The 100,927-nt window shown below is 47.6% G+C and overlaps 4 protein-coding genes across 9 annotated transcripts; 3 read left to right on the top strand and 1 right to left on the bottom strand.

Moving 5' to 3' along the window:
* The first annotated feature begins 14,633 nt into the window (after positions 1 to 14,633).
* Positions 14,634 to 23,597, top strand: bace2 (beta-secretase 2). 2 transcript variants are annotated; one of them, XM_076981657.1, is made up of 9 exons: positions 14,634 to 15,138; positions 17,363 to 17,451; positions 17,743 to 17,959; positions 18,240 to 18,371; positions 19,041 to 19,175; positions 19,697 to 19,798; positions 19,996 to 20,145; positions 22,425 to 22,593; positions 22,732 to 23,597. In XM_076981657.1, exons 1-9 carry the CDS (start codon positions 14,863 to 14,865, stop codon positions 22,974 to 22,976), a joined length of 1,515 nt encoding a protein of 504 aa, XP_076837772.1. In that variant the 5' UTR covers positions 14,634 to 14,862; the 3' UTR covers positions 22,977 to 23,597. The 2 variants fall into 2 exon arrangements, with proteins under 2 accessions (XP_076837772.1, XP_076837773.1); XM_076981658.1 differs by lacking the exon at positions 14,634 to 15,138 and adding an exon at positions 16,582 to 16,994 and having other exon boundaries at positions 22,732 to 23,596.
* Positions 23,598 to 24,644: 1,047 nt separating this feature from the next.
* On the bottom strand, positions 24,645 to 61,626 carry atm (ATM serine/threonine kinase). 5 transcript variants are annotated; one of them, XM_076980934.1, is made up of 62 exons: positions 61,247 to 61,566; positions 61,042 to 61,154; positions 60,793 to 60,938; positions 60,526 to 60,690; positions 60,105 to 60,270; positions 59,627 to 59,865; positions 57,043 to 57,212; positions 56,766 to 56,911; positions 56,294 to 56,668; positions 55,914 to 56,141; positions 55,697 to 55,798; positions 55,238 to 55,469; positions 54,993 to 55,118; positions 54,678 to 54,803; positions 54,482 to 54,571; positions 54,211 to 54,397; positions 53,874 to 54,067; positions 51,574 to 51,656; positions 51,099 to 51,263; positions 50,942 to 51,017; positions 50,701 to 50,831; positions 50,427 to 50,544; positions 50,138 to 50,308; positions 49,848 to 50,023; positions 49,481 to 49,721; positions 46,656 to 46,768; positions 46,420 to 46,546; positions 45,191 to 45,390; positions 44,395 to 44,569; positions 44,035 to 44,199; positions 43,755 to 43,887; positions 41,479 to 41,574; positions 41,102 to 41,273; positions 40,777 to 40,918; positions 40,379 to 40,555; positions 39,933 to 40,110; positions 39,446 to 39,554; positions 39,204 to 39,362; positions 38,954 to 39,062; positions 38,789 to 38,877; positions 38,572 to 38,674; positions 37,992 to 38,140; positions 37,049 to 37,153; positions 36,774 to 36,893; positions 36,009 to 36,243; positions 34,979 to 35,146; positions 34,671 to 34,790; positions 34,189 to 34,406; positions 33,685 to 33,892; positions 33,341 to 33,469; positions 33,100 to 33,240; positions 31,182 to 31,320; positions 30,970 to 31,052; positions 30,248 to 30,388; positions 29,960 to 30,076; positions 29,688 to 29,837; positions 29,379 to 29,544; positions 29,062 to 29,148; positions 28,388 to 28,502; positions 28,230 to 28,293; positions 27,987 to 28,111; positions 24,645 to 25,575 (listed from the first exon to the last, which is right to left on the bottom strand). In XM_076980934.1, exons 1-62 carry the CDS (start codon positions 61,316 to 61,318, stop codon positions 25,395 to 25,397), a joined length of 9,246 nt encoding a protein of 3,081 aa, XP_076837049.1. In that variant the 5' UTR covers positions 61,319 to 61,566; the 3' UTR covers positions 24,645 to 25,394. The 5 variants fall into 5 exon arrangements, 4 of the variants coding, with proteins under 4 accessions (XP_076837049.1, XP_076837050.1, XP_076837051.1 ...); XM_076980935.1 differs by lacking the exons at positions 24,645 to 25,575; positions 27,987 to 28,111; positions 28,230 to 28,293; ... (3 more) ...; positions 29,688 to 29,837; positions 29,960 to 30,076 and having other exon boundaries at positions 30,250 to 30,388; positions 31,171 to 31,320; positions 61,247 to 61,568; XM_076980936.1 differs by lacking the exons at positions 24,645 to 25,575; positions 27,987 to 28,111; positions 28,230 to 28,293; ... (13 more) ...; positions 34,979 to 35,146; positions 36,009 to 36,243 and adding an exon at positions 36,254 to 36,535 and having other exon boundaries at positions 61,247 to 61,581.
* A 161-nt stretch (positions 61,627 to 61,787) lies between these two features.
* Positions 61,788 to 65,930, top strand: nop53 (NOP53 ribosome biogenesis factor). The gene is made up of 12 exons (XM_076980938.1): positions 61,788 to 62,022; positions 62,320 to 62,393; positions 62,487 to 62,574; positions 63,502 to 63,713; positions 63,916 to 63,971; positions 64,160 to 64,255; positions 64,338 to 64,439; positions 64,556 to 64,720; positions 64,827 to 65,002; positions 65,084 to 65,150; positions 65,238 to 65,314; positions 65,441 to 65,930. The coding sequence occupies exons 1-12, from the start codon at positions 61,817 to 61,819 to the stop codon at positions 65,499 to 65,501; spliced, it is 1,380 nt and encodes a 459-aa protein (XP_076837053.1). The 5' UTR covers positions 61,788 to 61,816; the 3' UTR covers positions 65,502 to 65,930.
* Positions 65,931 to 68,529: 2,599 nt separating this feature from the next.
* Positions 68,530 to 91,687, top strand: gjd1b (gap junction protein delta 1b). Its single transcript, XM_076982105.1, has 2 exons — positions 68,530 to 69,481; positions 90,424 to 91,687. The coding sequence occupies exons 1-2, from the start codon at positions 69,411 to 69,413 to the stop codon at positions 91,271 to 91,273; spliced, it is 921 nt and encodes a 306-aa protein (XP_076838220.1). The 5' UTR covers positions 68,530 to 69,410; the 3' UTR covers positions 91,274 to 91,687.
* Positions 91,688 to 100,927: the final 9,240 nt, after the last annotated feature.

The following is a 100,927-nucleotide window of genomic DNA, read 5'->3' as shown; positions in this document are numbered from 1 at the left end:
ACTCAGCCCAAACCCACCAAAACGCTTCACACGCTGGAAAGCACACTGAAGACAGCTACAAGCCTCATGCTAACTAAACCCAACCAGTGTAGAACTGACAGAGACCACATTATAGGCCACACATAGACTTACTTATAGACCTGCCATACAGACCCTATACTACAGGCCTAAGAAAGGCTGAAGTACAGACCAGCCTGAATGGTTATGTCTGTAGATTCCCAGCCTAAGTATCACCATTGGCTCAAAGTTACACTAGTGAGTGAAGCCAGCTTCTGTTCTGAATGTGAGGGTTGTGTGGTGCGGTGTTTGGTGGTGCTGTGTGGTGTGGTGTGTGCTGTGGTGTGTAGTATGTGCTGTGGTGTGTGTGGTGTGTGGTGGTGCTGTAGACGTGGAGTGGGGGTGTACAAAACACATTTAAATGCTTGTTTTTTAATGTCATGCACCAGACATTTAAATGAAAGTTGAGTACAACTGCCATTGTAAAGTCTGTAATCTGAGAAACCACCACAGTTTCTCACCACAGTATATAGACCCTAATTGAGCTCATTCTACGTGCAGAACTTTACTGATTAAAATGATTATGGTTAGTAGCGGCAGTAGGACATTATGAGTGTACAATTACAGTGTACAGCTGCACGGCTCATTGAACAGAAAATTACATTTTCAGACGGTGCTGGTACCAGGGTGACTACAAGATGTCTAGAGGGTGACGTATGAAGCACAGTCTAAACACGCTCATTCTGTTAACTGGGCCTTCAACGCCACACTCTTCCCTATGCTGGTGCACTGTTCACTAAGAAATGTAATACAAACATCTAATTCTAAGATCGCAAGCCATGAAATCTGTGTTAAACAATAATAAATATAAATATTTAATCCTAATGACAACGGGACAACATTAGCAGTCTGTGCTAGCAGTCTGTGCTAGCAGTCTGTTTATATGAAGAAAAGACAATACTGCTGTGTGGTTTTGTGTCATGATGTTAACAAGAGGTTTCATATGGGAATGGGTTTCATAATGATTAGTAGATGCATTATCCACTAAATGAATATCACAGTATGCATAAAACTTTATGTATGGTTCTACTGTTATGAACAGCTTTCGTTTAAAGGGAGGAGCAGTTGGTTATTGTGGTGACCGCTGGCATTTTTTAGCTGCGCTACGGGTCACATTGGGTTATATTACTATATAATTATATAACTATACAATTATATTATTGGGTTATATACTAGTAAACCAGGTAATGTTGGTTTAAATTAGTAAACCAGGTTACCTGGGTTTAAACTACTAAACCAGGTAATGTTGGGTTAAATTAGTAAACTAGGTTAACTAGATTTAGATTATTAAACCAGGTAATCTTGGGTTAAACTAGTAAATCAAGTTACCTGGGGTTAAATTAGTAATCCGGGTTACCTGGGGTTAAATTAATAAACCAGATCATCTTGGGTTAAACTAGTAAATCAGGTTATCTGGGGTTAAATTAGAAATCCAGGCAATCTTGGGTTAAATTAGTAAACCAGGTAATATTGTGTAAAACTAGTGAACAAGGTAACATGGGGTTAAATTAGTAAACCAAGTTACCTGAGGTTAAACTAGCAAACCAGGTAACCTGGGGTTGAACTACTAAACCAGGTTCTCTAAACTAGTTTAGTAGTTAGTTCTTTGGTCTTTATTTTTCAATCATTCTTCAAAGTGAATTGTGTTACTTGAAGAAAACTAATAACTGAAAATATATTTCAAGAGTCAGAATTGAAAGCTATTTTGAGGTATACAGTATAATACAATGCTATAAAATACAAGACAATTCGAGTGCATTCACTTAAAATGCTTCTGCCCTGTACACACACACGAATGCACATACACAAACACGCATGCACACACACACACACACACGAACGCACGCACTCTGGTAGACACACATATGAACGCATGCACACAGGTGCACATGCACACACACACACACACACACACACACACACACACACACACACACACACACACTGGTAGACACACACATGAACGCACGCATACAGACGCACACACACACACACAAACGCACGCACACTGGTAGACACACATATGAACGCATGCACACAGGTGCACATGCACACACACACACACACACACACACACACACACACACACACACACACACAGACGCACATGAGGCCCCGTTAGGACAGGAACACAGCATCCAACATTACTGAATATAAAGACCAAAGACTTTTTACACAGCACCAACGAATCAATGCAGGTTCTCAAAGAAGTTGTGGCGACCTTTCAGAAAACATCAAAAGATGGTGGCCAAGGTCCAAGATCCAAGGAGAAAAGCTAAGAGATGAATTTGGACGTGTGTACGAGCTGACGTGGTCAAACAGTGACCGAGCTTTAACGCTTTCATGTGAATGAGCCTCTAAACAAGTGTGACAGGCAGCAGCACCAGAGGTCACACACTGACATGACCGGTGGAGGCCCAACACAGCTGTCTTCAAACTTGCCAAACCTCACTGTCCAGAGCATATGGAGTGGGGGGGGGGGTGTATTTTGTGGGGCTTCAAAAATCATATGAAAGTCATATGAAAGTGACCCTAGTGCCTGCTGCTAGTATAGTAACTAATATAAACAAGTTCACCTGTTAATTATATTTTAGAACCTGTAACTGTTCTAATTCAATGTAGTGTTGTTGTACCGTGATCTAACAGTTATACTTTAATCCTGTTATACTCTAATCAAATGCTCTAGTAACGTATGGTCGTGTTGCAGAACTAGAATCTAGTAGTGTTTACTGTAATCTAACACTTAAACTGTAAATGCTCTACAGACAGAAAACCAGAGTGTGTGGTAGAGAGAGGGAGATAAAGAATGAACGAATGTTTTCCTGATCCAGCGCTTCATGTAAACAAACCACAAGTCTCCCTTGGGTTTCAGAAATATGAGCATAAGTGAGTAGGCCACCCCACACACACACACATACACACACACACACACACACACACACACACACACACACACACACACACACACACACACACACACACACACACCATTTGTGCTCCATCCTCCCCTCCCTCAGCCCCCGTGTGGCCAGTCAGAGCATCCGCCACACAACCCTAGAAGCACGATAGACTCCGCCCCTCCTCCCCTCCCCTCCCTCTCCCCTCCAGCCACTCACACTGCTGCTGTTCTACACCCTAGCTCCACCCTGCTGCTGCAACCGCTGCCTGCGTCCCATTGGCTGTCCAGAAGGCACGGAGCAGCGTGTATCGGTAGCCAACCTTGAAGTGCTAAACTAGGACACGGAGGGGCTCTGGGTGTGGGCGGAAGATGGAGAGGGAGACGGGGGAGAGAGGGGGAGCAGAGGGGTGGGGGCAGGGTGATGGAGGGAAGGAGAGGGTGTGTGTGTGAGGGGTGGGGCTGGGGTGGATGCCGGTCGATGTGGGGACTTCCTGTGATCCAGACGCTGCTCTAGAGGTGGAACATCAAATCAAACATCAAATAAAGCACAACATCACGATGGTAAGACGGGACGTCGGGACGTCAGGACTTCGGGACGGAGGCGGAGATTGTAGGGACTGTACGTTCAGACTTCTCTCGTTCTGCGAGACGTTCAGAGCCACGGAGCTGCTGGGGGTGTTTGTTGTGCACATGGTGAACCCTCCAGCTCATTAACACACGTAAGAAACAGAAGCAGAAACAGGGAGTCAGATCAGCTCTTCAGTCTGACTCCACAGCATCGCAACTCAATTCAATTCAGGGGCGCAGCGTTGCCTAGTAACCATGGCACACAACTGACCTTATCTCATGTGGTCATAAAAATGTATGAAGTCACCCCTGTTTCTCTCTCTCTCTCTCTCTCTCTCTCCCTCTCTACTGCTGTTTCTCCCTCCCTCTCTCTCTCTCTCTCTCTCTCCCTCCCTCTCTCTCTCTCTCTCTCTTGCTCTCTCCAGCTTTATCGCTCTCCTCTCTGCACACAATCGCTCACATGCAGCCAAGGGCTAAGCACACCCTGCATTTTCTTATCCTCTGCCACAGCAGTGCTGGTGTGTGTACATGTGTGTGTGTATGTGTGTGTGTGTGTGTGTGTGTGTGTGTGTGTGTGTGTGTGTGTGTGTGTGTGTGTGTGTGTGTGTGTGTGTGTGTGTGTGTGTGTGTGTGCGTATTGTGTGTGTGTGTGTGTGTGTGTGTGTGTGTGTGTGTATGCATGTGTGTGTGTGTATGTGTGTGTGTGTGTGTGTGTGTGTGTGTGCGTGTGTGTGTGTGTGTGTGTGTGTGTATGCATGTGTGTGTGTGCGTATTGTGTGTGTGTGTGTGTGTGTGTGTGTGTGTGTGCGTGTGTGTGTGTGTGCCTGGGAGCTCCCTTGTTTCATTACCGTGCTGTTATCTGAACACAGCTTCACAAAATACACTGGTGGGCAGGAGACAGTGAGGGACACAGATCACAGGGTGTAAATCTGAGAGAGAAAAAGAGAGAAGGAAAGAAAGAAGGAGAGAGAAAGAGGGAGAGAGGTGGAAAGAGACAGAAAAAGAAGGAGAAGAGAAAAGATTAAGGTGGAGAAGGAAAGAGAAAGAAGGATAGACCAAGACAGAAAGTGGGAGAGAGAGAGAGAGAGAGAGAGAGAGAGAGAGAGAGTGTGAAATACACAGGACAGAGAGAGCCATGAGTGGGTGAGCCCAGCAGAGCTGCATCATTATTGGATTGGCCTTGACAGTAATCATTTCGGCAGAACCCATTGGGCCTGCGGGGGGAGTGCAGGCCGGAGCATTCAATAACACCTGCCAAGACATTCCCATGATGCAGTGCACTGAGCAAGACATTCCCATGATGCAGTGCACTGAGCAAGCACTGGAGATCCTCAACCAACTCACGGGGGGGGGGGGGGGGGGGGGGGGGGGACAACAAACGACAGGAACAACAAAATAAAACATGGAAGCCCAGCCTGAGTGCTTTGTGTCTCTATCTGCCAGGCCAGACAAGGGCACAACAGCCATGCCTCTTAGGAACGAGAGAAAAAAGAGAGGAAGAAAGAGAGGGACAGAGAGGGACAGGGAGGGAGAGTGGGAGAGAGAGGCAGAGAGAGAGAGAGAGAGAGAGAGAGAGAGAGAGAGGGAGGCACATGGAGGGAGAATCAGTATGTCCCATGACAGGTGTGCTAAGCATCGTGTCTGAGGATGTGTCTGTAATGCTGTAAGCAGTGAGCTGTAGTAGGTAAAACACATACAAACATTGTCTACTTTGAGACAATGTCTATTGTGAACACATTTATACAAATAAATCTGATGCTCATAAATGTCAGGTGTTAAGGCCTAAGATTTCACAGCACTGAAATGAATGAATGAATGAATGAATGAATGAATCAACCAATCAATCAATCAATCAATCAATCAATCAATCAAAGACACGTCTGTCCCTCCCTGCCTGTCAGTTAGCGTATTTATGTCCCTCGTTCTGTCTGGTCTGTTTTATCCCTGTTTGTGTTTGTTGTGAATGATTATTCTCCAGTCTGCATGTTTGCTACATGTATCATTTCAGTAATAATAATAATAATACATTTTATTTCATAGGCGCCTTTCTGACACTCAAGGACACCTTACAGACAACACAGCAATAAAATAAAAGAACAAACAATTTAAAACAGTTAAAACTATAATACAACAGAAGCAAATTCACACTCAGAGGTGGAAAGAGTACTGAAAAATTGTAATTGAGTAAAAGAATCATTACTTTGCCTAAAATCTACTCAGAGTAAAAGTAAAATTACCCATCTCAAAATTTACTCGAGTAAAAGTACAAAATTACTTCATTTAAAATGTAATTTGAGTAAAAGTTACTTAGTTACTTTCAGTTATTTAATGCATGGATGAATCATGAACCAAATTCAGCACAAGTTGTTTTAATAGATTTCAAAGCGTATTTAAGTGCACATCCACACTTGCAAAAAGATCAGCTGGGCTCAGGAACATACTTCCTCACAGCACAAGGACAGTCACAACCTGTACCATAAAGTGCAAACAATTTTCAGTCCTATTGTCCAACGGACAACACTATGATAAGAATAAAAAAAACAAAATGCACACAAAATTAAGTGCCCACAAGATGCCACAAATCAAACTAAAATGCAACAGCATTCCACTACTCACAATAAAATGCCCACAGGATCCCACAGAATCTGATAGATAGAAGATTTAAAGATAGAACAATCTCATCCTTTTGGAAAAAAAGTGCACCAGATTACGACCTGATTATGCGACAATGGAAAGGGCGCGCGCAAGGCAAGGCCACGCAATTGGCCTTCAGTTCTGGGACTCAGAAGTTTAAATTTCTGCCTGCATTTAATTTTTCACCATCAATATTTTTTTACTCAGTAATGTGAGCGTGTTCAAATGTAGTGAAGTAAAACTACTTGGGTCAAAATGTACTCAAGTAAAAGTAAAAATTACATATTTCAAAAACTACTCAGAAAATTACAAATTACTCATAAAAAGTACTCAATTACAGTAATGTGAGTAAATGTAATTAGTTACTTTCCACCCCTGTTCACACTTACAGTAAACACAGTTCAGTTATTGATGACCTTTTCTAGTCGTGTTCATTTGGTCTTAGTGTTTGTATAGCTTTGCGCCATGCCACGTGGATCTCGTACCCTCTGTGGAGGCACGGCCATCGGGCCGAGTCCAAGCTCGGTCCTCTAGAGGCCCTGCCACCATCATGGCTGTGTTCATCCCCTATGACCCCACCGTTACAGACAGAGATGCACCTGTAATATTGACCAACCTCTAGAATAGACTGGGAAAAACACCAGAGCATGACTAATGATTATGCATACAAAGAAAAGAGGCATGTAAATGAAGCAAGACTGTATATGGTTGATGAGGACCATATACCACAGTGTATATAGTCCATATACCACATAGTCCATATACCACAGTGTATATAGTCCATATACCACATAGTCCATATACTACAGTGTATATAGTCCATATACCACATAGTTCATATGCTACAGTGTATACAGTGGGGAAAATAAGTATTTAGTCAGTCACCAATTGTGCAAGTTCTCCCACTTAAAAAGATGAGAGAGGCCGGTAATTGACATCATAGGTAGACCTCAACTATGAGAGACAAAATGTGAAAAAAAATTGAGAAAATAATTTTGTCTGACTTTTAAAGAATTTATTTGCAAATAATGGTGGAAAATAAGTATTTGGTCAATAACAAAAGTTCATCTCTATACTTTGTTGTATATCCTCTGTTGGCAATGACAGAGGTCAAACGTTTTCTGCAAGTCTTCACAAGGTTGTCACACACTGTTGCTGGTATGTTGGCCCATTCCTCCATGCAGATCTCCTCACGTTTCATCTTCATTGCCCTTGCTGATGGAATAAGGTTTGCACCCAAAATCTCACAATACATGGCCCCATTCATTCTTTCATGTACACGGACCAGTCATCCTGGTCCCTTTGCAGAGAAACAGCCCCAAAGCATGATGTTGCCACCCCCATGCTTGACAGTTGGTATGGTGTTCTTTGGATGCAACTCAGCATTCACTGTCCTCCAAACACGATGAGTTGTGTTTTTACCAAATAGTTCTACTTTGGTTTCATCTGACCATATGACATTCTCCCAATACTCTTCTGGAACATCCAAATGCTCTCTAGCAAACTTCAGACGTGCCTGGCTTAAGCAGGGGGACACGTCTGGCACTGCAAGATCCGAGTCCCTGGCGTCATAGTGTGTTGCTGATGGTAGCCTTTGTAACGTTGGTCCCAGCTTTCTGCAGGTCATTCACTAGATCCCCCCTTGTGGTTCTGGGATTTTTCCTCATCGTTCTTGTGATCATTTTGACCCCACGGGCTGAGATCTTGCGTGGAGCCCCAGATCGAGGGAGATTAGTAGTGGTCTTGTAGGTCTTCCATTTTCTGATTATTGCTCCCACAGTAGATTTCTTCACACCAAGCTGCTTGCCTATTGCAGATTCAGTCTTCCCAGCCTACAATTCGGTTTCTGGTGTCCTCCGACAGCTCTTTCGTCTTCACCATAGTGGAGTTTGGAGTGTGACTGTTTGAGGTTGTGGGCAGGTGTCTTTTATACTGTTAACGACTTCAAATAGGTGCCATTAATACAGGTAATGAGTGGGGGAAAGAGGAGCTTCTTAAAAAAGAAGTTACAGGTCTGTGACAGCCAGAAATCTTGCTTGTTTGTAGGTGACCAAATACTTATTTTCCACCATTATTTGCAAATAAATTCTTTAAAAGTCAGACAAAATTATTTTCTCAATTTTTTTTCACATTTTGTCTCTCATAGTTGAGGTCTACCTATGATGTCAATTACAGGCCTCTCTCATCTTTTTAAGTGGGAGAACTTGCACAATTGGTGACTGACTAAATACTTATTTTCCCCACTAGTCCATATACCACATAGTTCATATGCTACAGTGTATATAGTCCATATACCACATAGTCCATATACTACAATGTATATAGTCCATATACCACATAGTCCATATACTACAGTGTATATAGTCCATATACCACATAGTCTATATACCACAGTGTATATAGTCCATATACCACATAGTCCATATACTACAGTGTATATAGTCCATATACCACATAGTTCTAATGCTACAGTGTATATAGTCCATATACTACAGTGTATATAGTCCATATACCACATAGTTCATATGCTACAATGTATATAGTCCATATACCACATAGTCCATATACTACAGTGTATATAGTCCATATACCACATAATTCATATGCTACAGTGTATATAGTCCATATACCACATAGTCCATATACCACATAGTCCATATACTACAGTGCAGAGGTGGGACCAAGTCAGTGTTTTGCAAGTCTCAAGTAAGTCCAAGTCTTTATACCTCAAGTCCCGAGTCAAGTCTCAAGCAAAGACACTCAAGTCAAGTCAAGTCTCGAGTCAAGACAGGCAATAGTCAAGTCAAGTCCCAAGTCTGAAACTTGGAATTTCAAGTCCTTTCGAGTCTTTTTTTTTTTTTTTTTTACCAATGTTGCAGGTATATTTTAAATGTAAATAATAGACATGCGTTCTTTTTTAAATCTGTATTCTCCTCAAATCTTGATAAAACATGTGCAACTGAAAACACGAAGTATAAAAAAAAATTAAAATTACACCTCTTTATTGCACAGTTCAATTTGTTAAACTTAGCTGCAAAAATATTCATACTTTAAACTACAATTTTCCAGAAATAAATATTCTGTGAAAAAGTCATAAGTAGAACTCCATGTTCAAATAAAAAGTGCTGATATTTTCACAGTACAATACAAAGAACCATAACAGCATTTTCCCTCTCTTCTCTTATCTGGTTTCTTGGAGAACATGTGTGAGTGACACAAGACAAACAAATATGAGAACTGAACAATTAACAGGAATCTGCAACTTTAGACATTTCAGTAAACTATTCTGCATTGCATTTGCTGGCCAAAAGTCTGTATGTCATTTGTGCACGATGAATGATGTCCCCATAGCTGAAAACTCGCTCCACTTTTGTCAATATATTTTTTTCTCGACGTAGATATCTTCAAATACACAATCCATGCTGAGATAGAACTGGATATTATGATGGTGACAGAGAGAGGCTCTCTTCCCCGAGTTCAGATACAGAATCCAGGGTTGCCAACCCTCACGCATTGAGCGTGAGACACACGCATTTGACCGTCTTCACACGCTCTCACGCCACACATCTGATTTCTCACGCCGGAAAAAAATCTAGTTTATTTACCTCTGATCCACATCTATGATTCAATGAGTTACTAGTTCGCTCTGGCACCAACCACTGGCGATCGATCGATCGCGATATAATACTTAATTTGTGTCCATTTTACACCCCGCCCGGTAAAAATTTACGTTCGCCAACCCCCCATTTGATTGGTTGTGCTGCAGCTCATGCACACACACACGTACAGAGTGTGGAAAAGCAGAGGACTGGTCTGCGTCAGAAGGACGGAAATGAAATTAATGGGGCGCACTTTATAAATATTAATATGCGTTTTAAAATTTAGATTTGGGGTAAAAAAAAATCAAGTCTTTGCAAGTAAACAGGTTCAAGTCCAATTCAAGTCCCAAGTTATTGGTGTAAAAGTCCAAGTCAAGTCTAAGTCTCTGAATATTTTTTCAAGTCAAGTCAAAAGTCTTAATATTAATGACTCGAGTCTGACTCGAGTCCAAGTCATGTGACTCGAGTCCCCACCTCTGCTACAGTGTATATAGTCCATATACCACATAGTTCATATGCTACAGTGTATATAGTCCATATACTACAGTGCACATAGTCCATAAAAAATGATATTAACATTTGAATTCTTTTCATCAAATTTCTTCTTTAAATGAGCTTGAGTCAATGTGAGTATAAAGAAATCATAGAAAGGCCTGTAGATTTGCATCTTCCACACAGACGATGATGTGCTGCTGAGGGTCTCAGAGAAGACAGTGGTGAAGGTCTCCCATTACAGAGAAGACAGTGGTGAAGGTCTCCCATTACAGAGAAGACAGTGGTGAAGGTCTCCCATTATAGAGAAGACAGTGGTGAAGGTCTCCCATTACAGAGAAGACAGTGGTGAAGGTCTCCCATTATAGAGAAGACAGTGGTGAAGGTCTATCCTTACAGAGATGACAGTGGTGAAGGTCTCCCATTATAGAGAAGACAGTGGTGAAGGTCTCCCATTATAGAGAAGACAGTGGTGAAGGTCTCCCATTACAGAGAAGACAGTGGTGAAGGTCTCCCATTATAGAGAAGACAGTGGTGAAGGTCTCCCATTATAGAGAAGACAGTGATGAAGGTCTCCCATTACAGAGGAGACAGTGGTGAAGGTCTCCCATTACAGAGAAGACAGTGGTGAAGGTCTCCCATTACAGAGAAGACAGTGGTGAGGGTCTCCCATTACAGAGAAGACAGTGATGAAGGTCTCCCATTACAGAGAAGACAGTGGTGAAGGTCTCCCATTACAGAGAAGACAGTGGTGAGGGTCTCCCATTACAGAGAAGACAGTGGTGAAGGTCTCCCATTAGAGAGAAGACAGTGATGAAGGTCTTCCATTACAGAGAAGACAGTGGTGAGGGTCTCCCATTACAGAGAAGACAGTGGTCTCCCATTACAGAGAAGACAGTGGTGAAGGTCTCCCATTACAGAGAAGACAGTGGTCTCCCATTACAGAGAAGACAGTGGTCTCCCATTACAGAGAAGACAGTGGTGAGGGTCTCCCATTACAGAGAAGACAGTGGTCTCCCATTACAGAGAAGACAGTGGTGAGGGTCTCCCATTACAGAGAAGACAGTGGTGAAGGATCTCGAGCCTGACACTGTCTGTTCCCTTTCCTGAAGCGTTGCTAGAGAAACAGGAGCACCATACTCTAGTTGTTCTTCTTGTAGCATGTCAGCAGCTGACATAATACAGCACACCGAAAGAGGGAGAGAGAGAGAGAGAGAGAGAGAGAGAATGAGAGAGAAGGTGAGGGGGGAGAGATGAGAGAGGGAGAGGTGGGAGGAGAGGGAGAGAGATGAGAGGGACATAGAGATGGGGAGAGAGACAGGAAGAGGGAGAGAAAGATACAGAGAGAGGAGAGAGAGATAGAAAGGGGGAGAGACAGAGGGAGAGAGTTAGTGAGAGGGAGAGACAAGGGGAAAGACAAAGAAGGGACAGAGACAGAGTCAGAGAAACACAGCAGATGACAGCAGAGACAAAAACAGAGGAAGAGAGAGAGAGATGGAGAGAGGGAGAAGACCAGGACAGGGAGAGGAAGTGCATAGCTGTATTGGTAACAAGGCAGATTCTTGGTCATGGAGTCATAGAAACCAACAACAGCGTGAAGATAGCATTAGCAAAAACTATATATAGCAACAAAAAAAACAACTATTTGACTGAAAAAAATTACTCAGATGAATCTAGGGATGTTTATAGATACATTATATTGCCAAAAGTATTCGCTCACCTTCCTTGACTCACATATGAGCTTAAGTGACATTCCATTCTTAATACATAGGGTTTAATATGACGTTGGTCCACCCTTTGCAGCTAGAACAGCTTCATCTCTTCTGGGAAGGCTGTCCACAAGGTTTAGGAGTGTGTTTATGAAGATTTTTAACCATTCGTCCAGAAGCACATTTGTGAGGTCACATACTGATGTTGGACGAGAAGGCCTGGCTCTCAGTCTCTGCTCTAATTCATCCCAAAGGTGTTCTATCAGGTTGAGGTCAGGACTCTGTGCAGGCCCAGGGCCGGCGCCATGGGGGGGCGAATGGGGGTGTCGCCCCCTCAGGCGAGGTGTCCCGTCCCCTCAATGTAAAAAATAAGACCCATTTATTTTACAAAAATCGCTACATGGCGCCCCCTCGGCCGCTCGACAATCGTTACACGCACCGCCCCCCCCCGCTCAACAACTTACGTTCGCCCTCCCCCCCCCCCCCCCCGCTCATAAACTTACGTTCGCCCCCCCCCCCCGAAATTTTCTGACGCCCCCTCACTGTATATGTTCTGGCGCCGGCCCTGTGCAGGCCAGTCAAGTTCATACACACCAGACTCTGCCATCCATGTCTTTATGGACCTTGCTTTGTGCACTGGTGCACAGTTATGTTGGAAGAGGAAGGGGCCAGCTCCAAACTGTTCCCACAAATGAGAGGAAGAACGAGAGGAAGCACGTCTCTTGGCACAGGAAATAACCCAGCTGAAGATGTTCCACGTCCTTCTAACTGCTACAAGTTAATCCTGTATTTTCAGACCCAGAAATATCTGCTCAGTCCAGTTTTGAAGCCCTGAAAATTTGGGCAAAGTTGGAGTACTGGGCCAATCAGAAGAGAGAGAGAAAGAGTGACAAACACGTAGATCGTCGCATGGAACAAAAAAAACGAAGTGACAGAAGGCAGAGGAAACAGCTGAGTGAGACTCAGAGATAGAGAGATGAGGAAGAGCAGGAGAGGAAGAGGGCTGAGCAGAAAGAGAGACGAGAAGAGAGAGGAGTGGAGCGTCGGGGCAGACAGACAGATCGTACGCGGCAGGAACGCAGACGCCCATTTCTGCCACTTGGCAGCAGGATCTCTGCGCTGTGTTCGAGCCGAGCTCAGACACCTTCTGCAGAGTGGCTCAGAGGATCTGTCAGGCTTGGCCGGCCCGTCTGATTCAGCAGCGGTGGCCCGCTTCCCCACCATTACTAGAACACGGGCTGAAGGATGTCCCACATGGGGCAGCATCGGGGCATGTACCCCATACACCACCCCAGTCCTGCCCACCTTAATCCCAGACTGTCCTGCATGACATCCCTGGCCATAGTTACCCAAGATCCAATATTGCCTGAAAGACACAGATGTGGTGCATCTAAGACAAGCATTATGGACTTAGAGATCCTCCAGGAATTTGGCTGCTACAAGTTCCTGCCGATTGAGGCACTTTGCAGCACACAGATGCCTGTAAAGCTGAGAGTGTCCAACAGGTGGCGTATTTCCTTCACCACTAGGACCCCTCAGGACTACAAAGAAGATTTCAAATGATGCTTTCACAGTAGAGCTCAGACACCACTCACTCACTGTCAGTTATTGGGCCAATCAGGGCTCTATCAGAACTGGGAAGCAATGTTCCGGTAGAACTGACTGGCAGAACAAACACACGTGCCTGGTCTGTGCATTCAGATCTGAAGGGTCAAATCAACGCTGTAAATGATGTGCAATGCCCTCCTCTGGCCACTCTTAGTACTGCAAGTGGAGAAATTTGTTTGGGAGAAGGGGTGTTTTTCTTATTTGATTGTTTTTGTTTGTTTATATAAGTGTGGTTCAGATTATTCTATTTGTGATTTTATTATTTTTTCTGCTAGAATCAAAGAGTCTGGACATCACATATTTAATTGGACACTCTTTATAATTAATATAGGCCTTTTGTAGCAGTAATTTCCATAAATATACCAGAATTATTCGGTTTAACTGACAGTCTCACGTGCATGTACACACATAAACAAACAATCTTTACAATCTAATCCTCAACATGACAAAACTGGTCAATAACTGCATGTCTTGCGAAATGTGGCACCACAGGCCCGTATGTGGAGATACTGGGGTGTTGGGGTTCGTTTCAGGGCGATGTGTTCTAAAATCCAGGCCACATGTGAATTCCTGTTTAATCATTACTTATATATTGTGGTTATATAATAAGCAGGTCTACTGTATTGGTCACTGCTCGCAGTATTTGTCTTTGACCATCAGTATAGGGGATGTCCAGTGTTGACATAGCAAGCGGCAGAGAGAAACTTGTCCAACTTTCTCCTGACACGTTAGACCAGTTTAGATACGTATGAGAGTAGCTGTTCGAATAACCTATAACCTACTGAAGATGTGTAGTCTAATTAAAATACAATGGACAAAATTTTCAAATCAGTTGTAAAATAACATTACCAAACATGGTTTTAGAATTTAAATTAAGAATTTATTTCTCAACATTTTGTAGTGATCAACATTTTAATTCTGATCAGCCGAACAATGTCGGATTATTTTGATTCGTTATAGAAAATAATCTTACTGCTAATTCCAAGTGGAAACGGAGTGACACTTGTTCACCTGAGAACACTCCAGGGTTCCTTCATAATAAAGTCCTGAATGTCTGATCATCGTCATATCCGTCAAATGGGCTTTCAGGAAGTTATAAAGTAGAAATCTTGGAGTTTCGTCGCACAGCCACTTTTGGATCGCGGATTACGAGTACATAACTCCGTCAGAGGATCTTAATCTGACGTCTCAAAATGAGCAAGTCAAACATGACAGAACTGGACTCTTTGACCCAAGACTGATTCTTCTAGCAGGCTCCTTCCAGGCTGAGTTATATCCGTGCACAGAGACGGACGAGATGGTGTTTCTCCAGGGACTGATGTTTGTCCTGTGTTTTTGGACCTCGCACTCCCTTTACAGAATCCCTCTCAAGATGTTTGTTGAGAAGTTTAACTCCTCGGCGGAGTTGGATCTTAGCCCGCCCAAGCCCACCGACGGTACCGCTGGAAACGGACTTTCCCTGGCATCGGATCCAGCAGGAATTGTCAACTTCTTGGACATGGTTAATAATTTAAAGGGGGATTCTGGTAGAGGTTATTATATAGAGATGACTATCGGCACGCCGGGTCAAACGGTATGTGAGTGTGTTTATAACTTTATTCAGCCTCTTCTGGACTGTTTTATTAGTCAAACTGTAAAGTTTTATATGCAGTTCAAAAGCAACGTGTACTTCTCACCACACAAACGTTGTGGTTCGTCTTTGGGTAACGCGGTTGTGTAAATGTTGGATTATTTAAGGTAACGTGGTTTTGTAGGAGTTCTGGTGTAAACTAATTGTTCCTGATGCTGCTGGGGTCAAGCGGTGTGAATCTGGACAGTCTGATCTTGCGAGGGCAGCATGTGATGCGAGCTGCTTGGTGCATTCCTTCGGGCAGCTGCAGCGAGACCAAGAACTTCCTTGATAAGTCTGGAGTGGGAGTGTGAGACCGCAGCTCACATGAGCGCACATGATGCTGTGGGCCCGGGGGCGCGCGGCCTGGCCAGCTGACCGGGATTACCGAGCGTGCGCGCGCGCGCGACTGTGGCTCGCGGCCCTTTCTATAGCTGCCCCGATGCAGGATTGGGTCCTGCGATTTGCGTTTTAATGTAGATGCAATCACGTAACGATCTGAAGATCGGGCAGTGCGTGTGCTGATCTGCGTGAGATGTTCATTATTCTAACCCGCCCCTTCCCTTATCTCCTCCTATATGGCCAAGAGACTTGTGCTCGAAAGCGGAGCCCAAATTCTCACTGGGTGTGTAATTAATGGTACTTGTGTTAATTGATGCAGGGTTTTTTTTTATTTTTTTTAAACGAGACACTAATTGTAGAGTCTGTCGAGGTCCGTGGAGGCGTCGCCTTGAGTGGCTCACATCTGCTAATTGCTACAAACAGGTAGCAGATGTGATCGCAGCGTCAGAGTGGCTGCCAATTAAACCAAGGCGTCTCAATGAGTGCCAATTAGCCCGCTGCGAGCAACGGAGGGGACAGCGCGCGCTAGGTTGGAAAACACAGAGAGAGAGCGCGCGCGCGGTGTGTACGAGTCTCGTGCGGTGGACGCGCGTGCTCGCGGCTTAACCGTTTTGATCAAATTCTCGCTTAAGTAAAGCTGGGCGTACACTGTGCGATCTTTGGCCCATTTTCAGCCGATTTTTCACTCGTGCGACTATTTTTGCGATCGGGCCGAGTTTCGGCTCAATCGCGTGTCGTGCATCGTATAGTTTACACAGGTAAACGAGGAGCGATTCACACCTCACGACCAACTCCCGATCAGAAATCGCAGCGTCGCAAGAATATCAAACATGTTTGAAATTCAAATCGCTCCTCGTGAGATCGCATGAGAGCGTCGGGTCGTATAGTGTGAGTATATGAATCGTGAGCTGTGAACTTTTAAACTCTGCGATTTAGTCGTACAGTTTGAGCTGGAGCTGAGTACACGATTTAAAATATCGTACAGTGTACGCCCAGCTTTACAATTAAGCGAGGGGTCTTCATATCTATGAAAGTAACGGCTCATTTTTTGAGAAATGAGTGGTGAGGACGAGCCACAGAAACGTGACTTAGTCGTTTCACCTCCTACCAAATTAAAGTAGCCTACTGCTCAAATAAAACCTGAGCGTTTGTCTCTCTACCCAAACTTTCACTAAACAAATAAACCATTTACAGTGCTGCACCCTAAGAGCTTCAGATGATTTGAGATGGTGTTAGTGGTAGTCACTACGTTCATTACGATGGAGTTAACGGTGAAGAATGTGTGTAAAGGCCCGTCTGCCCACACAGCGTGATGGCGTGTTGGCTCATTAGCTCTCCCTGGCCGAGCCAGTGCTCAGACAACATTATTACGACTGCTGTAGAGTACAGCTGCCAAACGGGAGCATATGTGGAGGGAAGAGGGAAACTGAGCCGTGCCAGCGACAGAATCCCTGAATGGGACTGACGGAAGCTTAATGGTGGGTTCTCAGAAGCTGAACAGGTTTTTCTGCATTTGGGAGGGTGGGGGTGTGTGTGGTAGCTGCTGTTCTCTGGGCTGGAGTGAGGCCCTCGGTTTCTGAAGCTCCATTAAGCCCATCAGCCTCTCTTGTATGTGAAGTCTTCAGAAGGGAAGTCCCAGTTAATTAAACCTCAGTGTTGGGGCTGTTGAGGAAATGTTCTTCGCCCTCTTGTGATCTTTCTCTTCACCTCAGAACTTTGCAGATGGTCTGAGCCTCTGAGCAAGGCAGGCTGTGTGATTCCTCAGACCAGGGACACTAATCAACCCAGAGCAGGGACACTAATCAACTTGGGATCGGTGACCCTGCTGGTGCTTCTGTGCTTTCAGATGAACATCCTGGTGGACACGGGGAGCAGTAACTTTGCAGTTGCTGCAGCTCCACACCCCTACATCGCCACGTTCTTCAACCGTGCCAAGTAAGAGATGTTCTTCCTCTCATCCTCCACTCAACAGTTTACCCTAAATATCTGCACTAAATATCACGGGGAGTTCTCAGGGACTCTGGCTAAGAGCTTCTACCAAATGTCAAACGTAACTGACCTAAGTAGCAAACTTAACATTAACATAGAGAGAGTGAACAGAAAGGGAGCTCACAAGCTAAATGAACTGCAGTTATGTGAACCTCCCATACGAGGTGTGTGTTTGGGGAGAAACTTAAGGTTTTATTTCAGCACTTGGAACGAGTTCTCATTTAATCTGCCCGTCAGATCGAGCACCTACCAGAGCAGTGACAGCACCGTGGCAGTCAAGTACACCCAGGGGGACTGGCAGGGGGATCTGGGCACAGATGTGATCACCCTCCCTGAGGGCCCCAACACCACCATCACGATCAACATTGCTGCCATCTTGACCTCCGATGGCTTCTTCCTGCCTGGGATCAACTGGCAGGGCATCCTTGGGTTGGCGTACCCCCTACTGGCTCGGGTGAGAAGTGTGTGTGGGCGCGTGGACTGAAGATGTAAATATGTGGTTGTGCGATAAATGTAATGCTACATGTTACTACCAACACAGCTGGGATGTGTTGTGCCACATTTGTTAATTGACATGTGAAGTAAACCTAAGTGTGTATATGTAATTTATTATTAAACACATTTCACACACTTTCTATCTAAACATAGTTAACAGTAGATTTGTGTGTGTGTGTGTGTGTGTGTGTGTGTGTGTGTGTGTGTGTGTGATGGACGTACTGCTGTTCCTTTCCTAGCCGGACCCGTCTGTGGAGCCCTTTTTCAACTCCGTGGTACAGCAGACGGGCCTTCCAGATGTGTTCTCTCTCCAGATGTGTGGAGCAGGACTTCCTGCCCGCGCTGGAGCTGATTCTGCTGGTGGCAGCTTGGTGAGCGCTCACTCTTCGCTCTAATGCTCTATATTCCCGGGAACTTTTTTTTTTTAATGCTGATACTGGAACAGCTTCAGTTTGCACGGTCCCAACATGAAACGTACAAGACCAGCCTTCAGCTGACCTCGGATCAGCTCTGTTCCTGGCGGTTTCTTAACGCGGGGCTTGAATGCCGTTGAGACCAGAGTACGGCGCCAGATTGGTGGACCGGCAGCAGCCGCTCTGTGCCACCCAATCGGATCAAAGCCCTCGGGACGTGCGCCATCTGCCAGCTGGGAGAAGAAAGCGGAGAGTCCCCATGCTGCGTCCTGAAGGCACGGCCAGTTGGTGCGAGACTAATTAAGCTAAAGAGAGCAGAGAGCAATGAGAGCACAGCTGCACCTGCTAGCAGTGGGCGGGGCTTTCAGTAGGAAGTCCTGGAGGGGGTGTGGCTATTGGCTGTTGATACTGGACTGTTCCTCAGCAGTGATTTCTCATCTGCTCACTTTTCTCTATAAAGCAACTGTTCCTTTCATAGGTATTGTGAGAGGACCCTGTGCTTAATTGTTATATAAGCAAGAACTATGTGTTTTAGTGAGATCTAGTTTGGGATTAAAGCTTTGACATGGTCCTGTATGATTGTAAACAGGAAACCGTCATGGCATCATCTGAGTTTATGTGTTTCAGATTATGGGGGGGGCTGAGCCCACGCTGTACCGGGGACCAGTGTGGTACACGCCGGTCCTCCATGAGTGGTATTACCAAGTGGAGGTCTTGAAACTTGATGTTGACGACCAGAGTTTAAACCTGGACTGCAGAGAGGTACCGCGCTCTGCTTACATTAGATACTGTACCGTCCATCTTTCAACATCACCATAATCAACATCCTTCCTGTCATGCAGAGATGTGCTGGTAGTGTTTTACAGCAGGTTCCATTAGTTCCTGTGTACACACACACACACACACACACACACACACACACACACACACGGCGAGTGTGGAAATGAGAGAGAAGAGGGAAGCGTGTTATTTGACCTTGTAAAAGCTTGCATGCATTCTCTCAGTCCCAATAAAAGGCCAAGATCAAGCCTTTATAGATGGGGAGGGGAAACACTGTTGGGTGGATGTGAGCACATGCTAATTCTGTTTACAAACGCCAGAGCACCGAGACTGCTACTACAGCCTGTGTGCTGTAGGCCTTGACTAGCTCATGCATGCTCATGCACACTCTAGTGAGATAGTACCAAAGTAAGAGATGTAGATATATCCAACATCTTAGTGAAGTATAGTTATAATATACACACACACATAAATACCTCACTATGATTGTACTCTCCCCCCAGTACAACTCTGATAAAGCCATTGTGGACAGTGGGACGACCCTACTGAGGTTGCCGACGACCGTGTTCAGTGCTCTGGTGGAGGCCATTGCTCAGTCAGCCCTGGTACCGCCGTCTTTTATCTTTTAACAAGTTCACATGATTGAAAATCAACTGTGCTGAAATTCTGTAAATGCTGTTTGTGTGTGATTTAAAATAAGAAAACCCTCTCGTAATGACATGGTTCATGATCGGCACTTGGCAAGTGTGGTGTGGTCATTGGAGCAGGAACCTGTGGTCCATCTTGTGCTCTTCTCCACCAGGTCCCCGATTTCTCCTCTGGCTTCTTCTCTGGGACCAAGCTGGCCTGCTGGGTGCGAGGAGAGTCTCCCTGGAGGCTGTTCCCCAAACTCTCGCTCTACCTCAGGGCCACGAACGCCAGCGAGTCCTTCCGCCTCACCCTTCTTCCCCAGGTCAGAGTCCTGCCATGCCTCCCAACATTGTTAACTAAAGGATGGTTAAGAGACCAGAAGTCAGAGTAGATGTGATCCAGGCCTCACCTATGAACCCTGCCACGCAATCTCCTCCGAGAGTCTTTTAAGACAGGGGGTGGCAATGTCTTGTACTGGAATTCCAGAGTCCAGCAAGATTTTGATTTGTTCTGCGCACACACGCCTGCAAAACCTGGCAAAACCTAGACTGATTGGTTGAATCACGCCTGATTCAACTCATTCATCAATTGCCAAGTTTAGTAGGTATGTGGGATCACTAAACTCTGCTGGACTCGGGGGCCCTCCAGGGCCGGACTCTGATGCCCCTGCTTTGAGTGCCGGTGCTGTGCGGCTGGTAGATGACCAGGGTGGGCAACTGAAAAGTCCATTCGGCTGTAAAAGGCAGTAACGGACCCCCAGGGAAACTTCTGGGATTGGAGAAACCAATCAGCCGAGATTCAGCCCAGACATTCAAAGCTTATTTTCAGAATGAAAAGCTACAGCGTCCCGGCCAGGAAGCCATCACCACCGTGTCTTGGCAGGGATCGGGCGTGGACCGGTGCCAGCTGACTCTGCCAATGACGAAGATGGCATCACGCTATTGAGCACCGCAAAAGGCTGCCACGAGCCGTTGGACTATGATTTTATTGTCATCGCCGCACCTGCTGCTGTGTAAAACACGCTGGACATCACAGACCAGTAGGCCTGTCTTCAGTCAAACATTTGCATCCAGAGACGGGTGAGATCTGTGATTATTGAGGCCGTGTGTCCTGGCTTCATCCCGGTGTTGGTGACTCACTCCCATGTTTGTTTAGTTGACTGCATGGAGTCATAATGAGGTCGAGTTGTTGTCTTTTCAATGAGCCATAACCGGACTCTCCTATTGCACTGAATTTCCTCACTAATGTATTACTAATGTCAACATTGGACACCCTTACGTATGATAACAGTACAGGAGACTAGTGCTAGCGGCAGTACACACCTGGTGGCCTTGTTGTCTGATAAATGATCAGATCTGTCTGATCTAATAACTCAAGATGAGACAAGGTCATTGATTACTGGAGGTGGTGTGCTGGTTGGCGGGAGACGAGTGTACCTGTAAGTCCGTCACTAACTTGTTTACTTTTTTGGAAAGCTTTTTGTTGTTTGCACTCCTCCTAGAAGACTCACGACACCGATCTACGAATAGATCAGATCGTCATGGGAAATATTTGATTTCACTAGGACGCACAAACTGAATCACCGTTGACGCCATACACTCGGGTTAGCAAATTCAGATCAGTCTCAAGGCTGAGATAGTGTAATGAGCTCTCATTGAAAGTGTTGTATGCTGGTTATACTTAAGAGACATGCATAGCTACATAACTAATATAGCTAGGTTAGCTAACAAGTCACCTGTGATAGTTATACTGTTGAATATGTTTGAATCATATCCTAGATAGAAAATGTTAGAATGCTGTTTTAAGAACTATATACTATATATTTAAGAACTCTAATATAGTCAGTGTCTTGAAGGGAAAAAAATGTGGGGGTAGTTTTGTGTGACCATGTTTTACATTGAGTAAACTCAAGATGGCCAGCCAAGCAACGGCTACAATTTCCAGCGTGACTTCACCAGCAGCCATGTTGGTACAGCGTGTAGACAGAATCGGATAAGCGAGTCGGTAAAACCTGTCTACCTGGTAGTGAAGTAAGATACTGGCTAAAGCTGAGAAAAGAGAAGGAATTTGTTTTTCCTCATGCTTTATTATGCAGAAATATTTAACTATTACATAATGGCTGACTTATTTTTAAAACATCTATGCACATTCAAACATTTGTTTTGCATTCCTATACACATCAGTCTAGCTGAATTTTCATAAACATGTTTTGCACGTTTTCCCCTGAAAAAGACACCCTCTCGCATACCTTTAATTATACAGTCATCCTGATTATGTAGAGATGTTAGTTTTGTCTATTTTAAGAAATCGTCCCATGTATTTGACAAGTTCATTGCCTTGTTTACATTTTCCTTATTGAACCTAGAGGGGAGATCAAGACTGAAGTGGCATTAGCTGTAATGTTGAGAACCCTAAATCTAAAGAAGGGTGTCCGTGTGTCCACTGCTGAATCAGGATCCCGTGACTTACAAACCCTGCACTTCCTTCCCAGTGGGGCTTGTCGGACCTTTTACCTGATGGACAGCCAACATGGCTCCCTCACTGTATAGAACTCCACACTCATATTGTGGTTTAAAAAGAGCATCTGCTCTGTCTCTGCAGCTGTACATCCAGCCCGTGACTGACGTAGAGGGTGTGCTGGACTGCTTCCGTTTTGGAATCTCCTCCTCTACTAACGGACTGGTGATGGGTGCCACCCTCATGGAGGGCTTCTACGTCATCTTTGACCGTCTGAACTCCAGGCTGGGTTTCGCCGTGAGCAGCTGTGCTGGTACGTAGATACGAAGCGACGTGTGCTGATGTTTCTGCTGCTAACATACCAGCACTTTGAATTAAATGAAAGCAATCGAATTGTATGGTTTGCCATAAGTAAACTTGCCTTGATGGTGACCCGGCGTGTCTGTGGCAGAAATCGACGGCGTTGTGGTGGCGGAGATCTCGGGCCCGTTTGCGGTGGACGGTGTAGCCTCGAGCTGCGCAAGCGGACTCCCTCAGCAGGAGCCGCTCATGTGGGTGGTGGCCTACACCCTGATGGCCCTGTGCGCCCTGGTCTTACTCATCCTCCTGCTGCTGCTCCTGGTGCCCTGTAGTAGGCACCATCGAGACGGAGAGATCACAGACGAGTCCTCACTGGTACGCCATCGCATCAAATGATGGTGAGTCACCAGGCCAGCCCCAACAGACCCGAGCAGCCCCTGGACTGGGGACCTGGGCACACGGCACTGCTTTGACTGATCAGGGTGGGAATCTTTGTTTTTTGTTTTTTTTTTTACTAGATTAAACTCTGAAGACGCTCTGAAGAATCACTGCCACTTGCTCATTCTACATGGGTGTAAAAAATATGTAATTGGAACAAAGAACAACTTATAAACTATTATTCCCTTTGAAATTTTACTGAAAGGCACCTCAGTGCTGGAGTTTTTAGAGAGTCATCTGAAATGCACAGTGATAACAGGTTACTCGCAGCTTGGACTATCTGAAATATTTGTTGACTGAATATTTTTTCTTTCCTGTGGCAATAGTTTGACTATTTGTATGTTTGAACCTCTCTCCGGTGTTGAATGTAGGTTGGAATAGACTGAATGTTTGTTCTTTTAGCACAGGTGGTCCAGTCTGTCTCTTGATTTTATGTGATGCTGGGGTGGGGGTAATTGATGACTGCTAATTATTTTGTATCATAAAGATACATGATTCTTTTTGATTGTATATAACTATAAAGGCACCCCAGTAATTAAACATGTAAGTACAATAAATAAATGAAGAATTACAATAAAAATCTTTACGTTTTCCTTCAAATGGTTTGACTTGTTAGACTTGAGTACTTGACACTATTATCAATTAGCAGCCATATTCTACAGTTTGAGTTTATTCGATGAAAACGATGGCCTTTGTTTCACAGCCACCTGCTGGCGTTTTGTGGTATTACTCCTCAAAGGAAAGTTATTACAGCAAGCATTACATTCATATGTTTAAATATTTGTCAATGTCTAATGCTATCCCCGTCTTCTGGGAGGACTGTTTGTGTAGGTCTGCTTTTGTCACACCTTGTCCAAAACAGGAAGTACACAGGAAGTAGTCATCGACACCTGGGCGGTTTTGCTATCACAGGTTATGGTCCCAAGCAGCTACAGCACCCACCTACTGTACACAGTTTTATTTGCCACAAAGTTTTTTTAATGGAATGTTTTAATATACATTTAGCTTAAATGAATGACTTTCACCTTCAGTCACCATCATAAGTACTTCATGTCAAACTCTGACTGTTTAACACCTTCCCTCTGAGCAGTGCTGCTACCTGATCACATCAGTACACGACTGTCAATGTCAACCCTGAGGGCAAAGTTAAGCTCTAAATCTGTTCTGCCTGGATTGTCGGAGCATTAGAACAGATGTGGTTTGGTGTAAGGACTCGAATTGTGCTTCTGTTGACTCATAAGATTGTTTAATTGGAATAACCTCTGACCCACCTCAAGTGTACACACACCTGGTGCAGAGACGGGGCGGAGTGTGTTAGCGCCACTTGAGGCAAGTAAAACATTAGCCTCAGTGAGACTGACGACAAAGATTAATACTTTTATTTGGCTTTTGAGGGAGAAAATGGCTCAAACATACTACTAGTATCACACTGATATTACCTTAACATTACCTTGACCTCACCTTGGTGTGACTGAGAAACCTAAATCTCTATGATTTAAAACTTGATATCTATGAAGCTGGAGAGGATTATGAAGTTAGATGGGGAAAACACCTACACACGTCTTCTGTTTGAGGATGTTATATTGGTATATTCGTACGAGGGAGAGTAAGCCACACTGCACAACAAACTGCATTATATTTTATTGAATTACATATTTGTGTGCATTGTGTCCAAAAATACTTTTTTGAACTCCTCTTTGAGGAGTTTGTAGTAGACTAGTACACTACTGAAGCACTAGATTTGCATACAAACGCTTATTCAAACATTAATTGCACAGCAAGACTGCACAAATCGGACAACCTTGATCACATCTGACACTCCCTGCGCATGTGAGTACTTATTCCATTCCTGACAGGTACAGTGATGGTGAATACTGTGGCCTACTGTGTCTGGCAGGTACAGTGATGATGAAGCCTTGATTACCGAAGACATTTCATTACTTAAGCTTCTTATTTGCATCACAGTAATGGGCGATTGATCTCCTGGCAACTATGTAAACACATGAAAATGATCAGAAATTGTATAAAAACTTTTTTTTTGTCATAACCTGATCAGAAATACAGGTATACAATCAAATAACGCAAAATAAAGCAACGTGGAAGAGGAGTCAAGGTGACCCCTGGCCTTTGGGCACACTCCTAACCTCTAACCCTTTGGGCACACTCCTAACCTCTAACCCTTTGGGCACACTCCTAACCTCTAACCCTTTGGGCACACTCTGTGTTCAGTTACATCCAATTGCTGAAGGATATTAAAGTGTAGCTGTGACAGTATCAAAGATCAAGTTACAGTTTCTAAAGACACAGCCAGTACTGGCCAAGTTATTCCTACAGGTCATTCTCTCCTGTTTCTTCAGTACTGTGTGTGTGCGTGTTTCAGACCCAGGCTTGCCAGCCATGGAAGAGGCGACTGAGGTTTTTGGGGTCCATGGCCTGCTGGATGAGGAGGTTGACCTGTCCATCCACACTGAGCACCGCCCCCTCCTCCACCCCCTTCAGCTTCTCCTGCAGGCGCAGCAGGACTCGCTCCGCCACCTTGTTGAAGCTCTGACTGTCCCTGCCAATACACCACAACACAGTTAACACAGCACTACACACACTCCTAATACACCACAACACAGTTAACGCAGCACTACACACACTCCTAATACACCACAACACAGTTAACGCAGCACTACACACACTCCTAATACACCACAACACAGTTAACACAGCACTACACACACTCCTAATACACCACAACACCGTTAACACAGCACTACACACACTCCTAATACACCACAACAGTTAACACAGCACTACACACACTCCTAATACACCACAACACCATTAACACAGCACTACACACACTCCTAATACACCACAACAGTTAACACAGCACTACACACACTCCTAATACACCACAACACAGTTAACACAGCACTACACACACTCCTAATACACCACAACACAGTTAACACAGCACTACACACACTCCTAATACACCACAACACAGTTAACACAGCACTACACACACTCCTAATACACCACAACACAGTTAACACAGCACTACACACACTCCTAATACACCACAACACCGTTAACACAGCACTACACACACTCCTAATACACCACAACACAGTTAACACAGCACTACACACACTCCTAATACACCACAACACCGTTAACACAGCACTACACACACTCCTAATACACCACAACACCGTTAACACAGCACTACACACACTCCTAATACACCACAACACCGTTAACACAGCACTACACACACTCCTAATACACCACAACACCGTTAACACAGCACTACACACACTCCTAATACACCACAACACCGTTAACACAGCACTACACACACTCCTAATACACCACAACACCGTTAACACAGCACTACACACACTCCTAATACACCACAACACCGTTAACACAGCACTACACACACTCCTAATACACCACAACACAGTTAACACAGCACTACACACACTCCTAATACACCACAACACAGTTAACACAGCACTACACACACTCCTAATACACCACAACACAGTTAACACAGCACTACACACACTCCTAATACACCACAACACAGTTAACACAGCACTACACACACTCCTAATACACCACAACACAGTTAACACAGCACTACACACACTCCTAATACACCACAACACCGTTAACACAGCACTACACACACTCCTAATACACCACAACACAGTTAACACAGCACTACACACACTCCTAATACACCACAACACCGTTAACACAGCACTACACACACTCCTAATACACCACAACACCGTTAACACAGCACTACACACACTCCTAATACACCACAACACCGTTAACACAGCACTACACACACTGCTAATACACCACAACACAGTTAACACAGCACTACACACACTCCTAATACACCACAACACAGTTAACACAGCACTACACACACTCCCAATACACCACAACACAGTTAACACAGCACTACACACACTCCCAATACACCACAACACAGTTAACACAGCACTACACACACTCCTAATACACCACAACACCGTTAACACAGCACTACACACACTCCTAATACACCACAACACCGTTAACACAGCACTACACACACTCCTAATACACCACAACACCGTTAACACAGCACTACACACACTCCTAATACACCACAACACAGTTAACACAGCACTACACACACTCCTAATACACCACAACACAGTTAACACAGCACTACACACACTCCTAATACACCACAACACCGTTAACACAGCACTACACACACTCCTAATACACCACAACACCGTTAACACAGCACTACACACACTCCTAATACACCACAACACAGTTAACACAGCACTACACACACTCCTAATACACCACAACACAGTTAACACAGCACTACACACACTCCTAATACACCACAACACAGTTAACACAGCACTACAGACACTCCTAATACACCACAACACAGTTAACACAGCACTACACACACTCCTAATACACCACAACACAGTTAACACAGCACTACACACACTCCTAATACACCACAACACAGTTAACACAGCACTACACACACTCCTAATACACCACAACACCGTTAACACAGCACTACACACACTCCTAATACATCACAACACAGTTAACACAGCACTACACACACTCCTAATACACCACAACACAGTTAACACAGCACTACACACACTCCTAATACACCACAACACAGTTAACACAGCACTACACACACACTGCCAAAACACATGTATGTGGGGCTGAGGGTGTGTGTGTGCCTACCCTGCTCTGTGCTCCTGTGTGGAGTTGAGAGAGAGAGAGTGTGTGTGTGTGTGTCTAACCCTGTTCTGTGCTCCAGTGTGGGGTTGAGTGTGTGTGTGTGTGTGTGTGTGTGTGTCTAACCCTGTTCTGTGCTCCAGTGTGGGGTTGAGTGTGTGTGTGTGTGTGTGTGTGTGTGTGTCTAACCCTGTTCTATGCTCCAGTGTGGGGTTGAGTGTGGCATTCAGCTCAGCCTGCTCATCCTGCTGTTGTAGGTAGAAGGCCTTCAGGGGGTTCATCGTCCAATCAAACAACGGATCATACAACAGCACCTAGAAGTTAAACACACACACACACACACACACACACACACACACACACACACACCATTAAGAGCAGACCAACTGTGCCAATTGCTTCATTACCTCAGTGATATTAATGGCTCTCTACCTCCACTATGGTTAATAGAACTTCTTGAGAATTCCTCATGACCTCCATGGTCTTCTCACAGCACCTTGGTCAACCAAACAGGATAAAAGTCAGTAAGCATTAGGTACCACTCATACACCGCAAGCATCACTAACAGAGCCGTAGTGAGGGGAGCAGACCTCCTGAAGACGCCCTCCACCCCGCTGATGCCCATTCCGTCCACAATGTCCCGTGACAACCTGAAGGGCACCGTCTCCGGGGTGGGGAGGATCCGGCCCTGCTCGAATGCCACGCCTGGAGAAGGAAACGCATGACTGAAACTGCAGAAGGAAAACTGGAGAAGAACTCACTTGATCTCACCCAGGTCAATCTGTCTCACTTGATCTCACCCAGGTCAAACTGTCTCACTTGATCTCACCCAGGTCAAACTGTCTCACTTGATCTCACCCAGGTCAAACTGTCTCACTTGATCTCACTGAGGTCAATCTAACTCACTTGATCTCACCCAGGTCAATCTGTCTCACTTGATCTCTCCCAGGCTGAACCGTCTCACTTGATCTCACCCAGGTCAATCTGTCTCACTTGATCTCACCCAGGTCAAACTGTCTCACTTGATCTCACTGAGGTCAATCTAACTCACTTGATCTCACCCAGGTCAATCTGTCTCACTTGATCTCACCCAGGTCAAACTGTCTCACTTGATCTCACTGAGGTCAATCTAACTCACTTGATCTCACCCAGGTCAATCTGTCTCACTTGATCTCTCCCAGGCTGAACCGTCTCACATGATCTCACCCAGATTGAACCGTCTCACATGATCTCACCCAAGCTGAACCGTCTCACATGATCTCACCCAGGTCGATGTGTACCAGCTCTGCCGTCCGCTCATCTATCAGAATGTTCTGAATGTGCCGATCGCCCAGTCCAACAATGTAGCCAACTGTGAGAAACACCACCACAAGGAATAAAGGAACAGTGAATGCTCAAAGGAATGAGAGCTCATATGGTGCTCATACTGGGCTCATAGATTGTCTCACTGTAGAAGTGAGAACATTTCAGCTGGTCGTCATCATTTACCAAGGAAGTATTACTGTACCAGACTTTCCAGTAAGACTGAACGGTTTATTGTTTATTCAGAGACTCGTGCTAAGTCGAATCCAGTGTTTGTACCAATGGAGGACGTTGCTACGCTGCGTGTGTAGGCCAGACGCTTCTCCATCCACACGGCCGCATCACGGAACCTCTCCATGCAGAAGTAGCGGAACACGGGGTGGAAGTTCTGACACACCTCGCTGAAGACCCGCAGTTTGGCTTCAGGATCCAGATTCTGAGTCTCCTATAAGACAACCAAGTCAGTCACCCAGCGTAGTCACATAGTCACACAGCTGTCACTCAGAAGTCACCCAGCGCAGTCACACATCAGTCTTGCAGCACAGTCAACCGCTTATCATTCAGCAAAAAAATCGCTAGTCAGCATACCATCATTTTCTTTCGACAAGCCATGCTGGCCCAGTCTTGGGGCCGGAAACGCTTGTGCGCCCCCTTCTGGGGGTCAATCAGGAACTCGCCGATGGGCATGGTGCCAGAACACCACTCCAGCACACCGCTGCGCTGGGAGAAGGGGACCACCTGGCCGGGACACAACCACACACAACCGGAACCTTCACCCCTAGCGTTTTACCATGTAGCACATCCGCCTGCCAGTTTACCCACGTAAGTCCTGCTGAACTAGCTGGGAGGCGGAGCTTCACCTTGTAGCGGCGGATGTTGAGTTTCCTCTTGCGCGTCTCACCGTTGCGCTGCAGAAGGGAGGAGCACATGTGGAAGACCTGCTGCATGACGGCATCCTGCCTGAGGTCGTCCTGCCCCTGCGCAGCCAGGCACAGCCAATCAGCACACAGCATCAGCTAGGAACACAGCTGACCCCAGAACCAAGATGATCCAAACTCGTATGGAACACACCTGCCTTTAATTACCATTTAATGAGTATGTAACAAAAACAATGAGACATTAACAGTAAACATGCTCAGCCCCCCCACCTTGACCAGCTGTCTCCTGCTCCTGCCATCCGAGCCCACACAGTCAATGATCTTGGGCAGGTTGACGCCTCCGGCCAAGTGAAAGTGGGGACTGAAACACTTGATGGTGATGAGGTCCTCGTACTTCCCTGATGGATCCACCTGGATTATTGTTAAGACATCCATGTCAGTTATCTGATGAGGGAAATGCATATGGAGCAACACCAACACCAGGGAGTACAGGCATTGAAGCTCTGAATGACAACACAGTTAAACACACTCAGCTCCGTCACAGTTAAACACAGTCTGCTCCATCACAGTTAAACATAGTCTGCTCCGTCAGTTAAACATAGTCTGCTCCGTCAGTTAAACATAGTCTGCTCCGTCACAGTTAAACACAGTCTGCTCCGTCACAGTTAAACACAGTCTGCTCCGTCACAGTTAAACACCGTCTGCTCCGTCCCAGTTAAACACGGTCTGCTCCGTCATAAACACGGTCTGCTCTGTCACAGTTAAACACAGTCTGCTAAGTCCCAGTTAAACACGGTCTGCTCTGTCACAGTTAAACACAGTCAGCTCCATCACAGTTAAACACAGTCTGCTCTGTCACAGTTAAACAGTCTGCTCCGTCACAGTTAAACACGGTCAGCTCCATCACAGTTAAACATGGTCAGCTCCATCACAGTTAAACACAGTCAGCTCCATCATAGCTCCATCTCCAGTAAAATAGACTCCTTCTTTACCCTGACATCCATAGTGGGGATAGTCACATCTTCCAGGTCTTTGATCTGCATGATGGGCTGATCAGCAGGAATGGGTATTGCTTCTGCACACACACACACACACACACACACACACACACACACACACACACACACGGTTAATGCTCTATTGAGACACAGCTCCATTAATCCCACTCGGCGACAGTGTTTGGGGGGCAGCACCGGTGTCTCACTCTTCTCTGTTTTGTGGCGGCTGGCGTCCATGTAGGCCAGAGAGATGTAGGCGTTGCACAGGGTCTCCATGCCCCGGATCATGGATGCCTTCTCCTGACGAACCCTGTTGATGATCGTCAATGCCACCTCCGCTCTCTCCTACAGAGTGACGACATTCACCACACAGCTGACATTTAAACACACACACTGGGCCACGGCCAACCTGAACTCACCACACCCTGCAAGTCTACTGTGAAGTGTCAGGTGCACCACGTGTGTAGTGTCAGGTGGCATGTCGGGTGTACCACGCGTGTAGTGTCAGGTGGCGTGTCGGGTGTACCACGCGTGTAGTGTCAGGTGGCGTGTCGGGTGTACCACGCGTGTAGTGTCGGGTGCCGTGTCGTCGGGTGTACCACACGTGTAGTGTCGGGTGCCGTGTCGTCGGGTGTACCACACGTGTAGTGTCGGGTGCCGTGTCGTCGGGTGTACCACGTGTGTAGTGTCAGGTGGCGTGTCGTCGGGTGTACCACGTGTGTAGTGTCAGGTGGCGTGTCGTCGGGTGTACCACGTGTGTAGTGTCAGGTGGCGTGTCGTCAGGTGTACCATGTGTGTAGTGTCAGGTGGCGTGTCGTCAAGTGTACCACATGTGTAGTGTAAGGGCGTGTCGGGAGTACGACGCGTGTAGTGTCAGGTGGCGTGTCGGGAGTACGACGCGTGTAGTGTCAGGTGGCGTGTCTGGTGCACCACGTGTGTAGTGTCAGGTGGCGTGTCGGGTGCACGCGTGTAGTGTCAGGTGGCGTGTCGGGTGCACGCGTGTAGTGTCAGGTGGCGTGTCGGGTGTACCACGTGTGTAGTGTCGGGTGGCGTGTCGTAGGGCTGTCGCGATAACCGCAGTATAGCAATACCGCGCTATTGGCGAGAAAATCGCAACGTACGGGAATTAACCGCAACAACCGCAATATTGGTGTTTTTTCTCATGCGAGGGGAAAGTGCCTGTGCAAGAGTTAAAGTCATTTTCCCATCAACCCCCTGTTATCATCCGGTGCAGCTGATCAACAATCCGTCTCCTTTTTTCAAAGATGGAAACTACGGCAGATGCTCTGGTCAAAAAACAAAACGCGACTTCGCCGGTTTGGGAGCATTTCGGGTTCAAGCCAAATCCACGCAGATCCACTCGCCTGGTGGCTCGTCAATGAGGCTAGATTTCCTCTGCTCTCCAAACTCGCCCGCAAGTACATGTGCATTTGTGCAACAAGCACACCATCAGAGCGAGTTTTTAGTACTGCCGGGAATATTGTTAGCCCTTTCCGCTCCTCACTGAAACCAAATAAGGTGAATATGTTGGTTTTCTTAGCGCGCCACAGGGACGTGACAACTCAGGTTTAAGCTGAGACGTTATTCTTCTGGTTAAGGAAAGATTTCGTTTTATTGATTTATTTATTAAATTCTCTTTTTGTCTTTAAAATCTCGTTTAAAATATTTACCCTACACTTTTAAGAAAGCGAAAGAGCATGGGTTCTTACTGCATCTCATTTGACTTCTGTGTTCTCTATTTGACAATAAACACATATTTAACTGCTCTTAAAACTGTGTCTTCTTTGCAATTTAAAAACAATAAGAACCCCTTTACAATAAAAACAATAAAACAATTATATAGCTCTAAACTTAAGATTTTAGACGACAAATGATGCATATCGCGTCATACCGCATATCGCGGTGTTGAGCCACCATAAATAACCGCAGGGGAAATTCTTTCACCGCGACAGCCCTAGCGTGTCGTCGGGTGTACCACGTGTGTAGTGTCAGGTGGCGTGTCGTCGGGTGTACCACGTGTGTAGTGTCAGGTGGCGTGTCGTCGGGTGTACCACGTGTGTAGTGTCAGGTGGCGTGTCGTCGGGTGTACCACGCGTGTAGTGTCAGGTGGCGTGTCGGGTGTACCATGTCCAGAGGTGACGGCTGCCTTGTGCTGCTTTTGGACAGCCGGCTGCGGGTGAAGTTCTCATCTTTGTTGGCATTGACCAGAGCGAGGATAATGAAGAGCGTGTGATGAGGATGATCCATGGACGACCGACAGAGCAGCTAGTTAAACAGCAAAGTCCCATCAGAACAGTTGTACCGATACATAATTTGTGCACTGTGTGTGTGTGTGTGTGTGTATGTGTGTTTAAGAGGCCACTACCTCGGTGAGAACTCTATGAAAGCTCACGTCTTCTGCCAAGACTGGGCTGGACACTTTGGTGCCCATCCGAGCTGCCAACTGGTACATGAGGGGCAGGAACTTGTAGGATGGAATCTTCTTCACACCTTCCTAATATGGGCGCACACACACACACACACACACACACACGTATCCATATACGCACACACAAACACAAACACACACACAAACACAATCTAAATAAAATTAAAGGCTTGGGAGCGTTTCTAAATGAATCCATCCAGGAGGACACGCAACAGTCTCATATTAACATGCCACGAAGGCGGGGCCTGAAATGAGCCAATGAAAGAGCAGCTCCGCCCCACCTGCAGCACGGCGTTGACGTCCTGGTTGTCGGCGTTCTCCAGCCACAGCGACGCCAGGCGGAAGACCCAGGAGTCGTGCTGGTGGCCCAGCTCCAGACAGTGGGCGTAGTTCTCCACCGCCTTCAGGAGGAAGCGGCCGCGGTCGCACTGCAGGGTGGCCAGAGCCTGCTGGTCCAACTCCAGCTCACGCTGCACCTTCACCGTGTACCTGCACATGCGCGCACACACACACACACCTTCACCGTGTACCTGCACACACACACACCTTCACCGTGTACCTGCACACACACACACCTTCACCGTGTACCTGCACACACACACACCTTCACTATGTACCTGCACACACACACACACACACACACACACACACACACACCAAAAAACACACCTGCACCCAAAACACCTGCGCACACACACGCACACACACACACACACACACACAACCCAACCACAGACACACTCAAACAGATTTGGACAGATTCAGACAGGTTCGGACAGGCTAACCTGTTCTGGCCGACTCTCTTCTCCTTCATCAGCTCCACCTCCTCTCTGGCTTTCTCCAGCAGAGCTCGTTTGTTCTCGAACTCCGACGAGCTCATGTAGTTCTCGATGCTCTGGTACTGCGCATCGGAGAAGCGGGCGAGTGACAGGAAGGCCTGCGTCCTCTGCCCCTGCAGCTTGGGCTCGGAGACCCCGTCATGGCCGACAAGCACCTCCACCGCCTAAAAACCAACAACCTTTACCTTCTCCATCTCTCTGACATCATCAACAGTCGGACGACCGTACGAACATTATCAACAAATACAGATGTCGAAGGCCTTTGTATAATGTGTGCTTAGATCTCTCATACAAGTGCAGATATTTAAATGCCAAAAGTCTTTAACTAGTCATTTAAATGTAGGCTAATAACAGTCAATGTTCATTCCTACACAGCTCACAGTTGAAACAGACGCTTCACACTAGTATACGCCTGTAGAACTTCTAACCTTCTCCAGGCACGTGTCCAGGATGACTGAAGGACTCTCACGACATGATTCATCCAGCCAGCAGCCACAGAGCCTCAGACACTCTGCGTACACTGGGACCACCTCAGGGTTCTTGTCCACCTGTGGTCACACGCAGGCACACGCACGCACACAGAGGCACACGCACGCACACGGAGGCACACGCACGCACACCCAGGCGCGCACACACACACACACACACGCAGGGAATCATTCTGGATTCATCAGTGCTACGGCCCACTGCAGGTCCAACCCCCTGTGTTGAGAGGCGTGTGCGCTGAGGTGCTGACCAGCTGCTCCAGACGGTGGGTCAGGTGTCTCAGGCGGCCCAGGGCCTGTGTGGGCTCCTTCTTCTCCCAGAACACACGCGCCTCCTCCAGCTCACAGGCCCACTGCACGTCTGCACTCAGGAACGCTGCCCCCTGCTGTCTGACCTGCAACACTGCCCTCTCAGCCAGCTTAGGGGACACACACACACACACACACACACACACACACACGAATACACACACGCACGCACATGAACACACACACACACAAATGAATACACACACACACGATTACACACACAGGTGCGCACATGAACACACACACACACACACATAGAGCTGCCCCTTCACACACATACACACACACACACACACACACACACATAGACCTGCCCCTTCACACACACACTCAGAGCTGCCCCTTCACACACACCAGGGTATCTGCACATTTTTAAATCTCAAATTCAATGACTTTTAAGACCTTTTTAATACCTCTCACAAGAAAAAATAATACTATTACTGGGGATGCAGGTGTGTTCCACATCGTTGACGGGGGGGGGTGGCGAACGAGAATTGTTGACGGGGGGGGGGGGGGGGGGGGGGGGGGTGGGGGGGGGATGGGTTGGAGAACGAAAACTGTTGACGTTGTTGAGGCCGTATACTCCAACGCTAGGAATCTAGTACTAGGACCCTGGAGCGGTTATTTTCTGCATTAGCGCTAGATTCGGCAAAGTTCACATCGCGCCAGAACAACTGAACAACACACACTTATAATAATTTAATGCCTCCCCTCATAAAATTCCAGACATTTTAAGACACTTTTAGGCCTTGAATATGGAAAACTAAATTTAAGACATTTTAAGACTTTTTAAGGACCCGCGGGTACCCTGCACACACACACACACACACACACACACACACACACACACACACACACACATAGACCTGCCCCTTCACACACACACACTCACACACTCAGAGCTGCCCCTTCTCACACACACACACACACACACACACACACACACACACACACAGGCCTGTAGCGTGATACCTGCGCGTTTCCAGCCGAACGTGCCAACCTGCACAGCTCCATCAGGTGGGAGGTGTAGGCGGACCGAAGGTACTTGTTCCTGTCTGGGTCAGTCTCACACGCCAGGAGCGTTTCCTGCACGGAGGAACGCAGGGCCAGGATTGGCTCAACCAGCCTGAAGTCACTGTCAGTCAAGAGGTCCAAGTGCTGATTCCACTTCCTGTAGACCTCGTCCAGGCCACGGTCAGTCACAGGTCTGCCCCGAGCACAGAGACAGGTGACACAGAGACAAAAGCAGAGACAAGCACAGGCACAGAACAGCTGAAACCTTTCTCATTCACGCCTTTCGGCCCAAGGTCACTTTACAAGATACAAAACAACGAGCAAAAAATGAGCAAAGAAAGTAACTCAATCAAAAACGTATTGAATGGGGAGAGACGGAAGTGTGAAGTCGTGCTTTGAAGGAAGGACAGAAGAAGTTCCTCAGATCCAGCGTGTGGCCACGGGGCCGATCCAGGAGGAGATCCAGGAGGAGATCCAGGAGATCACTACACGCAGGAGATCGAGGAGATCACTACACGCAGGAGATCCAGGAGATCACTACACGCAGGACGGTGAGACCATGGAAGACGTGTCATCGAAGAGGAGTGTGTAGGAGAGCGATGTGTGTAGGAGAGCGACGTGTGTGTGTGTGTGTGTGTGTGTGTGTGTTTGTGTAGGAGAGCGATATGTGTAGGAGAGCAATGTGTGTGTGTGTGTGTGTGTGTGTGACAGCAGGCTCCTCACCCAAAGAACAGCTGCTTGACACTCTGGAGCTCCTCAATCATCTGCAGGTTGCGGAGAGCAGGATAGAGAGATGATAGAGCTTCCAAACTACCACGACACAGCTCGTCAACACAGCTCCGTCTGGGACACACCCACCCACGCACGCACACACACACACACACACACACACACACACACACACACACACAACTGATTTCAAGCAGTGAACTTTGTAGTAGTTGTTGTGTTACAGGGTTCGAGTTTTCAGCAGGGGTCGTGGTGCCTGGTGTGTGTACCTGGCGCAGGTGAGAGTTTGCTCAAACACGGAGAAGTCCTTATCCCTCAATGCCTGCAGAGCGCCGAACGTTAACTCATTAAAGCCTGGACTCAGTTTTTCACTCCTACACAAACAACAAAAGAGACCAGACCCATCCATGACCACCGCCATGACCCTTGACCCATCCATCACCACTGTCATGACCCTTGACCCATCCATGACCACTGTCATGACCCTTGACCCATCTATCACCACTGTCATGACCCTTGACCCATCTATCACCACTGTCATGACCCTTGACCCATCCATGACCACTGTCATGACCCTTGACCCATCCATCACCACTGTCATGACCCTTGACCCATCCATGACCACCGCCATGACCCTTGACCCATCCATCACCACTGTCATGACCCTTGACCCATCCATGACCACTGTCATGACCCTTGACCCATCTATCACCACTGTCATGACCCTTGACCCATCCATGACCACTGTCATGACCCTTGACCCATCTATCACCATTGTCATGACCCTTGACCCATCCATCACCACTGTCATGAGCAGACATCATTGCTGCTATTAATGAACACTTGTCTTAAGAGTTCAAGACGTTAATCTTGTGTGCAGCTACAGAATTACAGGGGCATCTGTACCATCTACCATCTGTACCATCTACCATCTGTACCCTCTGTACCATCTACCATCTGTACCATCTACCATCTGTACCATCTGTACCATCCACCATCTGTACCATCTACCATCTGTACCATCCACACCATCTGTCCCATGTGTACCATGTCCCACGCAGCATTACTGCTCCATGCTACCCAGCATTTTTGCAAATGAACACACAAAAAAGATTCAATCTTATACTTTAATGCATATGAATCTATACGATTCAGATGGATGTTTAACTACATCACGAACACAGCTCCACCCCACAGCCACGCCCACCTCACCTGGGCGTCAGGTGCGTGTCCCACTGCGTACTCCTCCAGGCTGCCTGAAAGCGGAGTTCTCGGAGCTGGGGGGTCCACTCAGTGCCCTGTCTCTCCAGCCCCTGCAGGTAGACGCTCAGAACGCTACACAGACCCAAGTTGTGCAGCCCCTGAACCAGAACACAGGGAACACAGGACAACACAGTGGTGAGGACACGGGGGGGACAGGACAACACAGTGGTGAGGACACGGGGGGGACAGGACAACACAGTGGTGAGGACACGGGACAACACAGTGGTGAGGACACGGGGAACACAGGACAACACAGTGGTGAGGACACGGGGAACACAGGACAACACAGTGGTGAGGACACGGGGAACACAGGACAACACAGTGGTGAGGACACGGGGAACACAGGACAACACAGTGGTGAGGACATGGGGAACACAGGACAACACAGTGGTGAGGACACGGGGAACACAGGACAACACAGTGGTGAGGACATGGGGAACACAGGACAACACAGTGGTGAGGACACGGGGAACACAGTGGTGAGGACAGGGTCCCTTCACCTCAGCTGAACTTTAGGGTCTCACCGTACCTCCACTATGCCGACCTGCCGGGTGACCTCTGGGAGGTCAGAGTGAAGGTCATACGAGGACAGTGCCTTCTCCCACAATGCCTCATGCTCATACGTCCTGATCCTGATAGAAAAAACAGCACAAGAATAACAGTGGACCACGTTCACCAAGATGAACTGTAACAGAGCAGCTGGCCTCACTGAAGTGTGCAGGGTTAGGGGTTAGGGGTCACCTCACCTGGTCAAGGCACTGACCGCTTTGCCTTCTCCACATCCATACAGGCTGTCGGGCTCTCCGATGCTCCTGTACGCCTCCATCAGGAGCTCCTGCAAGATTGACACAGCTGTAAGAATCGTGCGTGGCAGGACTCGGTCAGTTCCTGCGTTTGAGTCCTCAGGGCACCTGCAGTCCCACGCCCGAGTCTTCAACACTCCCCTCACACACACTGCTGACGGACAGGTTCTCACTGCCATCCTCAAACGTGATTCGCCTTGCTGTTCTGGACTGAGCCCTGAAACGGGGCACGCACACACACACACACACACACACACACACACACACACACACACACACGTTTACAACCGTGCCTCTGCAACACATTCTCCCACAGGAAGCTGGGGGCGTGGCTCTGCAGGCGAGGGGCGGGACTTACCTGTGCCCCTCCTCCCTCTGGGTGCGCAGGTTGTCCACGTAGATCTCGCAGTAGAGCAGCGCGGTGAAGTGAGCCAGGCAGACCTGTGCCGCCCTCGCCACGTCCAGGTAGTTCAGATCCAGCCAGAAGTTGGACTGGCACACGGTACCGAACTCAGAACTGCCACAGCACACAAACCAATCAGGCAGGGAGAGAAACGGAGTCAAAGAGAGGAACGGAGAGTCATTGGACAGGAGACAAACCTGTCAGGGTTGAGGGGGCGGGGCTGGTGGCGGAGGTAGTCGATGACCGCGAGCATGGTTCGCAGTGACCACTGATCCGGCTGACTCGGGCCGCCAACATCTGTCTCTCCTGAGGAGAAATTTTTTAGTGTTTTGACTGGCCTTCCTGACTGGGTAACATGTTCTGTGCCCAATAGAAGTGATCAGTCACTAAGACATGCCCCCAGACACATCTAATACTGATGTAGGACAACCCAAACAAGGAACACGGCTTAGGCCCTCTGTGAAACTACTTATAACCATAATCTCATCAATAACATAAAAAAGGGATGAAATAACAGGTGTTGCTTAACAGATTCAGATATATTGATATTGAAACATCACTCTACAGTGCCGCAACTTGCTGATAACTGAATCATAAATCGTGCTCTCTGTGAACGGTGATCTAACGCTGGTATTTTCCTGGGCTCCACCATTGCTCCTCCCTCCCCCTCTGAGGGGCGTGTACCTAAGGTGGGGCTGATGGGCGTGGCGGGACGGCCGCTGGGATCTGCTGGCCTGCAGGAGCTGCTCAGGAAGTTCTGGACGTGTCTGGAGAGGAGCTTCCTCCAGGAGCCAGTCCTGTCCCGCAGGAGCACGTCGTGGAAGAAGAGCGGAAGCATCCTCTGACAGAAATCCGTCTGCACCTGCACAGGTGAGGACACGGACAGGTGAGGACACACACAGGTGAGGACACGGACAGGTGAGGACACACACAGGTGAGGACACGGACAGGTGAGGACACGGACAGGTGAGGACACACACAGGTGAGGACACGGACAGGTGAGGACACGGACAGGGTGCATACTCATCTACACACACACCCATCAGAGTCCTGAACCATGACCCCTGGTCACCATGGTCACCTTCCCAGCTTCAACTTATCCTGGTCTACGGCGGCTAACGGGCACATACCTCACAGAGGGGCCTGGTGGTCAGCAGAGCTGCGTTCTGGACCGCACCGCTGCTCAGGAGAGCCCCACACAGGCTGTGCAGCCAGACTGTCTGCTCGCCGGGCTGCACTGACCACAGATCAGTGCTGTCCAGCTGCTCCTGGCTCATTGATGTGGCTTTCACCCTCGCCGTCTGATCCTGAACACACAGCCGAGAGACTTTCAAAGCCTCGATACTTACTGAATAAAGCCCAGTGAAGACTATAAACACAGTCTCTCCCTGTATGCACACACACACACACACACACACACACACACACATACACACACACACACTCTCTCTCTGTGCACACACACACTGTGCCTGCATGCACACACACTTCCTGCGTGCGCACACACACACTCCCTGTGGACACTGACCTTTCTCTTAGCAGTGCGGAAAGGCCTCAGGTAAAGAAGCACTGGGTCCTGAAGACTCTTGTGTTCCTCCCAGAACTCCAGGCCTGGTGGGGAGGCCAGAAGGTCCTTCAGACACACAGCAGCAGCCTGGCGCACAGCAATACTGAAACACACACACACACACACACACGGCTCAGACAGAATGTGATATTGAAACACACATAAGCACAGACTTCTCAGACTGAAAGCAAATGTGGCGTCTCCTTTTTAGAGAGAGAGAGAGAGAGAGAGAGAGAGAGAAAGAAAGAGAGAGAGAGAGTGTGCGCGTAAAAGGAAGCCGTGTTACCTGTGATGTGTCAGTGCATTGTTCATGCAGCTGAGGATGATGAAGACCCACTGATGAAGAGAATCTGGATACAGATCAGCTGCCTGGCTGTAGATCTGGTCTTTCCCATGATGCAGTACGATAGTAGACAGATTCAATGGTCCGAGTTCTCCCAGACAGCTCCCTACAGCCTCTGTGTCAATGGCAGACGAAGACGCGTCCACACACGGAGTGAAGACGTGTCCACACACGGAGTGAAGACGTGTCCACACACAAAGTGAAGACGTGTCCACACACAAAGTGAAGACGTGTCCACACACAGAGTGAAGACGTGTCCACACAGAGTGAACCATACATGAAGGCATGTGAGGAGCAGCTGAGGTGGCAGACGGACTCACCTGGGATGTCTCTTCCTCCGGGGTGGTTGGCCGCTAGCTTACACAGCTGCAGGAGGTTCGCCACCATCCGGACCAGAACACTGCCAGAAGGGTCAACTACACAAACACAGAAACACTGACCCCTCCATCACACGTCTGTACACTCCCCTCCATCACACGTCTGTACACTCCCCTCCATCACACGTCTGTACACTCCCCTCCAGCACACGTCTGTACACTCCCCTCCAGCACACGTCTGTACACTCCCCTCCAGCACACGTCTGTACACTCCCCTCCATCACACGTCTGTACACTCCCCTCCAGCACACGTCTGTACACTCCCCTCCATCACACGTCTGTACACTCCCCTCCAGCACACGTCTGTACACTCCCCTCCATCACACGTCTGTACACTCCCCTCAATCACACGTCTGTACACTCCCCTCAATCACACGTCTGTACACTCCCCTCCATCACACGTCTGTACACTCCCCACCAGCACACGTCTGTACACTCCCCTACAGCACACGTCTGTACACTCCCCACCAGCACACGTCTGTACACTCCCCTCCATCACACGTCTGTACACTCCCCTCCATCACACGTCTGCACACTCCCCTCCAGCACACGTCTGTACACTCCCCTCCATCACACGTCTGCACACTCCCCTCCATCACACGTCTGCACACTCCCCTCCATCACACGTCTGCACACTCCCCTCCATCACACGTCTGCACACTCCCCTCCATCACACGTCTGCACACTCCCCTCAATCACACGTCTGCACACTCCCCTCAATCACACGTCTGCACACTCCCCTCAATCACACGTCTGCACACTCCCCTCCATCACACGTCTGCACACTCCCCTCCAGCACACGTCTGCACACTCCCCTCCATCACACGTCTGCACACTCCCCTCCATCACACGTCTGCACACTCCCCTCCAGCACACGTCTGCACACTCCCCTCAATCACACGTCTGCACACTCCCCTCCATCACACGTCTGCACACTCCCCTCAATCACACGTCTGCACACTCCCCTCAATCACACGTCTGCACACTCCCCTCCAGCACACGTCTGCACACTCCCCTCCAGCACACGTCTGCACACTCCCCTCCAGCACACGTCTGTACACTCCCCTCCAGCACACGTCTGTACACTCCCCTCCAGCACACGTCTGTACACTCCCCTCCAGCACACGTCTGTACACTCCCCTCCAGCACACGTCTGTACACTCCCCTCCAGCACACGTCTGTACACTCCCCTCCAGCACACGTCTGTACACTCCCCTCCAGCACACGTCTGTACACTCCCCTCCATCACACGTCTGCACACTCCCCTCAATCACACGTCTGCACACTCCCCTCCAGCACACGTCTGCACACTCCCCTCCAGCACACGTCTGCACACTCCCCTCCAGCACACGTCTGTACACTCCCCTCCAGCACACGTCTGTACACTCCCCTCCAGCACACGTCTGTACACTCCCCTCCATCACACGTCTGCACACTCCCCTCAATCACACGTCTGCACACTCCCCTCAATCACACGTCTGTACACTCCCCTCCATCACACGTCTGCACACTCCCCTCCAGCACACGTCTGTACACTCCCCTCCAGCACACGTCTGTACACTCCCCTCCAGCACACGTCTGTACACTCCCCTCCATCACACGTCTGCACACTCCCCTCCAGCACACGTCTGTACACTCCCCTCCAGCACACGTCTGTACACTCCCCTCCAGCACACGTCTGCACACTCCCCTCCAGCACACGTCTGTACACTCCCCTCCATCACACGTCTGTACACTCCCCTCAATCACACGTCTGTACACTCCCCTCAATCACACGTCTGTACACTCCCCTCCAGCACACGTCTGTACACTCCCCTCCAGCACACGTCTGCACACTCCCCTCCAGCACACGTCTGTACACTCCCCTCCAGCACACGTCTGTACACTCCCCTCCAGCACACGTCTGTACACTCCCCTTCAGCACACGTCTGTACACTCCCCTCCAGCACACGTCTGTACACTCCCCTCCAGCACACGTCTGTACACTCCCCTCCAGCACACGTCTGTACACTCCCCTCCAGCACACGTCTGTACACTCCACACCAGCACACGTCTGTACACTCCCCTCCATCCCACGTCTGTACACTCCGTTTACTGCCTGTGACTATGCATATCACCATAACATTGACTGTGACAGTGATGGTGCCAGTTGTGATGGTGTTAGCAGTATTAACAGTAGTGGAGAGGCGGTTGTGGTGGATCAGTGGTCTGTGGCTGACCGTGACATTCTTTCAGCAGATGCTTGGTCTGCTGTTTGAGTGCACACAGATGCCCCTTCAAATCCTTCAAACCCTCCAGGCGAGTGAGAGGTAAGGAGTCACATGACTTCATGGACAGGAAGTGCTCGATCTCCTGCAGCGAGGGAAAGTCGGACGAACACTGTTAGATCAAATCAGTATCAGCGTCCAACCTCTGACTGAATCTCTGATTAACTCGAATTTCCTACTCCTAAAGCATGAGTGTACTGTACGTGGCATTAATATGCAGTGCTGAGGTAACCTGAGAGAGCGTGAAGTCTCGGGCGCTGTACTTCAGACCGCGCTGAGCCGCGCGCAGCTCCTTGAAGGCAGGCAGGTCGGGGAAGGGCTCCAGGAAGGGCACGGCTCTCCTCAGGTGTGGCTCGTCTGCGTTGTCTATGACCAGGAACTTGAGCAGATTCAGTACCTGTCAGGCAAAGGGAAGAACAAATCCATCTGTGGTGGCCTCTGGAGAAGCCTGCTTCCGTGTAAAAGGCTTAGCTCCCTCTGCACAAATACAGTGGCAAAGAATAGGAATATTAGGAACTAATTTAAATGAAAATAGAACATACGATACAGAGCGCAGTACGTCTATTGATCTGGAAGCTGCACCCTTTCTCACCTGCTGAGATATTGAAGGCTTCTCAGTGACCTGTGCGGTGAGAGTACCTACGATGACCTGAAGGTGGCTCTCTAGAGCATCATCACAGAAGCGCACGGCAGTCTGGCAGATAGTGGTCAGCAGGTCACAGCAAAGAGCGAGACTGCGTGCGGAAACCTCGTCCTGCAGCGCTGACCTGCAACAACAACAACGACCGGGTGCATCAAAACCTTCCAGACCTTTCTACAGAAATCCTGCAGACTTGGGTGAGGTCTACAGACCTCTCCGAACCCCACACCATGGCAGGCCAGGTCTCCCTTCATATCTGTGATCTATGATGGACAGGGTCAAAGGTGCCGGACTGGGAATGATTCAAATGTCTCAGCACAAAGAAATGAGTAAAATATTGGCTACAGAATTATCAGTATGGTTTAATTTAGATATTTGATATCTCGTAACACAGAAAGATTATAACACTCAAGATCACAGGAGTGTAACACCCATGTGTCCGTTTGCTGGGTGTGTATGTGTGCACGTGTGTGCTTGCATGTGCATGTGTGTATGTCTGTGTACATGCATGTGTGTGTATGAGTATGTGTGTATATGTGCGTGAGTGTGTGTACCTGCTGTTGATGTGATGTATGAGTGTATGTATGTGTGTATGTGAATGTGTGTGTATGTGAGTGTGTGTACCTGCTGTTGATGTGATGTGTGTGTGTGTGTGTGTGTGTGTGTGTGTGTGTGTACCTGCTGTTGATGTGATGTATGAGTGTATGTATGTGTGTATGTGAATGTGTGTGTATGTGAGTGTGTGTACCTGCTGTTGATGTGATGTATGAGTGTGTAGATGATGTCCCGGAGCACAAAGGCCCAGGCTCCGCCCAGCCCGTCCTTCACCTCTGGGAGGAGGAGCTTCACAAACAGCCAGTACATCATGATGATGCGGTGCCTCTCGTACGTGTTGTTGGTGTCAGCCTCACGCTCACACAGGCAGAACAGGATCTTCTGTATGGACACCTAATGTGGGCAACAGCATAGCCTAAAACCATGCACAAGACACGACTGAGGGGCAACAGAGGGGCAACACGGTGGCTTGGTGGTTAGCACGTTTGCCTCTCCGCACTGGGGTCTTGGGTTCAAGTCCCTATCTGAGTGGAGTTTCCATGTTCTCCCTGTGTTTGCGTGGGTTTCCTCCGGGATCTCCGGTTTCCTCCCACAGTCCAAAAACATGGAGGTTAGGTAAATTGGCATTCAACAAAAAAATTCTCCCTGAGTGTGTGTCTGTGTCTCTATGTTCAATAAAAAGTAGTGTCTGTGTGTGTGTGCGCTTGTGTGCCCGGTGGTGGATGGTGCTCTGCCACTAGGGTCTGTCCTCTCTCTCCTTCCTGCACCCCATTCAGTCCCCCAGGGGGCTGTGGATCCCGGTAGAGAGTACGCTGTGCGCAATTGGCTGCCGCTTCTCGCCGGTGTGTGATTGGTTGTCTGTGACTTGTACCTGTGTTAAATTGTAAAGCGCCTTGGGAATTTGGAAAGGCGCTATATAAATCGAACATTCATTCATTCATTCATTCAGAACTAACACGCGCCTGAGGGGCAACAGAACTAACGCACGCCTGAGGGGCAGCAGAACTAACGCACGCCTGAGGGGCAGCAGAACTAACGCACGCCTGAGGGGCAGCAGAACTAACGCACGCCTGAGGGGCAGCAGAACTAACGCACGCCTGAGGGGCAGCAGAACTAACGCACGCCTGAGGGGCAGCAGAACTAACGCACGCCTGAGGGGCAGCAGAACTAACGCACGCCTGAGGGGCAGCAGAACTAACGCACGCCTGAGGGGCAGCAGAACTAACGCACGCCTGAGGGGCAGCAGAACTAACGCACGCCTGAGGGGCAGCAGAACTAACGCACGCCTGAGGGGCAGCAGAACTAACGCACGCCTGAGGGGCAACAGAACTAACACACACCTGAGGAGCAACAGAACTAACACACAGTATAACTAAAGGCACAAGCATGGTGCTGTGGTGTCATAGGGTTGTGCAGTCCTACCGGAGTCTTGGCGAGGATGGCCACCAGAGACCTGTGGCTGGTGCTGTGACACCTGCTCAGGTAGTCTAGCGTGGCCCTAATCACGTGGGAACTGAAGAAGGGCGGATTGGGCGCCGGATCCAGCTCGCTGTCAGCAGAGACACCACAACATGTTGGTCAGAACCAGCCTGGACCACACAGCCCTGCCACCATCTCCCAGGTCATCAGGATCCCTGATCAGTATCTACACAGATTACCCAATAAAGCGCTGCAGGTCTGTGTCAGACCCCGATGCTGCACCCTCATACAGAGTCATCAACAGCTCGACCACAATGTCCGCCAGGTTGCCACATATCAGACTGTCGATTTGCTGGAAAAGATATGAAAAATTGTTCAGCAGGTTTGTTCTCAAGATCACTGCAGATGTGATTTAGTGTCACTGCCCTATTGCCCTCCCTAACTACCCTGTCGCCCTCCCAAATAGCACAAATAGCTGCATCTGGAAGAACTCTACCTTCCCAACACAATTGCCTGCTGATCTTAATTTGTTTAATAAATTACTTTAAAATTTTCCTGACCTGTAAAACAGACTAATAAACGAGAGTGTAGATGTAAATCTGGTGGAGATGCGTGACTAATAAACGTGAGAGTGTAGATGTAAATCTGGTGGGGATGTGTGACTAATAAACGTGAGAGTGTAGATGTAAATCTGGTGGGGATGCATGACTAATAAACGTGAGAGTGTAGATGTAAATCTGGTGGGGATGTGTGACTAATAAACACACTTACGGCATTTAGCAGACGCTCTTATCCAGAGCGACTTACAAAAGTGCTAAGTGTTTAGTCAGAATATGCATCTCTATCTAGTATAAACAGGTTTAAGTCCAAATGTGAGAGTGTAGATGTAAATCTGGTGGGGATGCGTGACTAATAAACGTGAGTGTAGATGTAAATCTGGTGGAGATGCGTGACTAATAAACGTGAGAGTGTAGATGTAAATCTGGTGGAGATGTGTGACTAATAAACGTGAGTGTAGATGTAAATCTGGTGGGGATGCGTGACTAATAAACGAGAGAGTGTAGATGTAAATCTGGTGGAGATGCGTGACTAATAAACGCGAGAGTGTAGATGTAAATCTGGTGGGGATGCGTGACTAATAAACGTGAGAGTGTAGATGTAAATCTGGTGGGGATGCGTGACTAATAAACGTGAGAGTGTAGATGTAAATCTGGTGGGGATGCGTGACTAATAAACGTGAGAGTGTAGATGTAAATCTGGTGGAGATGCGTGACTAATAAACGTGAGCGTGTAGATGTAAATCTGGTGGGGATGCGTGACTAATAAACGAGAGAGTGTAGATGTAAATCTGGTGGGGATGCGTGACTAATAAACGTGAGAGTGTAGATGTAAATCTGGTGGGGATGTGTGACTAATAAACGTGAGAGTGTAGATGTAAATCTGGTGGGGATGCATGACTAATAAACGTGAGAGTGTAGATGTAAATCTGGTGGGGATGTGTGACTAATAAACACACTTACGGCATTTAGCAGACGCTCTTATCCAGAGCGACTTACAAAAGTGCTAAGTGTTTAGTCAGAATATGCATCTCTATCTAGTATAAACAGGTTTAAGTCCAAATGTGAGAGTGTAGATGTAAATCTGGTGGGGATGCGTGACTAATAAACGTGAGTGTAGATGTAAATCTGGTGGAGATGCGTGACTAATAAACGTGAGAGTGTAGATGTAAATCTGGTGGAGATGTGTGACTAATAAACGTGAGTGTAGATGTAAATCTGGTGGGGATGCGTGACTAATAAACGAGAGAGTGTAGATGTAAATCTGGTGGAGATGCGTGACTAATAAACGCGAGAGTGTAGATGTAAATCTGGTGGGGATGCGTGACTAATAAACGTGAGAGTGTAGATGTAAATCTGGTGGGGATGCGTGACTAATAAACGTGAGAGTGTAGATGTAAATCTGGTGGGGATGCGTGACTAATAAACGTGAGAGTGTAGATGTAAATCTGGTGGAGATGCGTGACTAATAAACGTGAGCGTGTAGATGTAAATCTGGTGGGGATGCGTGACTAATAAACGTGAGTGTAGATGTAAATCTGGTGGGGATGCGTGACTAATAAACGTGAGTGTAGATGTAAATCTGGTGGGGATGCGTGACTAAAACGTGAGAGTGTAGATGTAAATCTGCTGGAGATGCGTGACTAATAAACGTGAGAGTGTAGATGTAAATCTGGTGGAGATGCGTGACTAATAAACGTGAGCGTGTAGATGTAAATCTGGTGGGGATGCGTGACTAATAAACGAGAGAGTGTAGATGTAAATCTGGTGGGGATGCGTGACTAATAAACGTGAGTGTAGATGTAAATCTGGTGGAGATGCGTGACTAATAAACGAGAGAGTGTAGATGTAAATCTGGTGGGGATGCGTGACTAATAAACGAGAGAGTGTAGATGTAAATCTGGTGGGGATGCGTGACTAATAAACGTGAGTGTAGATGTAAATCTGGTGGAGATGCGTGACTAATAAACGTGAGCGTGTAGATGTAAATCTGGTGGGGATGCGTGACTAATAAACGAGAGAGTGCAGATGTAAATCTGGTGGGGATGCGTGACTAATAAACGTGAGTGTAGATGTAAATCTGGTGGAGATGCGTGACTAATAAACGAGAGAGTGTAGATGTAAATCTGGTGGGGATGTGTGACTAATAAATGTGAGAGTGTAGATGTAAATCTGGTGGGGATGTGTGACTAATAAACGTGAGATTGTAGATGTAAATCTGGTGGGGATGCGTGACTAAAACGTGAGAGTGTAGATGTAAATCTGGTGGGGATGCGTGACTAATAAACGTGAGTGTAGATGTAAATCTGGCGGGGATGCGTGACTAATAAACGTGAGCGTGTAGATGTAAATCTGGTGGGGATGCGTGACTAATAAACGTGAGAGTTTAGATGTAAATCTGCTGGAGATGCGTGACTAATAAACGTGAGAGTGTAGATGTAAATCTGGTGGGGATGTGTGACTAATAAACGTGAGAGTGTAGATGTAAATCTGGTGGGGATGTAGACCTGTTTGCCCAGGCAGTCTGGGGCCTTCAGCAGGTCGTAAACGCGGTGGGCCTGCTCCCTGCGCTCCGTCGCACGGCCGTCCTGGGGCAGCGCGAAGTGTGGCAGGATGTTCACCACAATCTTGGGGAAGCAGTCGGCCAGCAGCTGTCTCCAGTCCTGGCCCATGAGGCTGCTGAGGGACTTCACCTCCTCAAAGGCATTGAGGAAGACCAAGTGTGGGATCAGGACGGGACAGGAAGACCTGATCAGACACGAAAACAGAGACACGAAAACACTCTCAATCTCAAACACTCTCAAACACAGATGACTGAAACTGCCCCCGTGGGTGTCCTGCACCCCCCCCGCCCCAATCGTGGGTGTCCGGTACCTGCAGAAGTCCTCCAGAGTGCTGCAGCCCAGCAGGGCGTAGGGGAAGGACTGCAGTGTGTACCCCGGGTCCGTCTGCCTCTGGGCCAACCACTCCGCCACCAGGAAATACAGATGAGAGCGGACAAACAGCTCCATGCTTCTGTAGCCCAGGGTGCTGGACACGGCAGCCAGGACCTACACACACACACACACACACACACACACACACACACACACACACACAGTGGGATCAGGCCTCCTCCGCCGAGCAAGGCCCAGGCGACAGCTGTTCTCACAGAGCCTATGTACCTTCTCGACGAGGGGCAGTTGGATGGCGTTCTCTTTGTGGGACTGGATGAGGGCGAACAGGGCCTGCTTCTCACACACCGGGCTACAGCACATCACCACGGACAAGCTCTTCAGCAGGGCGGCACGCCGGTTGAAGGTCTCGTCGGGCAGGTCCTCCTGGGCTACGCCTCTCTACACACACATCACACGGACCGTTTCTGGAGGATCAACGGTTTGCTGCACTCAGAGGAGCCACGTTCAAACGAAACGGAGGTGCAAGGGAGCCTCTCCGCAGGGTCGTGAGGGTCACCTGGAGCGTCATCCCCTCCTGAGCCTTCAGGTAGACGTTCTCAAAAGCTGTCTGTTGATGTTTTAACGGGAGCATCTTCTTCTGCTCTTCACCGTCAACAGGCTTTTCCAAGAACAACCTGCAGAAATCCGTTCAAACACATGAAGACCAAAGACCCGTTCAATTTACCTCTGCAGATCATTCATCTCAGCTGTGTGCATGAAGAACTAGAAGTTCTCTCGGACAACGTCACAGGAAACACTTTAGTTGTCCAGTTCCCAGCAGCCCATGCTACCTTTCCACAGTGGTGGCTACCACCATGCGTACGTAGTGGTGAGGGTCCGACAGCAGGGAGGGGAGAACCACACACACAGGAACCTCGTCCTCCCTCAGAGACAGGACGGCCCACTTACAGCAGGGGTCCGCCTACAACACGCACACCAGACAAATCAGACCGAAGCAAACTGGCTGAACAAGGACGGTTTTAGTGCATGAAGAAAGAACGTGTTGATAAATGTGTATAAAGCTGCTCTTGCCTCCAGTAAAGCACTCAGACAGTGGGCCAGAGCCGCCCTCACAGCGGGGGGAGATTTACCCCCTTTACCCAAGATCCTGTGGAGAATAAAATAATCACTGTACATCACACGTTTTCACCAAACCATTAAAACTCACTATTCCAGTTCAGTCACCCACCAGAAGCCTGAGATTACTTTGAGCAACATGCCCTTCACACTGTCCATCTCCTCACTCTCCACAGTGCCACCCTGTGGCCGGCCCAGGGAGTGCACGCAGGGCAGGAGGGCCATCAGGATGGAGGCGCAGACCTCGTGGTCCTGACGATACAGAGAACACACGTCCCTGTGGAAAACAGACAAGCCTTTACACCAACGCCAACACACACGCTACACGCTCACCCTCTAACACGCTCACCCCGCTACACAAAATAGTTCTGATTCCAAAAAATATATGTAATTGTTATTTACCTTAAAAAGTAACAAAGCATAAAAGGAAAACCTAGCAGATGAAGCAGTGAGTGGTGATGTGAGAACGGTGTGAGACACCTCATAAGACTGCGCACACACACACCACACACACACACAGTGTATGACTGGATTCAGAGACATGAGACGTGATGACAGTCAGGCTGGCAGGGGAAGGCTGTTCTTACGCCAGAGGCCTGAGGAGTGAGTCAAACTCCTCCGTCGTGAGAGACGTCTCCTTCACAGGGAGCTCCTTCAGCAGGAGGAGGTACTGCACATGAACAGGAGAGAGAGCACTAGATCACTGCACATGAACAAGAGAGAGGGCACAAGATCACTGCACATGAACAGGAGAGAGGGCACAATATCACTGTATATGAACAGGAGAGAGGGCACAAGATCACTGCACATGAACAGGAGAGAGGGCACTAGATCACTGCACATGAACAGGAGAGAGGGCACAAGATCACTGCACATGAACAGGAGAGAGGGCACAAGATCACTGCACATGAACAGGAGAGAGGGCACTAGATCACTGCACATGAACAGGAGAGAGGGCACTAGATCACTGCACATGAACAGGAGAGAGGGCACAAGATCACTGTATATGAACAGGAGAGAGGGCACTAGATCACAGCACATGAACAGGAGAGAGGGCACTAGATCACTGCACATGAACAGGAGAGAGGGCACTAGATCACTGCACATGAACAGGAGAGAGGGCACTAGATCACTGCACATGAACAGGAGAGAGGGCACAAGATCACTGCACATGAACAGGAGAGAGGGCACAAGATCACTGCACATGAACAGGAGAGAGGGCACTAGATCACTGCACATGAACAGGAGAGAGGGCACTAGATCACTGCACATGAACAGGAGAGAGGGCACAAGATCACTGTATATGAACAGGAGAGAGGGCACTAGATCACAGCACATGAACAGGAGAGAGGGCACTAGATCACTGCACATGAACAGGAGAGAGGGCACTAGATCACTGCACATGAACAGGAGAGAGAGCACTAGATCACAGCACATGAACAGGAGAGAGGGCACTAGATCACTGCACATGAACAGGAGAGAGGGCACTAGATCACAGCACATGAACAGGAGAGAGGGCACTAGATCACTGCACATGAACAGGAGAGAGGGCACTAGATCACAGCACATGAACAGGAGAGAGGGCACTAGATCACTGCACATGAACAGGAGAGAGGGCACTAGATCACAGCACATGAACAGGAGAGAGGGCACTAGATCACTGCACATGAACAGGAGAGAGGGCACTAGATCACTGCACATGAACAGGAGAGAGAGCACTAGATCACAGCACATGAACAGGAGAGAGGGCACTAGATCACTGCACATGAACAGGAGAGAGGGCACTAGATCACTGTATATGAACAGGAGAGAGGGCACTAGATCACAGCACATGAACAGGAGAGAGGGCACTAGATCACAGCACATGAACAGGAGAGAGAGCACTAGATCACAGCACATGAACAGGAGAGAGGGCACTAGATCACTGCACATGAACAGGAGAGAGGGCACTAGATCACTGCACATGAACAGGAGAGAGGGCACTAGATCACTGCACAGGAACAGGAGAGAGGGCACAAGATCACTGTATATGAACAGGAGAGAGAGCACTAGATCACTGCACATGAACAGGAGAGAGGGCACTAGATCACAGCACATGAACAGGAGAGGGCACTAGATCACAGCACATGAACAGGAGAGAGGGCACTAGATCACTGTATATAACCAGGAGAGAGGGCACTAGATCACAGCACATGAACAGGAGAGAGGGCACTAGATCACAGCACATGAACAGGAGAGAGAGCACTAGATCACTGCACATGAACAGGAGAGAGAGCACTAGATCACAGCACATGAACAGGAGAGAGGGCACAAGATCACTGTATATGAACAGGAGAGAGGGCACAAGATCACTGTATATGAACAGGAGAGAGAGCACTAGATCACTGCACATGAACAGGAGAGAGGGCACTAGATCACAGCACATGAACAGGAGAGAGGGCACAAGATCACTGTATATGAACAGGAGAGAGGGCACAAGATCACAGCACATGAACAGGAGAGAGGGCACAAGATCACTGTATATGAACAGGAGAGAGGGCACAAGATCACTGTATATGAACAGGAGAGAGGGCACAAGATCACTGTATATGAACAGGAGAGAGAGCACTAGATCACTGCACATGAACAGGAGAGAGGGCACTAGATCACAGCACATGAACAGGAGAGAGGGCACAAGATCACTGTATATGAACAGGAGAGAGAGCACTACATGAACACATCTCTCTGGTAACCAGACAAAGACAAACAAGGCTCCCTGATCCACTATGGTCATCTTGCTTTGTTACTATCTTACTCTCGAACAGTGTCACACACAGTGGTAGCTCAAGAGTGGTGCTTTGGACACGGACACACACACACTCACACACACATACACACACACACACACCATGTGCAGGTGTAGGGGTTTGCTGCTGTCCAGCAGGTCCAGCAGCTTCAGGACACGGCGTCGCACGTCCAGCACTCTGAAGGCGAGACCGCGGCGCTGCTCCACACACACACACACACACAGGAAGCGCAGTGCCGCTAACAAGGCCTGGTCCTGCTCCACCAGCAGCTCCTCACACAGAGGACTCCGCGCTCCTACACACACACACACACACACACACACACACACACACACACACACACACACACAAACAAACACACAAATGACATGACATGAGAAAACCTCAGGTTGCATCATCCTCTAGAAACCCAAGGCAATCTCCTGTTTGTTTGTTTACTCAAGGCATGCTGGGAATCGTCCCCGGTAAACTGCGTCACGCTGGAGCTGGCGTGGCCTCCGTCTCCGTCGTCAAACAGGTCCACCTCCTCCACCTGGTTCTCCTCCAGCTGGGTCCTGGTCACCTGCATGTCCTCCACCGTCTCGCCGTCCCCAACACCTCCGTCACTCTTCTCAGAGCTGCTCAACTGGGGAGCGTGAGAGTCAGTACAGCGGCTAGACGGGTCCCCCAATCTCACACAATACACACACACACACACATTCAGACTCACCATTAGCTTACACACATCTGAAAGATCAGTTAGCAGCCTAGCAGGAAACGTCTTCATGAGTAAACTGCGAGACGCGGTAGACACGCTGTCCTGTAAGAGACAAAACATCTCAGCGGGATCCTGAACGCAGAGAACAGGAGAAGAACAGAAATGTTCCTTCAGCTGCTCCTGGTGACGACGTAGTGGAGGAGCTCACCTTCTCCTTCAGGCTGAGGTGTTCTGAAGACAGCAGCATGACGGATCTGAGCGCAGAGAGGCCGTGTGGGTCAGACAGCCTGGTCTTGCACGAGCACACACAGTCACTGAAGTCCCTCGCCAAATCCTGCGATCGACACAGGACGCTTTCAGCCCCAAAACGAAGGTGACAATATGGAAGACAAACTAACCTTTGTGACCTTTGACAAGAAAGTTGTGCGCAAAACATCAAATTTCAATCAATCTCTCAGGAGAAAATCTAGTACTGACAGCACTTACACATGTGTGATATCACAGTGTCTGAAGTGAGTCTTACCTTTGCTTTCTGAAAGAGGGGATTCTGGCAGGCCTCTTCCTCCGTGAGGAGTGCGATGCTGACGAAGGCACCCAGGACCCCGGTCAGCAGTGTCAAACCACGCAGCAGGTGTGTAGAGGTGGTAGTCTGCGTGAACCAGCATAGATCAACCCCAGCTCACATCACATTAGTCCTGCTGGTTTGTTCTTTCACTGAATTCATCCAACCAATGCGATACCAACGCAGTAAAAGAACCGTGCACTCACATCGCGAGGGGAGTTGAGGAGGTGGTTGGCCACGTTCTGGAGACCCTGTTCCAGTCGGTTCCTCAGGGCGCCAACCACCGTGAACTGGGGTTTCTCCCAGCATGCTCTGCTCCGCTCTCCCACTACAGGGGAGTCAGAGACTGTGTCGTCGAAGCTGAATTGCAGGAACAAGGTCTGGATTTCCTTCAGGACGCCACTGGTCTCCAGGGCTGGCGGATTACCGCAGGAGAAACTGGAGAGAGTCAGACACAGAGTAAAGATGTTACTTTAGTGGAAATTGCCACATGATGCAAGCAATGCCTCAAAGTTTACATCTAAACTCAATACACACCAAAACTAATACATCTAAATCTGATTTAATGATTGCTAATATTTGATCATATTTGTGACAAACTGATGACCAAATCATGTAAGAAGAACCTCCAGCATCCCTGACGTTGCAGTGATCAGCACACTCACTTCTGTGGCTTTAGCGAGCCCATCAGGAACTGCATACCACTCAAGGAGTCCTTCAGGATCAGAGCCGCTAGGATTCTCGGAACGAGGTTGAGAGGGAAATCACTGAAAAGAAGAAAACTAAAAAAATCACTGGAAGGTTTGAGACCTTAATGGAGCTTCTCAACAAGTGTACGTGTGAGTGTGAGTGAGTGTGTAGGTGAGGGATGATAATTTGCACCTGGAGATGACTGGGTGATGTCTGGTGTTGTCCTCCGCATCGTCACTCTGTTCCTTGGTCAGGAACCAGTCCATGATACCCTCTCTCAGGCCGGACGACCCGTCAGCCTCCACAAACATGGGGGGTGAGGAAGAGGAGGAGGATGAGGAAGAGTGCTGCTCCTTGCTGTAGACACCTTTGGGGATGATGCTCTTGCACATGGCCTGGGTCAAGCACAGGGCAGAAACACTACTCCATGATGGAGGAGAGAGGGGGAGAGAGAGAGAGAGAGAGAGAGAGAGAGAGAGAGCTCACGTGACCAAGCAACAACAATCGTGTATGTTTAGATTATCTCTGAAATCTCAACATACAAACAGCTTCTTATCGAACGAAGAACTTACGTGGACGGTTTACACACAGCACCAGAGAAGAGCTTCCAGAACTCTCTATCCACAGGAACCAGGGAACCCTGCACCATGGTGGCCAGCAGTTCCATGCACAGAGCCTCGGTCTGGGCCGAGCCGACACCCCTCAGAGCCAGCGCCCACACCCGGGCCCACAGTCGGCCCACCTCCGCCATCCCAGCCTGGGAGTTTCCTGAGCGTGCGGCCTGACAGAGCGCCACTTCTCTCAGGCAGCACAGCACATAGGGGCCCCGCTCGCCGTGGTGGCGGCGTTCACCCAGGAGTTGGCAGAGAAGGGAGAGGAGCGGGGGCAGGTCAGGGCCGCAAACCATGGCCGGGTATCTGGAGACCAGGGCAGCGGTCACCTGTAGCCTGTAGACACACACACACAACGACCGTGAGGACACAGAACGAGGGAACGGGTCGGCAGCGTTGAGCGGAAAGGGTCGTTAAACACGGAAGCGGTTACCATGGGATCATGTCGAAGTCGCTGTGGTGGGGCTGGAGACGGTCCCTCAGCACACACCACCCCAACTCCACCCGCCGACGCTTGCTGCCCTGGGGGCTGCCAGTCTGGAGGCCTCGAATCTCCACCCGCACGTCCTGACTGAACAGCTGGACACACACACACACACACACAGACGACCGCATGCACTTAGAGAGAGGAGGCAGGCTTCAGGGCCTTAAGGTCTCCTTACTGAATCGCCATGGGAACCAGGGCTGACAGGGACCTGAGCAACTCTCACCTGGTGGCAAATGTCTGCCGTCAGCTCCACCAGGTTCTCCTTGGCAGCGATGTGGCGGGAGCCAGTGGCGTATTTCCCTCGGCTGCCGATGTGGCTGATCTCAGCTACAAGGACGTCGTACAGGCTGTAGAGGAGACTCTGCCATTTCAGCCAGTCCTCCGCAAGAGCTCCTGCACAAACACCCACAGTACGGAACATACGGCACCATGTACTACACCCACAGTACGGAACATACGACACCATGTACTACACCCACAGTACGGAACATACGACACCATTTACTACACCCACAGTACGGAACATACGACACCATGTACTACACCCACAGTACGGAACATACGACACCATGTACTACACCCACAATACGGAACATACGACACCATGTACTACACACACAGTACGGAACATACGACACCATGTACTACACCCACAGTACGGAACATACGACACCATGTACTACACCCACAGTACGGAACATACGACACCCTGTACTACACCCACAGTACGGAACATACGACACCCTGTACTACACCCACAGTACGGAACATACGACACCATGTGCTACACCCACAATGCGGAACATACGACACCATGTGCTACACCCACAGTACGGAACATACGACACCATGTGCTACACCCACAGTACGGAACATACGACACCATGTACTACACCCACAATACGGAACATACGACACCATGTACTACACCCACAGTACGGAACATACGACACCCTGTACTACACCCACAGTACGGAACATACGACACCATGTACTACACCCACAGTACGGAACATACGACACCCTGTACTACACCCACAATACGGAACATACGACACCCTGTACTACACCCACAGTACGGAACATACGACACCCTGTACTACACCCACAGTACGGAACATACGACACCCTGTACTACACCCACAGTACGGAACATACGGCACCATGTACTACACCCACAGTACGGAACATACGGCACCATGTACTACACCCACAGTACGGAACATACGACACCATGTACTACACCCACAGTACGGAACATACGACACCATGTACTACACCCACAGTACGGAACATACGACACCATGTACTACACCCACAGTACGGAACATACGACACCATGTACTACACCCACAGTACGGAACATACGACACCATGTACTACACCCACAGTACGGAACATACGACACCATGTACTACACCCACAGTACGGAACATACGACACCCTGTACTACACCCACAGTACGGAACATACGACACCATGTACTACACCCACAGTACGGAACATACGACACCATGTACTACACCCACAGTACGGAACATACGACACCCTGTACTACACCCACAGTACGGAACATACGACACCATGTACTACACCCACAGTACGGAACATACGGCACCATGTACTACACCCACAGTACGGAACATACGACACCATGTACTACACCCACAATACGGAACATACGACACCATGTACTACACACACAGTACGGAACATACGACACCATGTACTACACCCACAGTACGGAACATACGACACCCTGTACTACACCCACAATACGGAACATACGACACCCTGTACTACACCCACAGTACGGAACATACGGCACCATGTACTACACCCACAGTACGGAACATACGACACCATGTACTACACCCACAGTACGGAACATACGACACCATGTACTACACCCACAGTACGGAACATACGACACCATGTACTACACCCACAGTACGGAACATACGACACCATGTACTACACCCACAGTACGGAACATACGACACCATGTACTACACCCACAGTACGGAACATACGACACCATGTACTACACCCACAGTACGGAACATACGACACCATGTACTACACCCACAGTACGGAACATACGACACCATGTACTACACCCACAGTACGGAACATACGACACCATGTACTACACCCACAGTACGGAACATACGACACCATGTACTACACCCACAGTACGGAACATACGACACCATGTACTACACCCACAGTACGGAACATACGACACCATGTACTACACCCACAGTACGGAACATACGACACCATGTACTACACCCACAGTACGGAACATACGACACCATGTACTACACCCACAGTACGGAACATACGACACCATGTACTACACCCACAGTACGGAACATACGACACCATGTACTACACCCACAGTACGGAACATACGACACCATGTACTACACCCACAGTACGGAACATACGACACCATGTACTACACCCACAGTACGGAACATACGACACCATGTACTACACCCACAGTACGGAACATACGACACCATGTACTACACCCACAGTACGGAACATACGACACCATGTACTACACCCACAGTACGGAACATACGACACCATGTACTACACCCACAGTACGGAACATACGACACCATGTACTACACCCACAGTACGGAACATACGACACCATGTACTACACCCACAGTACGGAACATACGACACCATGTACTACACCCACAGTACGGAACATACGACACCATGTACTACACCCAAACCCAGCCTTGGTGTCTTGGCTAGCAGGCCTTAATGTTCAGTAGCATCATTACCCGTCTCTGGTGTCCTGGCTCCACTGGGATGATGCACACAGAGCTGTAGGTTGAAGAACTCCACCATCTCCTGTTTGAGGGTGGAGCTGGGCCTCATCTGACTCCACACGTACAGGACGGAGGGGAGCAGCTCCTCGCCCAGTCTACACACCCGTCTGCGGGAGTTGGTGGCCACAGAGCGCAGGAACACGTTCAGGGCGGAGATGATGTGCTGCAGCACAGCCAGCTGCTTCTCCACCCTACGGGGGGAGCCACGAAGGTCAAGGGTCAAGCCAAGGGTCCCACACCACCCTTGAACCCTCTGGCTGGAGCTCGACTTCAGTTCAGCTCCAACCATAAAGCACCCTACAGACCCTTACGCTACATTACAAAAGAATGCTTAATGAAGAGCTTCTGAGGAGCAGAGGAAGGTGTTAGCTTAGCGCTGGAGATGACCTGTGGTGATGGTGCTGTGTATTTACACACATGCTGCTTTTACCTGCTGTTGCTTAGAGCTCTTGAGAAAAAAGTGAAGAGTGTGTCAGACAGGCCCTCAGTCTGGAGACACCATCCCTGAACCACAACGTGAATGATCCTGCTGAGCAGGACCCGGTTGATGGACCTGGAGGGCCCGTTGAAGAGCCCACAGTACAAGTCCAACAGACCTAGACGAAAGACATTCGAGACATAAGGCTCAAGTGACGAGCTTTTTAAAATACGATGTATATGATATAGTTCATTCTAATTTGCTTGGAAAATTACAGACAGCTGTAGCTGCATAAATGTTTAAACCAAGCACGATATTTCATAGATAAAATTCCTTAGGCAACACTTCACTCTAGCCATCACCTTCTCAATGCACACAGCTTAAGACATTACAGTACACAGAAACCCAGAAGGCCAGGGAGAAGGTTCCTCACTCTCCCACTGCTGCTGGGTGATCTCACACCAGTACTTGCGGACGGAGAGGACGTCCTTCAGCAGGATGCTGCTACAGTCCTCCCCGTAGGCGGCGCAGGTGAAGGAGCTACTCAGGACGTCCACCACGTGGGACACAAGATCGCCACACTTCAGCTTGGGGCCACCTGCAAGACATTTGCTCATGTTGTTTTTTTTTTTTATGATGTGACGGTCTGAACAGGCTCGTGCTTGTGAAGATCCTCCTCTAACGTCTGAGCAGGACTCACGTTTGTTGGCACATCGGATGAAGTACTTCACCAAGCTGCTGATCTCCTGCATCTTCTTCTGCCGGCTGGTTTGAGTGGATGCGGACACATTGGCCCTGCCGGTCTGCAGGAGCTCAGTCTCCTTCTGAAGGTACTTCTTCAAGAACCTGCAGTGGAACCATCCGCAAGCCCACAAATCAAAACATCAACATTTCAATAACATCAACACCAGCACTGACACTGTCCATAGCTGGGATTATCACTACTGACCTGAACACAGCATCCCACGTGAGCTGCTTGGAAGCCCTGCACGAGGAGGCGCGGTCCAGCTCCCTGGCAGTCTCGGGGTCTACAAGTAACCTCTTGAAACGCTCGACCTCCTTCTGCAACACAACAGCAAACGATGGGGTTATTTGTTTATTTCTCTTCACTGTTTAACTCAAATGGAGAAGGAATAACAGCCCGAGGAACCAACCTTCCTCTCCGTGGCGCGCTCGTGCTCCAGCGCGCGACAGCAGATTAGCAGCTCATTTAGAACGAGGCTCATTTCCTCAGATTAAATCAATATAAATTATCATGCAGATAATCAACTAAATGGACATTTCAGTTGAACAGTTGTCATGCCGCGACTGCCAAAAGAGCGGACGTCTACTGAAACGTTCGCTCACATTATGTTTTTGGTGTAGGCCGCGCTGTTGACTGAACTTCAACAGCTTATTTTCGGTTTCTGTGTACACAACTTCAGCGCACGCGACGCGGCGGCAGCAGCACGCGCCGAGCTCTCTCGAACGCCCGTGACGTCGAGCGCGCCAAAGCCGATCAGCGCCATCTACCTGCTGGAGCGTCCACAGTTCACTTCTATCTTTCCCTATTAGACACTATAGCCTTATGGAAGTATGTAGCATTGTTCAATAAATTCATATTCTGAATAAATTGAGTAAATTAATTTTTAATCAAGATAAGTTGTAATATTGTAGTTCCTATGGTGGCGCTATAAACATTAGGAAGACTCCGCCTCCGTCAGCTCCCTTTTCCGTCGCGCAACATGGCGGCCGCGACGAGGAACAGACGCGTGGCGTTCTCGCAGCCCGGTTTCGTGCCTTTAAAAGCGGATCTAGACGGCAGCAGCTCGCGTTTCGGCCCTAAGAAGCGCGTAAATAAAAACAAGAAAAAGAATTGGAACAAGTATAGCGATATTCAAGATGTGGAGGACTTTTTAGATGACGTGAGACTCCAAGAAAGAGCTACGGGGTGAGTAGGTTGGCTAATCGAATCCCTTATTCACAGATAATGCCAGAAGTTTGTAGTTTTAAATAATCGTAAAGGATGAAAATCTTTTGAACATTGTTGTTTTTCGCAAATGAAATCTTAAAAGAACAGGCCGAACTAGACCTGCTTTAGTTTAATCTGTTGTGCCATGTGCGTTAAACGTTTGTGCGTCACGTGGTTTTAAGGCGCACGTGTATAATGTGGATCTCATCAGTCGGTATCGTATAAACGCGTGAAATGAGTTTAATGCTATTATCTGCCCTTTCTCACAATCCGTAGAGGTCTTTTATCTGAGAAGCCCGACGACAGCCTCTTCTTCGTGGACACAGGTGAACAGGCGGTTCCACAGACAGGTGAGTTCAGCCCGACGCCCTACACCCGGACGCCCTACAGCCCAACGCCGCTGTTTTCTGACTCATAATTGTGCTGTGGGTCTCTGTTTCTAGCTACCGTCGCTCCAAAGCCCAAAAGGTCCAAGCAGCTACGGATAGATTTGATCCTACAGCCAGACTCCAGTGTCGCACCGCCTAAGGAGTGAGTAACGTAGTCAACCTTATGTCTGAGCCTTCGTTTGTCTCGCTTGCACGTGCACGTCGGGTTATTTTCCGCCGTCAGCGCGCGCCAGGCCCCGTGATGAGCTCATCCTTGCGCTCCCAGTATTCCCATGGGAATGTGAAGACATCCTGTAGGGACCTGGGGGGCTGTTATGTGAACAGCCTTTCAGGCTCTGAGGGCTTTGATAGTTGCGCTGCTATCTTCTACTTCTGTGTTTGTTACGTCGGCCTGCGGGCTGTGTCTTCCTTTTACTGATGCTCCATCTTTGAGGTGTGTACGCGTGCGCACCTCCAATCTGTCTGTAATGACATTAGTTAGCCACGGGGCCACGGGGTGGTTCCCCTCCTAACGCACTAAGCCTGGCTTGGCCGATATGTTGAATCAAGTGTCTTGAGCACTTGGTGCGTGTTGCCTGGGCATCAAGTGATTAAAAGATTCTTCAGGATTTGCACTAAGACTGCAGATAGTCATGGGAGTTGTAGTGCGATTATCCAGCTATTAGAGAGTTAATCTCAGTCTTCATGTATATGTGGTGCATGTTAAAGTACATTTGTCAGGCAAAGGCACCAGTCCTAGTTTAGGACTAACCTTGGGCTTTAGGGTGCAGCTTGGCCCCTAACTCCCCCCTCTCTGGTGTTTTGGTCTAACCCTAACTCCCCCCTCTCTGGTGTTTTGGTCTAACCCTAACTCCCCCCTCTCTGGTGTTTTGGTCTAACCCTAACTCCCCCCTCTCTGGTGTTTTGGTCTAACCCTAACTCCCCCCTCTCTGGTGTTTTGGTCTAACCCTAACTCCCCCCTCTCTGGTGTTTTGGTCTAACCCTAACTCCCCCCTCTCTGGTGTTTTGGTCTAACCCTAACTCCCCCCTCTCTGGTGTTTTGGTCTAACCCTAACTCTTCCCTCTCTAGTGTCTTGGCCTACCAGCAGCCCAATGCCAAGAAGTTGCGTCGTATCGCCCAGAAGGCGGAAAAGTTGGCTGCCATGGGTGTGTTGCCACGGCGAGAGAGGCTTCTCCGGCGCCGTGCGGCCGCTGGAGCTCCGCCCACGACGCGTGACGGACAGAAGCTCAGCGCCAACAAGGACCAAGCCAGGGGCTTCTACGACCTGTGGAGTCCAGGCAGTAAGTGGACCTGCTCCCAGGAGAGTTTCGGGCACATGGCTCAGATTGGATTTTTTATCTATAATCAGATTGGATTTTCTTTATAAGTCTTTGTTCTTGTGTGGTGGTGTTTATGGATCGTGGAGGATGAAGTTTGTCGCTAATCGGTGAACCCGTCGCATCTCCAGACGTTCTTAATGCAATGAAACCGCCTGTGTTACAGAAGCGGACACTGCAGATCCGTACTACCTGGAACAGACCAAGAAGAAGCTGGTCAAGGTGTGTGTGATGTGAGGTGTTGTGGGTAGTGCTGCTGCCTCTCTCGTAGGCAGGCCACCGCGGTCCAGTCCTTCACCTGGGCTGGTGTAGGCCAGGCTCCTGCCACCGTGTTGTCCTTGTGGAGCAGGACTACAGTTGTGAGGTGGTGTGGCGTGTAGAAAGTTGAGACTCTGGCGTGTTGTGTGCAGAGACCAGAGAAGCTGAACGTGAAGCCGTCTCTGCTTCCTGCCGTAGAGGTCGCGGCCCCTGGAGCCTCGTACAACCCAGAGTTCAGTTCTCACCAGGTGAACGCATTCGTCCTCTCGTCTACTGAAGCAAATGTATGTCTGTGCACAGACTAATGTGTGTGTGTGTGTGCTCCCCCAGGCTTTGCTGCTGGGTGCCCATGAATCTGAGGTGAAGAGACTGAAGGCTGAAGAAAAGCTGGAGCGACAGACGGCGATACGTCGGGAGGACCTCGCCACCAAGGTACGGTCGTAGGGGGATGGGTGGAATGCAGGCGAGGTCGGAGGTCATTAACTCCAGGCTCGTTTGTCAGGACCTGTGCGGCCACCTGTGTGTGATTAACGTGTTGTACATTGCAGGAGAGCATGTTTAGAGAACAGGTGGAAGGCCTGATTGAGGAAGAGGAGAAGCTGGATGTAGAGCACACGGAGGAAGGTGACGAAGACACCGTCGTCGGGCCCACCGCCCAGTCGGAGAAAAAAACGGAGAGGCAGAGGAAGAAGGAGAAAGCGGACAGAAAGAAGGTAGAGACCTGACCACCGAGGAGGGGTCTCCACCTGTCTGATCAAGCGGGTGGGGCTGCTCCACCTGCCTGATCTCATCTTCTACCTGCTCTTGTACGTGGGACAGGAGCTACAGAGGAAGGCGGAGCGGCAGGCGGTTGACAGCAGGCAGCAGCTCTTCCGGCTGCGTTCGATTGGTGCAGAGGTGAAGAGGCTAGAACAGCAAACCAGCATCAGACGCAGTCGGCGGAAGATCCGGCAGGAAGAGGAGAAAGTGCAGCCTCGTCGGCTGGGCAGGCTGAGGTCCGTGAGGCCCCACACACACACACACTCACACGTGTACCTCCACGCAGCAGGTGTTCAGTGTGTTGATCTTCTCCCCAGGTTCCAGGCCCCCGATGTGGAGTTGCAGCTGAGCGAGGAGCTCTCGGGCTCCCTTCGCACCCTCAAGGTCTGTCTGAGCTGACCGTACTGAGAAACACACACACACACACACACACACACCTACTGTACTGAGCTGTGGCACTTTGTTCCGCAGCCAGAGGGCAGCATCCTCAAAGATCGCTTTAAGAGCTTACAGAAGAGGAATATGATCGAGCCCAGAGAACGAGCCAAGTAAGAGTCTTCCTCTTCCAAACACGAGCAAACACACCGTCTCCTCCGCAGGACTACACACGTGTTGATCAGTCACTAGTCCCACAGGATCTCACAATGCTAATTTTCCTTTCTTCTCCCTTGCAGGTTTAAGAGGAAGTTCAAGGTGAAGTATGTGGAGAAGAGGTCGTTCAGGGAGGTCCAGTGACCCGTGTTCCCTCGGCTCCTCCACGTCTACACGGGCAGTGACGCAACACGGCAGTAATCGGGTGGGATTCGCTGGTTTAGCTGTCCCCAAACACGGTTCACTGCAAGGTTCCTCACTGCCTTCGTATTTCTTCTGCGAGACCTTGTGGTCTTGGACATTTGCTCAGTGTTGGGTTGTAATGCTAGTTTCTGTGAAGACTGGCCCGGCCTGCTGTAGTTTTCAGGCAGACATGCAGATTGTGGTGATTTCTCTCCAGACGGACGAACTGCAGGTCGGTCGTGCGGTCAAATGGACAGTAACATCAAAATGGCTGCCACGATCCAGGAGGTGACGCAGTATTGATTATAAACGCTGAATGCAGGGGTTTGGTGTTCTGTGGTGGTCTCCCATTTGAATAAAAAGTAACACGGTCGTGTTTGTGGACTGCAAGACTCGTGCTTGTTTGTTTTGTGCGCATGTGGGTGCAAACGGTGGAAGAAAAACACAACGTTTAACATGTCAGTGGAACTGTTGCCATGAGTGTTGGATACCTAGAACATCTCAACCTTTCAAGAGTGATCTGTGCAGACAAACGTCCCTTCGGCCACCATTGAAGGATCCACAGAGAAACATTCAACGTCCCTTTAGACACTGGAAGCACTATTGCCCCAACCTGTGTATAAACCCCACCAGCCACTCCACCCTCTGGTCCACTGCATCCGCTGATCGATATTCCATTCTCCATCCAGTGATGGGGGGGGCAGAGAAAGGTGGGATTCAGCTGAGGGGGGTGGGGTTGAGACGTAGGTCTCACTGCTGGTCATAAGTCACACTTAATATAATGAACCCACCCTGTTTCTCGTGACATTCCCTTTTTAGTAAGCGTGTTTTCACTGGAGTGAATGAAACTAGCATTTATATGGTGCCTTTCAAGATACCCACAGACGCTTGACAGTATACCGTACACCTCAACACTAGCACAGTGTACTCTACCGTACACCTCAACACTAGCACAGTGTACTCTACCGTACACCTCAACACTAGCACAGTGTACTCTACCGTACACCTCAACACTAGCACAGTGTACTCTACCGTACACCTCAACACTAGCACAGCGTACTCTACCGTACACCTCAACACTAGCACAGCGTACTCTACCGTACACCTCAACACTAGCACCGCGTACTCTACCGTACACCTCAACACTAGCACAGCGTACTCTACCGTAAACCTCAACACTAGCACAGTGTACTCTACCGTACACCTCAACACTAGCACCGCGTACTCTAACGTACACCTCAACACTAGCACCGCGTACTCTACCATACACCTCAACACTAGCACCGCGTACTCTACTGTACACCTCAACACTAGCACTGCATACTCTACCGTAAACCTCAACACTAGCACAGTGTACTCTACCGTACACCTCAACACTAGCACAGTGTACTCTACCGTACACCTCAACACTAGCACCGCGTACTCTAACGTACACCTCAACACGAGCACCGCGTACTCTACCATACACCTCAACACTACCACAGAGTACTCTACTGTACACCTCAACACTAGCACTGCATACTCTACCGTAAACCTCAACACTAGCACAGTGTACTCTGCAGGAAACCAGAAACCCAGATACTGATAGGCAAATCTGCTAACCACCAAGGTACAGTGTCGCCCAACCGTGTTGAGTGTTTTCAGTTATCACCAGAGGGGACAGAGTCCACCAACTGTCATTGGTGGAGACTCCTGAAGGCAGTAGTGATCTACCTGTGAGCTCTACGAAGCTCAGGTGAGCCTGTCCGGGTTTCTCCCGTCTTGGACCTGTGCCAAAATGGGAGGGCTGTTTGGGGGGGGTTGATTGATTCCAAGCCATTAGTTTAGGATTTAATTACCCTGCCGGGGCGAGTGAGCTCTGTTACCCCTTGTCCTCTTGATGGAGAAGCAATGCAAGCTGATTATCATGTAATGGGAGGCAGGGGAGGGGTTAGTAATGCACCTGAACACCAAATGTGTTTCTCTCGAAGCCCATCACACACACACACACACACACACACACACACAGAAAATCCCAACCCAGGATAATAATCTGGGACTACACAGCCAGAACGGTCTGATCTGTTTTCAGATTATCGGGTTATATGGATAAAAGTGGACGACATGATTACAATTTTCTGATTAAATTTTATAAGGACACTAGTTTTTATTAATTTCAGGAGTGTTTGAATTTATCCAAGATGTATAAGAATTATTTCTAAAATGCGTAGCATTAGAATTGATTAACAGTTCCATTTCCACTATAAGGAAGACATGTTTATGGCTCCTGACAGTACGACAATTCAGTAACAATTCCGTTCATCATGACGAAATCAGGGATGCTCCACGATTGGCTGTTTCCTTCAGCCTCTGACATGTTAACAGCTGTTGCCCAGAGCCGCTGTAGTGCTGGATACTGAACAGACTCGCGTAAGGTACACAAACTGCATTCCAAGCATGAACCTCCCTCCTCCTGGCTAGATCTGACTCCAGCTCTGACTCTAGATCTGGTCCTAGGTCTGACTCTAGATCTGGTCCTAGGTCTGACTCCAGCTCTAGATCTGATTTCTAGATCTGTGTTCTGCTCTAGTTCTGATTCTAGCTCAGTGTGGTCCTGATGCCCATGATCAAGCCATCCTGCAAATCTAAATCCAGCTATCACTCTCTTCTGATCTGTCATTATATTCTGCAGTCCTCTGGTCATTTGGCCTGTCTCTGTGTATTTCACTCATGGCTTACAGCTCAGCTTCTCTGTCCTTGTGTGTGTGTGTGTGTGTGTGTGTGTGTGTGTGATGATGAGGAGGCATGGATAGTTAAGGTGATGGCTGAAACATTTTTAAATGAAATATTAAAAAGCTATCACTTCTACTGAGAGTTGTAGCTTACATGCACAATTCCAGCTTGTTTACCAGAAAGAGAGAGAGAGAGGGATAGGCAGAGGGAGGGAGAGAGGGAGGGAGTGCAGTACTCAGCTTGCCTGTGGTGACAGAGCGCAAAAGCGAGTGGAGCGGAGGAGAGCGGGAGAGACGGAGGAGAGGAGTAGTGGAGGGCAGGGGCTGTTAGAGTGGGCGAGGGAGCTTCACAGTGACAGCAGGATCAGAGAGAGAGAGAGAGAGAGCACCCAGCAGGAAAGAGGAAAAACGAAGAGAAAGGAGAACAAACGCACAGGATGGAGGAGAGGGAGAGATGTGCTGGATACGTCGCTAGGGTTGGGTAGGACCTTCTGAAGCCGGCAGGACAGATACGGCGGGAGGGGAGTGAGCGCGCTCGCGCGCGCGTGTGTGTGTGTGTGTGTGTGTGTGTGTGAGAACACAGATGTGTGTGTGTGGCGTTTAACTGACGGAGCCTGAGCTAATCCCGCCACAGAGTGCAAGTGTGGCTGATTATGCACTGCTGGTGCTGTCTGGTGAACGCAGCGCAAGGATTACAGCAGATAAAGAGAAAGACGGGGTGCATGTAGTGTGTGCTGAGAGAGAGAGAGAGGGGGAGAGAGAGAGAGGGGGAGAGAGAGAGAAGGAGAGCGTCTCAGAGCCATCTAGCACTGCCTGGCGTGTAGGTGAGGAGCACGAGGGTGGTGTAGGGGCATCTCAGGGCAAAGAAACATCCGCTTTCTGACACGCTTCCATCAGTGGAGTGAGCACGGGTTCCGGGTCTGGCGCGGCCGGGCAGGTTACGGAGGGACATGGGCGCTGGGTCCATCTCCGTCCCGAGGAGCTAGCGGTAGAACCGGGCTGTGTCCGCCTCCACAGGCCGCTGCTGTGACCATCCTACCTCCACCCCGAGTGCCCACAACGCACGAGGAAAAGCCTCGTGACCCCGGAGGCGTGAGCACAGTGCCGGCGGGGACCGGGTCGAGGACGCAGGCTCGGCGGACGCCTCCAGTGCCCGGCCATGGGAGAGTGGACCATCTTAGAGCGCCTCCTAGAGGCCGCTGTCCAACAGCATTCCACTATGATCGGAAGGTAAGCCCACGCCTCCCTCCGAGCTCGCTGTGTGGAGAATGGCGTGATTCCACCACCCATGATTCCACACACGCTCCTCCGCCCGAGCTAACCTCAGCTACAGCCTTTATCATCCTCGTCGTCATCATCATCATCATCCACTCTGAACATGTTTTGTGTGTCTTTCTTCGCTATAACAGGACAGCCTGCAAATCAGGCGTGCTGAGACAAAAATCTAGAAAATTCGATTGGTCATGGAACAGCTATGTTCACGCAGTACACGTGTGCTCTACAACTGTTACCCTTGTGTGTTCTGTTCCCCCTGCCTGCTCTTTTAGCCCTTCGTACACGGTTACCGTGGTTTAAAAGTGACCTGTGAGTGTTCCGTTACCCTTTCATGCTCTGATGGTTTAGAGCAGAGAGCGAGTTCCTGTCTGATCATCCGCTGCTGGGGTTGTAATCCCACGAAGGCAGATCGGGTCAAACCCACTGACCTGTGCTTTATTGGCACCAATGACAGCACACGCTCGGAAGACAATTACTTCAGACGTTTGTCAAGGAGCATGACATTAAAGTGGACTAAAGTGGTTTTTCACAACCCAGGAACCAAACGACCCGGAGGTCCCGAGTTCTCTCTCGGGTTCACACTGGACACCTTCCAGCGTCGCCGTGTCTCCTGTCACAGCCGCCGTCACCGTTCGCACGTTTTTCTTCTCACATTCACAGACATTTTCCTCCTCACGTTTGGGTTTCGGGCTTTAGAAGTGGAGTGGAAACAGGAGGTCCATACTGTCTCTGGTCTGGCAGGGTCCTCGAACGTCTGGATGGAAAATAAGGATAATTCTATGTTAATGTGCTCTTTTATGATTGTAACACATAAGAAACCAAGCAGTTAATGATGCTTCCATAGTGATGTGGAGTAGGGTGGACTTAATGGTGTGTCCATGGCAATATGGTGTTGTGTCCCTAGAGCCATGCCTGCCCCATACAGAATGGCTGTATTATCTATAACCCTAACCCTAACATATCCCTAATACTACCCTAACATAACCCTAACATATCCCTAACTTTACCCTAACATATCCCTAACCTTACCCTAACATATCCCTAATACTACCCTAACATAACCCTAACCCTACCCTAACATATCCCTAACCTTACCCTAACATATCCCTAACACTACCCTAACATATCCCTAACCCTACTCTAACATAACCTAACTGTAACCCTATTATAACCCTACCCTAACCTAACTGTAACCCTACTCTAACCCTACCCTAACATAACCCTAACCTACCCTAACATAATCCTTACCCTAACCTAACTGTAACCCTATTATAACCCTACCCTAACCCTACCCTAACATAACCCTAACCTAACCTAACTGTAACCCTACTCTAACCCTACCCTAAGATAACCCTAACCTTACCCCTGGGGCCGTCATTAGCGTCATGATCCAGATATGGAAGGTTTTCTCACACACAGTGTTTTCAGACACACTGTTCACACACACACACACACACACACACACACACACACACACACACACACACACACACACACACACACACACACACATACAGTTTGCTCACAGTAAGTGTTTTCACACTCTGCTTATACACATTGTGTCACACACACTCTTGGTTTCAGATGATATGAATCTATTGGCCATCCTCAATCATCCCCTGCCTGCTCCTCAACTGTGTGTGTGTGTGTGTGTGTGTGTGTTATATGAGTACTGGAAGGAAGAGCCCGTGTGACCTGGTCTGAATCTCCCACAGCCTCGCTGCCCCATATTCGTGTTCATACGCCGAGCCATGTGACGCTCTGGGGGCTGTTCTGTGTACACCAGAAATGAGTCGTGACCTCCGTGTGTGTGTGTGGAGCAATACAACCTCTGTGTGTGTATGTGGAGCAAGACGACCTCCGTGTGTGTGTGTGTGTGTGTGTGTGTGGAGCAAGACGACCTCCGTGTTTGTGCAGCTGTATGTTGTGAAAGCAGAGGCATCTGATTGGCAGCCTGCTTTGCAGAGTCACTCCATTTAGGGAAGACAGAACACACTTCACATACGAGTTTAATCTGTGTGATCAAAATCACTGTTCTCTGAGTATACTGTCACGAATCAGGAATTTTAGATGTCAATAAAAAACATTAAAATTATGTTGTTTGAACAAATAAATACAACAAATGTTCTAGTGACAAACTGTTATAGTGGAATTAGAGAAATGATGGGAAACTACATTCACATAAATGAGAGAGTCTGTGTGTTTATATGTGAATATCTGGCCACTTCTGTTCAGACTGCTAAAATTCACAGAGATCTGGTGCATCAGAGAGAGAGAGAGAATATATACAATGTGGTTTGCTTTCTGCCCAAAGCCTGTGGTGGAAGTCGTGGTGATCAGGGTGTCTGACTCCAGGGTAGAGACATCTAGAGACTCCAGGATTACTACTACATCTACATCTGAATCAGGCACTTTCATTGGTGATTTTGTGTTATTTTGCATGTGAGAGCTAGTTGGATGTCATCTGTAATGGGTTATGACACTGAGGTTTGTCTGTGCTGGTCTTCTATGAGTCCTAAAATGGAGAGTGTCCTTTATGAGCTCTTGTTTATGTGAGGGAGATTAATATGGCCGTTAGTCATTGCAGATGGGGTCTGGGCCAATCCACCAGTGGTGTTCTCATAGGAATCTCAGGGAAGCGGTCCCATGGTGCAGGAGCTGGGACCCTAAGAGGCCATTTCCACGAGAGCACTCTGTTCGTTCAGACAACAGAATCAAATCTGATTCACTTTTCGGATTTGTACATGCAGACACAGAAGGTTAAAGGAGTCACATTTTCACTGGATGTCTGTATTTGACAGGTGGAGGTGTAGGTGTCTGTATTTGAGAGGTAGAGGTGTAGGTGTCTGTATATGAGAGGTGGAGCTGTAGGTGTCTGTATTTGAGAGGTAGAGGTGTAGGTGTCTGTATATGAGAGGTGGAGCTGTAGGTGTCTGTATTTGAGAGGTGTAGGTGTCTGTATTTGAAAGGTGTAGATGTAGGTGTCTGTATTTGAGAGGTGTAGGTGTATGTATTTGAAAGGTGTAGATGTAGGTGTCTGTATTTGAGAGGTACATGTGTAGGTGTCTGTATTTGAAAGGTGTAGATGTAGGTGTCTATTTAAGAGGTGTAGGTGTCTGTATTTGAGAGGTGGAGGTGTAGGTGTCTGTATTTGAGAGGTGTAGATGTAGGTGTCTGTATATGAGAGGTGGAGCTGTAGGTGTCTGTATATGAGAGGTGTAGGTGTCTGTATTTGAGAAGTGGAGCTGTAGGTGTCTGTATTTGAGAGGTGTAGGTGTCTGTATTTGAAAGGTGTAGATGTAGGTGTCTGTATTTGAGAGGTGTAGGTGTATGTATTTGAAAGGTGTAGATGTAGGTGTCTGTATTTGAGAGGTACATGTGTAGGTGTCTGTATTTGAAAGGTGTAGATGTAGGTGTCTATTTAAGAGGTGTAGGTGTCTGTATTTGAGAGGTGGAGGTGTAGGTGTCTGTATTTGAGAGGTGTAGATGTAGGTGTCTGTATATGAGAGGTGGAGGTGTAGGTGTCTGTATTTGAGAGGTGTATCATATACAGCACCTACACCTCCACGGTGTCTGTATATGAGAGGTGATGGTGTAGGTGTCTGTATATGAGATGTGTAAATGTAGATGTCTGTATTTGAGAGGTGGAGGTGTAGGTGTCTGTATATGAGAGGTGTAAGTGTAGATGTCTGTATTTGAGAGGTGGAGGTGTAGGTGTCTGTATTTGAGAGGTGGAGGTGTAGGTGTCTGTATTTGAGAGGTGGAGGTGTAGGTGTCTGTATATGAGAGGTGTAAGTGTAGATGTCTGTATTTGAGAGGTGGAGGTGTAGGTGTCTGTATTTGAGAGCTGTAGGTGTCTGTATTTGAGAGGTGGAGGTGTAGGTGTCTGTATATGAGAGGTGGAGGTGTCTGTATTTGAGAGGTGGAGCTGTAGGTGTCTGTATTTGAGAGGTGTAGGTGTCTGTATTTGAAAGGTGTAGATGTAGGTGTCTGTATTTGAGAGGTGTAGGTGTCTGTATTTGAGAGGTGTAGGTGTCTGTATATGAGAGGTGTAGGTGTCTGTATTTGAGAAGTGGAGCTGTAGGTGTCTGTATTTGAGAGGTGTAGGTGTCTGTATTTGAAAGGTGTAGATGTAGGTGTCTGTATTTGAGAGGTGTAGGTGTATGTATTTGAAAGGTGTAGATGTAGGTGTCTGTATTTGAGAGGTACATGTGTAGGTGTCTGTATTTGAAAGGTGTAGATGTAGGTGTCTATTTAAGAGGTGTAGGTGTCTGTATTTGAGAGGTGTAGGTGTCTGTATTTGAGAGGTGGAGGTGTAGGTGTCTGTATTTGAGAGGTGTAGATGTAGGTGTCTGTATATGAGAGGTGGAGGTGTAGGTGTCTGTATTTGAGAGGTGTATCATATACAGCACCTACACCTCCACGGTGTCTGTATATGAGAGGTGATGGTGTAGGTGTCTGTATATGAGAGGTGTAAATGTAGATGTCTGTATTTGAGAGGTGGAGGTGTAGGTGTCTGTATATGAGAGGTGTAAGTGTAGATGTCTGTATTTGAGAGGTGGAGGTGTAGGTGTCTGTATTTGAGAGGTGGAGGTGTAGGTGTCTGTATTTGAGAGGTGGAGGTGTAGGTTCTGTATTTGAGAGGTGGAGGTGTAGGTGTCTGTATATGAGAGGTGTAAGTGTAGATGTCTGTATTTGAGAGGTGGAGGTGTAGGTGTCTGTATTTGAGAGCTGTAGGTGTCTGTATTTGAGAGGTGGAGGTGTAGGTGTCTGTATATGAGAGGTGTAAGTGTAGATGTCTGTAATTGAGAGGTGGAGGTGTAGGTGTCTGTATTTGAGAGGTGGAGGTGTAGATGTCTGTATTTGAGAGGTGGAGGTGTAGGTGTCTGTATTTGAGAGCTGTAGGTGTCTGTATTTGAGAGGTGGAGGTGTAGGTGTCTGTATATGAGAGGTGGAGGTGTCTGTATTTAAGAGGTGTAGGTGTCTGTATTTGAGAGGTGTAGGTGTCTGTATTTGAGAGGTGGAGGTGTAGGTGTCTGTATTTGAGAGCTGTAGGTGTCTGTATTTGAGAGGTGGAGGTGTAGGTGTCTGTATATGAGAGGTGGAGGTGTCTGTATTTAAGAGGTGTAGGTGTCTGTATTTGAGAGGTGTAGGTGTCTGTATTTGAGAGGTGGAGGTGTAGGTGTCTGTATTTGAGAGCTGTAGGTGTCTGTATTTGAGAGGTGGAGGTGTAGGTGTCTGTATATGAGAGGTGGAGGTGTCTGTATTTGAGAGGTGGAGCTGTAGGTGTCTGTATTTGAGAGGTGTAGGTGTCTGTATTTGAAAGGTGTAGATGTAGGTGTCTGTATTTGAGAGGTGTAGGTGTCTGTATTTGAGAGGTGTAGGTGTCTGTATATGAGAGGTGTAGGTGTCTGTATTTGAGAGGTGTAGGTGTCTGTATTTGAAAGGTGTAGATGTAGGTGTCTGTATTTGAGAGGTGTAGGTGTATGTATTTGAAAGGTGTAGATGTAGGTGTCTGTATTTGAGAGGTACAGGTGTAGGTGTCTGTATTTGAAAGGTGTAGATGTAGGTGTCTATTTAAGAGGTGTAGGTGTCTGTATTTGAGAGGTGTAGGTGTCTGTATTTGAGAGGTGGAGGTGTAGGTGTCTGTATTTGAGAGGTGTAGATGTAGGTGTCTGTATATGAGAGGTGGAGGTGTAGGTGTCTGTATTTGAGAGGTGTATCATATACAGCACCTACACCTCCACGGTGTCTGTATATGAGAGGTGATGGTGTAGGTGTCTGTATATGAGAGGTGTAAATGTAGATGTCTGTATTTGAGAGGTGGAGGTGTAGGTGTCTGTATATGAGAGGTGTAAGTGTAGATGTCTGTATTTGAGAGGTGGAGGTGTAGGTGTCTGTATTTGAGAGGTGGAGGTGTAGGTGTCTGTATTTGAGAGGTGTAGGTGTCTGTATTTGAGAGGTGGAGGTGTAGGTGTCTGTATATGAGAGGTGTAAGTGTAGATGTCTGTATTTGAGAGGTGGAGGTGTAGGTGTCTGTATTTGAGAGCTGTAGGTGTCTGTATTTGAGAGGTGGAGGTGTAGGTGTCTGTATATGAGAGGTGTAAGTGTAGATGTCTGTAATTGAGAGGTGGAGGTGTAGGTGTCTGTATTTGAGAGGTGGAGGTGTAGATGTCTGTATTTGAGAGGTGGAGGTGTAGGTGTCTGTATTTGAGAGCTGTAGGTGTCTGTATTTGAGAGGTGGAGGTGTAGGTGTCTGTATATGAGAGGTGGAGGTGTCTGTATTTAAGAGGTGTAGGTGTCTGTATTTGAGAGGTGTAGGTGTCTGTATTTGAGAGGTGGAGGTGTAGGTGTCTGTATTTGAGAGCTGTAGGTGTCTGTATTTGAGAGGTGGAGGTGTAGGTGTCTGTATATGAGAGGTGGAGGTGTCTGTATTTGAGAGGTGTAGGTGTCTGTATTTGAGAGGTGTAGGTGTCTGTATTTGAGAGGTGGAGGCAGTGGCACAAAAAGGGGGTATGCAGCGTATGCGAGGCATAGGGGCGCTGCACTAGAGGGGGCGCCAAATCGATGCCAGAAAATTATTTGCCGAGTTGGTGGGGGGTGGGGGTTGAGTGTGGGGGGCGCCGATAGTATGTTTGCATACACCTCAGAAAGTATGTATTTGCAACCCTGGGTGGAGGTAGTCTGTATATGAGAGGTGGCGGTGTAGGTGTCTGTATTTGAGAGGTGGAGGTGTAGGTGTCTGTATTTAAGAGGTGTAGGTGTCTATTTGAGAGGTGTAGGTGTCTGTATTTGAGAGGTGTAAGTGTCTGTATTTGAGAGGTGTAAGTGTCTGTATTTTGAGAGGTGTAGATGTCTGTATTTGAGAGGTGTAGATGTCTGTATTTGAGAGGTGTAGGTGTCTGTATTTGAGAGGTGTAAGTGTCTGTATTTGAGAGGTGTAGGTGTCTGTATTTGAGAGGTGTAGGTGTCTGTATTTGAGAGGTGTAGGTGTAGATGTCTGTATTTGAGAGGTGTAGGTGCAGATGTCTGTATTTGAGAGGTGTAGGTGTCTGTATTTGAGAGGTGTAGGTGTAGATGTCTGTATTTGAGAGGTGTAGGTTTAGATGTTTGTATTTGAAAGGTGTTGATGTAGGTGTCTGTTACCTTGATTTAACCAGTGTAGTTCTCATTGAGATGATCAATCTCTTTAACAAGGTGTCCTGGCCAAGACGGTCAGCAGTACAGATTGGGTTGGGTGGTCTCTGTGTCATCTGGGAAGAAGAGCACCTACTGAGCGCCACTCAGTTCACGTGAACGTTACATCTTGGCTTTAAGAATGTTGACTGTGATTATACACAAAATAAGATGTTAAGAATCCTCTGCCAGATCCCCTCAACTTGACACAGAACTCATCCCAGTCACTTCAAATGAGCAAGAGCTCTTTCCAGTCAGTTCACTCCTCCATCTTTCCTCCACCACTCCTCCACCATACCTCCACCACATCTCCACCACTCCTCCACCACATCTCCACTACTCCTCCACCACATCTCCAACACTCCTCCACCTCCAGGAGGCTCAGCAGGGAGATCTGCCATTCCAGCTGCACCCCACTGCAAGCTCACTGCCACACGTACACTCCTCTTCAGATCTAAACCCACACTGGCCTCTCTCGTCTTCAGATCTAAACCCACACTGGCCTCTCTGCTCTTCAGATCTAAACCCACACTGGCCTCTCTCGTCTTCAGATCTAAACCCACACTGGCCTCTCTCGTCTTCAGATCTAAACCCACACTGGCCTCTCTGGTCTTCAGATCTAAACCCACACTGGCCTCTCTGGTCTTCAGATCTAAACCCACACTGGCCTCTCTCCTCTTCAGATCTAAACCCACACTGGCCTCTCTCGTCTTCAGATCTAAACCCACACTGGCCTCTCTCGTCTTCAGATCTAAACCCACACTGGCCTCTCTGCTCTTCAGATCTAAACCCACACTGGCCTCTCTGCTCTTCAGATCTAAACCCACACTGGCCTCTCTCCTCTTCAGATCTAAACCCACACTGGCCTCTCTCGTCTTCAGATCTAAACCCACACTGGCCTCTCTGGTCTTCAGATCTAAACCCACACTGGCCTCTCTGGTCTTCAGATCTAAACCCACACTGGCCTCTCTGGTCTTCAGATCTAAACCCACACAGGCCTCTCTCCTCTTCAGATCTAAACCCACACTGGCCTCTCTCGTCTTCAGATCTAAACCCACACTGGCCTCTCTGGTCTTCAGATCTAAACCCACACTGGCCTCTCTGGTCTTCAGATCTAAACCCACACTGGCCTCTCTCGTCTTCAGATCTAAACCCACACTGGCCTCTCTGGTCTTCAGATCTAAACCCACACTGGTCTCTCTGGTCTTCAGATCTAAACCCACACTGGCCTCTCTGGTCTTCAGATCTAAACCCACACTGGCCTCTCTCGTCTTCAGATCTAAACCCACACTGGCCTCTCTCGTCTTCAGATCTAAACCCACACTGGCCTCTCTGGTCTTCAGATCTAAACCTACACTGGCCTCTCTGGTCTTCAGATCTAAACCCACACTGGTCTCTCTGGTCTTCAGATCTAAACCCACACTGGTCTCTCTGCTCTTCAGATCTAAACCCACACTGGCCTCTCTGGTCTTCAGATCTAAACCCACACTGGCCTCTCTGCTCTTCAGATCTAAACCCACACTGGCCTCTCTGCTCTTCAGATCTAAACCCACACTGGCCTCTCTCCTCTTCAGATCTAAACCCACACTGGCCTCTCTCGTCTTCAGATCTAAACCCACACTGGCCTCTCTGGTCTTCAGATCTAAACCCACACTGGCCTCTCTCCTCTTCAGATCTAAACCCACACTGGCCTCTCTGGTCTTCAGATCTAAACCCACACTGGCCTCTCTGGTCTTCAGATCTAAACCCACACAGGCCTCTCTCCTCTTCAGATCTAAACCCACACTGGCCTCTCTCGTCTTCAGATCTAAACCCACACTGGCCTCTCTGGTCTTCAGATCTAAACCCACACTGGCCTCTCTGGTCTTCAGATCTAAACCCACACTGGCCTCTCTGGTCTTCAGATCTAAACCCACACTGGCCTCTCTGGTCTTCAGATCTAAACCCACACTGGTCTCTCTGGTCTTCAGATCTAAACCCACACTGGCCTCTCTGGTCTTCAGATCTAAACCCACACTGGCCTCTCTCGTCTTCAGATCTAAACCCACACTGGCCTCTCTGGTCTTCAGATCTAAACCTACACTGGCCTCTCTGGTCTTCAGATCTAAACCCACACTGGTCTCTCTGCTCTTCAGATCTAAACCCACACTGGTCTCTCTGCTCTTCAGATCTAAACCCACACTGGCCTCTCTGCACTTCAGATCTAATCCCACACTGGTCTCTCTGGTCTTCAGATCTAAACCCACACTGGTCTCTCTGGTCTTTGTGCACTCTGCTGATAGCAAACACTTCATCCTTTATGTTAGTTATTTGCTTTTACAAACAACAAAATTTACAGCTCAATATTTTGTTTCTCACTGGCCTCTTAGTGACCTCATATTGACCTTATAGTGACCTCTTAGTAAGTGGGTTACTGAATACTGTTTACATTATAAAGCACTTGAAGATGAAATCGTATCACGTTACATGCTTCTTTTTCATTCAGAAACCATATTTGTATTTGATCTGGAAATTATGACAAGTAACAACAACAGTGGCTTTTTATACACAGAACAGTTTAAATAAACATTGTTTCATATTGTACACAAAACCATTTGTTAGGTGCATTTCCATTACTAAAAGTCTTTTGTCTGCATACATAATTACAACATCCTTATTATACTATTCTGGGGAACTGTGTTATATTATTTCAGATAACTGAGTTACAGTTGTGGACTGATTTAAACACAATGAAGCAGCGTTTGTATTCATGTCTACATGCAGTGATCTCAAACATAGCAGCAGAGGTCTTTAAAAATGAATCAGCGCTATTTAAAGCATGTGTCTTAAAAATAGATCATAGCTCTAGACAAAAATGTAAAATAGGTTTTAAAATAGGCTTTAAAAATAGATATAAGGCTTTAAAATAGACATCTTTGGATGTCTTTGGATGCTGTCCAGAGTAACGCTTGTAGGAACAGATACATATAAACTGGTCATTGTTACCAGAAAGGTCCAGTGTGAACACAGGAGAGTCCAACAGAACTTTAGCAAGCAGTTTCACTTAATGAACAGTTAATTATGGTCTGCCAATACATGCCTGTTAACTGACCGCGGTGGCAGGCGATTAGAGAAGACTACACAATGTTGACAATCACAGCTGCAGTTACTGCATAAATATTTGATGACTACTGTCATCGCCGGTGTGTGTGTGATTGTCTGTGACTTGTACCTGTGTTAAATTGTAAAGCGCCTTGGGAATCTGGAAAGGCGTTATATAAATCGAACATTCATTCATTCATACTGACTTCATTATGATCAACTGCTACTGACTACTGACTTCACATGATCAGCTGACAATGAAGCTTTTTTTTGGACGACTCAAGAAGTTAAAAAAACACATTTTCACAAATATGAAATTGTGTGTGTGTGTGTGTGTGTGTGTGTGTGTGTGTGTGTAAGATGCATCGGGATGCAGAGAAACATCAAGAGGTTATTAAAACTAAATGTTTGTGTTGGTCTGTGTGCTGTCACCCAAACGTAAAACACAGAATGTCAGTAAACACAAACCCACACACAGACATCAGCCATCATAACCACGAACACTTACAAGCCATTCATATGCACACAGATACTTTCACCAGCTCCACAGACAGATGGTCAACCACACACACACACAAACAGGCACAGAAAACAGTGTGGCAGCTATATTTAAGCCAAGAGAATCACTTGGCAGCACTGAGAACCAGAACCAGGAAGTCCAATATCAGCACACTCGCAACCCTACACACACACGCGCACACACACACTCATGACACACTACACACACACACCAACACACACCCATGAACACATTCATGACACACACACACACACACACCCACTCATGACACCCATCACACTAATACATCCACACGGTTTCACAGGATTAAACAATTAAACTCCCGTTCACACACACACACACAACCAACACACACACAACGACCAACTGCTAGCACAATGCAGTGTTTACTAGCACATCTACATGTTAGGCCAGGCAGCCCATCACATGCCAGCCCTCCACACTATCTCAGATACACACACACACTCACTCACTCAAACACAGGATATATCTGAATAACATCATGAATTCCACTATAAAATTAATATTACTGTAATGATATTTATTGTAATACACGCATACACTTCCCCATATGTTCAACCAGAGTGGCTCTGATCTCATCTGTTATGGCTGTTCTTCCTCCTCCTCAGTCCCCTCCTCTTCATCATCATCTCGGTGCAGTATTGATGCGCAAACCAAGATGAGCAACTTGTGGCCTCTTTATAGGGCTCTGGCTGTCATAACTAAAGATTTGTAAAAATTAGCTAGAAGTGTTTTAACCTGTGAGGACTGGAGCAGTTGCATGGCACACATGGTTTTTAGTTTTGAATGTTGTGTCTAATGTAGAGATTACTGAATTAGTGAACACCTTACACTAATCAGTCTGACTTGTGCACAACACAACTGTACGTCACGTGGTGTAAGGACAGCATACACTATCCACTGCATTTGTCATGAACATTACACTTCTGTTTAAAGACACTCCAGCATTAGAGAATAGTTTAAATATACTCCAACAATACTGTATATACTATACTGCAACAGTCTACTACACTCCCACATTAGAATATAGTTCAACGTGAACATAAGAGTATAGTTTAACCATACTCCAACATAAGAGTATAGTTTAACCATTATCCAACAGTTTAACCATTCTCCAACATAAGAGTATAGTTTAACCATACTCCAACATAAGAGTATAGTTTAACCATACTCCAACATTATATTCCAGCCACACCTTGTCCTGTACTACTCTCTTCTGATTTGTCCTCTCTCCCCCAGGTATCTTCTCCACCTCAGCTTTTCTGACTTGATCGACTCGCCTGTCTGTCTGTATCTATCTGTCTTCTCTCTTTGTCTCCTCCCTCTGTCTCCTCTATCTGTCTTCTCTTCAGCCGTCTCATCTATCCACCTCTCTTCAGTCTCTCTTTCCGTCTTCAGAAAGTGGAGAATGATCACACTGAGCAGGATTTAATTTCACGGGCCGCTGCCCAGAGGAGGTTGATGTACAACACCAACACCAGAGGCACCACCTGCACACGTAGCCACAGCAGCGTTAGTCAGGCACACTCCTCCACCTCTGCCTCCACCTCTCTTCCAGAATGGTGGAGAAGCTGCAGGTTTCCTGATGGCTGGTCCTTATCTCACACAGTCCAACCCTCCACTGCACATTCAACCCCCACCCCCCACCCCCCCATCTCCCTCTCTCTGCCTGCCCTGTGCTGTTGCCGTGGCAACAGGCGCTGGAAGATGGGTGCAAGAGAGACGGAGAAGCATGATAGGGAGGAGAGTGAGGGGGGTTGTGGGTAACGGACTGAGAGAGCCACCACCAACCACCACCACCACCACTCCTCCACTCTCATTCCCTCACCCCTCTATTACACTGAATATCAAAAAGGGTTTCTGCACTGTGCTACACCACATTTCCCATCTCTCTCTCTTCCTCTAGCTCTCTCCCTCTTTCTCTCTCTCTCTACTTCTCTCTCTCTCTCCCCCTCTACTTCTCTCTCTCTCCCTCTAGCTCTCTCCCTCTTTCTCTCTCTCTCTCTACTTCTCTCTCTCTCTCCCCCTCTACTTCTCTCTCTCTCCCTCTAGCTCTCTCCCTCTTTCTCTCTCTCTCTCTCTACTTCTCTCTCTCCCTCTTTCTCTCTCTCTCTCTCTCTACTTCTCTCTCTCTCTCTCTCTCCCTCTACTTCTCTCTCTCTCCCTCTAGCTCTCTCCCTCTTTCTCTCTCTCTCTACTTCTCTCTCTCTCTCTCCCCCTCTACTTCTCTCTCTCTCTCCCTCTAGCTCTCTCCCTCTCCCTCTCTCTCTCCCTCTCTCCCACTCTCCTTCTCTCTCCAACACTCCCTCTCTCTCTCACTCCCTCTCTCTCTCACTCCCTCTCTCTCTCACCCACTGTTCCTCACTCTCTCCCTCTTTCACACTATAATCATCATTAATGGCCTGTGCAAATGAATTATTAGTTCATGATGTCAAATGCAATTCTTTTCTCCAGATATGAGTCAATCTCTTGAACTCGTATTCCAGTGGTGTGTATCAAAACCATATATTTCTCTAAATTAATAATTGGATAAATATACTATTTTCAAAGAATTATTCACTTCATGGTATAAAAGTTTTCTGTATTCTGTAGCTTCTATAGCTAACTGGTCAGGGTAAAAAACAAGGTAAAAATCTGTTTATAACCACTTTGACTAGAATGGATATCAAAACAAGCTAAACATCAATTATTGGCAATAAACAAGGTTTCATTTAACGTTAACAAACATAGGGAGACATAGACAGACAGACAGACACAGACAGATAGACAGACACACAGACAGATAGACAGACAGAGAAGTCTAAGGACAGAGAATTGTGAAGATGGTGAAAATGCTTCATGAATGAGTAGGTGTGAGTAGGTTTGAGTAGGTGGTGTGTTTGTGTGTGGGAGAGAGAGTGTGTGAAGCAGGGTAGGCACAGTGTGTGTTTGTGAGGTTGCTTGATAGAATTATCAAGTTGTTTGTAATTCATTCATTCCATCATTCTTTTTTCTTGCTCCTCTGCTGTTTTTCACAACACTATATACAGATGGTTTCTCCTACTGTCTTCTTTTTCACAGTGTGTGTGTGTGTGTGTCTGTGTGTGTGTGTGTGCATTTGCATGCCAGCATACATGCATATGTTTTTCTGTCTACCTATATAAAAACCTCCACAAAGTGTTTGTCTATATGGCGTTTGTCAGATTAGCCTGAATCCAGATTACAGGCACTGCTGTGTTCCTTATTTCCGTTCTCTCTGCTGTGTGGTTTGTGTGGATTAGACCCGACTTTGACCCTGCAGCAGGCATCTGCATGCAAATCCATCCTGATGTAGGTTGGGAGGGGGGGCCCAAACACAGCTGACATTTATCTGTTTATCCAGCTGTAGCCCATATATGTTTATTCAGTCCATGATTAAAATGTTCTAGAAAACTGCAGACCAACATTAGAGAAATGAGGTTTCTAATATGTTATACACTAAAGCTACTTCAAAGCATGAAGATCTGAGTGATTTTGACAAGGCCAAATTGCGATGGCAAGACAACTGGTCAGCATCTCTGATGCAGGTCTTGTGGGGTCCCTAGCAAAAACGGTCCTGCCAAGTGAATCAGTGCCAAGCGTGAGTGTGGAGTGAAGGTTCGTCTACCTGCTCCAAACACCATCACAGCCTGCTGTGTACAGGATGGCATAGCCTGCTGATTGGTTAGAGCGCAGTGTAGCCGCGATCCTGTCCACCACACACCCACGTCCACCACACACCCCTGTCCACCACACACTCATGTGCATCACACCTCCCTGTCCTCTTTCTGTTCTGTTCTGGTTTGGATCTCTTTCTGTTCTGTTTGCGGCGTGCCAGAACACTCTCCCACCTTCCTGAGCCTTTTCATTATGATGACCATTATGATGCACTAGATTGCTTTGTTCCTCAGACTTGATCTTTTCAGGCATGATTGGACAAATTCAGTTTTGTTGTTAGCTGATGCAGATTATACGTCTCATGGAGCTTTGACCCTTCTGGACTGTGATTTGACCCCTCATGGAGCTTTGACCCATCTGGACCCCTCTGTGTTTGACCTAGTCTCTGACAGGCTCGTTGTCTGCATTATGTTCAGTCTAAGCAAAGGTCAGTCTTTTATTACAATATGGACTGGACTGTCCTACTCCCACTGTTTGGGTTGGTCATCAGCATAGTCAGCCTGACGACTGTTCTACTCACTGATTAAATTGAAGCCTTCTTTGCTCTTTATGTATATCAGCTGCTGTTCTGTTGTGGTTGCAAAGCTGCACTCTTGAACTCTGGTTCTCTAGCCAACAAAGCAACATTAATGACCTGATCATTAATAAAAACTCCATTTACTGCTGCTGCCTGATACCTGATGTAAGCCTGTAGATACCATCACGGTACAACTATCAAAACTTAATGTATTGGGGAAGTAGAGGCTGATAAATGACGTGGTCTCCCAGACACATCAGTCTCTGCAACTGGGAGAATTACCTAATATTCTTTAGTCAATGCAATGGTTAAACCACTATTAAAAACAGAAATCTAGATCCCACAATTCTCAATAATTATCGACCTATATCTAACCTTTCATTTCTCAGCAAAATCATTGAAAAAGTTGTGTGAATCCAGTTGAATGATTATGTCAAAGTAAATCAGATAAATTACACTTTTCAGTCTGGTTTCAGAGTTCTCCACAGCACTGAAACAGCACTAGTTAAGGTAGTAAATGACGTGAGATTGAATAAGGACGCAGGCAAACTCTCAGTCCTTTTTCTGCTAGATTTAAGTGCCGCTTTTGACACCGTTGATCATGAAATACTTCTTGATCGACTACAGAGCTGGGTAGGCCTTAGTGGCTTAGTCTTAGACTGGTTTAGGTTGTATCTAACTGGGCGTGATTACTATGTTGCATTAGGTACTTCTTCCTCCACACGTCAAAAAATAACTTGTGGCGTCCCCCAAGGATCAATTCTTGGGCCGTTACTGTTCAACAGAGGTGGGGACTCGAGTCACATGACTTGGACTCGAGTCAGACTCGAGTCATTAATATTAAGACTTTTGACTTGAAAAAATATTCAGAGACTTAGACTTGACTTGGACTTTTACACCAATAACTTGATTTTTTTTTACCCAAAATCTAAATTTTAAAACGCATATTAATATTTATAAAGTGCGCCCCATTAATTTCATATCCGTCCTTCTGACGCAGACCGGCTGTAACGTGGCTCGCACCATGGAGCGAGAGGACTGACACAAGTGCAGAGAAGAGCGAGATTTATTCAGGGGAATACCGTAATCGTCATCCGAAAGCCAGGCAGGGTCGATAACAGGAGGGCAGTCCGAAAAGCACGCATACACTGGCATACTGAACACAAGGAAACACAATCAGGGAGGGAGACACAGAGCACAAGGAAATAAACGGGCGAAATACAAAACACGGGGTCAGGTACACGAACTAACAGCATACAATAATCAAAGAATCACAACAAAATACCGGACGAAGGACAAGGGAGACTCAGGGGCTTATATGCACAGACATAAAACAAGGGGCAGGTGATGACAATGACACAGGGGTGTGGTAACAAACGAGGAATCAAAACCAACGAGCAGGGCGGGACAAACAGGCAGGGAACACGGACATGAGGGAACCCAGAGTGACAGCTACGAGAGGGGGCGTTGCCCTACGTGACACCGGCGTTACACCAGATTCTGTGACCGTCGAGTTTTGTGACCACAGGGGGCGCTATTTCACAGTTTCTGTTCAGAGGCACAAACGCTTTACGAATGCTACGTAAACTACGCTGATGCACGTTCTTTACTCGTTTTGTTGGTGTCCACGAGCCAAAATATGACAGATGTTTATATTTACATTTGTCGTCTCTTAATTACATAAATGTACTTGAACAAGATTTACCATCCCCTCACCATTGCAGCCAACAAAGAAATCATGAATGGGATGTACAGGTGAGCCTTTTTAACTGGGGTCACCAATTCTGATGGCAGCCATCAGAATATGTGACCCCACTGAATCTCCAGGTAACAATAGTAGCCTACACCGTGACCCCACAATAACAGAAAACAATGAAAAAATAACCCTAACCTTTTATTAGTCTATATTTAAACATTTTATCCAAATGTTTAGAATAACCATTCGTAATGACAGCATCTTGCTTACGATGAAGCTTGCTATTTTTGTGTAAAATGATGTAACAAAACATTCTTGTTTAAGTACATTTATGTAATTAAGAGAAGATAAAATGTAAATGATCTGTCATCTTTTGGCTGGCGGACACAAACAAAACGAGTAAAGAAACGCATCAGCGTAGCATTCCTAAAGCGTTGGTGCCTGTAAAAAAAAAAAAGACTCGAAAGGACTTGAAATTCCAAGTTTCAGACTTGGGACTTGACTTGACTTGACGTTTGCTTGTCTTGACTCGAGACTTGAGGATAAAGACTTGGACTTACTTGAGACTTGCAAAACACTGACTTGGTCCCACCTCTGCTGTTCAACCTATATATGCTTCCGTTACCACATATCATTAACAAACATGGTATTAGTTATCATCAATATGCAGATGACACTCTCTCTAGAACCTAAAGCCCTAAAATCAATTTGTTCACTGTTTGACTGCATAGATGATATACAGACTTGGATGTCTGACAATTTTCTGCAATTAAATAAAGAGAAGACAGAGGTTCTTGTACTTGGTAGTGATTCACAAATGAATGATGTCCAGACTTATTTAAATCAAATGAATCTGAATGCCAAACTATGTGTTAAGAACCTGGGCTTTGATAATGAGCTCAGCTTCAATCAAATCACACATCATGACTACATACAAGACATTGCTAAGGTCCGAGATATGCTCTCTCCTGTTGACAGTGAAAAACTTGTCCATGCATTTATCACATCAAGGCTAGATTATTGTAACAATGTTCTATCTACTCTTCCAAAGAGCTCTATTTCTCACCTACAGCGAGTTCAGAACGCTGCTGCAAGGGTTCTGACTCGCAGGAGAAAGAGAGATCATATTACACCTGCACTCCACTCACTGCACTGGTTACCTGTCAGCTTTAGAATCGATTTTAAGGTTCTAGTGATGGTTTTTAAATGACTTCATGGTCTTGCTCCTTGCTCAGTGAAATGATGGTTAGATATGTTCCAGTCAGGTCTCTCAGGTCTTCAAACAATAATCTATTGGTGATTCCTAAAAGCCGATTAAAGATTGGCGAGGGTGCTTTTAGCCACTATGGACCAAAGCTCTGGAACTCTCTTCCTGAAGAGCTCAGAGGCATTTCATCCCTGAATAGCTTCAAGAAGAGATTCAAAAACTTCCTGTTTAGAACTCCTTTTAGTTAAGAAACTCTAACTCTGTTCTAATTATTTTAATAGTTTTCCAGCTTGTTATTATCTTATTTACTTTATTACATTATTTTATTTAGTTACATTTTATGTTATTTTAATATTTACTTTTTAATATTACATTATTATTATTTTATAATTTGTAACTTTATTACATTATTTTATGTTTGTTTTCTTTTTATCTTTCATTTCTTAACATTTTCTTTTTGTCTTATCTTTGCTTCTTTTTAATATTTCTTTTTATTTATTCTGTAAAGCACTTTGAGTTGCATGCATGTATGAAAGGTGCTATACAAATAAATATTATTATTATTATTATTAATAATAATAATAATAATAATAATAATAAATTACTTAATCATTTTCAACTGAATTAATGTGTGTTTAAGCCTCACAAAACACGTACATTTTCTACATATATTCACAGTCATGTACTGGATTTATCATCTTCTACCGGCATCATGCCTGTTGGTGTTTTGGTGTTGGTGTTTCTGGTTCTGTCACTGGTATTTCATCATGTTCACAGATTCATTGACTGCAGCCTTAGGATTCCTACTGCTAAGTTGCTAGAGAAAAAGTCTGTCACTTATCGTGACATTAAGACTATTCATCTTTATTTTTTTTCTGTCTTTTCAAACTTCACGTCTTTCTGATTTTTGTTTTACTCTTTTGTTCTGATGCCAGATTTTGCAATGTAATGCTGCTGTTTCTAACATTCTTAAGAATTACGCCCTGTAAAAACTAGGTTAGTCCCAGCATGGCATTTATTCCCATGGTCCTAAGCTCAGAGTAATAAAACCACCAGCCGGTGGTCTCAAACATCTCCACAGGATAATTAGCCTCCTTTCCTTGTACGTATGTACAGTCTTCACATATTTCAGTATGTGAACAGTACAGTTCACTGGCAAACTCATCAAATTCACTTTCCTACATTTACATTTATGGTATTTAGCAGACGCTCTTATCCAGAGTGACTTACAACATCCTAGTACTTCTAGTATCTAGTACTTCCTACACATCTCTAGTACTTCTGAGCACTGTCAAACTTTCTAATACTTACCCAATGATGAAATCAGTAAGATCTGTCAGTTAGCTCTGCTGTAGTTGCTGGTCTGTCTGCTGATTTGTTCCTTCCGCCCTCAAGGCTGCAGCTGTCACATATATTCTGAAGGAAACCAGCTTGGACCACACTTTCCTCAGCTTGGACCACACTTTCCTCAGCTTGGACCACACTTTCCTCAGCTTGGACCCCGCTTTTCTCAGTAACTAGAGACCCATGTCCAACCTCCATTTCATTGCTAATGTTATGGAAAAATTGACTTTGACATTTCCTCGCTAATAACAGACCCTATTTCTGCTGATGCTGGACAAATAAATGTAGTCTTAGATTTGTTAAGGTTATACCGTTCTGACAGAAAATAGTTTGTCTCCTTAGGGAAATAAAAGTGTTTTCACTTAAGGTGTGCTCCAAGGTTCAGCTCTTGGTCCAATTATTTGATTATTTACTTGTTGCCCTTTGGACAAATATTTTAAACCATGATCTTAGCTTTCATTGTTATTCCGTTCAGCTATATCTACATTCCAATTCCCAGTAGCACTTCTACCACTGCCTACCACCTAGTAAATTGCTATATCCCAAACTCTGGACAAGAAATAATAAATAATCACAAAATAAGAGTAAAAAGTGGCAATAGGCTATCTGAGCATTACATTGCACAATACCACACTGCCAAAACCGTTTAGGAATCATGTGGGGAAGTATTGCCTCCCTCTAGATCCCCTAGATCTCAATCCAAATGAGCATTTGTGGGATGTGTTAGCAAAAGTGGAGGTACCACTGTACTACTCTGAAAAAAATGATCTGCTGCTAACATCTTGGTGCCAGACACCACAGGACATCTTCAGATACCACAGGACACCTTCAGATACACACAGATTCACAGATAAATTATAGGATATAACCCACTGTGTTTGAACCACACAAGGTTAAATAGAGAAGAAGACAGGTCCACACAGGCCAAACAGGTCCACACAGGTCAAACAGGACAGGTTAAATTGTTTCGTCATCATATTTTATTTTCTTAGACCACAGATAAAAGCAGTCTGTGCTCTTCTTAGTGTTACAGCTCATCAAACTGGATGCTGACTAAGGTTTGGTGTACATGTCCAGGATCGAGACTGCTTGCACAGACACAATTCCTGCCATTCTGTTCCATTCTACACAAGCTTGCTCATACTGCAACGCTGAAACTCACTGATGGTGCTCACAGTCCTCCCATCTCCTGGGTACACTCACTGCGCTTTGATTAATACTCAGTCTCGCACTAGTTCCCTTCCAATCTAACACTTACAGAAATAGCTCTGTTGGTTTCGCAGTCAAGGTGTTACGTCGTGCGTTGCCATAGCAAAGATAGAATGTGCAGTCTGACTGTGAACATGTGCTTTGCCAATTAATAAGTGAAACATGGCAGAATGGAACTGGTAACTGAGTTTAATGACACTGGCTTCTATAATTAGATCAGGTGAGTGTCTGCGTCAGCTCTCACCTTCTAATTACACTACTTCAGTAATTCAGTAAATGAGCTGAAACGGTCGTGAAAAGAGGGCGGGGGGGAAAGACGCGTTCGAATAACAACAGTTGCTAATTAGGATGCGCCATGATGCTAACAGTGAAAAGGTTGCGTCATCGGGAAAAAAAAGTTGTTTACGCTGTCACAATGTTTGTCTTTATGTGTCTCGTCTCCTTTCACCAGGATCCTGCTGACGGTGGTTGTGATCTTCCGGATTCTGATCGTAGCCATTGTGGGTGAAACGGTGTACGAGGATGAGCAGACCATGTTCGTATGTAACACCCTGCAGCCGGGCTGCAACCAGGCCTGCTACGACAAGGCTTTCCCCATCTCTCACATCCGCTACTGGGTCTTCCAGATCATCCTGGTGTGCACGCCCAGCTTGTGTTTCATCACCTACTCCGTGCACCAGTCCGCCAAGCAGCGCGACCGCCGCTACTCTCTCCTCTACCCGGTACTGGAGAAGGATAACCACCACCACCACCGGGATGCCCGCAAAGGCCGCAACATCAACGGCATCCTGCTGCACCCGGACGCCGGCGGTTGCGGGAAGGACGAGCCCGAGGGCCTGGAGGTGAAGGAGATCCCCAATGCCCCGCGAGGCCTCACGCACAGCAAGAACGCCAAGACGAGGCAGCAGGAGGGAATCTCGCGCTTCTACGTCATCCAGGTGGTGTTCCGCAACGCGCTTGAGATCGGCTTCCTGGCCGGGCAGTACTTCCTGTACGGGTTCAGCGTGACGGGCATCTTCGAGTGCGACCGCTACCCGTGCCTGAAGGAGGTGGAGTGCTACGTGTCGCGGCCCACGGAGAAGACCGTCTTCCTGGTGTTCATGTTCGCCGTCAGCGGCATCTGCGTGGTGCTCAACCTGGCCGAGCTGAACCACCTGGGCTGGAGGAAGATCAAGGCGGCCATCCGGGGCGTGCAGGCACGCAGGAAGTCCGTCTGCGAGATCCGCAAGAAGGACATGGCACACCTGCCGCAGCCACCCAACATGGGCAGGACCCAATCCAGCGAATCAGCTTACGTCTAACCCTCCCTTATCATCCAGTGAGGGCGGAGCTGGGCACCAAGCCCAGAAGGTGGGAGGGGCTTGGGCAGTCCCTACATGTTTACAGTAAGGTAGAGGGAGTGGTGATACACAATGCCACACCCCCATTTTCACAACCCACTCCCTCCTTCGGACTGCCATGTGTTAGAATGAGAGGAGGATTAAGTGTGCTGATGGGCCTGATGATGGAGGACCAACAGAGACAGTGAGGACACATTCTGGAGAGTTCTGGAGAGTTCTGGAGAGCCTTGCCCACATTACAAGGGCCAGGAGAGGGCTGACAAATGGACAGACCATCAGGAAAATGTGACAAATGACCAAAGCAACACATCTGGAACAGCAACATCTGAGAGAGAGAGAGAGAGAGAGAGAGAGAGAGAGGGAGGGAGAGAGAGGGAGAGAGAGAGAGAGAGAGAGAGAGGGAGGGAGAGAGAGAGAGAGAGAGAGAGAGAGAGAGAGAGAGAAGGAGAGAGAGAGAGAGAGAGAGAGGAGAGAGAGAGAGAGCGAGAGAGAGAGAGAGAGAGAGAGAGAGAGAGAGGAGAGAGAGAGAGAGAGAGAGAGAGAGAGAGGGAGGGAGAGAGAGAGAGAGAGGGAGAGAGAGAGAGAGCGAGAGAGAGAGAGCGAGAACAACACAAGTACACCATTACACTTACTGATAGGACTTCTGATCCTTCTGATTCAATTTTATATTTAGCATTTAATTACAAAATTATCATATACACAGATATATTTATTTGAAGATGGGGAGATGGCTCAAAATGTAATTTATTCAAATGTAGTGTTGGTTATTGGTAATTGCTTCTAACTGCGTTGAAATTATTGGGGGAAAGGGAAAAAGGGATATTTAAAGGCCTGTTGCGTGGATGAAAAGGATTTACTTTGTGTATTTTAAAAAGTTTTATTAGCTTGTTTCTTCCGTCTGTTGTGGTGGTCTGCATGCCAGAGAAGAGAAGAAGTGTGTGAGAAGAAGCATGCCTGTGTGTGCACGCTATGAACCTCGTGCACCATGAAGACAGGGTGAGGGCTGAGGGGGAGGGCATTCACTATGGGATGGGCTTAGTGGACGTGGAGGCGGAGTGTAGAGGACATGGAGGCGGAGTTTAGTGGATGTGGAGGCAGAGTGTAGTGGACGTGGAGGCGGAGTTTAGTGGATGTGGAGGTGGCCTTTAGCTCCCCCTCAAACTGAGATCAGTGGGTTAGGGTTAGAGCACTGAGCACTTGACTCCACAGTGCCCCCTGCTGAGTGCGATGGGACAACAGGTGTGTGGGTGTCAGGCAAATGCACATGCACGTGCGCACAGATGTGCACCCCCACATACACGTGCACACAGATGTGCACACCCACATACACGTCCACACAGATGTGCACACCCACATACACGTGCACACAGATGTGCACACCCACATACACGTGCACACAGACGTGCACACCCACATACACGTGCACACAGATGTGCACACCCACATACACGTGCACACAGACGTGCACACCCACATACACGTGCACACAGACGTGCACACCCACACATGTGCACACAGGCCCAAATATAAGTGCACAAGCTTGCACCCCCACACCTGTCACGCACAAACAGAACAGCCACCCCCCCCCCCCCCCCACTGACACAGACCAGAGACAAGACTCCAGACACAGATGAACCACAGACCAACAGAAAACCCCACCACCAGAAGGACAGAGAGAGACGGAGATATAGGGAGAACGACAGAAAGAGAGATGGAGGGGAGACAGAAGGAGAGAAGTTCTTATTGGTGCTTTCTGGTTGGTTCTTACTGGTGCATTCTGATTGGTTCTGAAGCACAACAGGACTGCTCACAACATGCAACTGCTGGAGGTGTAGTGTGGTCGTCACCAGGGAGATGTAGCGCTGTCATCACTACGGTGGTGTAGGGACTTCATCAACAGGCAGGTGTAGCATGGTCGTCACCATGGAGGTGTAGCGCTGTTATCACCAGGGAGGTGTAGACCTGAATTCGTAGTGTGTAGCCTACATTAGGAAAATCTGGTTATCTTTCCCTTTAAGTTGATTCCTAGCCAATGTTAAGCATTCACGTCACCTCAACTAGGCAAGTGAATGTTAGAACTGAGCTCAGCCTAAAATCACATCCACGTTAATGAATAAATAATTATGATTGTGCAGTAACGGTGAAACGGTCGCTTTGTTGGAGGCCCAGGTGTTCAGTCCTCTCCCCATGTCTCTATAGACCTTTTATATGAGATAAATGTTGGGAAAAAAACAGAACAAAAAATGTATGCAAAGGCCTTTTTTAGCTCGTTAAGTTTTGTGTGTCGTTTTTTTTTGTACAGTGCTGTAACATGAACTGTTTTAAGCTTCGTGTCATTGACATGATGAGAGCATATTAGTGAGATGACGTCCTCTCCAGTGAGATGACGTCCTCTCTGGTGAAATGGTGTCCTCCCCAGTGAGATGACGTCCTCTCCAGTGAGATGACGTCATCTCTGGTGAAATGGTGTCCTCCCCAGTGAGATGGTGTCCTCTCCAAATGATGACGTCCTCTCCAGTGAGATGGCGTGATCTCCAGTGAGATGGCATCCTCTCCAGTGAGATGACGTCCTCTCCAGTGGGATGGTGTCTGCTGCAGTGAGATGGTGTCTTCTCCAGTGAGATGATGTCCTCTCCAATGAGATTGAACTGGGTTTTGGTGACACTACAAGGGTGAACTGTGCATGCACTGTGGTTTGTTGCTGGAAAAAGCATGTTTTGTCATTTCTTTTATATAAAAAAACATGAAGTTTGCAGATTGTAGATGTTCCCAAAAACGTTGGTCTTTTTCGTGATCGTTCGTGGAACTTGATAGCATGGTTGCAGCCTCTTAGCTAGATAGAATGGAAGCAGATTGATTTAAAGTAATTGTAGGTTGGATCTGCAACAGACAATATACGAAAGTGCAAAATTACCACTTTAAACTTAATGCACTGCCTAATCTGCTGCACAAACCTCATTTTATTGTTCTATTGTGTAATCTGAGAATTATTTGAGGTTTTGTGAAAATGTTTGATGCATACAGTTCGTCACTGCCGCACAACTTTTATAGCAGATATTCGGGTTGTTTTTTTTTTACACAACTTTCTTCATGTTATGGAGACATAATTGAGTGTGTGGAGACATAACTGAGACATAGCCAATGTGCATGTAGGCGTGGTCTGAACTTTCACCTGACACCATGATCTTTCTCACTGCCACTGGTTGGTCCTTCATGTTAGACGTGAGGACGTTTTCTACTATGTCATAATTTCGTGGTGTCAAAGCTCAGACAGACCAGAGTGTATCAGCATTAATGTCTACTGCACAGGGGGAAATGTCTCCAGGACGGTGAATTTTCTATCTGAGATCAGTGCCCTTGTTTCTACTGTTTCTACAGTGACTCTAATATATCCTGATATAAGCCATCTGGATATAAGCCAGTCTACTGCATTTTATAAGTTTCAAAACAATTGAATACCAACAAATTGTAATGCTTGCAGTGTTGATGTTGTGCAGCTTATGCTGAACTGGTGCGATATGGACAGAGCAGACAAAGAAATATTGTGCTTGTTTCTTGCCTCTCAACCACGACAAGGGACATTAACATCGGCTGTAGTTATTTTAAACTACAAATGAAATCAGCAGTGTTTAACTGGTACTCAGCTAGCTGGTGTGAAATCTGAGATTACAATGCCACGTATTAATCCCTTTAAAAGAGGCGGTGTAAGGTGCCAACCCACGCTGTGTCATCCTGCCGGGGTCGGTGTGGCCCCCCTGACACCAGCCTGGCTGCTCGGAGCTTCTGTGCCCTTCAGTTCCTCCCCTACTACCCTACACTTGGGTTTGGGTTATAGATACCCATAATTACCCCACACTTGGTACAGGGTACCCATACTGCCTCTCCTGTGGGGGACCAGAGTTCAGTTCTCCTTGCTATACCAAGAGTCCTTGGGCAAGACTCCTAATATAAAATTTGCCTACCTCTGTAACATTGAAATAGTACATCAGTCTGGATTACAGTGAATGCCAAGTATCGCCTGTCCACCCTTTAGCTCCCTGGACAGGTCTGTAAATGCTGGCTGGGTCTGCGATCGCTTTCTGTGCTCCAGGTAGTACTGATGCTTTTCAAATGCACCCAAGACCAGTTTTCCCTCCAAAAATCCTGTTTAAAACTGGCCCCAGATCAGTTTTAACCAATCATATCACCACTATGCTGTGCTGTTGAAGCCAGCAGTGTCCACACCACCATCTAACTCCACAAGTAATAAATGAACGAACACAGGCTTAGAATGTGGGACCCCATCAGACCATTCTGATATCTCAACGTATAGTGTACACGTATGTGCAACCTACACGTATGTCCAACGTATAGTGAGTACAGGGCTGATTCTAGATCTGTTATAACACATATTACCTGCCTGCTAATAACTAATGAACAATACAGGACATCAGGGTATATTCTAGGAATCAGGGTATCCACACCATATTGTCTGTTTATCAATTTACAGCACCTGCACACCTAGATATATTATAAATAGAAAAATAGATTACATGTATTCTCTGCTGTCAAATGCCCTAAATCTCTGTAATAAATAAGCTCCTTTTCCACCCCAGAAAAGGGCTGACCGAGTCTCTGACCTTTGAACTAGAACCTATGGATTGCTGGTCCTCATTCAGTATCATTAGAGAAATGGGAGCCTCTTGTAAGACTGCATCATCTCTCCTAATGCTGGTTAACTGGTTTACTCAATGACTCAATGATATACTGCACTAGAACCTGCGCTTTCTCAGAGCAGCTACCATTATTACCACTATCCAAATGAAAATGGCAAGACAATCTAATCAAATCCAGGACTTTACTGTGCAAATGGCAGGACAGTCTAATCAAACCCAGGAATACAGTAGTAAAAGTAGGTAAAATATTAAAAGCCATACTAAAAAGATGGAGTTTGTATATGCAACTTTGCTCTGGCATTGAAATGCCCTCTGAAAGGACCCAGGACAGACCTGACGAAGGACAGACCTGATGCAGGACAGACCTGACGCAGGACAGCGCAGTGTTGGACCTACTGGCTGTTGTGCATTTAGAATTTCATACAGTCAGTCTGCAACCCTTTAAACCATCATAACAGTGGATCAATTAGCCCATCTAATGGAGGAGGTGCTGAGATCTGTGGCCAGGAGGAAGCAGCCGGCTGCAGAAACTTTTCTATGTTCTGTTTTTTAAATTCGAGGCTTTGTGGATGTGGTTGTGTATCGTCTCGAAGGCCCACTTCACTCCACTCACTCCACCACTTACTGCAGCTGGACCAGGACAGATTCTGTCTCCTGCAGCCAAGTGCCGTCTCCAGGCTGACACTCGCAGTGGCGCTGTTAACACACACACACACACGCACAGCTATGCACTGTCACAGATCTGAGAGCAGTGTGGGCAGCTTGCGGAGAGAGCTGACAGAGCTGGAGTCTACAGAAGCTCCTGGTCCTCCTCAGCTCGGTGAAGATCACTGCCTCACCACTCTGTGCTACGATTCTGCAGAATTTATGTACCTGTTTCTGATTTTTAGAAGGAAATCTGTTGTTTTTTTATCCAGCTGACCTTGTATGCTGTACATGACTGAATAAAATAGCCTGAATGTTGTATGAGCTGCGATTCATCTACTGTCTCTCTCACTGTGTGTGTGTGTGTGTGGGTGTGTGTGTGTGTGTGTGTGTGTGTGTGTGTGTGTGTGTGTGTGTGTGTGTGTGTGTGTGTGTGTTTTAAAGGGACTGGGTTACAGATCATTTAAGATATATGGTGAAACTGTAGTGATGATGGGCCATGTTCCCTGTTAATTTCTCCAGGTAGATGTGGCTACGTGATGTAAACACCACAACAAAATGAGACTTGAGAGCTGAAGGAGTCGGTATTCTGAGCCAGAAACCCAGTTTGGATTTCAGAGGTTCTACAGAAACTGTATTTTCCATTCAGTTTCTTCTGCTGTAGAGCCATTAAAATGGTGAATGCCGTGTGTATATGTTGTATATGTGTATATGTGCGCATGTGTGTGTGTGTGTGTCCCTCTACCATTCCCCACCCCCGCCCCTGACAGTCACATGATTGCAGCGCTACGTTGGGATTGAAGGCCTGTTGCCACGGCGATAAGCCAGGCGGTAATATCGCTAAGCGCTGTGGGGATTAATGCGCAGACAGATGGCGGGCCGAGTGCGTCACTTCCCGGGAGCAAAAGGCCTCGTCGTCTGAGCACAGCCACATGGCTGGCGCCCCCTGTAGGCCGGGCCACACCATCTCACGTTGGTCAGTCCAACCAACCATGTATATCTAATGTGCCCGACATCCTAACACTGCAGTGATTCTGAGCAGGACCTGAGCTCCTCACGGCACTGCCGGCTCCTCTGAGCAAAAATACAGGTGAATGTGCTAATTATACAGGTGAATGTGCTAATTATACAGGCTCTGGTTGTGCACTGGTCTCTTTTACCTGGTTACACCTCATGTGTCTTCAGGGCAGCAGAGGAGTGAGCTGAAGCCTATGACAGCACACGGGAGAGGGGGAGAGAGGAGGAGAAAGGAGGAGAGAGGGAGAGGAGGAGAAAGGAGAAGAGAGGGGGAGTACACCAACACACACTAATCCACCATCACACACTAGTACACTAACACAACACTAATACACCATCACACACTAGTACACCAACACAACACTAATACACCATCACACACTAGTACACTAACACAACACTAATACACCAACACACACTAGTACACCAACACAACACTAATACACCAACACACACTAGTACACCAACACAACACTAATACACCAACACACACTAGTACACCAACACACACTAATCCACCATCACACACTAGTACACTAACACAACACTAATACACCAACACACACTAGTACACCAACACACACTAATCCACCAACACACATTAATCCACCAGCACACACTAATCCACCATCACACACTAGTACACCAACACAACACTAATACACCAACACACACTAGTACACTAACACACCAACACAACACTAATACACCAACACACACTAGTACACTAACACACACTAATCCACCAACACACATTAATCCACCAGCACACACTAATCCACCATCACACACTAGTACACCAACACAACACTAATACACCAACACACTAGTACACCAACACACACTAATCCACCAACACACTAATCCACCATCACACACTAGAACACCAACACAACACTAATACACCAACACACACTAGTACACCAACACACACTAATCCACCATCACACACTAGTACACCAACACACACTAATCCACCAACACACTAATCCACCATCACACACTAGAACACCAACACAACACTAATACACCAGCACACACTAGTACACCAACACACACTAATCCACCATCACACACTAATACACCAACGCAACACTAATACACCAACACAACACTAATACACCAACACACACTAGTACACCAACACACACTAGTACACCAACACACACTAATCCACCAACACAACACTAATACACCAACACACACTAGTACACCAACACACACTAATCCACCATCACACACTAATACACCAACACACACTAATCCACCATCACACACTAATACACCAGCACACACTAATCCACCATCACATACTAATCCACCATCACACACTAGTACACCATCACACACTAGTACACCAGAACACACTAATACACCACCACACACTAATAGACCAACACACACTAATCCACCAACACACACTAATCCACCAACACACACTAATACACCAGCACACACTAATACACCAGCACACACTAATACACCAACACACACTAATACACCAGCACACACTAGTACACCAACACACACTAATCTAAGTGGGAAGCCGTGCTGTCTCGTGGAGCGTCTGCCTTGATGTTGAAGTCATAGGCTTGGTGGGCGTGTGCGGGACACTCCGGGAGCTAGCTCATCGCGGGAGGGAGGGCTTCCGAGGCCACATGGGAGTGCTGGACTGGCCAACGCTCAGGCACAGAACGTCCTGTTCCTGCTTCTTCTTCCTGGCGTTGTACCTGTAACAAAAATGCAACACAGCCTATCAGTAATCAGCCTGTAGGTCCGGGCCACGAGGCCAGGGCTGCCCAGGACTACCTCCCTGTTGACGCTGTAGTCCCTCATGACGGCAGCCCACCTGTTCACCCTGACGCCGGCAATGGTCTGCCCGCCAGGGTGAAGGCGACAAAGCGCCGGGGCAAATGGCCTCGACGAGGCAGCTCACCCTGGGCCACTGAGCAGGCCCGCTGCCCTGTCCAGGGAAGCAGCTGCAGACAGACACAGACAGAAATCAGTGACATGGCTACAAGCCAAACTAGAAAATCCTGAAGCTACTGGATTACTGAAGGTTCACCTACCGCTTCAGACTCTCTGTCCCAGCGACAACAAAGGTCTACGAATGACTGCTTTTGAACCGTCCCTTCACCAGTCTGTGTCTGTGACATGGCGGGCAGACAGCCTCGCCGTTGTCGCTCTCTGGCAGTTTGTCCCAGAGAGCAACGATACCGTCCACCCTCTGCTGTGTCACAAAAGCCTGGTGACGCAGCTCCACCGGACTGTCAGCGACGTCGACCACGTGACGATCGCCTTGAACGCCGTCGGGTCCCAGACTCTCCTGGGAATTACAGCCAGAGGTGTCAATTCCAGGTTCAGAAAGTAAAAGTCCTCACCTGGATTGGGTGGATTTCATTAATTTTACCTGTATTGCACTAATTAGAAAATCTAGCAAGCTTGAGCAAAATCCTGGTGAGGACTTTTACTTTCTGAACCTGGAATTGACACCTCTGATAACAGCAAGAGAAGTACAGATATCAGACACTGTGGGAAAGGATCGGCACATAACAGAGGAATCCTCTTATTATTTACCACAATGAATAAACCTAGACTTACATCATTACAGGCCTGGGTCTCAGTAGCAACCTGGCCATCAGAGACGGGCTCCTCGGTCGCCCCAGACGTGGAGGTCTCGGCAGGTTCAGACTGGGCCCGTGACAAGGCAGCCTGAGAATGAGGCCCCACCAGTTTACATTAGCGAAACAGCATTTTGCACATGCTCACTACTACTTCAAAAGCCCTTGACGTGGTCAACATTTGTTGCTTAGTAACCAATGCTAACTTCCGTCTTATATGTGGTCGGCTGAGTATGAAGTCAAATCTTTGATATATGATCTTTTCTTTCAAAAAGGTGACATTTGATTCTTTATTAAACTAATGGTATAAATTAAAAAGTGACCTTATTGTGATATTATTTATTTATTTTATTATCAATATTATTACCTTATAAAGGTTTAAACTTCCACTTCATATCCAAAATCCGACACCCATTATGGGGTAGGGCAGCCGGATGGATGGAGGAGGGGCCACTGTCTTGGAGGCGGGGACCAAGCAACGGCCCCCAAGGATGAGCTGATGAGGGCGTGCATCAGTCTGACAGGGGACATGGTCGCTATAGAAGCAGAGGATGTGCCATAGATTGGCCCCTTCATCGAATGTACCATGAAGAGATAGCAGAGGTGGTTGACATAAGACAGTCCTGCTGATGGAATGTACCATAAACAGACAGCAGAGGTGGTTGACATGAAACAAT

This window comes from Brachyhypopomus gauderio, chromosome 19 (genome assembly GCF_052324685.1).
Source record: "Brachyhypopomus gauderio isolate BG-103 chromosome 19, BGAUD_0.2, whole genome shotgun sequence".
Classification (NCBI taxonomy): Eukaryota; Metazoa; Chordata; class Actinopteri; order Gymnotiformes; family Hypopomidae; genus Brachyhypopomus; species Brachyhypopomus gauderio.
Note: the sequence above shows the minus strand (reverse complement) of the source record. Positions and strands in the feature narration are given on the sequence as shown.

Excerpts from the sequence above, each read along its gene's own strand:
- gjd1b (XM_076982105.1), top strand. The coding sequence starts at position 69,411 with ATGGGAGAGTGGACCATCTTAGAGCGCCTCCTAGAGGCCGCTGTCCAA. Across the intron at positions 69,482-90,423 it reads CATTCCACTATGATCGGAAG|GATCCTGCTGACGGTGGTTG; the intron begins GTAAGCCCACGC and ends TCCTTTCACCAG.
- atm (XM_076980934.1), bottom strand. The coding sequence starts at position 61,318 with ATGAGCCTCGTTCTAAATGAGCTGCTAATCTGCTGTCGCGCGCTGGAG. Across the intron at positions 46,547-46,655 it reads GACCTGCAGCGCTTTATTGG|CGAGCTGGATCCGGCGCCCA; the intron begins GTAATCTGTGTA and ends CTCTGCTGACAG. Across the intron at positions 34,791-34,978 it reads CCCACCGTCTGGAGCAGCTG|GTGGACAAGAACCCTGAGGT; the intron begins GTCAGCACCTCA and ends GTGTGACCACAG.
- nop53 (XM_076980938.1), top strand. The coding sequence starts at position 61,817 with ATGGCGGCCGCGACGAGGAACAGACGCGTGGCGTTCTCGCAGCCCGGT. Across the intron at positions 63,714-63,915 it reads CGACCTGTGGAGTCCAGGCA|AAGCGGACACTGCAGATCCG; the intron begins GTAAGTGGACCT and ends CCTGTGTTACAG. Across the intron at positions 64,440-64,555 it reads GGGAGGACCTCGCCACCAAG|GAGAGCATGTTTAGAGAACA; the intron begins GTACGGTCGTAG and ends TGTACATTGCAG.
- bace2 (XM_076981657.1), top strand. The coding sequence starts at position 14,863 with ATGGTGTTTCTCCAGGGACTGATGTTTGTCCTGTGTTTTTGGACCTCG. Across the intron at positions 17,452-17,742 it reads ACGTTCTTCAACCGTGCCAA|ATCGAGCACCTACCAGAGCA; the intron begins GTAAGAGATGTT and ends TCTGCCCGTCAG. Across the intron at positions 19,799-19,995 it reads CCATTGCTCAGTCAGCCCTG|GTCCCCGATTTCTCCTCTGG; the intron begins GTACCGCCGTCT and ends CTTCTCCACCAG.